Genomic DNA, 134,414 nt, shown 5'->3' with positions numbered 1-134,414 from the left:
GATCAATCAAACAAATCTATTTATTTATAAAGCCCTTTTTACATCAGCTGATATCTCAAAGTGCTGTACAGAAACCCAGCCTAAAACCCCAAACAGCAAGCAATGCAGGTGTAGAAGCACGGTGGCTAGGAAAAACTCCCTAGAAAGGCCAAAACCTAGGAAGAAACCTAGAGAGGAACCAGGCTATGTGTGGTGGCCAGTCCTCTTCTGGCTGTGCCGGGTGGAGATTATAACAGAACATGGTCAAGATGTTCAAATGTTCATAAATGACCAGCATGGTCGAATAATAATAAGGCAGAACAGTTGAAACTGGAGCAGCAGCATGACCAGGTGGACTGGGGACAGCAAGGAGTCATCAGACCAGGTAGTCCTGAGGCATGGTCCTAGGGCTCAGGTCCTCCGAGAGAAGAGAGAGTGAAAGAGAGAGAGAGAGAGAGAGAGAGAAAGAGAGAGAATTAGAGGGAGCATACTTAAATTCACACAGGACACTGAATGAGACAGGAGAAGTACTCCAGATATAACAGACTGACCCTAGCCCCCCAACACAATCTATTACAGCATAAATACTGGAGGCTGAGACATTGTTACACTGTGTAACCCTTCTTGCAATGCCTGATAGTCAAATAAATCAAATCAAATCAAATTTTATTTGTCACATACACATGGTTAGCAGATGTTAATGCGAGTGTAGCGAAATGCTTGTGCTTCTAGTTCCGACAATGCAGTAATAACAAGTAATCTAACTAACAATTCCAAAACTACTGTCTTGTACACAGTGTAAGGGGATAAAGAATATGTACATAAGGATATATGAATGAGTGATGGTACAGAGCAGCATAGGCAAGATACAGTAGATGGTATCGGGTACAGTATGTACAAATGAGATGAGTATGTAAACAAAGTGGCATAGTATAGTATAAAGTGGCTAGTGATACATGTATTACATAAGGATACCGTCGATGATATAGAGTACAGTATATACGTATGCGTATGAGATGAATAATGTAGGGTAAGTAACATTATATAAGGTAGCATTGTTTAAAGTGGCTAGTGATATATTTACATCAAATACCGACCCTTCCACCTCCCGAGGGAGTTTTTTGCTATTATCGTGACTATTGTATACATTCTACCACATTCTACCTAAATAACAAGCTAACTTAAATCCAAAAGGCTGCTTTTCCGGTTGCTGGCGATTTGAATTTCAAATCATTAAAACACGTAATGCACAACTTCCATCAACACGTCTTCAAAGCCACTAGGGGAGATAAAGTCCTAGACCACTGTTATTCTAACCTCAAGTAAGCAGACTAGGCCCTCCCTCATCAGGGCTATCACGCACAGGGCTACCACATACAGGGCTATCGTAGACAACCCTGAGGATACGGACATACAGGGCTATCGTAGACAGCCCTGAGGATACGGACATACAGGGCTATCGTAGACAGCCCTGAGGATACGGACATACGGGGCTATCATAGACAACCCTGAGGATACGGACATACAGGGCTATCGTAGACAACCCTGAGGATACGGACATACAGGGCTATCGTAGACAACCCTGAGGATACGGACATACAGGGCTATTATAGACAACCCTGAGGATACGGACATACAGGGCTATCGTAGACAACCCTGAGGATACGGACATACAGGGCTATCGTAGACAACCCTGAGGATACGGACATACAGGGCTATTATAGACAACCCTGAGGATACGGACATACAGGGCTATCATAGACAACCCTGAGGATACGGACATACAGGGCTATCGTAGACAGCCCTGAGGATACAGACATACAGGGCTATTATAGACAACCCTGAGGATACGGACATACAGGGCTATCGTAGACAGCCCTGAGGATACGGACATACAGGGCTATCGTAGACAACCCTGAGGATACAGACATACAGGGCTATTATAGACAACCCTGAGGATACGGACATACAGGGCTATCATAGACAACCCTGAGGATACGGACATACAGGGCTATTATAGACAACCCTGAGGATACGGACATACAGGGCTATTATAGACAACCCTGAGGATACGGACATACAGGGCTATCGTAGACAACCCTGAGGATACAGACATACAGGGCTATTATAGACAACCCTGAGGATACGGACATACAGGGCTATTATAGACAACCCTGAGGATACGGACATACAGGGCTATCGTAGACAACCCTGAGGATACGGACATACAGGGCTATCATAGACAACCCTGAGGATACGGACATACAGGGCTATCGTAGACAACCCTGAGGATACGGACATACAGGGCTATCGTAGACAACCCTGAGGATACGGACATACAGGGCTATCGTAGACAACCCTGAGGATACGGACATACAGGGCTATCGTAGACAACCCTGAGGATACGGACATACAGGGCTATTATAGACAACCCTGAGGATACGGACATACAGGGCTATCGTAGACAACCCTGAGGATACAGACATACAGGGCTATTATAGACAACCCTGAGGATACGGACATACAGGGCTATTATAGACAACCCTGAGGATGCGGACATACAGGGCTATCGTAGACAACCCTGAGGATACGGACATACAGGGCTATCGTAGACAACCTTGAGGATACGGACATACAGGGCTATCGTAGACAACCCTGAGGATACGGACATACAGGGCTATCATAGACAACCCTGAGGATACAGACATACAGGGCTATCGTAGACAACCCTGAGGATACGGATATACAGGGCTATCGTAGACAACCCTGAGGATACGGACATACAGGGCTATTATAGACAACCCTGAGGACGGGAACAAGTACAGGAAGTCCCGCTATGGCCTCAATGTGGTCTCAATTCATTATGTGATCGGAGGATGATTCCGCGGGCCGTATTGAATCAGATCGCATCAGGCCGCATACCGCCCCCAGGGCCAGCCTTTGCCTTGCCCTAGAGGGTTCCCTAACAACCATCTGAAATGCCTTAGAGGGTTCCCTAACAACCGTCTGACATGCCCTAGGGGGTTCCCTAACAACCGTCTGAAATGCCCTAGAGGGTTCCCTAACAACCGTCTGAAATGCCCTAGAGGGTCCCCTAACAACCGTCTGAAATGCCCTAGAGGGTTCCCTAACAACCGTCTGAAATGCCCTAGAGGGTCCCCTAACAACCGTCTGTAATGCCCTAGAGGGTTCCCTAACAACCGTCTGACATGCCCTAGGGGGTTCCCTAACAACCGTCTGAAATGCCCTAGAGGGTTCCCTAACAACCGTCTGAAATGCCCTGGAGGGTTCCCTAACATACCTCTTACAACCGTCTGAAATGCCCTAGAGGGTTCCCTAACAACCGTCTGAAATGGCCTGGAGGGTTCCTTAACAACCATCTGAAATGCCCTAGAGGGTTCCCTAACAACCGTCTGAAATGCCCTAGAGGGTTCCCTAACAACCGTCTGAAATGCCCTAGAGGATTCCATAACAACCGTCTGAAATGCCCTAGAGGGTTCCCTAACAACCATCTGTAATGCCCTAGAGGGTTCCCTAACAACCGTCTGAAATGCCCTAGAGGGTTCCCTAACAACCGTCTGTAATGCCCTAGAAGGTTCCCTAACAACCGTCTGTAATGCCCTAGAGGGTTCCCTAACAACCGTCTGTAATGCCCTAGAGGGTTCCCTAACAACCGTCTGAAATGCCCTAGAGGGTTCCCTAACAACCGTCTGTAATGCCCTAGAGGGTTCCCTAACAACCGTCTGAAATGCCCTAGAGGGTTCCCTAACAACCGTCTATAATGCCCTAGAGGGTTCCCTAACAACCGTCTGTAATGCCCTAGAGGGTTCCCTAACAACCGTCTGTAATGCCCTAGAGGGTTCCCTAACAACCGTCTGTAATGCCCTAGAGGGTTCCCTAACAACCGTCTGTAATGCCCTAGAGGCACCAATTCTTCACATTTTAAAGGCCATCGTAGATCATTCTACACACAAGCTGCAAAAAAAAGCTCAAAGCAGATCAACAGTGGAAATCAAAGGGCTCTCCATAGGAGGGCCAGCACACATTCTGATTCACAATGCTAAGTGTACCGAACCTGTCGCCCGTAAAGTTCAATGCACTAGGATGAACTGCACCCAATGGCTTCAATACAGTGGCAGCTGCATTCATTTAGATATCGCCATAATCAATAACCAGAAGGATGTTGGCTGAATGATTTGTTTCCTGCTATTTAAACAAAAGACAGAAGCTGTTCCTATTGAAGAAGCCTATTTAAATTCTTAATTTCTTCACTAATTAATCAACATCGACGATGCATTTTGAAAGATACAGCACCGTCAGAAAGTATTCACACCTCTTGACTCGTTCCACATTTTGTCCTGTTACAGCCTGAATTTAAAATGTATTACATTTGGATTTTGGTCTACACACCATAACGTCAAAGTGGAATTATGTTGTTCAATATTTTAAATATTTAAATTAATACAAAATGTAAAGTTGAAATGTCAATAGGTATTCACCCCTTTGTTATGACAAGCCTAAATAAGTTCAGGAGTAAAAATGTGCTTAACAAGTCACATAATAAGTTGCATGGACTCACTCTGTGTGCAATAATAGTGTTTAACGTGATTTTTGAATGACTACCTCATCTCTGTACCCCACACATACAACTAACTGTAAGGTTCCTGAGTCGAACAGTACATTTCAAACACAGAATCAACTGCAAAGACCAGGGAGGTTTTCTAATGCCTCACAAAGAGGAGCACCCGTTGATATTTTTTAAACCTTTATAAAACTAGGCAAGTCATTTAAGAACAAATTCTTATTTTACAATGAGGGCCTACACCAGCCAAACCCAGATGACGCTGGACCAATTGTGAGCCGTCCTATGGGACTCCCAATCACAGCCGGTTGTGATACAGCCTGGATAGATGGGTAAAAAAAAAAAAATCAGACATTGAATATCCCTTTGAGCATGGTGAAGTTATTAATTACACTTTGGATGGTGTATCAATACACCCAGTCATTACAAAGATACATGCGTCCTTCCTAACTCAGTTGCTGGAGAGGAAGGAAACTGTTCAGGGATTTCACCATGAGACCAATGGTGACTTTAAAACAGTTACAGAGTTTAATGGCTGTGATTGGAGAAAACTGAGGATGGATCAACAACATTGTAGTTACTCCACAATACTAATATATTTGACAGAGTGAAAAGAAGGACGCCTGTACAGAATAAAGCATTAAAGTAATGCTGCTAAAACTGTGCCAAAGCAATTAACTTTTTGTCCTGAAAACAAGGTGTTTGGTGCAAATCTAATACAACACATCACTGAGTACAACTCTCCATATGTTCAAGCATGGTGGTGGCTGTATCATGTTATGGGTATGCTTGTCATCATTAAGGACTGGGGAGTTTTTCAGGATCAAAAAGAAACAGAATGCTGATGAATATATGCAAAATCCTAGAGGAAAATCTGGTTCAGTCTGTTTTCCACCAGACACTGGGATATTAATTCACATTTCAGCAGGACAATAACCTAAAACACAAGGCCAAATCGACACTGGAGTTGTTTACCAAACAGACAGTGAGTGTTCCTGTGCGGCCGAGTTACAGTTTTGACTTAAACCTACTGAAAATAGTTGTCTAACATTGATTAACAACCATTTTGATAAAGCTTGAAGAATTTTGAAAAGAATAATGGTCAAATGTTGCACTATCTAGGGTGTAGAGACATACCCAGAAAGACAAATAGCTGTAATCGCTGACAAAAGTGCTTCTACAAATATTCACTCAGTATTATGTACATTCAATAGTATTTCATTATAAATACATTTACTAACATTTCTAAAAACATGTTTTCACTTTGTCGTTATTGTGTGAGGGTGAGATCAAAAAAAAAGTTTTAATACATTTTGTATTCAGGCTGTAACACAAAGAAATGGGGAATAAGTCAAGGGGTATGAATACTTTCTGAAGGCTCTGTAGCGTTTCGTCAATCCACATGCCCAGATATTTAGGCAGGATACTCAAGTGGGCGAGTCCAAGGGGACACGTGTCTTAGACTTTACTTCAGGAGTCTAAAATACTCCACATTATCCAGAGGAGAAGACGGTATGAGAATTTCTAATCAGGGTTTCATATGGTGCACACCAGCTTTTCCTATTGGCCAGCTCCTAGTGATGTAAAGTACTTAAGTAAAAATACTTGAAAGTACTTCTTAAGTAGTTTTTTATGGTATATGTACTTAACTATTTTTTAAACTTTTATTACTTCACTACATTACTATAGAAATAATGTACTTTTTACTCCATAAATTGTCCCTGACACAAAGGTATTTGTTACATTTTGAATGCTTAGCAGGACAGGAAAATGGTCAAATTATCAAGAGAACATCCCTGGTCATCCCTACTGGCTCTGATCTGGCGGACTCACGAAACATGCTTCATTTATAAATGATGTCCGAGTGTTGGAGCCCCTGGCTATCCTAAGTTTGTCTTACTCACTGCTCTAGCACACTCTGCTAACCCTGATGTCCTTGCCGTGTCTGAATCCTGGCTCAGGAAGGCCACCAAAAATTCGGAGATTTCCATACCCAACTATAACATCTTCCGTCAAGATAGAACTGCCAAAGGAGGAGGAGTTGCAGTCTACTGCAGAGAGAGCCTGCAAAGTAATGTCATACTTTCCAGGTCCATACCCAAACAGTTCGAACTACTAATTTTGAAAATTACTCTCTCCAGAAATAAGTCTCTCACTGTTGCCGCCTGCTACCGACCCCCCTCAGCTCCCAGCTGTGCCCTGGACACCATCTGTGAATTGATCGCCCCCCATCTAGCTTCAGAGTTTGTTCTGTTAGGTGACCTAAACTGGGATATGCTTAACACCCCGGCAGTCCTACAATCTAAGCTAGATGCCCTCAATCTCACTCAAATCATCAAGGAACCCACCAGGTACAACCCTAACTCTGTAAACAAGGGCACCCTCATTGACGTCATCCTGACCAACTGGCCCTCCAAATACACCTCCGCTGTCTTCAACCAGGATCTCAGCGATCACTGCCTCATTGCCTGTATCCGCTACGGAGCCGCAGTCAAACGACCACCCCTCATCACTGTCAAACGCTCCCTAAAACACTTCTGTGAGCAGGCCTTTCTAATCGACCTGGCCCGGGTATCCTGGAAGGACATTGACCTCATCCCGTCAGTTGAGGATGCCTGGTCTTTCTTTAAAAGTAACTTCCTCACCATTTTAGATAAGCATGCTCCGTTCAAAAAATGCAGAACTAAGAACAGATATAGCCCCTGGTTCACTCCAGACCTGACTGCCCTCGACCAGCACAAAAACATCCTGTGGCGGACTGCACTAACATCGAACAGTCCCCGCGATATGCAACTGTTCAGGGAAGTCAGGAACCAATACACACAGTCAGTCAGGAAAGCTAAAGCCAACTTCTTCAGGCAGAAGTTTGCATCCTGTAGCTCCAACTCCAAAAAGTTCTGGGACACTGTGAAGTCCATGGAGAACAAGAGCACCTCCTCCCAGCTGCCCACTGCACTGAGGCTAGGTAACACGGTCACCACCGATAAATCCATGATTATCGAAAACTTCAACAAGCATTTCTCAACGGCTGGCCATGCCTTCCGCCTGGCTACTCCAACCTCGTCCAACAGCTCCCCCCCCCCCCGCAGCTACTCGCCCAAGCCTCTCCAGGTTCTCCTTTACCCAAATCCAGATAGCAGATGTTCTGAAAGAGCTGCAAAACCTGGACCCGTACAAATCAGCTGGGCTTGACAATCTGGACCCTCTATTCCTGAAACTATCCGCCGCCATTGTCGCAACCCCTATTACCAGCCTGTTCAACCTCTCTTTCATATCGTCTGAGATCCCCAAGGATTGGAAAGCTGCCGCAGTCATCCCCCTCTTCAAAGGGGGCGACACCCTGGACCCAAACTGTTACAGACCAATATCCATCCTGCCCTGCCTATCTAAGGTCTTCGAAAGCCAAGTCAACAAACAGATCACTGACCATCTTGAATCCCACCGTACCTTCTCCGCTGTGCAATCTGGTTTCCGAGCTGGTCACGGGTGTACCTCAGCCACGCTCAAGGTACTAAACGATATCATAACCGCCATCGATAAAAGACAGTACTGTGCAGCCGTCTTCATAGACCTTGCCAAGGCTTTCGACTCTGTCAATCACCGTATTCTTATTGGCAGACTCAGTAGCCTCGGTTTTTCGGATGACTGCCTTGCCTGGTTCACCAATTACTTTGCAGACAGAGTTCAGTGTGTCAAATCGGAGGGCATGCTGTCCGGTCCTCTGGCAGTCTCTATGGGGGTGCCACAGGGTTCAATTCTCGGGCCGACTCTTTTCTCTGTATATATCAATGATGTTTCTCATGCTGCGGGCGATTCCCTGATCCACCTCTACGCAGACGACACCATTCTATATACTTCCGGCCCGTCCTTGGACACTGTGCTATCTAACCTCCAAACGAGCTTCAATGCCATACAGCACTCCTTCCGTGGCCTCCAACTGCTCTTAAACGCTAGTAAAACCAAATGCATGCTTTTCAACCGTTCGCTGCCTGCACCCGCACGCCTGACCAGCATCACCACCCTGGATGGTTCCGACCTTGAATATGTGGACATCTATAAGTACCTAGGTGTCTGGCTAGACTCTAAACTCTCCTTCCAGACCCATATCAAACATCTCCAATCGAAAATCAAATCAAGAGTCGGCTTTCTATTCCGCAACAAAGCCTCCTTCACTCACGCCGCCAAACTTACCCTAGTAAAACTGACTATCCTACCGATCCTCGACTTCGGCGATGTCATCTACAAAATTGCTTCCAACACTCTACTCAGCAAACTGGATGCAGTTTATCACAGTGCCATCCGTTTTGTCACTAAAGCACCTTATACCACCCACCACTGCGACTTGTATGCTCTAATCGGCTGGCCCTCGCTACATATTCGTCGCCAGACCCACTGGCTCCAGCTCATCTACAAGTCCATGCTAGGTAAAGCTCCGCCTTATCTCAATTCACTGGTTACGATGGCAACACCCATCCGTAGCACGCGCTCCAGCAGGTGTATCTCACTGATCATCCCTAAAGCCAACACCTCATTTGGCCGCCTTTCGTTCCAGTTCTCTGCTGCCTGTGATTGGAACGAATTGCAAAAATCACTGAAGTTGGAGACTTTTATCTCCCTCACCAACTTCAAACATCTGCTATCTGAGCAGCTAACCGATCGCTGCAGCTGTACATAGTCTATTGGTAAATAGCCCACCCATTTTCACCTACCTCATCCCCATACTGTTTTTATTTATTTATTTTTCTGCTCTTTTGCACACCAATATCTCTACCTTTACATAACCATCTGATCATTTATCACTCCAGTGTTAATCTGCATAATTGTAATTATTTGCCTACCTTCTCATGCCTTTTGCACACAATGTATATATAGACTCCCCTTTTTTCTACTGTGTTATTGACTTGTTAATTGTTTACTCCATGTGTAACTCTGTGTTGTCTGTTCAACACTGCTATGCCTTATCTTGGCCAGGTCGCAGTTGCAAATGAGAACTTGTTCTCAACTAGTCTACCTGGTTAAATAAAGGTGAAATAAAATAAATAAAAAAAAATAAATAAAAAAAATATTTAAAAAAAAAAATGTTTAAATGGGTCTGTCTTGCTTGCTTAATATAAAGATTTTGAATGATTTACACTTAAGTGTATTTAAAACCAAATACTTTTAGACTTTTACTCAAGTAGTATTTTACTGGGTGACTTTTACTTGAGTCATTTTCAATGAAGGCATCTTTACTTTTACTCAAGTACGACAATTGGATGCTTTTTCCACCACCGCCGGCTCCCATGGCTCATGTCATGGTGCAGTGATTTGTGGTGCTTTTAATAACCGTTTTGCTTCAGCTGGCCACCTGTTTGAAAGGATAGTCTCTGAAAATGCATCTCATTCCCACTAGAGGGAGTCCTGCACTCAGAACAGATTGTAGAACATGATGCACTAACAGACTAAACAGACTTTATTTGATGTCTATGATGTACTAAAGGCTTTGCTAAAGACTAATGTTAAAAACATCCTAAAGGTGCTGATTCACTTGACCCCCTTCTTACTGCAGCTCTCTGCCCTACTTACTGCAGCTCTCTGCCCCACTTATTGCAGCTCTCTGCCCTACTTACTGCAGCTCTCTGCCCTACTTATTGCAGCTCTCTGCCCCACTTACTGCAGCTCTCTGCCCTACTTACTGCAGCTCTCTGCCCCCTTATTGCAGCTCTCTGCCCTTCTTACTGCAGCTCTCTGCCCTACTTACTGCAGCTCTCTGCCCTACTTACTGCAGCTCTCTGCCCTACTTACTGCAGATCTCTGCCCTACTTACTGCAGATCTCTGCCCTACTTACTGCAGCTCTCTGCCCTACTTACTGCAGCTCTCTGCCCTACTTACTGCAGATCTCTGCCCTACTTACTGCAGCTCTCTGCCCTACTTACTGCAGCTCTCTGCCCTACTTACTGCAACTCTCTGCCCTACTTACTGCAGCTCTCTGCCCTACTTATTGCAGCTCTCTGCCCTACTTACTGCAGCTCTCTGCCCCACTTATTGCAGAACCACTGACCTACATTTTTAACTTGACAATTGTTTCTGGTTTCATCTGATCTGGAATGTCCTCCCTTTACATAAAGGGGGAGATCTTTCTAACTTAGATAACTACCGTCCAATCTCCAAATAATCTTGCCTATCCAGAGTTTAGAATACTTGGCCAACTGTCAGCTAATGCCCTGTTGACATCGTGGCGTATTTCATTACGCTATACATCATCTCCACAGGAGGCTGCTGAGGGGAGGACAGCTCATAATAATGTCCAGAAGGGAGCGAATGGAAACCATGTGTTTGATGTATTTGCTCCCATTCCACCCATTCCGCTCCAGCCATTACCACGGGCCTGTCCTCCCCAATTAAGGTGCCACCAACTTCCTGTGGTCTCGTTCCACTACTGGACAGACTCTCATCAGGGATTGCATTCATTTGGGGAGATTGCAAAATATGACCTTTTCATTCAAGACAGGAGGAACATATTGTTTCAGTTGATAATAAAACACATTTTGTTAAGTTACTTTTTCCTCAACTTGTTTCTATAAAACTTTCCAGCAAGTCAAGCTAGTTTACAGTGCTGCTAGCTAAAAGCTAGGCTATACTGTAGCTAGCAAACTCCACCTAGTAATTATAAAAATAAAAAACAAACGTCATTACCATCACAGACTTAAATGGGAGGCAACAGTCATAATATACTTGGCTTAACAGCCCATGTGTATTATTTAACATTACTATTAAAATAGTATTCACTTATAGGAATGGATCATTGTTTACAAGTTGCTAGTTATCCCATAAAGCCATCACCTAAAACCACATATTTTCATCTTCTTCTCTGGTTTGGTAACTTCCTGTTCTTCGACAAACTCTAGCTGGACTGAAGACGACGAAAAGTCTGTAAAATGTCAAAGTATACTGCGTCTGTCTCGCAACAGAGCCTTCAACCTCAAGCGGGCATTGTGTTTCCACTCCGTTGTGGACATCTGGCACAACGTAGCGGAGTGCTTATGGGTAATGTGAACAAGGTTCGCAACAAAGCCTCCTTCACTCATGCTGCCAAACATACCCCCGTAAAACTGACCATCCTACCGATCCTCGACTTCAGCGATGTCATTTACAAAATAGCCTCCAACACTCTACTCAACAAATTGGATGCAGTCTATCACAGTGCCATCTGTTTTGTCACCAAAGCCCCATATATCACCCACCACTGCGACCTGTATGCTCTCGCTGGCTGGCCCTCGCTTCATACTCGTCGCCAAACACACTGGCTACAGGTTATCTACAAGTCTCTGCTAGGTAAAGCCCCGCCTTATCTCAGCTCACTGGTCACCATAGCAGCACCCACCTGTAGCACGCGCTCCAGTAGTTATATTTCACTGGTCACCATAGCAGCACCCACCCGTAGCACGCGCTCCAGCAGGTAAATCTCACTGGTCATCCCCAAAGCCAATTCTTCCTTTGGCCAGCTTTCCTTTCGGTTCTCTGCAGCCCATGACTGGAACGAACTGCAAAAATCACTGAAACTGGAGATTCATAGGGTGAGAGGGAGGGGTAGGGTGAGAGGGAGGGGTAGGGTGAGAGGGGGGGGGTAGGGTGAGAGGGAGGGGTAGGGTGAGAGGGGGGGCAGGGTGAGAGGGAGGGGTAGGGTGAGAGGGAGATGCAGGGTGAGAGGGAGGGGTAGGGTTAGGGAGGGGTAGGGTGAGAGGGGGGGGGCAGGGTGAGAGGGAGGGGTAGGGTGAGAGGGAGATGCAGGGTGAGAGGGAGGGGTAGGGTGAGAGGGAGGGGCAGGGTGAGGGCAGGGTGAGAGGGAGGGGTAGGGTGAGAGGGAGATGCAGGGTGAGAGGGAGGGGTAGGGTGAGGGGCAGGGTGAGAGGGGGGGGGCAGGGTGAGAGGGAGGGGTAGGGTGAGAGGGAGATGCAGGGTGAGAGGGAGGGGTAGGGTGAGAGGGAGATGCAGGGTGAGAGGGAGGGGTAGGGTTAGGGTGAGAGGGAGGGGTAGGGTGAGAGGGAGGGGTAGGAGGAGAGGGAGATGCAGGGTGAGAGGGAGGGGTAGGGTTAGGGAGGGGTATGGTGAGAGGGAGATGCAGGGTGAGAGGGAGGGGTAGGGTTAGGGAGGGGAAGGGTGAGAGGGAGGGGCAGGGTGAGAGGGAGGGGTAGGGTTAGGGAGGGGCAGGGTGAGAGAGAGGGGTAGGGTTAGGGAGAGGTAGGGTGAGAGGGAGGGGTAGAGTTAGGGAGGGGCAGGGTGAGAGGGAGGGGAAGGGTGAGAGGGAGGGGTAGTGTGAGGGAGGGGAAGGGTGAGAGGGAGGGGCAGGGTGAGAGGGAGGGGTAGGGTTAGGGAGGGGTATGGTGAGAGGGAGATGCAGGGTGAGAGGGAGGGGTAGGGTTAGGGAGGGGAAGGGTGAGAGAGAGGGGTAGGGTTAGGGAGAGGTAGGGTGAGAGGGAGGGGTAGAGTTAGGGAGGGGCAGGGTGAGAGGGAGGGGAAGGGTGAGAGGGAGGGGAAGGGTGAGAGGGAGGGGTAGTGTGAGGGAGGGGAAGGGTGAGAGGGAGGGGTAGGGTTAGGGAGGGGCAGGGTGAGAGAGAGGGGTAGGGTTAGAGAGAGGTAGGGTGAGAGGGAGGGATGGAGGGAGGGGCAGGGTGAGAGGGGCCCTCCTTCCCCACTAACCAATAAAATGCTGTTTGTGTTCATGTGGAGAATTATTCTAGAAACTCTTGACAAGGTAGACAAACAAACACACAGTGTATGACAGTAGTATGAAATATGTTTAATATACTTCCCAAAGAATGAGCAAAAAACAGACATGAACAGTAGGGGGGGAAAAGTCACTTCACAATATATTGGAAATAAAAACAATGAATACAAAACAATTTGAGAGAGATAAAATGTTTCCCTATAAGGCAGTTTCCTAGTCACCCTGTGCAAAATGTTTCCCTATAAGGCAGTTTCCTAGTCACCCTGTGCAAAATGTTTCCCCCGTAGAATTAGAATGATTCTACTCTAATGATTCTAGTTCTATTGTTTGAGACGTAGAATCATCTCTGTCTGTCCAGTAACCTGAATATCACCCAGGAAATATATTCTACTATTCATATATACTGAACAAAAATATAAACGCAACATGTAAAGAGTTGGTCCCATGTTTCATGAGCTGAAAAAAAAGAAGATCCCAGAAATGTTCCATACGTACAAAAATATGATTTCTATCTAATTTTGAGCACATTGTGTTTTACATCCCTGTTAGTGAGCATTTCTCCTTGGCCAAGGACCACCCACGGCTGTGCCCCTACGCAGTCATGTGAAATCCATAGATTAAGCCCTAACGAAGTCATAGGACCAGTAACTCAGTAAAATGGTTGCGTTTATATTGTTGCTCAGTATTTATTCCACTCAGTTTATCCATATTGCAAGGTATCCCTTTTCACAATCCTGATTCGTTTTAATTTAATAAATGCCCCCACAAATCCTTATTTTACTTGCAATGCAATTTACATAAGAACATGTCATCAAAACACACAACATGATGTAGTTTAAAGCAACACAACGTCATATTATTACTACAACACAATGACTACCACACTGGAATTAAATGTTCCCAACACTGGAATAAAACACACAATAGTTACATTGACAAAGACAACTTACCTCAAAACAAAAGCTGTTCTGATGACATGTCACCTCCCACTGGGCAGACGGCCATTCAACATCTATTCCATGTTGGTTCAAAGTCATTTCATTGAAATGACGTGGAAACAACGCTGATTCAACCAGTGTATGCCCAGTGGGCTGTAATCAGCATAAATAGTGTGTCAATTAAGTTCAATAATGTATTGTTTTTGGACATTCACAACAGATGGTATAATAGTGTATTATAGGACTTTTCTCAAGAGGGGTATGTACGTATTCTGGACCCGAGTGTGTCAGTGTAGATATGTACTCAATCATTTCGGCACTGTTGAACTGAATCAACCAAATGAATCAGCCAACTGAATCCACATAATTGAATCAACCAACTGAATCCTGCCAACTGAAATCAGCCCACTGAATCAACTGCAGTATGACTGTGAGAAGGTGCTGATTGAGAGAGAGACAATGGACTGTGTTACTGTATAACCTCCCTCATGTTGACAGTAATGTTGTACACTGAATTGACCGATACTCTGCGACAGCAAAGCAACGTATTGATCTATAGTAGAAATGGGTCCTGATGGCTGCTGTTCAACCCAACTCCCCTACAGTACAGAACAGCTACTGGTCAGGTCCAGAAGGAAAGTCTCGATTCTTTCAGAGGAACTACTGCTAGTCCAGTTGGCTGTTTGTGAACACTACGGTGAGATGACTTTTCAGTCTAAAATGTTTGTTGTTCCAGTTGAGAGTTTTAAGATGCCTGAGTGAGTCCTGGAGAGGCCACAGAGTTAAACTATAATCCCTGAAGAGACAGGCTGGGTTCTGCAGTGGTTATTCACCCAGGGATAAGTGGGACTGGCTGGTCTCTACTACAGTAGGGTCCAGGTAACTCTGCCAACCGTAGTTCCTTAGTTGACCGTTGGTCTAGGCTGGTAAGAGTTGTCCTCAGAGATGTCCTGATCCTCGCTGCCCATCAGACCTGAGATGTAAGGCAGACCTGCAGAGAGACAGAGACACAGAGGGACATGTCAATCATAACAAATACCTTGATATTCAAGCGTTGACACCAGCCAGACACTCTCTTCAGTAGTCATTCAGTGAATCGGGAAGTTGGTTGAAAAGTGTCGTCTATTTTTTTTATTAGGATCAATCAATTAACTGTCCAACCAAACATCATTTACCATCAAATGAAAGGAAATGGATCAAGAACTGACAGCGCTGGACAGAAAATAACTTCTCATTCAGTATAGTGATAGACGTCAAAAATATCTTTCATTCAGTATAGTGATAGACGTCAAAAATATCTCTCATTCAGTATAGTGATAGACGTCAAAAATAACAACGATTTGGAAATGAATCTGGTCTCCATAATAATATTATTATAGTCACTCATTACAGTTCAATCTTATTATTATAGTCATTCATTACAGTTCAATCCTATTATTATTATAGTCATTCATTACAGTTCAATCTTATTATTATAGTCATTCATTACAGTTCAATCCTATTATTATAATTAGTCATTCATTACAGTTCAGTCCTATTATTATAATTAGTCATTCATTACAGTTCAATCCTATTATTATAATAGTCATTCATTACAGTTCAATCCTATTATAATAGTCATTCATTACAGTTCAATCTTATTATTATAGTCACTCATTACAGTTCAATCCTATTATTATAATAGTCATTCATTACAGTTCAATCTTATTATTATAGTCACTCATTACAGTTCAATCCTATTATTATTATAGTCACTCATTACAGTTCAATCCTATTATTATAATAGTCATTCATTACAGTTCAATCCTATTATTATTATAGTCACTCATTACAGTTCAATCCTATTATTATTATAGTCACTCATTACAGTTCAATCCTATTATTATAATAGTCATTCATTACAGTTCAATCCTATTATTATTATAGTCACTCATTACAGTTCAATCCTATTATTATAATAGTCATTCATTACAGTTCTGAGAACCTATATCATCCACCATTTGATGCTGAATGTAATTGTAAATTGCGAATTTTTAAAATCACTTTTATTTTAATATGATAAGGCCGACACCGGCCCCTCACCGCCAGACCTACCGGCCCCTCACCGCCAGACCTACCGGCCCCTCACCGCCAGACCTACCGGCCCCTCACCGCCAGACCTACCGGCCCCTCACCGCCAGACCTACCGGCCCCTCACCGCCAGACCTACCGGCCCCTCACCGCCAGACCTACCGGCCCCTCACCGCCAGACCTACCGGCCCCTCACCGCCAGACCTACCGGCCCCTAAGCCGCACCCTGTGTAGTAGTCAGGATTGTCTAAGTTGTTCTTGTCAGTGTGGAAGGGCAACCTTCCACCTCAGTCAGGGGCAACCTTCCACCTCAGTCAGGGGCAACCTTCCACCTCAGTCAGGGGCAACCTTCCACCTGAGGTAGGCCAAACTTCCACCTGAGGTAGGACAACCTTCCACCTGAGGTTGGTCAATCCATATTTGCCCTAAAAATTGTCAAAGACCCCAGCCATAGACTGTTCTCTCTACTACCGCATGGCAAGCGGTACTGAAGTACCAAGTCTAGGACAAAAAGGCTTCTCAACAGTTTTTACCCCCAATCCATAAGACTCCTGAACAGGTAACCTATGGTTACCCTGACTATTTGCATTGTGATCCCCCCCAACCCCTCTTGTTACGCTGCTGCTACTCTCTGTTTATCATATATGCATAGTCACTTTAACTATACATTCATGTACATACTACCTCAATTGTCCCGACTAACCAGTGCTCCCTCACATTGGCTAACCAGGCTATCTGCATTGTGTCCCACCACCCACCAACCCCTCTTTAATGCTACTGCTACTCTCTGTTCATCATATATGCACAGTCACTTTAACCATATCTACATGTACATACTACCTCAATCAGCCTGACTAACAGGTGTCTGTATATATCTACATATACATACTACCTCAATAAGCCTGACTAACAGGTATGGAGCCTTGCTACTCTTTTTTCAAATGTCTTTCTACTGTCGTTTTATTCCTTTACTTACCCCCCCCCCACACACACACACACACCTTTTTTTAGGCACCATTGGTTAGAGCCTGTAAGTCAGCATTTCACTGTAAGGTTGTACTGTTGTACTCGGTGCACGTGACAAATAAACTTTGATTTCATTTCAAATTTGATATTTACTTGATTTGATTTTGATTTGTTTAGTAAATGTTATAAGGCCCAGCACCAGCCCTAACCCCTGACACTAGCACAATCACCCTGCCCCGCTTCCTGAGTGTAGTTAGGGTTGTCTATGTTCTCCTTGTGTTGGTTCTTCTTGCCAGAGTCTGGAAGGAAAAACAGCACCACACCTGAAAGCATTAGGGTTGAAGCCAGGTTTAAAACACATCTACTGACATACTGGATGGACACCTTGAGAAGGGATTTCTTGAGTAAAATGTTTGAAAGCCCTCACCCTGGCCCCGCCCCACTGAAACCACCCAATCGTAGTTAGGATTGTCTATGTTCTTCACGTCGGTCTCTGAAAGAGGAAGCAAATCAGCACCACAGCACTTGTCTGTATTATTACATGAACATCCAAAAGGAAGACTAGCCCTTCGGTAGGCTAAAAAGAGATCCTGAAAAACAATAATATCAGAGTTTACTTTATAGTTCTAATGTAATGTGATGAAACTCACGGCGGACGATCCTGATAGGCCAGACAAGGATGGTACAGAGACTGAGAGCTGCTATGACGGCCACGCCCCCTGTTGCTATGACCATGACATAGTGGTAGTACCACACACACGCTGGACAGCAGACCTGAGAACTGATGGACAGACAGAGAGAGACAGAGAGACAGAGAGAGACAGAGAGACAGAGAGAGAGACAGACAGAGACAGAGAGAGAGAGAGAGAGAGAAACAGACAGAGAGAGAGAGAGAGAGAGAGAGAGAGAGAGAGAGAGACAGAGAGAGAGAGAGAGAGAGTTTACTACAGAAGAATTTCTATTGATAAACTTGGTACTTGGTGGATCAATATGTAGTCTAGGGTCTATTCACAACACAGGTGAATACATATGTAGTCTAGGGTCTTTTCACAACACAGGTGAATACATATGTAGTGTAGGTATAGGAGTGTATGAATGTCCTGAGTTATTGAGCTTATTTTGGCTGATTTCATAAGACATAATCATGTTAGTGGAGCAGCCCAGACTCCCAGGCTAGCAGTGAGTTAGTGGAGCTAACATGATGCAGTCCAGACTCCCAGTACAGGCTAGCAGTGAGTTAGTGGAGCTAACATGATGCAGCCCAGACTCCCAGGCTAGCAGTGAGTTAGTGGAGCTAACATGATGCAGTCCAGACTCCCAGGCTAGCAGTGAGTTAGTGGAGCTAACATGATGCAGCCCAGACTCCCAGGCTAGCAGTGAGTTAGTGGAGCTAACATGATGCAGCCCAGAATACCAGGCTAGCAGTGAGTTAGTGGAGCTAACCTGATGCAGCCCAGAATCCCAGGCTAGCAGTGAGTTAGTGGAGCTAACATGATGCAGCCCAGACTCCCAGGTTAGCAGTGAGTTAGTGGAGCTAACATGATGCAGCCCAGACTCTCAGTACAGGCTAGCAGTGAGTTAGTGGAGCTAACATGATGCAGCCCAGACTCCCAGGTTAGCAGTGAGTTAGTGGAGCTAACATGATGCAGCCCAGACTCTCAGTACAGGCTAGCAGTGAGTTAGTGGAGCTAACATGATGCAGTCCAGACTCCCAGGCTAGCAGTGAGTTAGTGGAGCTAACATGATGCAGCCCAGAATCCCAGGCTAGCAGTGAGTTAGTGGAGCTAACATAGATGCAGCCCAGACTCCCAGGCTAGCAGTGAGTTAGTGGAGCTAACATGATGCAGCCCAGACTCCCAGTACAGGCTAGCAGTGAGTTAGTGGAGCTAACATGATGCAGCCCAGACTCCCAGGCTAGCAGTGAGTTAGTGGAGCTAACATGATGCAGCCCAGAATCCCAGGCTAGCAGTGAGTTAGTGGAGCTAACATGATGCAGCCCAGACTCCCAGGCTAGCAGTGAGTTAGTGGAGCTAACATGATGCAGCCCAGAATCCCAGGCTAGCAGTGAGTTAGTGGAGCTAACATGATGCAGCCCAGACTCCCAGGCTAGCAGTGAGTTAGTGGAGCTAACATGATGCAGCCCAGAATCCCAGGCTAGCAGTGAGTTAGTGGAGCTAACATGATGCAGCCCAGACTCCCAGGCTAGCAGTGAGTTAGTGGAGCTAACATGATGCAGCCCAGACTCCCAGGCTAGCAGTGAGTTAGTGGAGCTAACATGATGCAGCCCAGACTCTCAGTACAGGCTAGCAGTGAGTTAGTGGAGCTAACATGATGCAGCCCAGACTCCCAGGCTAGCAGTGAGTTAGTGGAGCTAACATGATGCAGCCCAGACTCCCAGGCTAGCAGTGAGTTAGTGGAGCTAACATGATGCAGCCCAGAATCCCAGGCTAGCAGTGAGTTAGTGGAGCTAACATGATGCAGCCCAGACTCTCAGTACAGGCTAGCAGTGAGTTAGTGGAGCTAACATGATGCAGCCCAGACTCCCAGGCTAGCAGTGAGTTAGTGGAGCTAACATGATGCAGCCCAGACTCTCAGTACAGGCTAGCAGTGAGTTAGTGGCGCTAACATGATGCAGCCCAGACTCCCAGGTTAGCAGTGAGTTAGTGGAGCTAACATGATGCAGCCCAGACTCTCAGTACAGGCTAGCAGTGAGTTAGTGGAGCTAACATGATGCAGTCCAGACTCCCAGGCTAGCAGTGAGTTAGTGGAGCTAACATGATGCAGCCCAGAATCCCAGGCTAGCAGTGAGTTAGTGGAGCTAACATAGATGCAGCCCAGACTCCCAGGCTAGCAGTGAGTTAGTGGAGCTAACATGATGCAGCCCAGACTCCCAGTACAGGCTAGCAGTGAGTTAGTGGAGCTAACATGATGCAGCCCAGACTCCCAGGCTAGCAGTGAGTTAGTGGAGCTAACATGATGCAGCCCAGAATCCCAGGCTAGCAGTGAGTTAGTGGAGCTAACATGATGCAGCCCAGACTCCCAGGCTAGCAGTGAGTTAGTGGAGCTAACATGATGCAGTCCAGACTCCCAGGCTAGCAGTGAGTTAGTGGAGCTAACATGATGCAGTCCAGAATCCCAGGCTAGCAGTGAGTTAGTGGAGCTAACATGATGCAGTCCAGAATCCCAGGCTAGCAGTGAGTTAGTGGAACAGGCACGGTTCTCTATAATAAGGGGCTGGCTGTGCTGAAAGACACATTTGATTTGATCCGTGACACATTTGAAAGAAGTACTGAACTTAACACAAATTCGAGTACCAAAACCGTTTTTCATGTTGTAGTATTGAAAAAGTAGAGAATCGTGGGTATCGCACTAAGGCAGGCACACACACACACAGACACACACACTCACTGGCAGGGGTGTAGAGTCTGTATCATCATAACAGCTACTCCGTTGGCCACCTTGTCAGTGAAGCTCATCGCCCCATAAACAAACGCTCCACTTTGCTGTGAAATAGAGGGAAAGTTTCACAAACACGAAAACAAACTCCATCAGTCTCACACATTAACTCATCGGGCCCTAAGATTCTCCTGACCACAAACAAATACTATAACTAAGGGTCTAGGGTCTAGTTGAAGACTATAACTAAGGGTCTAGTTGAAGACTATAACTAAGGGTCTAGTTGAAGACTATAACTAAGGGTCTAGGGTCTAGTTGAAGACTATAACTAAGGTTCTAGTTGAAGACTATCACTAAGGGTCTAGGGTCTAGTTGAAGACTATAACTAAGGGTCTAGTTGAAGACTATAACTAAGGTTCTAGTTGAAGACTATCACTAAGGGTCTAGTTGAAGACTATAACTAAGGTTCTAGTTGAAGACTATCACTAAGGGTCTAGGGTCTAGTTGAAGACTATAACTAAGGGTCTAGTTGAAGACTATAACTAAGGGTCTAGTTGAAGACTATAACTAAGGTTCTAGTTGAAGACTATCACTAAGGGTCTAGTTGAAGACTATAACTAAGGGTCTAGTTGAAGACTATAACTAAGGTTCTAGTTGAAGACTATCACTAAGGGTCTAGTTGAAGACTATAACTAAGGGTCTAGGGTCTAGTTGAAGACTATAACTAAGGGTCTAGTTGAAGACTATCACTAAGGGTCTAGTTGAAGACTATAACTAAGGTTCTAGTTGAAGACTATCACTAAGGGTCTAGGGTCTAGTTGAAGACTATAACTAAGGGTCTAGTTGAAGACTATAACTAAGGGTCTAGTTGAAGACTATAACTAAGGGTCTAGTTGAAGACTATAACTAAGGGTCTAGTTGAAGACTATAACTAAGGGTCTAGGGTCTAGTTGAAGACTATAACTAAGGGTCTAGTTGAAGACTATAACTAAGGGTCTAGGGTCTAGTTGAAGACTATAACTAAGGGTCTAGTTGAAGACTATAACTAAGGGTCTAGTTGAAGACTATCACTAAGGGTCTAGGGTCTAGTTGAAGACTATAACTAAGGTTCTAGTTGAAGACTATCACTAAGGGTCTAGGGTCTAGTTGAAGACTATAACTAAGGTTCTAGTTGAAGACTATCACTAAGGGTCTAGTTGAAGACTATAACTAAGGGTCTAGGGTCTAGTTGAAGACTATAACTAAGGTTCTAGTTGAAGACTATCACTAAGGGTCTAGGGTCTAGTTGAAGACTATCACTAAGGGTCTAGGGTCTAGTTGAAGACTATAACTAAGGGTCTAGTTGAAGACTATAACTAAGGGTCTAGTTGAAGACTATAACTAAGGGTCTAGGGTCTAGTTGAAGACTATAACTAAGGGTCTAGTTGAAGACTATAACTAAGGGTCTAGTTGAAGACTATAACTAAGGGTCTAGGGTCTAGTTGAAGACTATAACTAAGGGTCTAGTTGAAGACTATAACTAAGGGTCTAGTTGAAGACTATAACTAAGGGTCTAGGGTCTAGTTGAAGACTATAACTAAGGGTCTAGTTGAAGACTATAACTAAGGGTCTAGGGTCTAGTTGAAGACTATAACTAAGGGTCTAGTTGAAGACTATAACTAAGGGTCTAGTTGAAGACTATCACTAAGGGTCTAGGGTCTAGTTGAAGACTATAACTAAGGGTCTAGTTGAAGACTATAACTAAGGGTCTAGTTGAAGACTATCACTAAGGGTCTAGGGTCTAGTTGAAGACTATAACTAAGGGTCTAGGGTCTAGTTGAAGACTATAACTAAGGGTCTAGTTGAAGACTATCACTAAGGGTCTAGTTGAAGACTATAACTAAGGGTCTAGTTGAAGACTATAACTAAGGGTCTAGTTGAAGACTATAACTAAGGGTCTAGTTGAAGACTATCACTAAGGGTCTAGTTGAAGACTATAACTAAGGGTCTAGTTGAAGACTATCACTAAGGGTCTAGTTGAAGACTATCACTAAGGGTCTAGGGTCTAGTTGAAGACGATCGCTAAGGGTCTAGTTGAAGACGATCGCTAAGGGTCTAGGGTCTAGTTGAAGACTATAACTAAGGGTCTAGTTGAAGACGATCGCTAAGGGTCTAGTTGAAGACCGTAACTAAGGGTCTAGTTGAAGACCGTAACTAAGGGCCTAGTTGAAGACCGTAACTAAGGGTCTAGTTGAAGACCGTAACTAAGGGTCTAGTTGAAGACCGTAACTAAGGGTCTAGTTGAAGACCGTAACTAAGGGTCTAGTTGAAGACCGTAACTAAGGGTCTAGTTGAAGACCGTAACTAAGGGTCTAGTTGAAGACTATAACTTTATTAACACCAACCGTCTGGTCCCCGATGAGGTCAGCGGTCATGGAGAGTGACATCACCAGGATGGTAGCTGACCCCACCCCTAGAAGGACGGACGCCCCGTAGATCCGGTCACCCATCTGGTCGTCTATCAACACCCAATAAGAGAAGGCCATGATCAGCAGCAGGCCCACAAAGTAGGTCATCTACCAATCAGAGACGAGCAAGACATGAATATTAGTTCAATAATGTAATGTCAGAGATGTACTGAAAACCAAATCCATAAAATCTACTGTGTTATGTGTATTACAGTTTGAGTTTGAGACAAACTACTGAACAGATCCGAAATAGACCAGACAGACACTCACACATTTGCCGATGAGTTTGCTGATAGGCTTCATGACGAAAGAGGAAGCGAAGCCACTGACGTACATCACCAGGGGAATAGTGGCAATGTATTTCTGGAACAGGGGACAGAAAGTCTAAGTAACACAGTTTCCTAACAGGTACAGCCAAGGTCCTGGTTCTACATCAATAACAGGTACAGGTATAGTTATAATTATAGGTACTGGTATAGTTATAATTATAGGTACAGGTATAGTTGTAATTATAGATACAGGTATAGTTGTAAATTATAGGTACAGGTATAGTTGTAAATTATAGGTACAGGTATAGTTGTAATTATAGGTACAGGTATAGTTGTAATTATAGGTACATGTATAGTTGTAATTATAATTATAGGTACAGGTATAGTTGTAATTATAATTATAGGTACAGGTATAGTTGTAATTATAATTATAGGTACAGGTATAGTTGTAATTATAATTATAGGTACAGGTATAGTTATAATTATAGGTATAGTTACAGGGATAGGTACAGGTATAATTACAGGTATAGTTACAGGTATAGTTACAGGGATAGGTACAGGTATAGGTGTAATTATAGGTATAGTTACAGGTATAGTTATAATTACAGGTATAGTTACAGGTATAGTTATAATTACAGGTATAGTTACAGGGAAAGGTACAGGTATAGTTACAGGTATAGTTGTAATTATAGGTATAGTTACAGGGAAAGGTACAGGTATAGGTACAGGTATAGTTGTAATTATAGGTATAGTTACAGGTATAGTTGTAATTACAGGTATAGTTACAGGGAAAGGTACAGGTATAGGTACAGGTATAGTTGGAATTATAGGTATAGTTACAGGTATAGTTATAATTACAGGTATAGTTACAGGTATAGGTATAGTTACAGGTATAGTTACAGGTATAGGTATAGTTACAGGTATAGTTACAGGTATAGTTATAATTATAGGTATAGTTACAGGTATAGTTATAATTACAGGTATAGTTACAGGTATAGTTACAGGTATAGGTATAGTTACAGGTATAGGTACAGGTATAGTTATAATTACAGGTATAGTTACAGGTATAGGTATAGTTACAGGTATAGTTATAATTACAGGTATAGTTACAGGTATAGTTACAGGTATAGGTATAGTTACAGGTATAGTTGTAATTATAGGTATAGTTACAGGTATAGTTACAGGTATAGTTGTAATTATAGGTATAGTTACAGGTATAGTTACAGGTATAGGTATAGTTACAGGTATAGTTGTAATTACAGGTATAGGTACAGGGATGCACAATATATCGGTTTACATATCGGAATCGGACGATATTAACTAAAAATGCCAACATCGGTAAGGCAAAGCTGACGTCCATACCTATATAAACGTAGGTATATGACGTAATGATGCCACGTAAAATGTTGTTCTATACGTGGAACACAGCGTTCCTAACCTCGCCCACAATGTCTGCTGTATGGATCGAGCAGTCAACAAGTCCAGCAGTCATTTCAAAGAGTAACAAAATTTCAGCGCTACAACTCAAATGCGAAATCCATTAAAGCCAAGATAATGGAGTTCATTCCCCCTTGACAATCAACCGTTCTCTGTCGTGGGTGATGTTGGCTTTCGCCAACTGGTCGAGCACCGGTACACACTACCAAGTGCGCAATTTTTCAGATGTTGCCCTACCGGAGTTACACAGTAATAGTGTCACTGCTATTAGCTTCACGACATACTATGGAACGCCGTTTGGGTCTTTGTGTCAAAAAATATACAGTAGCACTGTCAAAGCTGTACAAAAAAGTCTGCAAAACACCGGTCACGAACAATGTGTTTACAATACCGAGTTGGTAATAAAGCATAATTTGCTCGACCGCAACTTCTGGGTAGCTAGCTTTAGCTTGGTACTTAGCTAGCACCAATATAACCAGCCTGAAAACAATGACCAGTAGAACCTGCAGTCATTTTCATTATTCTCAGCAATGATTTAGGGATCCTTGTGAGTAAGTATTAGCTAGGTTGCCACTTGTTATTCGCCTATTGAAATTGAACTTCAGTTCATGAAAATAAATAGCTAGTCAGCAACTGTTGCCATGTTTCCCAAAACTAACGTTATAAGCAGCCAGCTAGCTTCATCTAGATAGTGAGGCTCAACCGGGTTATGTGTTGTGAAGCTAACCACAATAAGGATTAGGCACAAGTGGAATTTGCGGTTAGCCTTCAAAATAAAAGTATGGCATAATTCTACTATTTGCATTGATTTGTATTACTGTCCATGACATACTGCAAATTCAAGTATGTCATTGACAGTGATGCAAATGAATACAAATAGTAGAATTATGCCATACTTTTATTTTGAAGGCTAACCGCAAAGTCCACAATTGTGGCTAGCTTCACATAGATGGTCCGACCACCATTTATCAAATAGCAACTGTCTTATAAATTAGGGTTATTTTAGATGACACCTAGCTATATAGGTAGCTAGCTAGCTAGTTAACTATAGCTACTAAAACAGACACGTCAAATAGTGTTATTTGACGTACCTTTGACACGCAAAGACCCAAACGGCGTTCCATAGAAATCCTGGTTGAGAATGAAACGACTGAACAAATGAACAATGAAACAGCAAGTAAGTGAAATAAATAGGTTTAGATTATGTTTTACTGGTAATGGGGACATACGTAAATGGCAACAAAATAACTTTTTGGCCACTGTGTGGTGTGTGTGTAACCTTTATTTAACTAGGTAAGTCAGTTAAGAACAAATTCTTATTTTCAATGACGGCCTAGGAACAGTGGGTTAACTGCCTGTTCAGGGGCAGAACGACAGATTTGTACCTTGTCAGCTCGGGGATTTGAACTTGCAACCTTCCGGTTACTCGTCCAACGCTCTAACCACTAGGCTACCCTACCTATAAGTATAGTTATAATTATAGTTTTCGATATAGTAATAGGCAAAGCTATATGTATTGGTATAAATATTGGTATAGTTACTGGTATAGGTATAGTTAATTGTAGTTTTAGGTATCGGTATAATTATAGTTTTCGGGAGAGGTATAGGTTATATATATATATATATATTATAGGTATAATTATCGATATAGGTATAATTATCGATATAGGCATAGTTATCGGTATAGTTCTAATTATAGGTAAAGGTGTAATTATCGATATAGGTATAGTTAATTGTAGTTTTAGGTATCGGTATAATTCTAGTTTTTGGTACAGGTATAATTATTGGTATAGTTATAATTATAGTTATAGGTACAGGTATAATTATAGGTATAGTTATAATTATAGTTATAGATACAGGTATAATTACTGGTATAGTTATAATTATAGGTATAGTTACAGGTATAATTATAGGTATAGTTATAATTACAGGTATAAGTATAATTATCGATATAGGTATAGTTATAATTATAGGTATAGGTATAATTATCGATATAGTTATCATTATAGGTATAATTATCGATATAGGTATAAAATAACTATATAGGTATAGTTGTAATTATAGGTATAATTATCGATATAGTTATCGGTATAGGTGTAATTATCGATACAGGTATAGGTATAATTACAGGTATATCGAAAATTATCAATATAGAATGAGTTTGGATTTGTGAACTAAACGCGTGAATAAGGAGGTATTTGGTCATAAATTATGGACTTTATCAAATAAAACAAACATTTATTGTAGAACTGGGATTCCTGGGAGTGCATTCTGATGAAGATCATCAAAGGTTGGTGATGAATTTAATCGCTATTTCTGACATTTGTGAGGGCTTTCCTTGGCTGGAAAATGGCTTTATGGTTTTCTGTGACTAGGTGCTGACCTAACATAATCGTTTGGTGTGCTTTCTCCGTAAAGCCTATTTGAAATCGGACACTGTGGCTGGATTTACAAGCAGTGTATCTTTAAAATGGTGTAAAATACTTGTATGTTGGAGGAATTTTAATTATGGGGTTTCTGTTGTTTGAATTTGGAGCCCTGCAATTTCACTGGCTAATGTTGCGAGGTGGGACACTACCGTCCCACATATCCCAGAGAGGTTAAATGGAATGCAATCAGGTTTTAGGTCTGGCCACAGCACTGTTTCAGCAACATTGAAGGTTTTAAATGACATCCACTGTGCTCTTGATAAGAAGTTACATTGTGTGTCTGTTTTTATTGATTTGTCGAAGGCTTTTGACACCATGGACCATGCTGTGTTAGTGCAAAGGTTAAAATGTTGTGGAATTACTGGTCATGCTCTAGATTGGTTTATAAATTACCTATCACAATGTGTAATGGCAGATGGTTGTAAATCTGAGTCCATAAAGGTGTGCTCAGGTGTTCTGCAAGGTTCTATTGTTCATTTTGTATATCAACAACATTGGGGATCTTATTGAAACAGCGGATGTTCATTTTTATGCAGATGATACTGTTCTTTATTCAAGTGGTAGTAGTTTATCTTTGACTTTTGAAAAAACCAAAAGAGCATTTAATATCATACAACAGAATCTGTATGATTTAAAGCTGATTCTAAATTTGGGTAAAACAAAATGCATGGTATTTTCAAATGCCAGGCATGTTACAAATCATGTCATTGCTACATCGGCTGGACATACTATAGAGCAAGTTAAAGTGTACAAATATTTGGGTGTGTGGGTTGATGATATGCTGAGTTTCACTGTGCATGTAGAGAACTTGATAAGGAAGCTCAAGCTGAAAATAGGATTTTATTAACGGCATAAGGCTTGTTTTTCTTTTGAGGCCAGGAAGGAGCTGGTACGATGTACATTACTGTCGGTGTTAGATTGTAGTGATGTTATATATATATGCAGGCCTCAGCCACTACCCTGAGAGCACTTGATTCAGTGTATCATGCAGCCCTCAGGTTCATTACCAATCAGAAACGTCTAACACATCATTGTGATCTCTACAGCGATGTTGGCTGGTCGTCATTGACCTTGCGTAGGCTTAAACACTGGTATACACTGATTTATAAGGCCATATTGGGTAAAATGCCATTTTATCTCAAGTTCTTTTTTAGTCAGGTCAGTAAATAAATATCTATTACGGTCCCATTCTGATTTGCTTCTAACAGTACCAAAAATTAGGACAGGTCATGGTAGAAGGTTTTAGTTACTTAGCACCGTGGTCCTGGAATTCTCTCCTGAACATTTTAAAATGTGATGATCTAGTTTCGTTGGTGGAGTTTAAACACTTGATCGATGTATATATCATAGAAGAGTGTAATTGTGTTTAGGACAGCTGTTTCTAGTCAAGACTTTCGTGTTTTTAACTTAACATGTTTTTGTTGTACTGTATGTGTGTTTATAGTTTTGTTTAATGTTATGTTAGTGTATGTAAGTTGTTCTGTCTGAAACGTTGTTCCCCCTGCTGCTATTGGACCAGGTCTCTCTTGGAAAAGAGATGTTATCTCAATAAGAAAAAACTGTATAAATAAAGGTCAAATAAAATAATAGGTATCAGTATAGTTACAGGTATAGTTACAGGTATAGTTACAGGTATAGTTACAGGTATCGGTATAATTATAGTTATAGGTATAGTTACAGGTATCGGTATAATTAAAGTTATCGGTATAGTTACAGGTATAGTTACAGGTATCGGTATAATTATAGTTACAGGTATAGTTACAGGTATAGTTACAGGTATAGTTACAGGTATCGGTATAAGTATAGTTATAGGTATAATTCAAGTGATCGGTATAATTAAAGTTATCGGTATAGTTACAGGTATAGTTACAGGTATCGGTATAATTATAGTTATAGGTATAGTTACAGGTATAGTTACAGGTATCGGTATAATTATAGTTATAGGTATAGTTAGTTACAGGTATAGTTATAGGTATAGTTACAGGTATAGTTACAGGTATCGGTATAATTATAGTTATAGGTATAGTTACAGGTATAGTTACAGGTATAGTTACAGGTATCGGTATAATTATAGTTATAGGTATAGTTACAGGTATAGTTACAGGTATAGTTACAGGTATAGTTACAGGTATCGGTATAATTATAGTTATAGGTATAGTTACAGGTATAGTTACAGGTATCGGTATAATTATAGTTATAGGTATAGTTAGTTACAGGTGTAGTTATAGTTACAGGTATAGTTACAGGTATAGTTACAGGTATCGGTATAATTATAGTTATAGGTATAGTTAGTTACAGGTATAGTTATAGTTACAGGTATAGTTACAGGTATAGTTACAGGTATAGTTACAGGTATCGGTATAATTATAGTTATAGGTATAATTCAAGTGATCGGTATAATTAAAGTTATCGGTATAGTTACAGGTATAGTTACAGGTATAGTTACAGGTATCGGTATAATTATAGTTATAGGTATAGTTACAGGTATAGTTACAGGTATAGTTACAGGTATCGGTATAATTATAGTTATAGGTATAATTCAAGTGATCGGTATAATTAAAGTTATCGGTATAGTTACAGGTATAGTTGCAGGTATCGGTATAATTATAGTTACAGGTATAGTTACAGGTATAGTTACAGGTATCGGTATAAGTATAGTTATAGGTATAATTCAAGTGATCGGTATAATTAAAGTTATCGGTATAGTTACAGGTATAGTTACAGGTATAGTTACAGGTATCGGTATAATTATAGTTATAGGTATAGTTACAGGTATAGTTACAGGTATAGTTACAGGTATAATTATAGTTATAGGTATAGTTAGTTACAGGTATAGTTATAGGTATAGTTACAGGTATAGTTACAGGTATCGGTATAATTATAGTTATAGGTATAGTTACAGGTATAGTTACAGGTATAGTTACAGGTATAGTTACAGGTATCGGTATAATTATAGTTATAGGTATAGTTACAGGTATAGTTACAGGTATAGTTACAGGTATAGTTACAGGTATCGGTATAATTATAGTTATAGGTATAGTTACAGGTATAGTTACAGGTATCGGTATAATTATAGTTATAGGTATAGTTACAGGTATAGTTACAGGTATAGTTACAGGTATAGTTACAGGTATCGGTATAATTATAGTTATAGGTATAGTTACAGGTATAGTTACAGGTATCGGTATAATTATAGTTATAGGTATAGTTAGTTACAGGTGTAGTTATAGTTACAGGTATAGTTACAGGTATAGTTACAGGTATCGGTATAATTATAGTTATAGGTATAGTTAGTTACAGGTATAGTTATAGTTACAGGTATAGTTACAGGTATAGTTACAGGTATAGTTACAGGTATCGGTATAATTATAGTTATAGGTATAATTCAAGTGATCGGTATAATTAAAGTTATCGGTATAGTTATAGGTATCGTTATCGCTATAGTGGTGTTACCTTTGGCAACATGAGAGTGTTGGTAAGATACATGATGTTGTTACCTTTGGCAACATGAGAGTGTTGGTAAGATACATGATGTTGTTACCTTTGGCAACATGAGAGTGTTGGTAAGATACATGGAGATGTACGTCTGAGACACGTTCACTATCAGTCTGGTGGACATGTAGAGAAACGCTACCTGGACAGGACAGAAGGAAAATACAGGAACGATTAACATGGGCTAAAAACACCACTATTAACATGGGCTGAAAACAACACTATTAACATGGGTTGAAAACACCACTATTAACATGGGCTAAAAACACCACTATTAACATGGGTTGAAAACACCACTATTAACATGGGCTGAAAACACCACTATTAACATGGGTTGAAAACACCACTATTAACATGGGCTGAAAACACCACTATTAACATGGGTTGAAAACAGACAAAGCAGTGTTGTGTCTGCAAAATGTCAACAAAAATATATTCAGTTTATTTGTCATATGTATATACACAAAAAGCTTTAAGTAGAGCAATCCTACTGCCTGAGATTGAAACATACAACCCTGATTGGAAGTACACTGAGCATCGAATCCAGAACGGATGCTGAGTATCAGATCAAAATGCTGTTGAAATCCAACCAGCTGTTGAATCGGACTTAAAATCTCTCAGATCCAAAATGTCAGCCGAGTTTCAGTGTTACCTGGTAAAGGGCAGGCTGTTTCAGTGTTACCTGGTAAATGGCAGGAGTGTTTCAGTGTTACCTGGTAAATGGCAGGAGTGTTTCAGTGTTACCTGGTAAATGGCAGGCTGTTTCAGTGTTACCTGGTAAATGACAGGAGTGTTTCAGTGTTACCTGGTAAATGGCAGGAGTGTTTCAGTGTTACCTGGTAAATGGCAGGCTGTTTCAGTGTTACCTGGTAAATGTCAGCCGTGTTTCAGTGTTACCTGGTAAAGGGCAGGCTGTTTCAGTGTTACCTGGTAAATGGCAGGCTGTTTCAGTGTTACCTGGTAAATGGCAGGCGTGTTTCAGTGTTACCTGGTAAATGGCAGGCGTGTTTCAGTGTTACCTGGTAAAGGGCAGGCGTGTTTCAGTGTTACCTGGTAAAGGGCAGGCTGTTTCAGTGTTACCTGGTAAATGGCAGGCGTGTTTCAGTGTTACCTGGTAAAGGGCAGGCTGTTTCAGTGTTACATGGTAAAGGGAAGGCTGTTTCAGTGTTGCCTGGTAAAGGGCAGGCTGTTTCAGTGTTACCTGGTAAAGGGCAGGCTGTTTCAGTGTTACCTGGTAAAGGGGAGGCTGTTTCAGTGTTACCTGGTAAAGGGCAGGCTGTTTCAGTGTTACCTGGTAAAGGGCAGGCTGTTTCAGTGTTACCTGGTAAAGAGCAGGCTGTTTCAGTGTTACCTGGTAAAGGGCAGGCGTGTTTCAGTGTTACCTGGTAAATGGCAGGCGTGTTTCAGTGTTAACTGGTAAATGGCAGGAGTGTTTCAGTGTTACCTGGTAAATGACAGGTGGTTTCAGTGTTACCTGGTAAATGGCAGGTGGTTTCAGTGTTACCTGGTAAATGGCAGGAGTGTTTCAGTGTTACCTGGTAAATGGCAGGAGTGTTTCAGTGTTACCTGGTAAATGGCAGGAGTGTTTCAGTGTTACCTGGTAAATGGCAGGCGTGTTTCAGTGTTAACTGGTAAATGGCAGGAGTGTTTCAGTGTTACCTGGTAAATGACAGGTGGTTTCAGTGTTACCTGGTAAATGGCAGGTGGTTTCAGTGTTACCTGGTAAATGGCAGGAGTGTTTCAGTGTTACCTGGTAAATGGCAGGAGTGTTTCAGTGTTACCTGGTAAATGGCAGGAGTGTTTCAGTGTTACCTGGTAAATGGCAGGTGGTTTCAGTGTTACCTGGTAAATGGCAGGAGTGTTTCAGTGTTACCTGGTAAATGGCAGGAGTGTTTCAGTGTTACCTGGTAAATGGCAGGTGGTTTCAGTGTTACCTGGTAAATGGCAGGAGTGTTTCAGTGTTACCTGGTAAAGGGCAGGAGTGTTTCAGTGTTACCTGGTAAATGGCAGGTGGTTTCAGTGTTACCTGGTAAAGGGCAGGAGTGTTTCAGTGTTACCTGGTAAATGGCAGGTGGTTTCAGTGTTACCTGGTAAAGGGCAGGAGTGTTTCAGTGTTACCTGGTAAATGGCAGGTGGTTTCAGTGTTACCTGGTAAAGGGCAGGAGTGTTTCAGTGTTACCTGGTAAAGGGCAGGAGTGTTTCAGTATTACCTGGTAAAGGGCAGGTGGTTTCAGTGTTACCTGGTAAAAGGAAGGCTGTTTCAGCCAGCATTTCCACCTCAGCAGCGACTGGACGGGGGCGGCAGCCTGAGGGCGAGGGATAAGGGGCCGGCGCTCTCCTTTCTCTTCTCCTTCTTCATCATCCTCCTCTTCTCTCTTCTCTTCCCCTGCTCCCCCCTTCTCTTCTCGTGTGCCCAGGTGAAAGAGGACAGAGGAAAGAGCACCGATACCCAGCACGATGAGGCTCAGGTTCTGAAAGAAAAAATAAATAGAGAATGAAAAGTACAAATGGATAGACGTAAATATCTCCTCTTCATCTCCTCCCTGAAGTTGTCTACTATTGTTATACATTACTTCATTTATTTTTAATAACACTGTTCAAATGACATACTGAAGGTCTAGCATGAGCCTACAGTGCATTTCAACAAGCACTTCCTATTACAAACATGAGGAAGAAGATAACATCATCATCAAGATAATGAGTTGTGAATGGTTGTGGTTATACGCACATTCTTTAAAAAAAAGTTGAAGATAAAATTGTATCATGAATTTGCATTAACTATACAGGAAACAATAGACAATCTGAGGCCAACCCTGATCTACTCATCTATGAGGTAATGTATGGCTCTACCCACCCTGAATATAGGGATATCTATGAGGTAATGCATGGCTCTGTTCACCCTGAATATAGGGATATCTATGGGGTAATGCATGGCTCTGCTCACCCTGAATATAGGGATATCTATGGGGTAATGTATGGTTCTGAATATAGGGATATCTATGAGGTAATGCATGGCTCTGAATATAGGGATATCTGTGGGGTAATGTATGGCTCTGCTCACCCTGAATATATGGATATCTATGGGGTAATGCATGGCTCTGCTCACCCTGAATATATGGATATCTATGGGGTAATGCATGGCTCTACCCACCCTGAATATTGGGATATCTATGGGGTAATGCATGGCTCTGCTCACCCTGAATATAGGGATATCTATGGGGTAATGTATGGCTCTGCTCACCCTGAATATAGGGATATCTATGGGCCCCAGGGTCTCGGTGAGAGAGGGGTCCTCGTCTGATCCGGTCTGGAAGTGGAACAGCAGATAGGCCACAGCGTACACTGTTATATTGGCCATCACTGTAAACGCATACCTGGGAGGGCAGAACAAGAGAGAATATTTTGCCATTTTAAAAAGCTCATTTCCTGCAGTTCTACACATTTTGCCATGTCTTGTGTGTGTTCATGTGCTATTTGAAAAACTCAAACATTACAACAAAATCAACAGGTTAAAAAAGCCTCGAGGCTAGTTGATCTGGACATTTCTGACAAGTTATAAACTGCCACCGATGGATAGGGCTGCCGTGCTTCTAGCTCTTAGGAAACTTTGCAGTATTTCGGGTTTTTTTTAGGTGTTATTTCTTACATTATTAGCCCATGATTTTTTTTTGCGTTACAGCCGGGAAGAACTTCTGGATATCAGAGTGGCGGTAACTCTGGTGAGCTACGACCAAGAATACGACTTTCCCGAAACGGCTAAATGCCTTTTATCCTCGCTTCGAGGCAAGCAACACTGAAGCATGCATGAGAGCACCATTTAACATCGATGGGGCTGTATTGGAGCGGGTCGAGAGTTTGAAGTTCCTTGCTGTCCACATCAACAAACTATCATGGTCCAAACACACCAAGTAAGTCGTGATGAAGGAACACCTTTTCCCCCTCAGAAGACTGAAAAGATTTGTCATGGGACCCAAGATCCTCAATAAGTTATTACAGCTGCACCATCGAGAGCTTCCTGACCGGTTGCATCACTGCCTGGTACGGCAACTGCTCAGCAGCCGACCGTACGGCGCTACAGGGGGTTGTGCGTTGTTAGAGGTTCACCTAGGGGTCATGATAGGGGCTGGACCAAATGTTTGATGTATTAGAATAATTGATTATGCTTATGTTGTATTAATAGAAGGGGAAGGGTTATAAGACCTCTCCCACCTTACATGTATAGGGTCCTAGACTACAGAGTAACAATATATATATACAGTATGAGGTTTAATATTGTTCCACAGTACTTTTCTGGTCTTTCTGCCTCTTCTAAAAGCAACAGTCTGAGAAATGTGTGACTGTAGAGACAGAACTCAGTAAGAGATAAGGGACCAGTCAGACATCCCACTATAAATCACCTTGGACATTATTTACTGCTAAGTATTTAGATAAACACTAAAAACCTTGATTATATAGCTGTGTAGGCATGGTTTTAGTCTCATGAGTAGAAGGTAATGACGTAGGCAGTGACATCACTAAGGCTGGACTTCAGGTTTAATAAAAGCAACTTCTATTTTGCAGAACTTACTCGGAAACATGCGTGCTCTGTTCCTGATTGTCAATTTCTGTCTGCAATTGCATTAATAAAGGTTTTTGAATGATTTAATTAAAGATATTGTCATAATGCTAATTTCACCAATGATGATTGACAAGGAACAGGAAACAAACCCTAACAGTGTACAGCCCAGTACATCACTGGGGCTTCCTGCCATCCAGGACCTCTATACCAGAGGGTAGTGAGTACAGCCCAGTACATCACTGGGGCATCCTGCCATCCAGGACCTCTATACCAGGCGGTGTCAGAGGAAGTCCCTACAGAGGGTAGTGAGTACAGCCCAGTACATCACTGGGGCTTCCTGCCATCCAGGACCTCTATACCAGAGGGTAGTGCGTACAGCTCAGTACATCACTGGTGCTTCCTGCCATCCAGGACCTCTATACCAGAGGGTAGTGTGTACAGCCCAGTACATCACTGGGGCTTCCTGCCATTCAGAACCTCTATACCAGAGGGTAGTGTGTACAGCCCAGTACATCACTGGGGCTTCCTGCCATCCAGGACCTCTATACCAGAGGGTAGTGCGTACAGCCCAGTACATCACTGGGGCTTCCTGCCATCCAGGACCTCTATACCAGAGGGTAGTGCGTACAGCCCAGTACATCACTGGGGCTTCCTGCCATCCAGGACCTCTATACCAGAGGGTAGTGCGTACAGCCCAGTACATCACTGGGGCTTCCTGCCATCCAGGACCTCTATACCAGAGGGTAGTGTGTACAGCCCAGTACATCACTGGGGCTTCCTGCCATCCAGGACCTCTATACCAGAGGGTAGTGCGTACAGCCCAGTACATCACTGGGGCTTCCTGCCATCCAGGACATCTATACCAGAGGGTAGTGCGTACAGCCCAGTACATCACTGGGGCTTCCTGCCATCCAGGAACTCTATACCAGAGGGTAGTGCGTACAGCCCAGTACATCACTGAGGCCAAGCTTCCCGCCATCCAGGACCTCTATACTAGGTGGTGTCAGAGGAAGTCCCTACAGAGGGTAGTGTGTACAGCCCAGTACATCACTGGGGCTTCCTGCCATCCAGGACCTCTATACCAGGTGGTGTCAGAGGAAGTCCCTACAGAGGGTAGTGCGTACAGCCCAGTACATCACTGGGGCTTCCTGCCATCCAGGACCTCTATACCAGAGGGTAGTGCGTACAGCCCAGTACATCACTGGGGCTTCCTGCCATCCAGGACTTCTATACCAGAGGGTAGTGTGTACAGCCCAGTACATCACTGAGGCCAAGCTTCCTGCCATCAAGGACCTCTATACTAGGTGGTGTCAGAGGAAGTCCCTACAGAGGGTAGTGAGTACAGCCCAGTACATCACTGGGGCTTCCTGCCATCCAGGACCTCTATAACAGAGGGTAGTGCGTACAGCTCAGTACATCACTGGGGCTTCCTGCCATCCAGGACCTCTATACCAGAGGGTAGTGTGTACAGCCCAGTACATCACGGGGGCTTCCTGCCATCCAGGACCTCTATACCAGAGGGTAGTGCGTACAGCCCAGTACATCACTGGGGCTTCCTGCCATCCAGGACCTCTATACCAGAGGGTAGTGCGTACAGCCCAGTACATCACTGGGGCTTCCTGCCATCCAGGACCTCTATACCAGAGGGTAGTGCGTACAGCCCAGTACATCACTGGGGCTTCCTGCCATCCAGGACATCTATACCAGAGGGTAGTGCGTACAGCCCAGTACATCACTGGGGCTTCCTGCCATCCAGGACCTCTATACCAGAGGGTAGTGCGTACAGCCCAGTACATCACTGGGGCTTCCTGCCATCCAGGACCTCTATACCAGGCAGTGTCAGAGGAAGTCCCTACAGAGGGTAGTGCGTACAGCCCAGTACATCACTGAGGCCAAGCTTCCTGCCATCCAGGACCTCTATACCAGAGGGTAGTGCGTTCAGCCCAGTACATCACTGGGGCTTCCTGCCATCCAGGACCTCTATACCAGGCAGTGTCAGAGGAAGTCCCTACAGAGGGTAGTGCGTACAGCCCAGTACATCACTGGGGCTTCCTGCCATCCAGGACCTCTATTTATTTTATTTTTTATTTTTTTATTTTACCTTTATTTAACTAGGCAAGTCAGTTAAGAACAAATTCTTATTTTCAATGACGGCCTAGGAACAGTGGGTTAACTGCCTGTTCAGGGGCAGAACGACAGATTTGTACCTTGTCAGCTCGGGGGTTTGAACTTGCAACCTTCCGGTTACTAGACCAACGCTCTAACCACTAGGCTACCCTGCCGCCCCTATACCAGGCAGTGTCAGAGGAAGTCCCTACAGAGGGTAGTGCGTACAGCCCAGTACAGCCCAGTACATCACTGGGGCTTCCTGCCATCCAGGACTTCTATACCAGAGGGTAGTGTGTACAGCCCAGTACATCACTGAGGCCAAGCTTCCTGCCATCCAGGACCTCTATACCAGAGGGTAGTGCGTTCAGCCCAGTACATCACTGGGGCCAAGCTTCCTGCCATCCAGGACCTCTATACTAGGTGGTGTCAGAGGAAGTCCCTACAGAGGGTAGTGCGTACAACCCAGTACATCACTGGGGCCAAGCTTCCTGCCATCCAGGAACTCTATACTAGGTGGTGTCAGAGGAAGTCCCTACAGAGGGTAGTGCGTACAACCCAGTACATCACTGGGGCCAAGCTTCCTGCCATCCAGGAACTCTATACTAAATTGTCAATGACTCTAGTCACCCCAGTCATAGACTGTTCTCTCTGCTACCGCACGGCAAGCAATACCGGAGCACTAAGTCTAGGACCAAAAGGCTCCTTAACAGCTTCTACCCCCAAACCATAAGACTGAACAACTAATCAAATGGCCACACGGACTATTTACATTGACCCCCCTTGTTTTTACACTGCTGCTACTCGCTGTTTATTATCTATGCATAGTCGCTTTACCCCTACCTACATGTAGAAATTACCTTGACTAACCTGTACCCCCTGCACACTGACTCGGTACTGGTACCCCCTGTATATAGCCTCCACACTGACTCGGTACCGGTACCCCCTGTATATAGCCTCCACACTGACTCGGTACCGGTACCCCCTGTATATAACCTCCACACTGACTCGGTACCGGTACCCCCTGTATATAACCTCCACACTGACTCGGTACCGGTACCCCCTGTATATAACCTCCACACTGACTAGGTACCGCTAGTGCGGGGCTAGGGCGGGGCTAGGTCTGTGTGGAAAGCGGCACGGAGAGAGAGATGACTGAAGTAGCCAAGTAAACCTTAAAAATGTATGTTACACACAGCGTATCCCCTTTAACAAACCAAACATTATCAAAGCGAAAATAAAAACCCAAACCTGTCCATGCATTAATACCGGTATACCGTACAATATGGTATACCGCCCTAGCTCCGTCCTGGTTGTTATTTACCTGTAAGCAGTGAGCTCCATCCTGGTTGTTATTTACCTGTAAGCAGTGACCTCCATCCTGGTTGTTATTTACCTGTAAGCAGTGAGCTCCATCCTGGTTGTTATTAACCTGTAAGCAGTGAGCTCCATCCTGGTTGTTATTTACCTGTAAGCAGTGACCTCCATCCTGGTTGTTATTTACCTGTAAGCAGTGAGCTCCATCCTGGTTGTTATTTACCTGTAAGCAGTGAGCTCCATCCTGGTTGTTATTTACCTGTAAGCAGTGAGCTCCATCCTGGTTGTTATTTACCTGTAAGCAGTGAGCTCCACCTTGGCGTGTTCGCAGGACACCAGCTCAGGGATGAGTGACAGGTGTGAGATCTGCGTGGCAGCCCAGCCGAACTGGAAGATGATGATGAATGGGATGAAGTACGTCAGGCTGACCCACTGAGAGGTGTACTGGTCACACCCCAGACACTGATTAAAGATGAACGCAAAGGACATCAGCACACTGACCGTACCTGGAGAGGGGGAGGGGATGTTACTGTTGACATGTGTGTATCTCACTTCACTTTACCAACAGTAGCCTTGTCATTCATGCCAATAAAGCTTATCTTACTTAGAAACCGAATACAATAAATAAAGAGGGGAGCGAGGTTAGCTCTATGAAGACATAACACAGCCCACAGGAAGGGGAATGAGGTCACAGCCCAGACACAGGAAGGGGAATGAGGTCACAGCCCAGACACAGGAAGGGGAATGAGGTCACAGCCCAGACACAGGAAGGGGAATGAGGAAAAGGAAAGAACATGAATGAGATAAGCACACTGCTCATCCCTGGAGGGAGAGCGAAGGTGTTGTGCAAGCATTGATGTGGAGGCTTATATCCCAGCCCAGCACTGACACACGTGATTCAACTAATCTAGGGCTTGATGATGATTTGTTTTAGCAGCTGTGTTAGTGCTGGGCTAGAACAAAAGCCTGCATGCCCAGTGGGTCTCATGCAGGAGCAGGCCTGATCATCACAGCCCACTGATCCCAGGTAGGGTGACCTGTCTAGCTCTGAGCTTCTTCAACCACCTGATAGCACATAGCTGTCTGCTAACCTGATAGCACATAGCTGTCTGATAACCTGATAGCACATAGCTGTCTGATAACCTGATAGCACATAGCTGTCTGGTAACCTCATAGCTGTCTGGTAACCTCATAGCACATAGCTGTCTGGTAACCTGATAGCACATAGCTGTCTGGTAACCTGATAGCACATAGCTGTCTGCTAACCTGATAGCACATAGCTGTCTGCTAACCTGATAGCACATAGCTGTCTGCTAACCTGATAGCACATAGCTGTCTGGTAACCTGATAGCACATAGCTGTCTGGTAACCTGATAGCACATATCTGTCTGGTAACCTGATAGCACATATCTGTCTGGTAACCTGATAGCACATATCTGTCTGGTAACCTGATAGCACATAGCTGTCTGGTAACCTGATAGCACACAGCTGTCTGGTAACCTGATAGCACATAGCTGTCTGCTAACCTGATAGCACATAGCTGTCTGCTAACCTGATAGCACATAGCTGTCTGGTAACCTGATAGCACATATCTGTCTGGTAACCTGATAGCACATAGCTGTCTGGTAACCTGATAGCACATAGCTGTCTGGTAACCTGATAGCACATAGCTGTCTGGTAACCTGATAGCACATAGCTGTCTGCTAACCTGATAGCACATAGCTGTCTGCTAACCTGATAGCACATAGCTGTCTGCTAACCTGATAGCACATAGCTGTCTGCTAACCTGATAGCACATAGCTGTCTGCTAACCTGATAGCACATAGCTGTCTGGTAACCTCATAGCACATAGCTGTCTGGTAACCTGATAGCACATAGCTGTCTGGTAACCTGATAGCACATAGCTGTCTGGTAACCTGTTAGCACATAGCTGTCTGGTAACCTGATAGCACATAGCTGTCTGGTAACCTGATAGCACATAGCTGTCTGGTAACCTCATAGCACATAGCTGTCTGGTAACCTGATAGCACATAGCTGTCTGGTAACCTGATAGCACATAGCTGTCTGGTAACCTGATAGCACATTTATTGTGGGCCTAGAATGGTACGGAATACATACATTGGCAATTGTGAGATCCAAAAAGTACATAATTTGACTAATTCATAACTGTATCATAATTACAGTGTAGCAATCAACCAATGCACCTATATGAAACAGGTATTCACTCACCCACTAAATGCCATGTCTTCCTCTTGCCGTATGTCCCACACCCCGGCGTCCGGTCCGACTCGTAGCCGATAAGGGGTGTGCAGACCCCGTCCGCTATCTGCCCCACCAGCAGTAACACACCTGCATAGGTGTTCTGAAAGCCCAGCACGGAGTGGTAGTACACCAACAGGTAGGTGAACCACATAGACGCACACAGATCGTTCAGAAAGTGTCCCACAGCGTAACTCAGCCGCCGACAAAAAGGCAGAGACCTCTGTGTATAGTCTGACATGATTGTTTCGAGAATATTAGGTTATTTTCTGAAAAATATATCTATTCTAATTATAGTCAAATTGTTGTTGGAAGATATTTTGATTACCTAATATGTTCGCCTAAATACGATCAAATAGGTTATCTGAATACTCAACAAGCAAAAATAGAATTCCACATTGAAAACAAATATTAGGTCCTACTTGTGTGAGTACAGATCGTTATTCCCCAACATGTCCGTGTCCATCTGATCACACGGTGCCAGTTTCCTTACGATCAAGCTGACTGTTATAAAGAGAGAAAAAAAATCTAGATATATTCAGGCACCTAACAAAACACCTCAACCACTGTCCTTACCTCAGACAACCCCGTAACCAGATTACGGTTAACTTGTTAAAGTAAAGTAACGCCTCGCCACTTCCCCATTCATTACATATATCACCCGTTTCACAGACATATCTCGGTAGTCGATTTAGAGACAATACGGATTGAATTCCAACGATATTCGCCGGCTTGTTATTCTTTGGAGAAAACATACACTATGATTCTGTTTCATGACAACAAAAATGTCCGACAGCGTTCCGGTGAAATGAAGGGAAAGACTGGGGCCCCTTTCCCGTTCTGGACCAATAGGAACGCAGGTTTGCGCTCCTCACACGTGATGCTGACAGATGTTTTTCCGGAAGAGGGATGACTTCATTCCTGATACACAAGTTCATTTGCATCTGTAATACATTGTTTCTTCTCAATTTAAAAATCAGATAAAATACATTGTTCAAACTTTTCATTACATTCTTTTGTGATTGATTTAAGTTTAGAACTACACGTATAGGCTTTCTGTGCTAGATAATAGAAATACAAGTATCTGTCTAATTGGATACTGAAAGTGATTTCATCACTCAAGTCTAGACTCAGTCCAGTGAGCAACTATTTCCCACACAGGGTCAGAGTACATCACATGTTTTACTCTGAAGAGCTTTGTCAGCGTTCCTCGTGTTTTTAGTCTGAAATAAAGGTAATGATTATTTTGTCACAAGATGACTGTCCTGTATAACCTTGGCTTACCTACTCATCACTTTTATTAGGAGAATGTCAATATCGTAGGTCTGTGTGGGAAGCGACCATATGAAGTTGTTTTTACAATGCAAGTCTGCCTGTCTAGATAATACCAGAGATATGAACAGGTTTTGAGAATGCTTATACATTTTGAAAATTGACAAGTTTTGTATTTTGAAATGGGACATTTGTATTTTTCATTTAACCTTTACTTAACTAGGCAAGTCAGTTAAGAACAAATTCTTATTTACAATGACGGCCTACCCCGGGACAAACCTAGAAGACGCTGGGCCAATTGTGTGCCGCCCTATGTGACTCCCAATCACGGCCGGATGTGATGCGGCCTGGATTCGAACCAGGGACTGCAGTAACGCCTCTAGCACTGAGATGCAGTGTCTTCGACCACTGCACCACTCGGGAGTATTACTTTAATACCTCTACAGGATCAGTGTCCCTCCACCGGGACAGTTGAGCTCACGTGCACTAATGTGACTAGCGTGACAGTTGTAAGTAACAACAAACTTTACAGGACATAGACATGTCTAATATGGGCAGAAAGCTTACATTATTGTTAATCTAACTGCACTGTCCAATGTACAGTAGCTATTACAGTGAAATACCATGGTATTGTTTGAGGAGAGTCCACAACAACAAACCCTTTGTCACGGCAACTGGTTTGAATCATTCACCTCTGAAGGTAAATAATGTACTTACGTTCAGTAATCTGGCTCTGATTTGTCATCCTGAGGGTCCCAGAGATAAAATGTAGCATATTTTGTTTGATAAAATGTAGTAACTGGGTTCTCCAGTTTGAACCCCTGCTGTCTCTGGCTCCACACCCACCCCGCGCAGCCATCTAGATGTGGGAATGTTTGTGTGCACGCTAATGATCCATCATGTATGACATTCATGGTAGTGTGTAAATTTAAATGTATTTCCATAGCATTTTTGTATGTTCTCTATAGTTATGTACTTGAAAATGTATCAATTGACCAATTGGGCACATAATATTGTCCAGTATTGCTGAAACGGTGCACACACTGCTGCCATCTAGTGGCCAAAATATAAATTGCACCTAGACTGAAATAAGCATGATGGCCTTTCTCGTGCATTTCCAAGATGAGAAAAAAAGCATGTTTTTTGGTTTGTATTATCTTTTACCTGATCTATTGTGTTATATTCTCCTACATTAATTTAACATTTCTACAAAATTCAAAGTGTTTCCTTTCAAATGGTATCAAGAATATGCATATCCTTGCTTCAGGTCCTGAGCTACAGGCAGTTAGATTTGGGTATGTCATTTTAGGTGTCCAATCCTTTTAAACTGGCACAAACTAAAACTTGCAGGTAACTGATTTGAACAAGCAACATAAAACCCATAAACACATAGGTTTCTTTCCAAAATGGCACCATATTCCCTTTATAGTACACTACCTTTGACCAGGGACCATAGTACTCTGCTCAAAAGTAAATGATCCCGGAATTCCATGTTTTCTTTATTTCTCCAAAGTGCAATTTTAAAGAAGAAATTAAATATCTGTTTCTCTCAATCCATCCTCAGTACCTGAAACCAGCCACTGTCAGACACCACATCCATCCTCAGTACCTGAGACCAGCCACAGTCAGACACCACATCCATCCTCAGTACCTGAGACCAGCCACTGTCAGACACCACATCCATCCTCAGTACCTGAGACCAGCCACCACATCTGTCCTCAGTACCTGAGACCAGCCACAGTCAGACACCACATCCATCCTCAGTACCTGAGACCAGCCACTGTCAGACACCACATCCATCCTCAGTACCTGAGACCAGCCACAGTCAGACACCACATCCATCCTCAGTACCTGAGACCAGCCACTGTCAGACACCACATTCATCCTCAGTACCTGAGACCAGCCACTGTCAGACACCACATCCATCCTCAGTACCTGAGACCAGCCTCTGTCAGACACCACATCCATCCTCAGTACCTGAGACCAGCCACTGTCAAGACACCACATCCGTCCTCAGTATTTCTTTCCTGTCTGTATGACACACTGTGTTATTCTGGAGTTCCTGTCTGTATGACACACTGTTATTCTGGAGTTCCTGTCTGTATGACACACTGTTATTCTGGAGTTCCTGTCTGTATGACACTGTTATTCTGGAGTTCCTGTCTGTATGACACACTGTTATTCTGGAGTTCCTGTCTGTATGACACACTGTTATCCTGGAGTTCCTGTCTGTATGACACACTGTGTTATTCTGGAGTTCCTTCTAGGCTCTTAATGTTGATCCCACAAATAAAAATGACTTTGTAAATGGAGCACATTGTTGTGTTACAGTTTAGTCTGTCCTCCTCTGTCAATGTTCAGCACGTTAAAATGGAACACAGACAACAGTTTGATCTCTGTCCTTTTAATAGTCTCTTATTTATGATTTCTCAGGTCGTTCCTGGCTCTCTTCATTCATTTATCCATTCATCCACCCATCATGAGCTCATCTTCAGGCCTTGTCCATCCATCCATCCATCCATCCATCCATCCATCCATCCATCCATCCATCCATCCATCCATCCATCCTCATAGAAATATACACATTTATTCCTTACAATCTTCTTCTTCAGGTTTAGAATATAAAACGGGTCCAAGCACAGACAGTCATGGTTCTGTCCCATTGTGTCCTGTCCGTCTGTAGCGGCAAGTCATCAGTCTGTTGTAGTACTGCAGGAGGGTCGACAGGGGGCGCTCTAACTGAACACATACAGAGTGAGACAGACAGAGAGGAGGGTGTAGAGTACTGGGCTCAGCTCAGTTTCAGTACTGCTTCCTTCCCTCTGTCAGTCTGTCAGTGTGGTTTCCAACAACTCCTCCTCCTCCTCTTCTTCACTAGTGTCTCTGAAGGCCTTTCCTCTTCTTCACTGGAGGCCTTTCCTCTTCTTCACTGGAGGCCTTTCCTCTTCTTCACTAGTGTCTCTGAAGGCCTTTCCTCTTCTTCACTAGTGTCTCTGGAGGCCTTTCCTCTTCTTCACTGAAGGCCTTTCCTCTTCTTCACTGGAGGCCTTTCCTCTTCTTCACTAGTGTCTCTGGAGGCCTTTCCTCTTCTTCACTAGTGTCTCTGAAGGCCTTTCCTCTTCTTCACTAGTGTCTCTGAAGGCCTTTCCTCTTCTTCACTAGTGTCTCTGAAGGCCTTTCCTCTTCTTCACTGGAGGCCTTTCCTCTTCTTCACTGGAGGCCTTTCCTCTTCTTCACTGGAGGCCTTTCCTCTTCTTCACTGGAGGCCTTTCCTCTTCTTCACTAGTGTCTCTGGAGGCCTTTCCTCTTCTTCACTAGTGTCTCTGAAGGCCTTTCCTCTTCTTCACTAGTGTCTCTGAAGGCCTTTCCTCTTCTTCACTAGTGTCTCTGAAGGCCTTTCCTCTTCTTCACTAGTGTCTCTGAAGGCCTTTCCTCTTCTTCACTAGTGTCTCTGAAGGCCTTTCCTCTTCTTCACTAGTGTCTCTGAAGGCCTTTCCTCTTCTTCACTGGAGGCCTTTCCTCTTCTTCACTCGAGGCCTTTCCTCTTCTTCACTGGAGGCCTTTCCTCTTCTTCACTAGTGTCTCTGGAGGCCTTTCCTCTTCTTCACTAGTGTCTCTGAAGGCCTTTCCTCTTCTTCACTAGTGTCTCTGAAGGCCTTTCCTCTTCTTCACTAGTGTCTCTGAAGGCCTTTCCTCTTCTTCACTAGTGTCTCTGAAGGCCTTTCCTCTTCTTCACTAGTGTCTCTGAAGGCCTTTCCTCTTCTTCACTAGTGTCTCTGAAGGCCTTTCCTCCTCTTCACTAGTGTCTCTGAAGGCCTTTCCTCTTCTTCACTAGTGTCTCTGAAGGCCTTTCCTCCTCTTCACTAGTGTCTCTGAAGGCCTTTCCTCTTCTTCACTAGTGTCTCTGAAGGCCTTTCCTCCTCTTCACTAGTGTCTCTGAAGGCCTTTCCTCCTCCTCCTCGTAAAGAAACAGCAGCACCTGAAACAGAACAAATGAACAACAATAGGATGAGATTATAACATTGAAAAAACTAAATACAAAGACCCACCCCCAATTCTAAATCGACCCCTCACCCCTAGTGCCCTGTCTGAGAGGACATGCTATACTAGGAGTAAGCAAGGGTAGGAGGGCAGGGGGAGGAGGGTAGAGAGAAGGGGGAAGGGGGGGTAGAGAGAAGGGAGGAGGTAGAGGGCAGGGGGAAGGGGTAGAGGGAAGGGAGGAGGTAGAGGGCAGGGAGGAGGTAGAGGGCAGGGGGAAGGGGGGGGGGGTAGAGGGAAGGAGGGTAGAGAGAAGGGAGGAGGTAGAGGGCAGGGGGAAGGGGGGGAGGTAGAGGGCAAGGGGAAGGGGGGGGTAGAGGGAAGAGGGAAGGGGGGGGTAGAGTGAAGGGGTAGAGAGAAAGGGGCATCCATCTCACTTGGTGTCGTCGGCCACCTCCACCTCGGCCGGGGCAGTGATGGGTGCATTGGAGTGGCCCGCCGTCGGATCGTCTGTATTCAGCTCCCCATTGGTTGAACTCAACACCTGAAGGGGAGCATCATGGGAGTATCATAGACCACCAGATAATGGCGGCTTACTATGGTCCAAAATATCTAAGGTCACTTATAATGAGACTTCTGAATGTTGTAGATATAAATGTAATGAATAGAGCCGACACGATTCCCTATTCTACATGATAGAAATGTAATGAATAGAGCCGACACGATTCCCTATTCTACATGATAGAAATGTAATGAATAGAGCCGACACGATTCCCTATTCTACATGATAGAAATGTAATGAATAGAGCCGACACGATTCCCTATTCTACATGATAGAAATGTAATGAATAGAGCCGACACGATTCCCTATTCTACATGATAGAAATGTAATGAATAGAGCAGACACGATTCCCTATTCTACATGATAGAAATGTAATGAATAGAGCCGACACGATTCCCTATTCTACATGATAGAAATGTAATGAATAGAGCCGACACGATTCCCTATTCTACATGATAGAAATGTAATGAATAGAGCCGACACGATTCCCTATTCTACATGATAGAAATGTAATGAATAGAGCCGACACGATTCCCTATTCTACATGATAGAAATGTAATGAATAGAGCCGACACGATTCCCTATTCTACATGATAGAAATGTAATGAATAGAGCCGACACGATTCCCTATTCTACATGATAGAAATGTAATGAATAGAGCCGACACGATTCCCTATTCTACATGATAGAAATGTAATGAATAGAGCCGACACGATTCCCTATTCTACATGATAGAAATGTAATGAATAGAGCCGACACGATTCCCTATTCTACATGATAGAAATGTAATGAATAGAGCCGACACGATTCCCTATTCTACATGATAGAAATGTAATGAATAGAGCCGACATGATTCCCTATTCTACATGACAGAAATGTAATGAATAGAGCCGACATGATTCCCTATTCTACATGATAGAAATGTAATGAATAGAGCCGACATGATTCCCTATTCTACATGATAGAAATGTAATGAATAGAGCAGACACGATTCCCTATTCTACATGATAGAAATGTAATGAATAGAGCCGAGATGATTCCCTATTCTACATGATAGAAATGTAATGAATAGAGCCGACACGATTCCCTATTCTACATGATAGAAATGTAATGAATAGAGCCGACACGATTCCCTATTCTACATGATAGAAATGTAATGAATAGAGCAGACACGATTCCCTATTCTACATGATAGAAATGTAATGAATAGAGCCGAGATGATTCCCTATTCTACATGATAGAAATGTAATGAATAGAGCCGAGATGATTCCCTATTCTACATGATAGAAATGTAATGAATAGAGCCGACACGATTCCCTATTCTACATGATAGAAATGTAATGAATAGAGCCGACACGATTCCCTATTCTACATGATAGAAATGTAATGAATAGAGCCGACACGATTCCCTATTCTACATGATAGAAATGTAATGAATAGAGCCGACATGATTCCCTATTCTACATGACAGAAATGTAATGAATAGAGCCGACATGATTCCCTATTCTACATGATAGAAATGTAATGAATAGAGCCGACACGATTCCCTATTCTACATGATAGAAATGTAATGAATAGAGCCGACACGATTCCCTATTCTACATGATAGAAATGTAATGAATAGAGCAGACACGATTCCCTATTCTACATGATAGAAATGTAATGAATAGAGCCGAGATGATTCCCTATTCTACATGATAGAAATGTAATGAATAGAGCCGAGATGATTCCCTATTCTACATGATAGAAATGTAATGAATAGAGCCGAGATGATTCCCTATTCTACATGATAGAAATGTAATGAATAGAGCCGACACGATTCCCTATTCTACATGATAGAAATGTAATGAATAGAGCCGAGATGATTCCCTATTCTACATGATAGAAATGTAATGAATAGAGCCGACACGATTCCCTATTCTACATGATAGAAATGTAATGAATAGAGCCGAGATGATTCCCTATTCTACATGATAGAAATGTAATGAATAGAGCCGACACGATTCCCTATTCTACATGATAGAAATGTAATGAATAGAGCCGACATGATTCCCTATTCTACATGATAGAAATGTAATGAATAGAGCCGAGATGATTCCCTATTCTACATGATAGAAATGTAATGAATAGAGCCGAGATGATTCCCTATTCTACATGATAGAAATGTAATGAATAGAGCCGACACGATTCCCTATTCTACATGATAGAAATGTAATGAATAGAGCCGAGATGATTCCCTATTCTACATGATAGAAATGTAATGAATAGAGCAGACATGATTCCCTATTCTACATGACAGACATGTAATGAATAGAGCCGACACGATTCCCTATTCTACATGATAGAAATGTAATGAATAGAGCCGACATGATTCCCTATTCTACATGATAGAAATGTAATGAATAGAGCCGACACGATTCCCTATTCTACATGATAGAAATGTAATGAATAGAGCCGACACGATTCCCTATTCTACATGATAGAAATGTAATGAATAGAGCCGACACGATTCCCTATTCTACATGATAGAAATGTAATGAATAGAGCAGACACGATTCCCTATTCTACATGATAGAAATGTAATGAATAGAGCCGACATGATTCCCTATTCTACATGATAGAAATGTAATGAATAGAGCCGACATGATTCCCTATTCTACATGATAGAAATGTAATGAATAGAGCCGACACGATTCCCTATTCTACATGATAGAAATGTAATGAATAGAGCAGACATGATTCCCTATTCTACATGATAGAAATGTAATGAATAGAGCCGACACGATTCCCTATTCTACATGATAGAAATGTAATGAATAGAGCCGACACGATTCCCTATTCTACATGACAGAAATGTAATGAATAGAGCCGACATGATTCCCTATTCTACATGATAGAAATGTAATGAATAGAGCCGACATGATTCCCTATTCTACATGATAGAAATGTAATGAATAGAGCAGACACGATTCCCTATTCTACATGATAGAAATGTAATGAATAGAGCCGAGATGATTCCCTATTCTACATGATAGAAATGTAATGAATAGAGCCGACACGATTCCCTATTCTACATGATAGAAATGTAATGAATAGAGCCGACACGATTCCCTATTCTACATGATAGAAATGTAATGAATAGAGCAGACACGATTCCCTATTCTACATGATAGAAATGTAATGAATAGAGCCGAGATGATTCCCTATTCTACATGATAGAAATGTAATGAATAGAGCCGAGATGATTCCCTATTCTACATGATAGAAATGTAATGAATAGAGCCGACACGATTCCCTATTCTACATGATAGAAATGTAATGAATAGAGCCGACACGATTCCCTATTCTACATGATAGAAATGTAATGAATAGAGCCGACACGATTCCCTATTCTACATGATAGAAATGTAATGAATAGAGCCGACATGATTCCCTATTCTACATGACAGAAATGTAATGAATAGAGCCGACATGATTCCCTATTCTACATGATAGAAATGTAATGAATAGAGCCGACACGATTCCCTATTCTACATGATAGAAATGTAATGAATAGAGCAGACACGATTCCCTATTCTACATGATAGAAATGTAATGAATAGAGCCGACACGATTCCCTATTCTACATGATAGAAATGTAATGAATAGAGCAGACACGATTCCCTATTCTACATGATAGAAATGTAATGAATAGAGCCGAGATGATTCCCTATTCTACATGATAGAAATGTAATGAATAGAGCCGAGATGATTCCCTATTCTACATGATAGAAATGTAATGAATAGAGCCGAGATGATTCCCTATTCTACATGATAGAAATGTAATGAATAGAGCCGACACGATTCCCTATTCTACATGATAGAAATGTAATGAATAGAGCCGAGATGATTCCCTATTCTACATGATAGAAATGTAATGAATAGAGCCGACACGATTCCCTATTCTACATGATAGAAATGTAATGAATAGAGCCGAGATGATTCCCTATTCTACATGATAGAAATGTAATGAATAGAGCCGACACGATTCCCTATTCTACATGATAGAAATGTAATGAATAGAGCCGACATGATTCCCTATTCTACATGATAGAAATGTAATGAATAGAGCCGACATGATTCCCTATTCTACATGATAGAAATGTAATGAATAGAGCCGAGATGATTCCCTATTCTACATGATAGAAATGTAATGAATAGAGCCGACACGATTCCCTATTCTACATGATAGAAATGTAATGAATAGAGCCGACATGATTCCCTATTCTACATGATAGAAATGTAATGAATAGAGCAGACATGATTCCCTATTCTACATGACAGACATGTAATGAATAGAGCCGACACGATTCCCTATTCTACATGATAGAAATGTAATGAATAGAGCCGACATGATTCCCTATTCTACATGATAGAAATGTAATGAATAGAGCCGACACGATTCCCTATTCTACATGATAGAAATGTAATGAATAGAGCCGACACGATTCCCTATTCTACATGATAGAAATGTAATGAATAGAGCAGACATGATTCCCTATTCTACATGATAGAAATGTAATGAATAGAGCCGACACGATTCCCTATTCTACATGATAGAAATGTAATGAATAGAGCCGACACGATTCCCTATTCTACATGATAGAAATGTAATGAATAGAGCAGACATGATTCCCTATTCTACATGATAGAAATGTAATGAATAGAGCCGACACGATTCCCTATTCTACATGACAGAAATGTAATGAATAGAGCCGACATGATTCCCTATTCTACATGATAGAAATGTAATGAATAGAGCAGACATGATTCCCTATTCTACATGATAGAAATGTAATGAATAGAGCCGACACGATTCCCTATTCTACATGATAGAAATGTAATGAATAGAGCCGACACGATTCCCTATTCTACATGATAGAAATGTAATGAATAGAGCCGACACGATTCCCTATTCTACATGATAGAAATGTAATGAATAGAGCCGACACGATTCCCTATTCTACATGATAGAAATGTAATGAATAGAGCCGACACGATTCCCTATTCTACATGATAGAAATGTAATGAATAGAGCCGACACGATTCCCTATTCTACATGACAGAAATGTAATGAATAGAGCCGACACGATTCCCTATTCTACATGATAGAAATGTAATGAATAGAGCCGACACGATTCCCTATTCTACATGATAGAAATGTAATGAATAGAGCCGACACGATTCCCTATTCTACATGATAGAAATGTAATGAATAGAGCAGACATGATTCCCTATTCTACATGATAGAAATGTAATGAATAGAGCCGACACGATTCCCTATTCTACATGATAGAAATGTAATGAATAGAGCAGACACGATTCCCTATTCTACATGATAGAAATGTAATGAATAGAGCAGACACGATTCCCTATTCTACATGATAGAAATGTAATGAATAGAGCCGACACGATTCCCTATTCTACATGATAGAAATGTAATGAATAGAGCCGACATGATTCCCTATTCTACATGATAGAAATGTAATGAATAGAGCCGACACGATTCCCTATTCTACATGATAGAAATGTAATGAATAGAGCCGACATGATTCCCTATTCTACATGATAGAAATGTAATGAATAGAGCCGACACGATTCCCTATTCTACATGATAGAAATGTAATGAATAGAGCCGACATGATTCCCTATTCTACATGATAGAAATGTAATGAATAGAGCCGACACGATTCCCTATTCTACATGATAGAAATGTAATGAATAGAGCAGACACGATTCCCTATTCTACATGATAGAAATGTAATGAATAGAGCAGACATGATTCCCTATTCTACATGATAGAAATGTAATGAATAGAGCCGACACGATTCCCTATTCTACATGATAGAAATGTAATGAATAGAGCCGACACGATTCCCTATTCTACATGATAGAAATGTAATGAATAGAGCCGACACGATTCCCTATTCTACATGATAGAAATGTAATGAATAGAGCAGACATGATTCCCTATTCTACATGATAGAAATGTAATGAATAGAGCCGACACGATTCCCTATTCTACATGATAGAAATGTAATGAATAGAGCCGACACGATTCCCTATTCTACATGATAGAAATGTAATGAATAGAGCCGACACGATTCCCTATTCTACATGATAGAAATGTAATGAATAGAGCAGACATGATTCCCTATTCTACATGATAGAAATGTAATGAATAGAGCCGACACGATTCCCTATTCTACATGATAGAAATGTAATGAATAGAGCCGACACGATTCCCTATTCTACATGATAGAAATGTAATGAATAGAGCCGACACGATTCCCTATTCTACATGATAGAAATGTAATGAATAGAGCCGACATGATTCCCTATTCTACATGATAGAAATGTAATGAATAGAGCCGACACGATTCCCTATTCTACATGACAGAAATGTAATGAATAGAGCCGACACGATTCCCTATTCTACATGATAGAAATGTAATGAATAGAGCAGACACGATTCCCTATTCTACATGATAGAAATGTAATGAATAGAGCCGACACGATTCCCTATTCTACATGATAGAAATGTAATGAATAGAGCCGACATGATTCCCTATTCTACATGATAGAAATGTAATGAATAGAGCAGACATGATTCCCTATTCTACATGATAGAAATGTAATGAATAGAGCAGACACGATTCCCTATTCTACATGATAGAAATGTAATGAATAGAGCAGACATGATTCCCTATTCTACATGATAGAAATGTAATGAATAGAGCCGACATGATTCCCTATTCTACATGATAGAAATGTAATGAATAGAGCAGACATGATTCCCTATTCTACATGATAGAAATGTAATGAATAGAGCAGACACGATTCCCTATTCTACATGATAGAAATGTAATGAATAGAGCAGACACGATTCCCTATTCTACATGATAGAAATGTAATGAATAGAGCAGACATGATTCCCTATTCTACATGATAGAAATGTAATGAATAGAGCAGACATGATTCCCTATTCTACATGATAGAAATGTAATGAATAGAGCCGAGATGATTCCCTATTCTACATGATAGAAATGTAATGAATAGAGCCGACACGATTCCCTATTCTACATCATATCTTCTACTCAATACATTCAGAAGGCTCACAAGCTCGGTCATAATCATTTGTAATGTTGCCTAATGTTATGAGATGAAAACTGGTTTCCTCAAGATGGTTGTGTGATTCCAGAAACATTAGAAGTTTCCACTGTCCTGTTATAGAAATGATGTGATCAGACTGCATGTTCAGCTGGCTACTTGATCCCTCTTACAGTGACTTAATGCTCCAGCCAACAATGGCCCCTTCTGAGATGGTCCCATATGCCCTATATAGCAAACTACTGTTGACCAGGGCCCATGTGGCTCTGGTCAAAAGTAGTGCACTACACATAGGGCATTTGGGATGCAAACAAATTACACTGAACACTACCCACACTAGATGGTATTACATTGATTAATTAAATCCATCTATATAAGACTTGCGACCAACCACAAGGTGACCTCAGTTCGAGGGAATGATGAAACATTCTAATAGCACAAGTTTTCCTTTAGTCACTGTCTCTCCCACAGTTAGTCCCTCGCCCCAGTAGCATTATTAGTCCCTCGACCCCGGTAGGATACAGTTAGTCCCTCGCCCCAGTAGCATTATTAGTCCCTCGCCCCCGGTAGGATACAGTTAGTCCCTCGGCCCCAGTAGCATTATTAGTCCCTCGCCCCAGTAGCATTATTAGTCCCTTGACCCCGGTAGGATACAGTTAGTCCCTCGCCCCAGTAGCATTATTAGTCCCTCGACCCCGTAGGATACAGTTAGTCCCTCGACCCCGGTAGGATACAGTTAGTCCCTCGCCCCAGTAGCATTATTAGTCCCTCGCCCCAGTAGGATACAGTTAGTCCCTCGCCCCCGTAGGATACAGTTAGTCCCTCGCCCCCGTAGGATACAGTTAGTCCCTCGCCCCAGTAGCATTATTAGTCCCTCGACCCCGGTAGGATACAGTTAGTCCCTCGACCCCGGTAGGATACAGTTAGTCCCTCGACCCCGGTAGGATACAGTTAGTCCCTCGACCCCGGTAGGATACAGTTAGTCCCTCGCCCCAGTAGCATTATTAGTCCCTCGACCCCATAGGATACAGTTAGTCCCTCGCCCCAGTAGGATACAGTTAGTCCCTCGACCCCGGTAGGATACAGTTAGTCCCTCGACCCCGGTAGGATACAGTTAGTCCCTCGACCCCGGTAGGATACAGTTAGTCCCTCGACCCCGGTAGGATACAGTTAGTCCCTCGCCCCAGTAGCATTATTAGTCCCTCGACCCCGTAGGATACAGTTAGTCCCTCGACCCCAGTAGCATTATTAGTCCCTCGCCCCAGTAGCATTATTAGTCCCTCGACCCCGTAGGATACAGTTAGTCCCTCGCCCCAGTAGGATACAGTCAGTTCCTCGACCCCGTAGGATACAGTTAGTCCCTCGACCCCGTAGGATACAGTTAGTCCCTCGCCCCCGGTAGGATACAGTTAGTCCCTCGACCCCGGTAGGATACAGTTGGTCAGTCCCTCGACCCCGGTAGGATACAGTTGGTCAGTCCCTCGACCCCGGTAGGATACAGTTGGTCAGTCCCTCGACCCCGGTAGGATACAGTTGGTCAGTCCCTCGACCCCGGTAGGATACAGTTGGTCAGTCCCTCGACCCCGGTAGGATACAGTTGGTCAGTCCCTCGACCCCGGTAGGATACAGTTAGTCAGTCCCTCGACCCCGGTAGGATACAGTTAGTCAGTCCCTCGACCCCGGTAGGATACAGTTAGTCAGTCCCTCGACCCCGGTAGGATACAGTTAGTCAGTCCCTCGACCCCGGTAGGATACAGTTAGTCAGTCCCTCGACCCCGGTAGGATAGAGTTAGTCAGTCCCTCGACCCCGGTAGGATAGAGTTAGTTAGTCCCTCGGCCCCGGTAGGATACAGTTAGTCCCTCGACCCCGGTAGGATATAAGCCTAGTATGAAGTGTGCACAATGTGAGGGGAAAAGTGGGTAAGGAGAATGAGTTGGAGAAAGAAAAACGTGAGCAGAGACTAGTGCTGCAGAAAGAGAGCTAGGAGAGGAAAAACAAGGAGAAAGAGAAAGAAAGCAAGAGACAAGAGGCAGAGTGTTGAACATTGCGGGGCGACGCCCACAGCCCAGTACCTGGACAGAGCCCCCCAGCCTATCAGCTGTTAGATGGGACCCCAGCAGCTCCCTATTGGTCACTGGAGTGGGCTGGGAATCACTTCCTTTGGGTTCTGGCGACTGGCATGACAGCAAAGGAGGAAGTAGAGGGAGGAGATGGTGAGGGAGGAAGTAGAGGGAGGAGATGGTGAGGGAGGAAGTAGAGGGAGGAGATGGTGAGGGAGGAAGTAGAGGGAGAGGGAGAAAGTAGAGGGAAGAGATGGTGAGGGAGAAAGTAGAGGGAGGAGATGGTGTAGGAGGAGATGGTGAGGGAGGAAGTAGAGGGAAGAGATGGTGAGGGAGAAAGTAGAGGGAGGAGATGGTGAAGGAAGAGATGGTGAGGGAGAAAGTAGAGGGAGGAGATGGTGAGGGAGGAGATGGTGAGGGAGGAGATGGTGAGGGAAGAGGGTGAGGGAGGAGATGGTGAGGGAAGAGGGTGAGGGAGGAGATGGTGAGGGAAGAGGTAGAGGGAGAAGATGGTGAGGGAGGAGATGGTGAGGGAGGAAGTAGAGGGAGGAGATGGTGAGGGAGGAAGTAGAGGGAGAGGGAGAAAGTAGAGGGAGGAGATGGTGTAGGAGGAGATGGTGAGGGAGGAAGTAGAGGGAAGAGATGGTGAGGGAGAAAGTAGAGGGAGGAGATGGTGAAGGAGGAGATGGTGAGGGAGAAAGTAGAGGGAGGAGATGGTGAGGGAGGAGATGGTGAGGGAGGAGATGGTGAGGGAGGAGATGGTGAGGGAGGAGATGGTGAGGGAGGAGGTAGAGGGAGAAGATGGTGAGGGAGGAGATGGTGAGGGAGGAAGTAGAGGGAGGAGATGGTGAGGGAGGAAGTAGAGGGAGGAGATGGTGAAGGAGGAGATGGTGAGGGAGGAAGTAGAGGGAGGAGATGGTGAAGGAGGAAGTAGAGGGAGGAGATGGTGAGGGAGGAAGTAGAGGGAGGAGATGGTGAAGGAGGAGATGGTGAGGGAGGAAGTAGAGGGAGGAGATGGTGAGGGAGGAAGTAGAGGGAGGAGATGGTGAAGGAGGAGATGGTGAGGGAGAAAGTAGAGGGAGGAGATGGTGAAGGAGGAGATGGTGAAGGAGGAGGAAGTAGAGGGAGGAAGTAGAGGGAGGAGATGGTGAAGGAGGAGATGGTGAGGGAGAAAGTAGAGGGAGGAGATGGTGAAGGAGGAGATGGTGAAGGAGGAGATGGTGAAGGAGGAGATGGTGAAGGAGGAGGAAGTAGAGGGAGGAAGTAGAGGGAGGAGATGGTGAAGATGGTGAGGGAGGAAGTAGAGGGAGGAGATGGTGGAGGAGGAGATGGTGAAGGAGGAGATGGTGAGGGAGGAAGTAGAGGGAGGAGATGGTGGAGGAGGAGATGGTGAGGGAGGAAGTAGAGGGAGGAGATGGTGAGGGAGGAGATGGTGAGGGAGGAGATGGTGAGGGAGGAAGTAGAGGGAGGAGATGGTGGAGGAGGAGATGGTGAGGGAGGAAGTAGAGGGAGGAGATGGTGAGGGAGGAAGTAGAGGGAGGAGATGGTGAGTGAGGAAGTAGAGGGAGGAAGTAGAGGGAGGAAGTAGAGGGAGGAGATGGTGAGGGAGGAAGTAGAGGGAGGAGATGGTGAGGGAGGAAGTAGAGGGAGGAAGTAGAGGGAGGAAGTAGAGGGAGGAGATGGTGAGGGAGGAAGTAGAGGGAGGAAGTAGAGGGAGGAAGTAGAGGGAGGAGATGGTGAGGGAGGAGGTAGAGGGAGGAGATGGTAAGGGAGGAAGTAGAGGGAGGAAGTAGAGGGAGGAGATGGTAAAGGAGGAGATGGTGAGGGAGGAAGTAGAGGGAGGAGTTGGTAAAGGAGGAGATGGTAAAGGAGGAGATGGTGGAGGAGGAAAGAAACAGAAAAACAGCGTTTAAAGACGGCTCTCTCCCGGTCAGCAGTTAGGCAGCTACTTAGACACTGCTCTACCGGAGGACAGACAGACCTGAGGGGCAGTGCGGTGACGGGGGAAGAAAAGAGTGCACGTGAGGAGGAGTGCATGACAGAAGACTACTCGTGTGACATGAAGAAACACAAGCGGCTGTAGAAGCCACTGGTGTGAGCTGAGACTGAACAAGCTGCTGCTATGAGACTGGCTTCGGTTGGTGGGTCTGGTGCTGCTGTTATGAGACTGGCTTCGGTTGGTGGGTCTGGTGGCATTGTCAGTGGCAATCTGTGGTTTGATGAGTAAGGCCAGTTATACAGTTAGTTTAGCCTAGATACCAGTCTGTTTCTAGTTTCTTTAATAGAGCCTGGATACCAGTCTGTTTCTAGTTTCTTTAATAGAGCCTGGATACCTGTCTGTTTTTGCTCTCTTGCCAACTCCTTATAGAACTGTTGTGACAAACTGTTTGGCTTGACAATCAGAGTAGGAGTAGGCAAAAGCACCAAAAGATCTGGGACCAGGCTACAGATCTGGGACCAGGCTACGGATCTGGGACCAGGCTACGGATCTGGGACCAGGCTACGGATCTGGGACCAGGCTACGGATCTGGGACCAGGCTACAGATCTGGGACCAGGCTACAGATCTGGGACCAGGCTACGGATCTGGGACCAGGCTACGGATCTGGGACCAGGCTACGGATCTGGGACCAGGCTACAGATCTGGGACCAGGCTACAGATCTGGGACCAGGCTACGGATCTGGGACCAGGCTACAGATCTGGGACCAGGCTACAGATCTGGGACCAGGCTACAGATCTGGGACCAGGCTACGGATCTGGGACCAGGCTACGGATCTGGGACCAGGCTACGGATCTGGGACCAGGCTACGGATCTGGGACCAGGCTACGGATCTGGGACCAGGCTACGGATCTGGGACCAGGCTACGGATCTGGGACCAGGCTACAGATCTGGGACCAGGCTACGGATCTGGGACCAGGCTACGGATCTGGGACCAGGCTACAGATCTGGGACCAGGCTACAGATCTGGGACCAGGCTACAGATCTGGGACCAGGCTACAGATCTGGGACCAGGCTACAGATCTGGGACCAGGCTACAGATCTGGGACCAGGCTACAGATCTGGGACCAGGCTACAGATCTGGGACCAGGCTACAGATCTGGGACCAGGCTACAGATCTGGGACCAGGCTACAGATCTGGGACTAGGCTACAGATCTGGGACCAGGCTACAGATCTGGGACCAGGCTACAGATCTGGGACCAGGCTACAGATCTGGGACCAGGCTACAGATCTGGGACCAGGCTACAGATCTGGGACCAGGCTACAGATCTGGGACCAGGCTACAGATCTGGGACCAGGCTACAGATCTGGGACCAGGCTACAGATCTGGGACCAGGCTACAGATCTGGGACCAGGCTACAGATCTGGGACCAGGCTACAGTTAGTTAGTAAGAAGCTGCCAATTTGGAACATTGTAAATTGAAAATTCTGCTAATGCTGAATGACATTTGTGAAATGTGTGTGTTCAGTGTATGTTTGTGTGTGTGTTCAGTGTATGTTTGTGTGTGTGTTCAGTGTATGTGTGTGTGTGTTCAGTGTGTGTCCTACCTGGTTTTTGGTCTGCTGCGCTGCCTTGTCTCTGCTGCTGGACTGTAGGAGGGGCTCACTGGGGACTGGACCAATAGGAGTGGGCTGAGGACAGAGGTTAAAGGTCATCATTAACTAAAAGGCTGAGGAGGAGTCACAGGTTAAAAGTGAACAGAACATGTTATTTTTCTGAAAGCCATGTCCTACATCAAACTGTTCATCAGAGCCATATCCTACATCAAGCTGTTCACCAGAGCCATGTCCTACATCAAGCTGTTCACCAGAGCCATGTCCTACATCAAGCTGTTCATCAGAGCCATGTCCTACATCAAGCTGTTCATCAGAGCCATGTCCTACATCAAGCTGTTCATCAGAGCCATATCCTACATCAAGCTGTTCATCAGAGCCATGTCCTACATCAAGCTGTTCATCAGAGCCATGTCCTACATCAAGCTGTTCATCAGAGCCATGTCCTACATCAAGCTGTTCATCAGAGCCATGTCCTACATCAAGCTGTTCATCAGAGCCATATCCTACATCAAGCTGTTCATCAGAGCCATATCCTACATCAAGCTGTTCATCAGAGCCATGTCCTACATCAAACTGTTCATTAGAGCCATGTCCTACATCAAGCTGTTCATCAGAGCCATGTCCTACATCAAGCTGTTCATCAGAGCCATGTCCTACATCAAGCTGTTCATCAGAGCCATGTCCTACATCAAGCTGTTCATCAGAGCCATGTCCTACATCAAGCTGTTCATCAGAGCCATGTCCTACATCAAGCTGTTCATCAGAGCCATGTCCTACATCAAGCTGTTCATCAGAGCCATGTCCTACATCAAGCTGTTCATCACAGCTATATCCTACATCAAGCTGTTCATCAGAGCAATGTCCAAAATGGAACCCTGTAATTTCCTACACATAGTGCACTACTATTGGCTAAAGTTACAAATAGAACTCACTCAAACATTAACATCAAATCTATGACATAGGGGTAATACTACAGTAATACTGAGGGGCTAGGGTTAGAACTGAGGGGCTAGGGTTAGAACTGAGGGGCTAGGGTTAGGACTGAGGGGCTAGGGTTAGGACTGGGGGTAATACTACAGTAATACTGAGGGGCTAGGGATAGAACTGAGGGGTAATACTACAGTAATACTGAGGGGCTAGGGTTAGGACTGAGGGGTAATACTACAGTAATACTGAGGGGCTAGGATTAGAACTGAGGGGTAATACTACAGTAATACTGAGGGGCTAGGGTTAGGACTGAGGGGTAATACTACAGTAATACTGAGGGGCTAGGATTAGAACTGAGGGGTAATACTACAGTAATACTGAGGGGCTAGGGTTAGGACTGAGGGGTAATACTACAGTAATACTGAGGGGCTAGGATTAGGACTGAGGGGTAATACTACAGTAATAATGAGGGGCTAGGATTAGAACTGAGGGGCTAGGGTTAGGACTGAGGGGCTAGGGGTAGGACTGAGGGGCTAGGGGTAGGACTGAGGGGCTAGGGTTAGAACTGAGGGGCTAGGGTTAGAACTGAGGGGCTAGGGTTAGAACTGAGGGGCTAGGGTTAGAACTGAGGGGCTAGGGTTAGAACTGAGGGGCTAGGGTTAGAACTGAGGGGCTAGGGTTAGAACTGAGGGGCTAGGGTTAGGACTGAGGGGTTAGGGTTAGAACTGAGGGGCTATGGTTAGAACTGAGGGGCTAGGGTTAGAACTGAGGGGTAATACTACAGTAATACTGAGGGGCTAGGGTTAGAACTGAGGGGCTAGGGTTAGAACTGAGTGGCTAGGGTTAGAACTGAGGGGTTAGGGTTAGAACTGAGGGGCTAGGGTTAGAACTGAGGGGTAATACTAGGGTTAGAACTGAGGGGCTAGGGTTAGGACTGAGGGGCTAGGGTTAGAACTGAGGGGTTAGGGTTAGAACTGAGGGGCTAGGGTTAGAACTGAGGGGCTAGGGTTAGGACTGAGGGGCTAGGGTTAGGACTGAGGGGCTAGGGTTAGGACTGAGGGGCTAGGGTTAGGACTGAGGGGCTAGGGTTAGGACTGAGGGGTAATACTACAGTAATACTGAGGGGCTAGGGTTAGGACTGAGGGGCTAGGGTTAGGACTGAGGGGCTAGGGTTAGGACTGAGGGGTAATACTAGGGTTAGGACTGAGAGGTAATACTAGGGTTAGGACTGAGAGGTAATACTAGGGTTAGGACTGAGGGGTAATACTAGGGTTAGGACTGAGGGGTAATACTAGGGTTAGGACTGAGGGGTAATACTAGGGTTAGGACTGAGGGGTAATACTAGGGTTAGGACTGAGAGGTAATACTAGGGTTAGGACTGAGGGGTAATACTAGGGTTAGGACTGAGGGGTAATACTAGGGTTAGGACTGAGGGGTAATACTAGGGTTAGGACTGAGGGGTAATACTAGGGTTAGAACTGAGGGGTAATACTAGGGTTAGGACTGAGGGGTAATACTAGGGTTAGGACTGAGGGGTAATACTAGGGTTAGGACTGAGGGGTAATACTAGGGTTAGGACTGAGGGGTAATACTAGGGTTAGGACTGAGGGGTAATACTAGGGTTAGGACTGAGGGGTAATACTAGGGTTAGGACTGAGGGGTAATACTAGGGTTAGGACTGAGGGGTAATACTAGGGTTAGGACTGAGGGGTAATACTAGGGTTAGGACTGGGGTAATACTAGGGTTAGGACTGAGGGGTAATACTAGGGTTAGGACTGAGGGGTAATACTAGGGTTAGGACTGAGGGGTAATACTAGGGTTAGAACTGAGGGGTAATACTAGGGTTAGGACTGAGGGGTAATACTAGGGTTAGGACTGAGGGGTAATACTAGGGTTAGGACTGAGGGGTAATACTAGGGTTAGGACTGAGGGGTAATACTAGGGTTAGGACTGAGGGGTAATACTAGGGTTAGGACTGAGGGGTAATACTAGGGTTAGGACTGAGGGGTAATACTAGGGTTAGGACTGAGGGGTAATACTAGGGTTAGGACTGAGGGGTAATACTAGGGTTAGGACTGAGGGGTAATACTAGGGTTAGGACTGAGGGGTAATACTAGGGTTAGGACTGAGGGGTAATACTAGGGTTAGGACTGAGGGGTAATACTAGGGTTAGGACTGAGGGGTAATACTAGGGTTAGGACTGAGGGGTAATACTAGGGTTAGGACTGGGGTAATACTAGGGTTAGGACTGAGGGGTAATACTAGGGTTAGAACTGAGGGGTAATACTAGGGTTAGGACTGAGGGGTAATACTAGGGTTAGAACTGAGGGGTAATACTAGGGTTAGGACTGAGGGGTAATACTAGGGTTAGGACTGAGGGGTAATACTAGGGTTAGGACTGAGGGGTAATACTAGGGTTAGGACTGAGGGGTAATACTAGGGTTAGGACTGAGGGGTAATACTAGGGTTAGGACTGAGGGGTAATACTAGGGTTAGGACTGAGGGGTAATACTAGGGTTAGGACTGAGGGGTAATACTAGGGTTAGGACTGAGGGGTAATACTAGGGTTAGGACTGAGGGGTAATACTAGGGTTAGGACTGAGGGGTAATACTAGGGTTAGAACTGAGGGGTAATACTAGGGTTAGGACTGAGGGGTAATACTAGGGTTAGGACTGAGGGGTAATACTAGGGTTAGGACTGAGGGGTAATACTAGGGTTAGGACTGAGGGGTAATACTAGGGTTAGGACTGAGAGGTTATACTAGGGTTAGGACTGAGGGGTAATACTAGGGTTAGGACTGAGGGGTAATACTAGGGTTAGAACTGAGGGGTAATACTAGGGTTAGAACTGAGGGGTAATACTAGGGTTAGCACTGAGGGGTAATACTAGGGTTAGCACTGAGGGGTAATACTAGGGTTAGGACTGAGGGGTTATACTAGGGTTAGGACTGAGGGGTAATACTAGGGTTAGGACTGAGGGGTAATACTAGGGTTAGGACTGAGGGGTAATACTAGGGTTAGGACTGAGGGGTAATACTAGGGTTAGGACTGAGGGGTAATACTAGGGTTAGGACTGAGGGGTAATACTAGGGTTAGAACTGAGGGGTAATACTAGGGTTAGAACTGAGGGGTAATACTAGGGTTAGGACTGAGGGGTAATACTAGGGTTAGGACTGAGGGGTAATACTAGGGTTAGAACTGAGGGGTAATACTAGGGTTAGGACTGAGGGGTAATACTAGGGTTAGGACTGAGGGGTAATACTAGGGTTAGGACTGAGGGGTAATACTAGGGTTAGGACTGAGGGGTAATACTAGGGTTAGGACTGAGAGGTTATACTAGGGTTAGGACTGAGGGGTAATACTAGGGTTAGGACTGAGGGGTAATACTAGGGTTAGAACTGAGGGGTAATACTAGGGTTAGAACTGAGGGGTAATACTAGGGTTAGGACTGAGGGGTAATACTAGGGTTAGGACTGAGGGGTAATACTAGGGTTAGGACTGAGGGGTAATACTAGGGTTAGAACTGAGGGGTAATACTAGGGTTAGGACTGAGGTGTAATACTAGGGTTAGGACTGAGGGGTAATACTAGGGTTAGGACTGAGGGGTAATACTAGGGTTAGAACTGAGGGGTAATACTAGGGTTAGAACTGAGGGGTAATACTAGGGTTAGGACTGAGGGGTAATACTAGGGTTAGGACTGAGGGGTAATACTAGGGTTAGGACTGAGGGGTAATACTAGGGTTAGGACTGAGGGGTAATACTAGGGTTAGGACTGAGGGGTAATACTAGGGTTAGGACTGAGGGGTAATACTAGGGTTAGGACTGAGGGGTAATACTAGGGTTAGGACTGAGGGGTAATACTAGGGTTAGGACTGAGGGGTAATACTAGGGTTAGGACTGAGGGGTAATACTAGGGTTAGGACTGAGGGGTAATACTAGGGTTAGGACTGAGAGGTTATACTAGGGTTAGAACTGAGGGCTAATACTAGGGTTAGGACTGAGAGGTAATACTAGGGTTAGAACTGAGGGGTAATACTAGGGTTAGAACTGAGGGGTAATACTAGGGTTAGGACTGAGGGGTAATACTAGGGTTAGGACTGAGAGGTAATACTAGGGTTAGAACTGAGGGGTAATACTAGGGTTAGGACTGAGGGGTAATACTAGGGTTAGGACTGAGGGGTAATACTAGGGTTAGGACTGAGGGGTAATACTAGGGTTAGGACTGAGGGGTAATACTAGGGTTAGGACTGAGGGGTAATACTAGGGTTAGGACTGAGGGGTAATACTAGGGTTAGGACTGAGGGGTAATACTAGGGTTAGGACTGAGGGGTAATACTAGGGTTAGGACTGAGGGGTAATACTAGGGTTAGAACTGAGGGGTAATACTAGGGTTAGGACTGAGGGGTAATACTAGGGTTAGGACTGAGGGGTAATACTAGGGTTAGGACTGAGGGGTAATACTAGGGTTAGGACTGAGGGGTAATACTAGGGTTAGGACTGAGGGGTAATACTAGGGTTAGGACTGAGGGGTAATACTAGGGTTAGGACTGAGGGGTAATACTAGGGTTAGGACTGAGGGGTAATACTAGGGTTAGGACTGAGGGGTAATACTAGGGTTAGGACTGAGGGGTAATACTAGGGTTAGGACTGAGGGGTAATACTAGGGTTAGGACTGAGGGGTAATACTAGGGTTAGGACTGAGGGGTAATACTAGGGTTAGGACTGAGGGGTAATACTAGGGTTAGGACTGAGAGGTAATACTAGGGTTAGGACTGAGGGGTAATACTAGGGTTAGGACTGAGGGGTAATACTAGGGTTAGGACTGAGGGGTAATACTAGGGTTAGGACTGAGGGGTAATACTAGGGTTAGGACTGAGGGGTAATACTAGGGTTAGGACTGAGGGGTAATACTAGGGTTAGGACTGAGGGGTAATACTAGGGTTAGGACTGAGGGGTAATACTAGGGTTAGGACTGAGGGGTAATACTAGGGTTAGGACTGAGGGGTAACACTAGGGTTAGGACTGAGGGGTAATACTAGGGTTAGGACTGAGGGGTAACACTAGGGTTAGGACTGAGGGGTAATACTAGGGTTAGGACTGAGGGGTAATACTAGGGTTAGGACTGAGGGGCTAGGGTTAGGACTGAGGGGTAATACTAGGGTTAGGACTGAGGGGTAATACTAGGGTTAGGACTGAGGGGCTAGGGTTAGGACTGAGGGGTAATACTAGGGTTAGGACTGAGGGGCTAGGGTTAGGACTGAGGGGTAATACTAGGGACTGACCAGTGGCTTGGGGTAATACTAGGGTTAGAACTGAGGGGTTATACTAGGGACTGACCAGTGGCTTGGGGTAATACTAGGGTTAGGACTGAGGGGTAATACTAGGGTTAGGACTGAGGGGTCATACTAGGGTTAGGACTGAGGGGTAATACTAGGGTTAGGACTGAGGGGTAATACTAGGGTTAGGACTGAGGGGTAATACTAGGGTTAGAACTGAGGGGTAATACTAGGGTTAGGACTGAGGGGTAATACTAGGGTTAGGACTGAGAGGTAATACTAGGGTTAGGACTGAGGGGTAATACTAGGGTTAGAACTGAGGGGTAATACTAGGGTTAGGACTGAGGGGTAATACTAGGGTTAGGACTGAGGGGTAATACTAGGGTTAGGACTGAGGGGTAATACTAGGGACTGACCAGTGGCTTGCCGACCCAGTCGTACTCATAATCAAAGACGTAGCCGTTGCTATCGAAGAGGTCGGTGAAGAGTTTCCGTAAGTAGTCGTAGTCCGGCTTCTCAAAGAAATCCAGGCGCCGCACATAACGCAGGTAGGTGGCCATCTCTTCTACGGGGAGACACACACGTTACATTCAGGTAGGATCACACCTGTTCTATTCATTCAGACAGGAAAGAAAACACCTAGTTGTCATGGTGATGAAAGGCCTTCTGGTTCAGGTTAGTCTGTAGAGGTAGTGTTCACTCATTCCAAATCATTTCCACATGTTGGGAGCAGGTAAAAAAAAAGGAAGGCTGACCTCCTGGGCTTCTCACGCACGACATCGTCTAGGGTTTATAGAGAATAGTGCAACAAACAAACAAACCTCCAGTCAGCGGTAGTCTTGTGGGCGAAAACAGCTTCGTTGACGAGAGGTTTGAAGGAGAATGGCGCATGCTAACAGGCTGGCCACAAACAGGAGAATAACGGCGCAGTACAACAGTGGTGTGCAGAACAGCTTCTCCAACAGAACTCTCTGATCCTTGTCATTGATATGATAAGACAGCAGACGACCACACCGGGTTCCACTCCTATCAAAACAAGAAGACTCGGCTCCAGTGGGCACGCCATCACCAACCCTGGACAATTCAGGAGTGGAAAAACATGGCCTGAGCTAACGAATCCTGGTTCCTGTTGGGTCATGCTAATGGCAGAGTCAGGATTTGGCATCAGGAGGATGACTCCATGTCCCCGTTCTGCCTGATGTCAACGGTACAGGCTGGTGGTGTAACGGTGTGGGGAATGTTTTCCTGGCACACGTTAGGTCCCTTGATACCAACTGAGCAACGTCTAGAGGCAAAGGGGGTTCCGATCCCGTACTAGATGGGTGTACCTAATAATACTGTTCAGTAACTGTTGTATTTCAGGACGACAGATACACAGACCTGGGAAGCTCTCACATAGCACCTCGATGGGCGTGGCTCTCTTGGTGTCACCTATCTTCTGATAGCGCTCCTTCAGAGTGTCTGCCTGGGGGGGCGGGGAGAGAGGGAGAGAGAGAGAGAGAGACACACAGAGAGAGAGAGAGAGAGAGAGAGAGACAGAGAGACACACACAGAGAGAGAGACACACAGAGAGAGAGACACACAGAGAGAGAGAGAGAGACAGAAAGACACACAGAGAGAGAGAGAGACTTCATTGCCTGTCGGGGATTTTTTATTCTGGAATGAAATACCAGAAGTGTTAAAGGGTAAACGGACCAATCAGGGAACTGTGATGGCTAACTTTGATATAGGTTTCACACAACAGACAACTTTCTCTCTGAACAATGTCATGTGAAGTACGACGGTCAGCGTGTTCAGTTAGTGATGTGCATAGAGACATGTGACTGACGGCTGTGTGTCTGTCTGAACTGATAAGACAGCAAGGACAGACTAGCTGGACCTTTAATCAACAGTAACTAGCTGGACCTTTAATCAACAGTAACTAGCTGGACCTTTAATCAACAGTAACTAGCTGGACCTTTAATCAACAGTAACTAGCTGGACCTTTAATCAACAGTAACTAGCTGGACCTTTAATCAACAGTAACTAGCTGGACCTTTAATCAACAGTAACTAGCTGGACCTTTAAATCAACAGTAACTAGCTGGACCTTTAATCAACAGTAACTAGCTGGACCTTTAATCAACAGTAACTAGCTGGACCTTTAATCAACAGTAACTAGCTGGACCTTTAAATCAACAGTAACTAGCTGGACCTTTAATCAACAGTAACTAGCTGGACCTTTAATCAACAGTAACTAGCTGGACCTTTAAATCAACAGTAACTAGCTGGACCTTTAATCAACAGTAACTAGCTGGACCTTTAAATCAACAGTAACTAGGTGGACCTTTAAATCAACAGTAACTAGCTGGACCTTTAAATCAACAGTAACTAGCTGGACCTTTAAATCAACAGTAACTAGCTGGACCTTTAAATCAACAGTAACTAGCTGGACCTTTAAATCAACAGTAACTAGGTGGACCGTTGATCAACTGAACAACAGTAACTAGCTGGACCTTTGATCAACTGAACAACAGTAACTAGCTGGACCTTTAATCAACAGTAACTAGCTGGACCTTTAAATCAACAGTAACTAGCTGGACCTTTAAATCAACAGTAACTAGCTGGACCTTTAAATCAACAGTAACTAGCTGGACCTTTAAATCAACAGTAACTAGGTGGACCTTTAATCAACTGAACAACAGTAACTAGCTGGACCGTTGATCAACTGAACAACAGTAACTAGCTGGACCTTTGATCAACTGAACAACAGTAACTAGCTGGACCTTTAATCAACTGAACAACAGTAACTAGCTGGGCCTTTGATCAACTGAACAACAGTAACTAGCTGGACCGTTGATCAACTGAACAACAGTAACTAGCTGGACCTTTGATCAACTGAACAACAGTAACTAGCTGGACCTTTAATCAACAGTAACTAGCTGGACCTTTAAATCAACAGTAACTAGCTGGACCTTTAAATCAACAGTAACTAGCTGGACCTTTAAATCAACAGTAACTAGCTGGACCTTTAATCAACAGTAACTAGCTGGACCTTTAATCAACAATAACTAGCTGGACCTTTAATCAACTGAACAACAGTAACTAGCTGGACCTTTAATCAACAATAACTAGCTGGACCTTTAATCAACTGAACAACAGTAACTAGCTGGACCTTTAATCAACAGTAACTAGCTGGACCTTTAAATCAACAGTAACTAGCTGGACCTTTAAATCAACAGTAACTAGCTGGACCTTTAAATCAACAGTAACTAGCTGGACCTTTAATCAACAGTAACTAGCTGGACCTTTAATCAACAGTAACTAGCTGGACCTTTAATCAACAGTAACTAGTTGGACCTTTAAATCAACAGTAACTAGGTGGACCTTTAATCAACAGTAACTAGCTGGACCTTTAATCAACAGTAACTAGCTGGACCTTTAAATCAACAGTAACTAGCTGGACCTTTAATCAACAGTAACTAGCTGGACCTTTAAATCAACAGTAACTAGCTGGACCTTTAATCAACTAATAACATATGGGAATTGTTTAGTGTAGTGTGTGTGACATTACATTGGTTCCTAACCTTAAGGTGTGTTTGTTCCTACCTTCAGGCCTTGCCAGGGCAGACTGCCTCGCAGGAAGTACATGAACATGTGACCTAGAGCTTCCAGGTCATCTCTCCTGCTTTGTTCTGCAGAGATACAGGAAACAAAGCATAGTTTCAGAGACACACACATCTTCACACACACACAGGTCATCTCTCCTGCTTTGTTCTGCAGAGACAGGAAACAAAACACAGTTTCAGAGACACACACACAAGCCCATTTCAAACACAGGGACAAATGAATTCTAACTAAGAGAAAATCACAGAATTGTTTTATTTTTCTATATATTTCACCTTTATTTAACCAGGTAGGCCAGTTGAGAACAAGTTCTCATTTACAACTGCGACCTGGCCAAGATAAAGCAAAGCAGTTCGACACAACAACAGAGTTACACATGGAATAAACAAAACCTACAGTCAACAACACAATAGAAGAAAAAGAAAGTCTATTTACAGTGTGTGCAAAAGGCATGAGGTGGTAAGGCAATAGGCCATAGTAGCGAAGTAATTACAATTTAGCATATTAACAATGGAGTGATAAATGAGCAGATGATGATGTGCAAGTAGAGATACTGGTGTGCAAAAGAGCAGAAAAGTAAATAAAAACAATATGGGGATGAGGTAGGTAAGATTAGATGGACTATGTACAGCTGCAGCGATCGGTTAGCTGCTCTGATAGCGGATGCTGATCAATCCTAACTGTTGAAGCAGATGGACTAGTCCAGAAAACAGCTCCAGAATTTTTTTTTTTTTTGTAGTGAAATATATTTGAGGAAGAAGATAAGTGTTTCCAATGACATCGTCTACCAATCAGAAGGCAATGCCTCCTCATAATTGGTTAAAAAAATCACATGATGCACACTAATGATGTCATCGGAAACACTCCTCTTCCTCCATCTTTGTCATGTGTCTTTTTGGGTCTTTCTGGTCAACTATATTTTATCAATGGGATCACCTGGATCATACAGAATACAGCAAATCAGGCTACGTACCTTTGCCCAGGTGAGTATTGATGCTCATGTAGGGTGTGGTGCCCGTCAGGCTGTTTACCTTTGCCCAGGTGAGTATTGATGCTCATGTAACGTGCGGTGCCCGTCAGGCTGTTTACCTTTGCCCAGGTGAGTATTGATGCTCATGTAGGGTGTGGTGCCCGTCAGGCTGTTTACCTTCGCCCAGGTGAGTATTGATGCTCATGTAGGGTGGTGCCCGTCAGGCTGTTTACCTTTGCCCAGGTGAGTGTTGATGCTCATGTAACGTGCGGTGCCCGTCAGGCTGTTTACCTTCGCCCAGGTGAGTATTGATGCTCATGTAACGTGCGGTGCCCGTCAGGCTGTTTACCTTCGCCCAGGTGAGTATTGATGCTCATGTAGGGTGGTGCCCGTCAGGCTGTTTACCTTTGCCCAGGTGAGTGTTGATGCTCATGTAACGTGCGGTGCCCGTCAGACTGTTTACCTCTGCCCAGGTGAGTATTGATGCTCATGTAACGTGCGGTGCCCGTCAGGCTGTTTACCTTCGCCCAGGTGAGTATTGATGCTCATGTAGGGTGGTGCCCGTCAGGCTGTTTACCTTTGCCCAGGTGAGTGTTGATGCTCATGTAACGTGCGGTGCCCGTCAGACTGTTTACCTCTGCCCAGGTGAGTATTGATGCTCATGTAGGGTGTGGTGCCTGTCAGGCTGTTTACCTCTGCCCAGGTGAGTATTGATGCTCATGTAGGGTGTGGTGCCCGTCAGGCTGTTTACCTTTGCCCAGGTGAGTATTGATGCTCATGTAACGTGCGGTGCCCGTCAGGCTCTTGTGCTCCCTGTAAGGGATGTGTTTCTTGGTCTCAGGGTCGATGTACTCTTTGGCCAGGCCGAAGTCTATGATGTGGATTGTGTGCTGCCGCTTGCTGCCGGGCCGGCCAACCAGGAAGTTCTCTGGCTTCACGTCCCGGTAGATCAGACTCCTGGTGTGGACAAACTCCATCCGCGTGATCTGGGAGAGGGGGGAGAGAAAGAGGTCCTCTTTGCAACATGAAATCATTATCAGTTAGCATGTGGAACATTCAGGGCCTAAACTCATCAACCTTTGGACTGACGAGTTTGGCTCAGGAGTTCAACAAACATCTGAAAGACATTGACATCATCATTCTGCAGGAGACATGGTGTAAGGCTGATATTGTCACTCACTGTCCCACAGTACAGACATCAATCTATCAGTACAAAAGATAAACTATATATTCAGGAAAACGGCAAAAGAAGCACAACTGAAATTGATTAAACATTTTTTTTTTTTAAAGACCACAAATGACAACTGGTTTGATGCAGATTGTAAAATGATAAGGAATAAACTTAGAACACTATCCAACCAAAAGCACAGAGACCCAAATAATGGTGAATTACGCCTTCATTACTGTGAGACTTTAACACTCTAGAAACGTAACACTCAGAACCAAAAAAAGCACATTACAACAGCAAGCAGCTGACACTAATTGAGGAATCCATAAACACAAACAACGCTCAACAACACCGTTCAAATTGACACAAACGCAGAACAACGCCAAACTCATGAGAAGTTGAATGGATTAGATAAAGCTATAAAGGACAATCAAAATCCACTGGACTCCCCAATTACTGACCAGGAGCTCTATAAGAAACTAAACTATTACTGACCAGGAGCTCTATAAGAAACTAAACAATTACTGACCAGGAGCTCTATAAGAAACTAAACAATTACTGACCAGGAGCTCTATAAGAAACTAAACTATTACTGACCAGGAGCTCTATAAGAAACTAAACTATTACTGACCAGGAGCTCTATAAGAAACTAAACTATTACTGACCAGGAGCTCTATAAGAAACTAAACTATTACTGACCAGGAGCTCTATAAGAAACTAAACTATTACTGACCAGGAGCTCTATAAGAAACTAAACTATTACTGACCAGGAGCTCTATAAGAAACTAAACTATTACTGACCAGGAGCTCTATAAGAAACTAAACTATTACTGACCAGGAGCTCTATAAGAAACTAAACTATTACTGACCAGGAACTCTATAAGACACTAAACTATTACTGACCAGGAGCTCTATAAGACACTAAACTATTACTGACCAGGAGCTCTATAAGAAACTAAACTATTACTGACCAGGAGCTCTATAAGAAACTAAACTATTACTGACCAGGAGCTCTATAAGAAACTAAACTATTACTGACCAGGAGCTCTATAAGAAACTAAACTATTACTGACCAGGAGCTCTATAAGAAACTAAACTATTACTGACCAGGAGCTCTATAAGAAACTTCATGCCCTCAAATTTAAAAAGCATGTGGACCTGATGGCCTCCTAAATGAGATGCTCGAACTCACTAGTGCAACATTTCAATTGGCTATAATTAAAACTGTTAAGTTTGATCCTGAGTGTAGGTCATTTCCCTGACTTCTGGAATCAAGGACTCATAACCCCAATATTTAAGAACAGAGACAAACTTGACCCTAACAATTACAGAGGCATTTGTGTGAACAGTAACCTGGGGAAGGTTTTCTGTAGTATTATAAATGTAAGAGTTCTAAACTTCCTTAATAAGCACAATGTCTTGAGTAAAAGCCAAATTGGATTTATACCAAAACGTTGCACAATATTTACACCCTACACACTCTTATAGATAAACATGTCCACCAAAATATACGCTTGCTTTATCGATTTCCAAAACGCATTTGATTCTATTTAGCAGACAGGACTGTTCTATAAAGATATTGAAAGTGGTGTACGGGGTAAAACATATGACATAATTAAATCAATGTATACTGGCAATACGTGCAGCATTAAAATTGGCAAGAAAATAACAGATTTCTTTTTACCAGGGTCAGGGCCTTCGCCAGGGTTGCAATCTGAGCCCTGCACTCTTCAATATTTACATCAACGAATTGGCCACTATTCTAGAAAAATGCTCATCCCCTGGTGTTAGTCTCCACAATTCAGAGGTTAAATGCCTGCTCTTCGCAGATGACCTATGCCTACTGTCGCCCACAGCACACGGACTACAGCAGAGCCTGGTCCTGCTAGAGCAGTACTGCCAGACCTGGGCCCTGGCAGTAAAACCCCAAAAAGACTCAAATAATTATTTTCCAGAGAAGATCCAGATCTCAAGGAATTAGACCAAAGTTCTCAATTGGTACAAAATATATAGAGTACTGCACACACTACAATTACTGAGGTTTAAAAATAAGCTCAACTGGACACCTTAATGAGGCAGTGAATGAACTGAGGGAGAAAGCACACAGGGCATTCTACACCATTAAAAAACTAATTCAAAATTGAAATACCTATTCAAATTTGGCTATATCTAATTGAATGTGTCATTGAACCAATTGCACTTAATTTCAGCGAGGTGTGGGGTCCACTTGCAAAACAAGATTTCACCAAATGGGACAAACACCCCATTGAAACCCTGCATGCAGAGTTCTGTAAGATTCTCCTACATGTCCAGAGGAAAACTACAAACAATGCATGCAGGGCAGAATTAGGCCAATATCCACTAATAATAAAAACTTAAAAAAGAGCAAATAAGTTTTGGAAACATCTAAAATACAGCGACCCCCTCTCATATCATTACCAAGCCCTGCAATGCACAAGAGCTGAGCAAAGAAAAGAGTCTCCTCATCCAGCTGGTCCTGGGGCTGAGTTCACTAACCTGTTCTACTAACACACTGAAGCCTCAGTCCCCTCATCCAGCTGGTCCTGGGGCTGAGTTCACAAACCTGTTCTACTAACACACTGAAGCCTCAGTCCCCTCATCCAGCTGGTCCTGGGGCTGAGTTCACAAACCTGTTCTACTAACACACTGAAGCCTCAGTCCCCTCATCCAGCTGGTCCTGGGGCTGAGTTCACAAACCTGTTCTACTAACACACTGAAGCCTCAGTCCCCTCATCCAGCTGGTCCTGGGGCTGAGTTCACAAACCTGTTCTACTAACACACTGAAGCCTCAGTCCCCTCATCCAGCTGGTCCTGGGGCTGAGTTCACAAACCTGTTCTACTAACACACTGAAGCCTCAGTCCCCTCATCCAGCTGGTCCTGGGGCTGAGTTCACAAACCTGTTCTACTAACACACTGAAGCCTCAGTCCCCTCATCCAGCTGGTCCGGGGGCTGAGTTCACAAACCTGTTCTACTAACACACTGAAGCCTCAGTCCCCTCATCCAGCTGGTCCTGGGGCTGAGTTCACAAACCTGTTCTACTAAAACACTGAAGCCTCAGTCCCCTCATCCAGCTGGTCCTGAGTTCACAAACTTGTTCTACTAACACACTGAAGCCTCAGTCCCCTCATCCAGCTAGTCCTGAGTTCACAAACCTGTTCTACTAACACACTGAAGCCTCAGTCCCCTCATCCAGCTGGTCCTGAGTTCACAAACCTGTTCTACTAACACACTGAAGCCTCAGTCCCCTCATCCAGCTGGTCCTGAGTTCACTAACCTGTTCTACTAAAACACTGAAGCCTCAGTCCCCTCATTCAGCTGGTCCTGGGGCTGAGTTCACAAACCTGTTCTACTAACACACTGAAGCCTCAGTCCCCTCATCTAGCTGGTCCTGAGTTCACTTACCTGTTCTACTTACACACTGAAGCCTCAGTCCCCTCATCCAGCTGGTCCGGGGGCTGAATTCACAAACCTGTTCTACTAACACACTGAAGCCTCAGTCCCCTCATCCAGCTGGTCCTGAGTTCACTAACCTGTTCTACTAAAACACTGAAGCCTCAGTCCCCTCATCCAGCTGGTCCTGGGGCTGAGTTCACTAACCTGTTCTACTAACACACTGAAGCCTCAGGATCAGAACATCCAATCAATCAGAATAAACCAAATTACAAAACAGTCAAAACTAAACTACATTGCTCATTGGGAAAATGCAGTGCTATCTGGCCCTAAATCGACAGTACACCGTGGCAAACTATTTGACCATGGTTACTGATCAAAACCTTAGAACAACCTTGACAAAGTACAGGCTCAGTGAGCACAGCCTTGCCATTGAGAAGGGTAGACACAGGAAAACCTGGCTCCCTGTAGAGGAAAGGCTTTGTAACCACTGCACCACAGCAGAACCTGAGACAGAGCTGCATTTCCTGACAAAATGTAAAAAATATAAAACAATTAGAGTGAGAGAGATAATGAAAGACACCGATTCAGAGAGAGAACGAGAGACACCGATTCAGAGAGAGAACGAGAGACACCGATTCAGAGAGAGAGAGAGAGAGAGACATTGGGTGGAGTTGTTTCCCCTCCGCAAAGCCACTGCATCAGCCATTGCTCTAATTCTGAGAAGGGAGGTCTTTACCAGATTCGGAATTCCCGAACAAATCCTCTCTGACCGAGGTCCGCAGTTCATATCAGGAATATACAAAGAGCTCTGTACCTACTGTGGTGTAATTGCCAAGTTGACCACAGCCTACCATCCTCAGACCAACCTGACCGAGAGGGTAAACCGAACCCTGAAGGGGATGATTGCTTCATTCGTGGGGGATCAGCACACAAGGTGGGATCAGCATCTTCCTGAATTTCGCTTTGCACTGAACTCTGCCGTGCAGGAGACCTCTGGGGTCACTCCCGCCGAACTCCACCTGGGAAGACCACTAAAAGGTCCGATGGACAGGGTCTTGCAAAGTTCGAATGTTTCACCTGACTGCCCAGCGTTTGATGCCGTACAACACCACCACACCTTGCTAGCCAGAGTGGAGGCCAGCAAAATCAAAGTCAAACAACGACAGCTGAGAAACTATGACAAGCATAGACGAGAAGCGTGTTTCCCACCCAAGTCTCGTGTCTGGCTACGTTCACATCATCTGTCAAAGATGTCTAAGAAGTTCACTGCCAAGCTTGCTTTGAGATGGAAAGGTCCATGCCGCGTAGTGCAGCAGTTGGGACCAGTGAACTACTTGGTCTGTTTGGAGGACACTGGGGAAGATGTCAGGACGGTGCATGTTGATGAGGTGGGGTGTACTAATGAGGTGGGGTGTACTAATGAGGTGGGGTGTACTATTGAGGTGGGGTGTACTAATGAGGTGGGGTGTACTATTGAGGTGGGGTGTACTAATGAGGTGAGGTGTACTAATGAGGTGAGGTGTACTAATGAGGTGGGGTGTACTATTGAGGTGGGGTGTACTATTGAGGTGGGGTGTACTATTGAGGTGGGGTGTACTAATGAGGTGGGGTGTACTAATGAGGTGCGGTGTACTAATGACGTGGCCCAGAAGATTGTGGACATTTTCAAGGCCTTGTGTTAAGGCACATACTCTTTGTGTCTATGAACACCCCCCACATTCCCTTTGTGTCTATGAACACCCCCCACATTCTCTTTGTGTCTATGAACACCCCCCACATTCCCTTTGTGTCTATGAACACCCCCCACATTCCCTTTGTGTCTATGAACACCCCCCACATTCCCTTTGTGTCTATGAACACCCCCCACATTCCCTTTGTGTCTATGAACACCCCCCACATTCCCTTTGTGTCTATGAACACCCCCCACATTCCCTTTGTGTCTATGAACACCCCCCACATTCCCTTTGTGTCTATGAACACCCCCCACATTCCCTTTGTGTCTATGAACACCCCCCACATTCCCTTTGTGTCTATGAACACCCCCCACATTCCCTTTGTGTCTATGAACACCCCCCACATTCCCTTTGTGTCTATGAACACCTCCCACATTCACTTTGTGTCTATGAACACCTCCCACATTCCCTTTGTGTCTATGAACACCTCCCACATTCCCTTTGTGTCTATGAACACCCCCCACATTCCCTTTGTGTCTATGAACACCCCCCACATTCCCTTTGTGTCTATGAACACCCCCCACATTCCCTTTGTGTCTATGAACACCCCCCACATTCACTTTGTGTCTATGAACACCTCCCACATTCCCTTTGTGTCTATGAACACCTCCCACATTCCCTTTGTGTCTATGAACACCCCCCACATTCCCTTTGTGTCTATGAACACCTCCCACATTCCCTTTGTGTCTATGAACACCCCCCACATTCCCTTTGTGTCTATGAACACCCCCCACATTCCCTTTGTGTCTATGAACACCCCCCACATTCCCTTTGTGTCTATGAACACCCCCCACATTCCCTTTGTGTCTATGAACACCCCCCACATTCCCTTTGTGTCTATGAACACCCCCCACATTCACTTTGTGTCTATGAACACCCCCCACATTCCCTTTGTGTCTATGAACACCTCCCACATTCCCTTTGTGTCTATGAACACCCCCCACATTCCCTTTGTGTCTATGAACACCCCCCACATTCCCTTTGTGTCTATGAACACCCCCCACATTCCCTTTGTGTCTATGAACACCCCCCACATTCCCTTTGTGTCTATGAACACCTCCCACATTCCCTTTGTGTCTATGAACACCCCCCACATTCCCTTTGTGTCTATGAACACCCCCCACATTCCCTTTGTGTCTATGAACACCTCCCACATTCCCTTTGTGTCTATGAACACCCCCCACATTCCCTTTGTGTCTATGAACACCCCCCACATTCATACCCTCTGCACTCCTCCACTGGAAGATAGAGATTATTGCAAATCTTCTGTTGATGACTGGGTTCTTTCTTGTATGAAGTTGCTGTTCAATTGCTCTGACATTATTATTATTATTGTATGAGGTATTCTGGGTGGGGTTACCCCTGTGCTGATGAGGTATTCTGGTTGTGGTTACCCCTGTGCTGATGAGGTATTCTGGGTGGGGTTACCCCTGTGCTGATGAGGTATTCTGGGTGGGGTTACCCCTGTGCTGATGAGGTATTCTGGGTGGGGTTACCCCTGTGCTGATGAGGTATTCTGGGTGGGGTTACCCCTGTGCTGATGAGGTATTCTGGGTGGGGTTACCCCTGTGCTGTGATGTGGGTTTTATAGGGTGTGTATTCTCTTTTCTCTACACTGGCTATCTTGGAAACAGGCTAAACTCTAGGCAGTCTCTTCTGCTGATGTGTGTGGGTCTGGTAGTGGTACTCTCTCTATTCTACCCTTCTCCTTTCGGCATGGTTAATACCTGCCTGGCGCCCGAACACAATCTTTTATCTTTACCCCTCTCTAATAAATAAAGCTACAAAGTGAAATAAAGAGTGTGTATTTGTACCAGCTGAATAGCGATCATGAGGACGGTCTTGAGGGAGAAGGTTCTGTCACACAAATCAAACAGGTCTTCCAGACTGGGTCCCAGCAGCTCCAGAACCATGGCATTATACTTCCCACAGGGCCCGAAGTAGAATACCTGGGGGACGCCCTCTGCAGAGACAAAGTGAATGGTTTCACAAACACACTGAAGATGCAAGAAAAACATAACAGTGTGTGATTATAATAAGACATTGTTAAAAAAAAAAACTACAAAAAACAGTAAAACAAAGCTTCAATTGCAACTTAGAATCAAGTGAGTGCTGGTCTCATTTCATTAGGTCAATAGACTGCTATTGGTCTTTAAAGACAACACCAGCCCTCTTGGTGCCAACGGGGCTATACATTTGGGTGAGCCCCCCCCCCCCCCCTCTTGCCTGAGTAGCCTCGTGTCTGAGGATCACCACTTTATTTTAAGAACGTGAAATGTCAGAATAACAGTAGAGAGAATGACTTATTTCAGCTTTCATCACATTCCCAGTGGGTCAGAAGTTTACATACACTCAATTAGTATTTGGTAGCATTGACTTTAAACTGTTTAACTTGGGTCAAAGGTTTCGGGTAGCATTCCACAATAAGTTGGGTGAATTTTGGCCCATTCCTCCTGACAGAGCTGGTGTAACTGAGTCAGGTTTGTAGGCCTCCATGCTCGCACACACTTTTTCTATAGGATTGAGGTCAGGGCTTTGTGATGGCCACTCCAATACCTTGACTTTGTTGTCCTTAAGCCATTTTGCCACAACTTTGGAAGTATGCTTGGGATCATTGTCCATTTAGAAGACCCATTTGGGACCAAGCTTTAACTTCCTGACTGATGTCTTGAGATGTTGCTTCAATATATACACAATTTTCTTCCCTCATGATGCCATCTATTTTGTGAAGTGCACCAGTCCCTCCTGCAGCAAAGCACCCCCACAACATGATGCTGCCATCTCCGTGCTTCACGGTGGGGATGGTGTTCTTCGGCTTACAAGCCTCCCCCTTTTTCCTCCAAACATAACAATGGTCATTATGGTCAAACAGTTATATTTTTGTTTCATCAGACCAGAGGACATTTCTCCAAAAAGTACGATCTTTGTCCCCAGTGCACTTGCAAACCGTAGTCTGGCTTTTTTATGGCGGTTTTCGAGAAGTGGCTTCTTCCTTGCTGAGCGGCCTTTCAGGTTATGTCGACATAGGACTCGTTTTACTGTGGATATACAGTGGGGCAAAAAAGTATTTAGTCAGCCACCAATTGTGCAAGTTCTCCCACTTAAAAAGTTGAGAGAGGCCTGTAATTTTCATCATAGGTACACTTCAACTATGACAGACAAAATGAGAAGAAAAAAATCCAGAAAATCATATTGTAGGATTTTTAATGAATTTATTTGCAAATTAAAAAATAAGTATTTGGTCGTTTGTATTTGGTCATTTGCAAACAAGCAAGATTTCTGGCTCTCACAGACCTGTAACTTCTTCTTTAAGAGGCTCCTCTGTCCTCCACTTGTTACCTGTATGAATGGCACCTGTTTGAACTTGTTATCAGTATAAAAGACTCCTGTCCACAACAGTCACACTCCAAACTCCACTATGGCCAAGACCAAAGAGCTGTCAAAGGACACCAGAAACAAAATTGTAGACCTACACCAGGCTGGGAAGACTGAATCTGCAATAGGTAAGCAGCTTGGTTTGAAGAAATCAACTGTGGGAGCAATTATTAGGAAATGGAAGATTTACAAGACCACTGATAATCTCCCTCGATCTGGGGCTCCACGCAAGATCTCACCCCGTGGGGTCAAAATGATCACAAGAACGGTGAGCAAAAATCTCAGAACCACACGGAGGGACCTAGTGAATGACCTGCAGAGAGCTGGGACCAAAGTAACAAAGCCTACCATCAGTAACACACTACGCCGCCAGGGACTCAAATCCTGCAGTGCAAGACGTGTCCCCCTGCTTAAGCCAGTACCTGTTCAGGCCCGTCTGAAGTTTGCTAGAGAGCATTTGGATGATCCAGAAGAAGATTGGGAGAATGTCATATGCTCAGATGAAACCAAAATATATATTTTTGGTTAAAACTAAACTCGTCGTGTTTGGAGGACAAAGAATGTTGAGTTGCATCAAAAGAACACCATACCTACTGTGAAGCATGGGGGTGGAAACATCAGGCTTTGGGGCTGTTTTTCTGCAAAGGGACCAGGACGACTGATCCGTGTAAAGGAAAGAATGAATGGGGCCATGTATCGTGAGATTTTGTGTGAAATCCTCCTTCCATCAGCAAGGGCATTGAAGATGAAACGTGGCTGGGTCTTTCAGCATGACAATGATCCCAAACACACCGCCCAGGCAACGAAGGAGTGGCTTCGTAAGAAGCATTTCAAGGTCCTGGAGTGGCCTAGCCAGTCTCCAGATCTCAACCCCATAGAAAATCTTTAGAGGGAGTTGAAAGTCCGTGTTGCCCAGCAACAGCCACAAAACATCACTGCTCTAGAGGAGATCTGCATGGAGGAATGGGCCAAAATACCAGCAACAGTGTGTGAAAACCTTGTGAAGACTTACAGAAAACGTTTGACCTCTGTCATTGCCAACAAAGGGTATATAACAAAGTATTGAGATAAGTATTTGGTCAATAACAAAAGTTTATTTTCCGCCATAATTTGCAAATAAATTAATAAAAAAATCCTACAATGTGATTTTCTGGATTTTTTTTCTTGTTTTGTCTGTCATAGTTGAAGTGTACCTATGATGAAAATTACAGGCCTCTCTCATCTTTTTAAGTGGGAGAACTTGCACAATTGGTGGCTGACTAAATACTTTTTTGCCCCACTGTAGATACTTTTGTACCTGTTTCCTCCAGTATCTTCACAGGGTCCTTTGCTGTTGTTCTGGGATTGACTTGCTCTTCTCGTACCAAAGTACGTTCATCTCTAGGAGACAGAACGTGTCTCCTACCTGAGCGGTTTGATGGCTGCGTGGTCCCATGGTGTTTATACTTGTGTACTATTGTTAGTACAGATGAACGTGGTACCTTCAGGCGTTTGGAAATTGCTCCCAAGCATGAACCAGACTTGTGGAGGTCTACATTTTTTTTCTGAAGTCTTGGCTGATTTCTTTTGATTTTCTCCTGTTGTCAAGCAAAGAGGCACTGAGTTTGAAGGTAGGCCTTGAAATACAGCCACAGGTATGTAAAGTCAGCATTTCATGGTAAGGTCTACTACACCTGTTGTATTCAGCATTTCACGGTAAGGTCTACTGACAAATAACATTTGATTTGATTTGAATCCACCAATGTAATGGAAGTATAATATCAGAAAAACTGTTATAGTGGAGAGCACTTGGTGACTGGTGACTAGCTCAGCCTGTTATAGTGGAGAGCACCTGGTGACTGGTGACTAGCTCAGCCTGTTATAGTGGAGAGAACCTTGTGACTAGCTCAGCCTGTTATAGTGGAGAGCACCTGGTGTCTGGTGACTAGCTCAGCCTGTTATAGTGGAGAGCACCTGGTGACTGGTGACTAGCTCAGCCTGTTATAGTGGAGAGCACCTGGTGACTGGCTCAACCTGTTATAGTGGAGAGCACCTGGTGACTGGTGAATAGCTCAGCCTGTTATAGTGGAGAGCACCTGGTGACTGTACCTCAGCCTGTTATAGTGGAGAGCACCTGGTGACTGTACCTCAGCCTGCTATAGTGGAGAGCACCTAGTGACTGTACCTCAGCCTGTTATAGTGGAGAGCACCTGGTGACTGGTGACTAGCTCAGCCTGCTATAGTGGAGAGCACCTGGTGACTAGCTCAGCCTGCTATAGTGGAGAGCACCTGGTGACTAGCTCAGCCTGTTATAGTGGAGAGCACCTGGTGACTGGTGACTAGCTCAGCCTGCTATAGTGGAGAGCACCTGGTGACTGGTGACTAGCTCAGCCTTTTATAGTGGAGAGCACCTGGTGACTGGTGACTAGCTTAGCCTGTTATAGTGGAGAGCACCTGGTGACTAGCTCAGCCTGTTATAGTGGAGAGCACCTGGTGACTGGCTCAGCCTGTTATAGTGGAGAGCACATGGTGACTGGTGACTAGCTCAGCCTGTTATAGTGGAGAGCACCTGGTGACTGGTGACTAGCTCAGCCTGTTATAGTGGAGAGCACCTGGTGACTAGCTCAGCCTGTTATAGTGGAGAGCACCTGGTGTCTGGTGACTAGCTCAGCCTTTTATAGTGGAGAGCACCTGGTGACTGGTGACTAGCTTAGCCTGTTATAGTGGAGAGCACCTGGTGACTAGCTCAGCCTGTTATAGTGGAGAGCACCTGGTGACTGGTGACTAGCTCAGCCTTTTATAGTGGAGAGCACCTGGTGACTGGTGACTAGCTTAGCCTGTTATAGTGGAGAGCACCTGGTGACTAGCTCAGCCTGTTATAGTGGAGAGCACCTGGTGACTGGCTCAGCCTGTTATAGTGGAGAGCACATGGTGACTGGTGACTAGCTCAGCCTGTTATAGTGGAGAGCACCTGGTGACTGGTGACTAGCTCAGCCTGTTATAGTGGAGAGCACCTGGTGACTAGCTCAGCCTGTTATAGTGGAGAGCACCTGGTGTCTGGTGACTAGCTCAGCCTGTTATAGTGGAGAGCACCTGGTGACTAGCTCAGCCTGCTATAGTGGAGAGCACCTGGTGACTAGCTCAGCCTGTTATAGTGGAGAGCACCTGGTGACTGGTGACTAGCTCAGCCTGTTATAGTGGAGAGCACCTGGTGACTAGCTCAGCCTGTTATAGTGGAGAGCACCTGGTGACTGGCTCAGCCTGTTATAGTGGAGAGCACATGGTGACTGGTGACTAGCTCAGCCTGTTATAGTGGAGAGCACCTGGTGACTGATGACTAGCTCAGCCTGTTATAGTGGAGAGCACCTGGTGACTGATGACTAGCTCAGCCTGTTAAGTGGAGAGCACCTGGTGACTGATGACTAGCTCAGCCTGTTATAGTGGAGAGCACCTGGTGACTATCTCAGCCTGTTATAGTGGAGAGCACCTGGTGACTGGTGACTAGCTCAGCCTGTTATAGTGGAGAGCACCTGGTGACTGGTGACTGGCTCAGCCTGGTATAGGGGAGAGCACCTGGTGACTGTACCTCAGCCTGTTATAGGGGAGAGCACCTGGTGACTAGCTCAGCCTGTTATAGTGGAGAGCACCTGGTGACTGGTGACTAGCTCAGCCTGTTATAGTGGAGAGCACCTGGTGACTAGCTCAGCCTGTTATAGTGGAGAGAACTTGGTGATTAGCTCAGCCTGTTATAGTGGAGAGCACCTGGTGACTAGCTCAGCCTGTTATGGTGGAGAGCACCTGGTGACTAGCTCAGCCTGTTATTGTGGAGAGCACCTGGTGACTGGTGACTAGCTCAGCCTGTTATAGTGGAGAGCACCTGGTGACTGGTGACTAGCTCAGCCTGTTATAGTGGAGAGCACCTGGTGACTAGCTCAGCCTGTTATAGTGGAGAGCACCTGGTGACTAGCTCAGCCTGTTATAGTGGAGAGCACCTGGTGACTGGTGACTAGCTCAGCCTGTTATAGTGGAGAGCACTTGGTGACTTGCTCAGCCTGTTATAGTGGAGAGCACCTGGTGACTGGTGACTAGCTCAGCCTGTTATAGTGGAGAGCACTTGGTGACTGGCTCAACCTGTTATAGTGGAGAGCACCTGGTGACTGTACCTCAGCCTGTTTGTTATAGTGGAGAGCACCTGGTGACTGTACCTCAGCCTGTTATAGTGGAGAGCACCTGGTGACTGATGACTAGCTCAGCCTGTTATAGTGGAGAGCACCTGGTGACTGATGACTAGCTCAGCCTGTTATAGTGGAGAGCACCTGGTGACTATCTCAGCCTGTTATAGTGGAGAGCACCTGGTGACTGGTGACTAGCTCAGCCTGTTATAGTGGAGAGCACCTGGTGACTAGCTCAGCCTGTTATAGTGGAGAGAACTTGGTGATTAGCTCAGCCTGTTATAGTGGAGAGCACCTGGTGACTAGCTCAGCCTGTTATGGTGGAGAGCACCTGGTGACTAGCTCAGCCTGTTATTGTGGAGAGCACCTGGTGACTGGTGACTAGCTCAGCCTGTTATAGTGGAGAGCACCTGGTGACTGGTGACTAGCTTAGCCTTTTATAGTGGAGAGCACCTGGTGACTGGTGACTAGCTTAGCCTGTTATAGTGGAGAGCACCTGGTGACTAGCTCAGCCTGTTATAGTGGAGAGCACCTGGTGACTGGTGACTAGCTCAGCCTTTTATAGTGGAGAGCACCTGGTGACTGGTGACTAGCTTAGCCTGTTATAGTGGAGAGCACCTGGTGACTAGCTCAGCCTGTTATAGTGGAGAGCACCTGGTGACTGGCTCAGCCTGTTATAGTGGAGAGCACATGGTGACTGGTGACTAGCTCAGCCTGTTATAGTGGAGAGCACCTGGTGACTGGTGACTAGCTCAGCCTGTTATAGTGGAGAGCACCTGGTGACTAGCTCAGCCTGTTATAGTGGAGAGCACCTGGTGTCTGGTGACTAGCTCAGCCTGTTATAGTGGAGAGCACCTGGTGACTAGCTCAGCCTGCTATAGTGGAGAGCACCTGGTGACTAGCTCAGCCTGTTATAGTGGAGAGCACCTGGTGACTGGTGACTAGCTCAGCCTGTTATAGTGGAGAGCACCTGGTGACTAGCTCAGCCTGTTATAGTGGAGAGCACCTGGTGACTGGCTCAGCCTGTTATAGTGGAGAGCACATGGTGACTGGTGACTAGCTCAGCCTGTTATAGTGGAGAGCACCTGGTGACTGATGACTAGCTCAGCCTGTTATAGTGGAGAGCACCTGGTGACTGATGACTAGCTCAGCCTGTTAAGTGGAGAGCACCTGGTGACTGATGACTAGCTCAGCCTGTTATAGTGGAGAGCACCTGGTGACTATCTCAGCCTGTTATAGTGGAGAGCACCTGGTGACTGGTGACTAGCTCAGCCTGTTATAGTGGAGAGCACCTGGTGACTGGTGACTGGCTCAGCCTGGTATAGGGGAGAGCACCTGGTGACTGTACCTCAGCCTGTTATAGGGGAGAGCACCTGGTGACTAGCTCAGCCTGTTATAGTGGAGAGCACCTGGTGACTGGTGACTAGCTCAGCCTGTTATAGTGGAGAGCACCTGGTGACTAGCTCAGCCTGTTATAGTGGAGAGAACTTGGTGATTAGCTCAGCCTGTTATAGTGGAGAGCACCTGGTGACTAGCTCAGCCTGTTATGGTGGAGAGCACCTGGTGACTAGCTCAGCCTGTTATTGTGGAGAGCACCTGGTGACTGGTGACTAGCTCAGCCTGTTATAGTGGAGAGCACCTGGTGACTGGTGACTAGCTCAGCCTGTTATAGTGGAGAGCACCTGGTGACTAGCTCAGCCTGTTATAGTGGAGAGCACCTGGTGACTAGCTCAGCCTGTTATAGTGGAGAGCACCTGGTGACTGGTGACTAGCTCAGCCTGTTATAGTGGAGAGCACTTGGTGACTTGCTCAGCCTGTTATAGTGGAGAGCACCTGGTGACTGGTGACTAGCTCAGCCTGTTATAGTGGAGAGCACTTGGTGACTGGCTCAACCTGTTATAGTGGAGAGCACCTGGTGACTGTACCTCAGCCTGTTTGTTATAGTGGAGAGCACCTGGTGACTGTACCTCAGCCTGTTATAGTGGAGAGCACCTGGTGACTGATGACTAGCTCAGCCTGTTATAGTGGAGAGCACCTGGTGACTGATGACTAGCTCAGCCTGTTATAGTGGAGAGCACCTGGTGACTATCTCAGCCTGTTATAGTGGAGAGCACCTGGTGACTGGTGACTAGCTCAGCCTGTTATAGTGGAGAGCACCTGGTGACTAGCTCAGCCTGTTATAGTGGAGAGAACTTGGTGATTAGCTCAGCCTGTTATAGTGGAGAGCACCTGGTGACTAGCTCAGCCTGTTATGGTGGAGAGCACCTGGTGACTAGCTCAGCCTGTTATTGTGGAGAGCACCTGGTGACTGGTGACTAGCTCAGCCTGTTATAGTGGAGAGCACCTGGTGACTAGCTCAGCCTGTTATAGTGGAGAGCACCTGGTGACTAGCTCAGCCTGTTATAGTGGAGAGCACCTGGTGACTGGTGACTAGCTCAGCCTGTTATAGTGGAGAGCACTTGGTGACTTGCTCAGCCTGTTATAGTGGAGAGCACCTGGTGACTGGTGACTAGCTCAGCCTGTTATAGTGGAGAGCACTTGGTGACTGGCTCAACCTGTTATAGTGGAGAGCACCTGGTGACTGTACCTCAGCCTGTTTGTTATAGTGGAGAGCACCTGGTGACTGTACCTCAGCCTGTTATAGTGGAGAGCACCTGGTGACTGATGACTAGCTCAGCCTGTTATAGTGGAGAGCACCTGGTGACTGATGACTAGCTCAGCCTGTTATAGTGGAGAGCACCTGGTGACTGATGACTAGCTCAGCCTGTTATAGTGGAGAGCACCTGGTGACTGGTGACTAGCTCAGCCTGTTATAGTGGAGAGCACCTGGTGACTGGTGACTGGCTCAGCCTGGTATAGGGGAGAGCACCTGGTGACTGGTGACTGGCTCAGCCTGTTATAGGGGAGAGCACCTGGTGACTAGCTCAGCCTGTTATAGTGGAGAGCACCTGGTGACTGGTGACTAGCTCAGCCTGTTATAATGGAGAGCACCTGGTGACTAGCTCAGCCTGTTATAGTGGAGAGCACCTGGTGACTGGTGACTAGCTCAGCCTGTTATAGTGGAGAGCACCTGGTGACTAGCTCAGCCTGTTATAGTGGAGAGAACTTGGTGATTAGCTCAGCCTGTTATAGTGGAGAGCACCTGGTGACTAGCTCAGCCTGTTATGGTGGAGAGCACCTGGTGACTAGCTCAGCCTGTTATTGTGGAGAGCACCTGGTGACTGGTGACTAGCTCAGCCTGTTATAGTGGAGAGCACCTGGTGACTAGCTCAGCCTGTTATAGTGGAGAGCACCTGGTGACTAGCTCAGCCTGTTATAGTGGAGAGCACCTGGTGACTGGTGACTAGCTCAGCCTGTTATAGTGGAGAGCACTTGGTGACTTGCTCAGCCTGTTATAGTGGAGAGCACCTGGTGACTGGTGACTAGCTCAGCCTGTTATAGTGGAGAGCACTTGGTGACTGGCTCAACCTGTTATAGTGGAGAGCACCTGGTGACTGTACCTCAGCCTGTTTGTTATAGTGGAGAGCACCTGGTGACTGTACCTCAGCCTGTTATATCAATATCAAATTTAAATCAAATCAAATGTTATTTACAAGCCCTTAATCAACAATGTAGTTTTAAGAAAAACAATAAAAAATAATATTGAAATATAACAAGTAATTAAAGAGCAGCAGTAAAATAACAATAGCGACACTATAAACAAGGGGGCACCGGTACAGAGTCAATGTGCTGGGGCACCGGTTAGTGGAGGTAGTTGAGGTAATATGTACATGTAGGTAGAGGTTAAGTGACTGGATGCATGTATGGAAAATAAACGGAGTAGCAGCAGCGTCAAAATGGAGGATATGGTGGGTACAATGCAAATAGTCCAGGTAGCCATTTGATTAAGTGTTCAAGAGTCTCATGGCTTGGGGATAGAAGCTGTTAAGAAGCCTTTTGGTCCTAGATCAGTGGTTCCCAGACTGGTTATAGTACCCCTTCAAACATTCAACCTCCAGCTGTACCCCCTCTAGCACCAGGGTCAGCTGTACCCCCTCTAGCACCAGGGTCAGCACACTCTCAAATGTTGTTTTTTGACATCACTGTAAGCCTGCCACACACACACTCTCAATGTGGAGACATTATACAGGGGATACCGGGACCGAGTCAATGTGCGGGGGGTACAGGTTAGTTGAAGATATATTTAATTATTTCCCTGATAATAAACATCCATTATATTGGTGGATTCAATACTACATTTAACAGTTTTCCTGATAATAAACTTCCATTACATTGGTGTTCATGACCACAGAGAATCAATATAATTCTGTGATGTTTCTCACCTGAACTCCCCAGCTGTTTATAGAACCTGTACTCCAGGTGGAGCTGTGGGGCCCGGGACTTGATGGCCTCCTGGAAATGAGATAAACACCATGAGGGTTAGAGGTCAAACACCATGAGGACGGTTAGAGGTCAAACATGATGAGGGTTAGAGGTCAAACATGATGACGGTTCGAGGTCAAACATGATGACGGTTCGAGGTCAAACATGATGACGGTTCGAGGTCAAACAATGGGGATAGCTCATAACCTCATCACAGGAAAAAGACTGTGTGAATCAATCAATCCCAATAACTCAGTTGGTGGGTGAACGTGTGTCCCCGACTAAGCACGGGTGGTGGGGTTCAGGACCACAGGGGGTTGAGTCATTCATGACACTCAGTGCGCAAGCAAACCACAGACGAGAGGGCTTTCTGAGCAAGTGTGTGTAAAACCAAACCAACAAGCCAAACAGAAACATATTGCATTTAAACCCACAGGATGTTCTGAACAGCTAGCCCAGAATGGACACGGAGGCTTACAACAGCTTTAGGACTACATACATGCTGCAGGATTACAACAGCTTTAGGACTACATACATGCTGCAGGATTACAACAGCTTTAGGACTACATACATGCTGCAGGATTACAACAGCTTTAGATCTACATACATGCTGCAGGATTACAACAGCTTTAGGACTACATACATGCTGCAGGACGACAACAGCTTTAGGACTACATACATGCTGCAGGATTACAACAGCTTTAGATCTACATACATGCTGCAGGATTACAACAGCTTTAGATCTACATACATGCTGCAGGATTACAACAGCTTTAGGACTACATACATGCTGCAGGATTACAACAGCTTTAGATCTACATACATCTTTAGATCTACATACATGCTGCAGGATTACAACAGCTTTAGGACTACATACATGCTGCAGGATTACAACAGCTTTAGATCTACATACATGCTGCAGGATTACAACAGCTTTAGGACTACATACATGCTGCAGGATTACAACAGCTTTAGGACTACATACATGCTGCAGGATTACAACAGCTTTAGATCTACATACATGCTGCAGGATTACAACAGCTTTAGGACTACATACATGCTGCAGGACGACAACAGCTTTAGGACTACATACATGCTGCAGGACTACAACAGCTTTAGATCTACATACATGCTGCAGGACTACAACAGCTTTAGATCTACATACATGCTGCAGGATTACAACAGCTTTATATCTACATACATGCTGCAGGACTACAACAGCTTTAGATCTACATACATGCTGCAGGATTACAACAGCTTTAGATCTACATACATGCTGCAGGATTACAACAGCTTTAGATCTACATACATGCTGCAGGATTACAACAGCTTTAGATCTACATACATGCTGCAGGATTACAACAGCTTTAGATCTACATACATGCTGCAGGACTACATACATGCTGCAGGATTACAACAGCTTTAGATCTACATACATGCTGCAGGATTACAACAGCTTTAGATCTACATACATGCTGCAGGATTACAACAGCTTTAGATCTACATACATGCTGCAGGACTACAACAGCTTTAGGACTACATACATGCTGCAGGATTACAACAGCTTTAGGACTACATACATGCTGCAGGACTACATACATGCTGCAGGACTACAACAGCTTTAGGACTACATACATGCTGCAGGATTACAACAGCTTTAGATCTACATACATGCTGCAGGACTACAACAGCTTTAGATCTACATACATGCTGCAGGATTACAACAGCTTTAGATCTACATACATGCTGCAGGACTACAACAGCTTTAGGACTACATACATGCTGCAGGATTACAACAGCTTTAGGACTACATACATGCTGCAGGACTACAACAGCTTTAGGCCGTATACTGCAGGACTACAACAGCTTTAGATCTACATACATGCTACAGGATTACAACAGCTTTAGATCTACATACATGCTGCAGGATTACAACAGCTTTAGATCTACATACATGCTGCAGGACTACAACAGCTTTAGGCCGTATACTGCAGGACTACAACAGCTTTAGATCTACATACATGCTACAGGATTACAACAGCTTTAGGACTACATACATGCTGCAGGACTACATACATGCTGCAGGATTACAACAGCTTTAGATCTACATACATGCTGCAGGATTACAACAGCTTTAGATCTACATACATGCTGCAGGACTACAACAGCTTTAGGACTACATACATGCTGCAGGATTACAACAGCTTTAGATCTACATACATGCTGCAGGATTACAACAGCTTTAGATCTACATACATGCTGCAGGATTACAACAGCTTTAGATCTACATACATGCTGCAGGATTACAACAGCTTTAGGACTACATACATGCTGCAGGACTACAACAGCTTTAGATCTACATACATGCTGCAGGATTACAACAGCTTTAGATCTACATACATGCTGCAGGACTACAACAGCTTTAGGACTACATACATGCTGCAGGATTACAACAGCTTTAGATCTACATACATGCTGCAGGATTACAACAGCTTTAGATCTACATACATGCTGCAGGATTACAACAGCTTTAGATCTACATACATGCTGCAGGATTACAACAGCTTTAGATCTACATACATGCTGCAGGATTACAACAGCTTTAGGACTACATACATGCTGCAGGACTACAACAGCTTTAGATCTACATACATGCTGCAGGACTACAACAGCTTTAGATCTACATACATGCTGCAGGATTACAACAGCTTTAGATCTACATACATGCTGCAGGACTACAACAGCTTTAGATCTACATACATGCTGCAGGACTACAACAGCTTTAGATCTACATACATGCTGCAGGACTACAACAGCTTTAGATCTACATACATGCTGCAGGACTACAACAGCTTTAGATCTACATACATGCTGCAGGACTACAACAGCTTTAGGACTACATACATGCTGCAGGACTACAACAGCTTTAGGACTACATACATGCTGCAGGATTACAACAGCTTTAGATCTACATACATGCTGCAGGACTACAACAGCTTTAGATCTACATACATGCTGCAGGACTACAACAGCTTTAGATCTACATACATGCTGCAGGATTACAACAGCTTTAGATCTACATACATGCTGCAGGATTACAACAGCTTTAGATCTACATACATGCTGCAGGATTACAACAGCTTTAGATCTACATACATGCTGCAGGATTACAACAGCTTTAGATCTACATACATGCTGCAGGACTACAACAGCTTTAGGACTACATACATGCTGCAGGATTACAACAGCTTTAGATCTACATACATGCTGCAGGACTACAACAGCTTTAGGCCGTATACTGCAGGACTACAACAGCTTTAGATCTACATACATGCTACAGGATTACAACAGCTTTAGATCTACATACATGCTGCAGGATTACAACAGCTTTAGATCTACATACATGCTGCAGGACTACAACAGCTTTAGGCCGTATACTGCAGGACTACAACAGCTTTAGATCTACATACATGCTACAGGATTACAACAGCTTTAGGACTACATACATGCTGCAGGACTACATACATGCTGCAGGATTACAACAGCTTTAGATCTACATACATGCTGCAGGATTACAACAGCTTTAGATCTACATACATGCTGCAGGACTACAACAGCTTTAGGACTACATACATGCTGCAGGATTACAACAGCTTTAGATCTACATACATGCTGCAGGATTACAACAGCTTTAGATCTACATACATGCTGCAGGATTACAACAGCTTTAGATCTACATACATGCTGCAGGATTACAACAGCTTTAGATCTACATACATGCTGCAGGATTACAACAGCTTTAGGACTACATACATGCTGCAGGACTACAACAGCTTTAGATCTACATACATGCTGCAGGACTACAACAGCTTTAGATCTACATACATGCTGCAGGATTACAACAGCTTTAGATCTACATACATGCTGCAGGACTACAACAGCTTTAGATCTACATACATGCTGCAGGACTACAACAGCTTTAGATCTACATACATGCTGCAGGACTACAACAGCTTTAGATCTACATACATGCTGCAGGACTACAACAGCTTTAGATCTACATACATGCTGCAGGACTACAACAGCTTTAGGACTACATACATGCTGCAGGACTACAACAGCTTTAGGACTACATACATGCTGCAGGATTACAACAGCTTTAGATCTACATACATGCTGCAGGACTACAACAGCTTTAGATCTACATACATGCTGCAGGACTACAACAGCTTTAGATCTACATACATGCTGCAGGATTACAACAGCTTTAGATCTACATACATGCTGCAGGATTACAACAGCTTTAGATCTACATACATGCTGCAGGATTACAACAGCTTTAGATCTACATACATGCTGCAGGATTACAACAGCTTTAGATCTACATACATGCTGCAGGACTACAACAGCTTTAGGACTACATACATGCTGCAGGATTACAACAGCTTTAGATCTACATACATGCTGCAGGATTACAACAGCTTTAGGACTACATACATGCTGCAGGACTACAACAGCTTTAGATCTACATACATGCTGCAGGATTACAACAGCTTTAGATCTACATACATGCTGCAGGACTACAACAGCTTTAGGACTACATACATGCTGCAGGACTACAACAGCTTTAGATCTACATACATGCTGCAGGACTACAACAGCTTTAGGACTACATACATGCTGCAGGATTACAACAGCTTTAGGACTACATACATGCTGCAGGACTACAACAGCTTTAGGACTACAACAGCTTTAGGACTACATACATGCTGCAGGACTACAACAGCTTTAGAACTACAACAGCTTTAGGACTACATACATGCTGCAGGACTATTACAGCTTTATCTAACATGAATCATAACCAGTAGTATGCACCAGGAATAAGGATTCATAACCAGTAGTATCTACTAGAGGTCGACCGATTAATCGGAATGGCCGATAAATTAGGGCCGGTTTCAAGTTTTCATAACAATTGGGAATCTGTATTTTTGGACACCGATGTTTTTTTTTTTTTACACCTTTATTTAACCTTTATTTAACTAGGCAAGTCAGTTAAGAACACATTCTTATTTTCAATGAACAGTGGGTTAACTGCCTTGTTCAGGGGCAGAACGACAGATTTTTACCTTGACAGCTCGATGACTAGTTTTTGCAACCTTCTGGTTACCTGTCCAACGCTCTAACCACCTGCCTTACATTGCACTCCACGAGGAGCCTGCGTGGCAGGCTGACTACCTGTTACGCGAGGGCAGCAAGAAGCCAAGGTAAGTTGCTAGCTAGCATTAAACTTATAAAAAACAATACATCTTAACATAATCACTAGTTAACTACACATGGTTGATGATATTACTAGTTTATCTATAGCGTGTCCTGCGTTGCATATAATCGATGCGGTGCCTGTTAATTTTTCATTGAATCACAGCCTACCAAACGGGTGATGATTTAGCACTGTCGTTGCACCAAACCATAAACATCAATGCCTTTCTTAAAATATTGCCTGCTAACAAGAATTTATTTTAACTAGGGAAATTGTGTCACTTCTCTTGCGTTCTGTGCAAGCAGTCAGGGTATATGCAGCAGTTTGGGCCGCCTGGCTCGTTGCGAATTGTGTGAAGACCATTTCTTCCAAACAAAGACAGTAATTAATTTGCCAGAATTGTACATAATTATGACATAAAATTGAAGGTTGTACAATGTAACAGCAATATTTAGACTTATGGATGCCACCCGTTAGATACAATACGGAACGGTTCTGTATTTCACTGAAAGAATAAACATTTTGTTTTCGAATGTTATAATTAAGTCTATGATTTGATAGAGCAGTCGGACTGAGCGGTGGTAGGCAGCAGCAGGCTCATAAGCATTCATTCAAACAGCACTTTCATGTGTTTGACAGCAGCTCTTCGCTGTGCTTCAAGCATTGAGCTGTTTATGACTTAAAGCCTATCAACTCCCGAGATTAGTCTGGTGTAACCGATGTGAAATGGCTAGCTAGTTAGCGAGGTGCACGCTAATAGCGTATCAATCGGTGACGTCACTTGCTCTGAGACTTGGAGTAGTTGTTCCCCTTGCTCTGCAAGGGCCTAGGCTTTTGTGGAGCAATGGGTAACGGTGCTTCGAGGGTGGCTGTTGTCGATGTGTTCCTGGTTCGAGCCCAGGTAGGGGCGAGGAGAGGGACGGAAGCTATACTGTTACACTGGCCATACTAAAGTGCCTATAAGAACATCCAATAGTCAAAGATATATGAAATACAAATGGTATAGAGAGAAATAGTCCTATAATTCCTATAATAACTACAACATAAAACTTCTTACCTGGGAATATTGAAGACTCATGTTAAAAGGAACCACCAGCTTTCATATGTTCTCATGTTCTGAGCAAGGAACTGAAACGTTAGCTTTTTTACATGGCACATATTGCACATATTACTTTCTTCTCCAACACTTTGTTTTTCCATTATTTAAACCAAATTGAACATGTTTCATTATTTATTTGAGGCTAAATTGATATTATTGATGTATAATATTAAGGTAAAATAAATGTGTTCATTCAGTATTGTTGTAATTACCATTATTACAAATAAAAAATAAAAAACATCGGTTTTGGCCAATAATCGGTACCGGCGTTGAAAAATCATAATCAGTCGCCCTCTAATATTTACCAGGAACATTGAATCATAACCAGTAAAAGTGCAAATCAATCCCAGAACAACAGAAAAGGACCTTGTGAAGATGCTGGAGGAAACAGGTACGAAAGTATCTATATCCACAGTAAAACGAGTCCTATATCAACATAACCTGAAAGGTCACTCAGCAAGGTAGAAGCCACTGCTCCAAAACCGCCATAAAAAAGCCAGACTACGGTTTGCAACTGCACATGGGGACAAAGATCGTACTTTTTGGAGAAATGTCCTCTGGTCTGATGAAACAAAAATATAACTGTTTGGCCATAATGACCATCCTTATGTTTGGATGAAGGGGGATGCTTACAAGCCAAAGAACACCATCCCAACCGTGAAGCACGGGGGTGGTAGCATCATGTTGTGGGGGTGCTTTGCTGCAGGAGGGACTGGTGCATTTCACAAAATAGATGGCATCATGAGGGAAGAAAATTATGTGGATATATTGAAGCAACATCTCAAGACATCAGTCAGGAAGTTAAAGCTTGGTCGCAAAAGGGTCTTCCAAATGTACAATGACCCCAAGCATACTTCCAAAGTTGTGGCAAAATGGCTTAAGGACAACAAAGTCAAGGTATTGGAGTGGCCACCACAAAGCCCTGACCTCAATCCCATAGAAAATGTGTGGAAAGAACTGAAAAAGCATGTGCGAGCAAGAAAGCCTACAAACCTGACTCAGTTACACCAGCTCTGTCAGGAGGAATGGGCCAAAATTCACCTAACTTATTGTGGGAAGCTTGTGGAAGGCTACCCGAAACATTTGACCCAAGTTAAACAATTTAAAGGCAAAACTTCTGACCCACTGGGAATGTGATGAAAGAAATAAAAGCTGAAATAAATCATTATCTCTACTATTATTCTGGCATTTCACATCTTAAAATAAAGTGGTGATCCTAACTGACCTGAGACAGGGAATTATTACTAGGACTAAATGTCAGGAATTGTGAAAAACTGAGTTTAAATGTATTTGGCTAAGGTGTAAGGTGTGTGACGGGGGTTGAGCAACGAAAATGGCTACAACAAGCCTACACACAAAGAGTAGAAGTCACAAATACACCAGTCATAATGACTAATATAAGGCCTACAGTCCGTGCTCCCAAATACTGGAAAAGGTGTGATTCATTTGATGACATGATCACCACATTAGCCCCACGCGGCTATAAAAATAAACGATGCAATTAAATGACACACAACAGGATGGCATATTTAGATACTAGAATAGGCCTAGCTTAAATCATATTTACTTCTATTTTGCAGCTCAGGCGGTTATTCTTGACAAGGCTCTTCTGGGTCTTTATCATTCTCACATGAGTCATTAGCTGAAGGCCCAAGCCTTTACTGCGCCATCTAGTGGAAATAACGTCGTTATTGAATGCAGCTCTAAAACAAGCTCTCGACTTCTTTTTTTGAAAAAGAAACCAGAACCTGCCTAGCAACTCCGTCGTCTGGGCTGGAGTTACTTAATTGACTAGCTAATTTCAACGAGCTACGTTCGGTTTATGTCCTTTGCAGATGCCACATTGCTGATAAAAGTTTGTACGCATAAAAAAGATCTGGAACCGAGTAAAGGGAGACGCAAAGTAAGAATTGAAAGTGTAAATGTTCATTCATAGTCGTAACATAGAGTTTGTACGTTTAAAGATCTATTTGAACATTTACGTTTCATGTTTCATGCATAGCTTTTCTTACGATCCTAACGATACATACGTTCAACCTTTTGGCAGCTATCTCCACTTGACAGGCACACTGACTCTACACTCATCTGGATAGCATATCCCTTAGGTCCACGTACAAAGATCTAGCCTCCTCGTAGCCTGCCGGCCCATAATTGTCAGCACGCGGTCCTGTGTGATGACAGAGTCAGTAGTCAGAATGGATCACTATTTAATTAAAGGGTGCGATCGTAAATTCACTCTGGCCATCTACTCCGATTTCAGAGCACTCTCGTCTGAAAGCGCAGAATAAATAATTTTTTACTGCATTGTTGGTTAAGGAATTGTAAGTAAGCATTTCACAGTGAGGTCTACACGGTACTGACTGGAGGATGGTACTGACTAGAGGATGGTACTCTAGTGGTACTAACTAGAGGATGGTACTCTACTGGTACTGACCAGAGGATGGTACTCTACTGGTACTGACCAGAGGATGGTACTGACTAGAGGATGGTACTCTACTGGTACTAACTAGAACTAGTATTGACTAGAGGGTGGTACTGACTAGAGGATGGTACTGACTAGAGGATGGTACTCTACTGGTACTGACTAGAGGATGGTACTGACTAGAGGATGGTACTCTACTGGTACTGACTAGAGGATGGTACTGACTAGAGGATGGTACTCTACTGGTACTAACTAGAGGATGGTACTCTACTGGTACTGACTAGAGGATGGTACTGACTAGAGGATGGTACTCTACTGGTACTGACTAGAGGATGGTACTGACTAGAGGATGGTACTGACTAGAGGATGGTACTGACTAGAGGATGGTACTCTACTGGTACTGACTAGAGGATGGTACTGACTAGAGGATGGTACTCTACTGGTACTGACTAGAGGATGGTACTCTACTGGTACTGACTAGAGGATGGTACTCTACTGGTACTGACTAGAGGATGGTACTGACTAGAGGATGGTACTCTACTGGTACTGACTAGAGGATGGTACTGACTAGAGGATGGTACTCTACTGGTACTGACTAGAGGATGGTACTGACTAGAGGATGGTACTGACTAGAGGATGGTACTCTACTGGTACTGACTAGAGGATGGTACTGGCTAGAGGATGGTACTCTACTTCCACCACTCTGTAGGCTACTGACCAACTCAAAGCTCCCCTTACTGATATTACCATTCTATTCAATAATAACCAAAGACCATATTAAGTAATAGACGTATCATTTTAATGCTGAGAACAAGGTTCCTCCCAAATCAGACATCAGGATCAACCTGCCTTTAATGCTGAGAAACAAGGTCTCTCCCAAATCAGACATCAGGATCAACCTGCCTTTTAGTCAGATTACTCATTTCAGAAGCCTCTCTTCTGCCCGTCTGTAGAAAAATTAGAGTGGAGTGACACGTATTGAAAGGTGATATTACTAAACACTTGTGATGTTCTGTCTTGTTAGTAATCAGCTTTTGTCCCTTCTGAGGTGTGGGGCCAGTAGATCAGCTCCGGGCCCCTCTCGACACAGACACTGGTCATGATGGAGCCCGACTTCAGCTCCTATATCTGACCCAGCTCCTATCACACGGGGAGAAAGACTGTCACCATACAGTCATGGAAGTCAACAGTAAATAGACAGTTGAACATAGCCAAATCACCAGTTCCTGATTCACAGCTAATTCACAAGGGACAAGTGCCAGCATGGCACTGACTGGTTGGCATTCACTCAGGGCCCAGGAGTAGTCCATTGACACAGTGGAAGGCGGGCACCTCCCTACAAGACACACATACAGACACAGCACTGATTACGTTATCAATGGTGATTAGGTGAATTCCAGGACAGATAGTATTTTGACCATTGACCAAATCAAATGATCAACCTGATTCAAGGGTCCTCCCTTACTCTGAAGCAGGACTGATGTGTACTGATGTCTACTGGGGGGGGGGGGGGGTTTCCCACCACGCCACTGAACAACAAATCCACTAGCCTGTGAATTAAAGAAATATAAAATCACTCAAACATATAGAGAGAAAAGTAACTCTAGTAATTATTTATATGATACTAGAGGAGCTACAGAATAGATTCAGGTCGCGGACGCCGTTACTAAGCAACCAGCTGTGGACGTTGCTGAATGCCTGCGGATACATTTTTCTACTTGCTCTGGGTAGACAAGTAACATCCTTCAATTACCTTTGCCCTAGGAAATACACAACAAACTTGTATGAGAACAGGCATCGACGAAGCCCCTGAATGCAAGCTACCTAACTTAAAAATCCGGGTTAGTTATATCTTTGTCGGAGTTTCAATGAGTTGGCTAGCTAGCTAACATTAGCTAGCCAGTTCGAGTTAGCTAGCTAACTAGCCAACTCAAGTTGAAACATAATTGAAAGCAAGCTGGTTACATCCTATGATTAGCTAGCAAGTTAGTATCTAAGCACTTGCCCTGTATTGACCCTAAATGCCAACAGGCTACAGTTAGCAAGGTAGCTAGCAAACTTGGGCTTTGCACATCTTCCTCTGACATGCTACATCACGTTAGCTTAATGTATTTAGCTAACTACAATATCATTCCCTTTTCATCTCTGGTATCATAGCTAGCCTGGCTAGCTAGCATAATCAAATAATGTTGTATAACCAAAAGTAGCTACGAGCTCTCTACTTAGCTAACATACTCACCAACACCAGTGGTTTGATAGTTGACAGCCAGTAGAAGTGACCGTGTCGGGTGTAATCCATTCCTGGCCATCTGGCCATATTGTTGAAATGCATTGGAAGTTTGCACCCACTTTATGGAAGCCCATTTTCACTTCTATTTCCAGAGCGAAACTTGCGTGCGTTGTTCCCATATGCAGACTTGACTACAAATGTCCACACTGGTGAAAAATTCTACTGATTGGACATGAATTGTAAAGGCACACACCTGTCTATATAACGTCCCACAGTTAACAGCGCATCTGAGCAAAAACCAAGCCATTAGGTTGAAGGAATTGTTCGTAAAGCTCCTAGAGAGGATTGTGTTGAGGCACAGATCTGGGGAAGGGTACCAAAAAATGTCTGCAACATTGAAGGTCCCCAAGAACACAGTGGCCTCCATCATTCTTAAATGGAAAAACCACCAAAACTCTCCCTAGAGCTGGCCGCTTGGCCAAACTGAGCAATCGGGGGAGAAGGCTTGGTCAGGGAGGTGACCAAGAACCCGATGATGACTCTGACAGAGCTCCAGAGTTCCTCTGTGGAGATGGGACAACCTTCCAGAAGGACAACCATCACTGCAGCACTCCACCAATCAGGCCTTTATGGTAGAGTAGCCAGACGGAAGCCAGTAAAAGGCACATGACAACCCACTTGGAGTTTGCCAAAAGGCACCTAAAGGACTCTCAGACCATGAGGAACAAGATTCTCTGGTCTGATGAAACCAAGATTGAACTCTTTGACCTGGAGGAAACCTGGCGCCATCCCTACGCATGGTAGTGGCAGCGTCATGCTGTGGGGATGTTTTTCAGTGGCAGGGAGACTAGTCAGGATAGTGGCAAGCTTGTAGCGTCATATCCAAGAAGACTTGAGGCTGTAATCGCTGTCAAAGGTGCTTCAACAAAGTACTGAGTAAAAGGTCTGAATACTTATGTAAATGTGATATTTCCTTTAAAAACTTTTCATTTCTAAAAACCTGTTTTTGCTTTGTCATTATGGGGTATTGTGAGTACAGTGCCTTGCAAAAGTATTCATCCCCCTTGGCGTTTTTCCTACTTTGTTGCATTACAACCTTGGAATTTGGATTTCATGCAATGGACATACACAAAACAGTGAAAGTGAAATGAAAAAAATAACTTTTTATTTATTTTTTTAAAACAGAAAAGTGGTGTGTACATAATTAGTTAAATAAAGTCCACCTGTGTGTAATCTAAGTGTCACATGATCTCAGTATATATACACCTGTTCTGAAAGGCCCCAGAGTCTGCAACACCACTAAGCAAGAGGCACCACCAAGCAAGAAGCGCCATGAAGACCAAGGAGCTCTCCAAACAGGTCAGGGACAAAGTTGTGGAGAAGTCCAGATCAGGGTCGGATTATAAAAAAATAACTGAAACTTTGAACATCCCACAGAGCACCATTAAATATATTATTAAAAAATGGAAAGAATATGGCACCACAACAAACCTGCCAAGAGAAGGCCACCCACCAAAACTGATCAGGCAAGGAGGGCATTAATCAGAGAGGCAACAAAGAGACCAAAGATAACCCTGAAGGAGCTGCAAAGCTCCACAGTGGAGATTGGAGTATCTGTCCACAGGACCCCTTTAAGCCGTACACTCCACAGAGCTGGGCTTTATGGAAGAGTGGACAGAAATAAATAAGCACGTGAGAGACTCCCCAAACATGGAAGGTACTCTGGTCAGATGAGACTAAAATTGAGCTTTTTGCCATCAAGGGAAACGCTACGTCTGTCACAAACCGAACACCTCTCATCACCCCGAGAACACCATCAACACCATCATGCTGTGGGGATGTTTTTCATCGGCAGGGACTGGGAAACTGGTCAGAATTGAAGGAATGATGGATGGTGCTAAATACAGGGAAATTATTGAGGGAAACCTGTTTCAGCGATTTGAGACTGGGACGGAGGTTCACCTTCCAGCAGGACAATGACCCTAAGCATACTGCTAAAGCAACACTCAAGTGGTTTAAGGGGAAACATTTAAATGTCTTGGAAAGGCATAATCAAAGCCCAGACCTCAATCCAATTGAGAATCTGTGGTATGACTTAAAGATTGCTGTACACCAGCAGAACCCATCCAACTTGAAGGAGCTGGAGCAGTTTTGCCTTCAAGAATGGGCAAAAATCCCAATGGCTAGATGTGCCAAGCTTATAGAGACATACCCCAAGAGACTTACAGCTGTAATTGCTGCAAAAGGTGGCTCTACAAAGTATTGACTTTGGGGGGGTGAATGTTATACACACTCAAGTTTTCCATTTTTTTGTTTTATTTCTTGTTTGTTTCCTAATAAAACTTCAAAGTGGTGGGTATATTGTGTGAATCAAATGATACAACCCCCCCCCCCCCAAAAAAAATCAAATTTAATTCCAGGTTGTAAGGCAACAAAATAGGAAAAATGCCAAGGGGGTGAATACTTTCACAACCCACTGTAGATTGAGGCGAAAAAAACAATTTAATTCAATTTTGAATAAGCCTGTAACATAACAAAATGTTTTAAAAAGTCACGGGTCGGAATACTTTCCAAATGCACTGTATGGTTCAACCTCATGTTTATATAATATAACTAAGGTATAGTCTAAATCCAAATCGTTTCCCTCTCAGAGTTCAGAGCGCACACTGGACTCTGGCCGAGGAGTAGGGTTGATCCGAGCATTCTGACCTCACAATTATCTCTTACTAAAAAAGTAAGAGATAAGAATAACAAATAATTAAAGAGCAGCAGTAAATAACAATAGCGGGGCTATATACAGTCAATGTGTCAATGTGCGGGGGGTACCGGTGTCGAGGTAATTATGTACATGTAGGTAGAGTTATTAAAGTGGCTATGCATAGATAATAAAAGAGTAGCTGGGCATAAAAATAGTGCAATGCAAATAGTCTGGGTAGCCATTTGTTTATATGTTTAGGAGTCTTATGGCTTGGTCCTAGACTTGGCGCTCCGGGACCACTTGCCGTGCGGTAGCAGAGAGAACAGTCTCAAGGTTCAACCTCATGTTCATATAATATGTTACAGCATTAGGTCCACTCACCAGTTTGATAGCCACATATTCATTAGTGTACAGGTTCTTCCCCAGGCGTAGCTCTCCAAAGTTCCCACAACCAATCTTCTTCCCGACCCGAAAGTTAGGGCCCACCATGAGCACCCCGGAGTTGCTCCCCGAGCTGCGACTGCCGTGCCCCGACCGGCTCCCTCCCGTCTTTGACATCCTCTTCCCTTCCTCTGCCTCCCCCTTTCCTCCTCCTCCTCCTCTCTTGTCAAAGTCCATAAGTTTGTGGTACCCTGGCCTCTCCACGATTACGCCACTGCCATGCAGTCCTCAGAGCTGCCAAAACATCCACCAGACCGGCAGGGGGGCGTGGAGGGGAATGGAGAGGTGGAGGGAGCCAAGTCACCACACAGTGTAGGGCTAGTACTGAATGTGTGAGTGTGAATATACTCTGTATGAGGCCTACGGCTGATAACTACTAATCAAGTTAGCAACAGTAAGGGTAGAGATCAGGTGAACTGATGAGCCATCCTCTTCTGTGGGTCTCTCTCTCTCTCTCTAAATCACCACCAGCATCAAAGCTGCATCTAAACCTAGGACTGGACTCACACTAGCTAACTAAGAAAGGCTATCCAAGCTAAAGGAAGAGAGGCTATCCTAGCTAAAGGAAGGAAGGTGCTCCTAGCTAAAGGAAGGAAGGTGCTCCTAGCTAAAGGAAGGAAGGTGCTCCTAGCTCCTGGCTGTGTGATTGATGTGGGCGTCGTCCTCCAGGGCCCACTCCTGGTGAGGTTGTGAAGGTGCAGTCATTCCCAGCGGTCTGATACACCTGGTGGAGCGGTTGGTTGGACAGACGGGCTAACACAACAGCTCTACACCTGGGGAAGAGACAGAACGTCAACTGTTATAATCAGGGAATACTCCATTAATCTACAACATAGCAATTCAAATGGATCTCATATGCACACAAACAGCTAGGTAGCCATAGCATGCTGTAATGGAACAATGTGTTTACATCAAATCGGTGAGGATGCCAGCTTTCCACTGTTTTCTCATCGAACCACCTTTCTCCATTTCCACAAGCGCCAAGTACAGACATTTCCATTTCTCCAAACTCTGTTTCTAGAGCGTGGTGTCTGGCCCACCGTGTTTCTAGGGCGACAAAGTGTTTCAAAAGCGGCACCCTGTTTCTAGAGCGTGGTGTCTGGCCCACCGTGTTTCTAGAGCGTGGTGTCTGGCCCACCCTGTTTCTAGAGCGTGGTGTCTGGCGCACCGTGTTTCTAGGGCATGGTATCGGGCACACAATGCTTAGAGGCCGCACAGTGTTCCTAGAGGGTGCGCACCTCCCACCTACCTCTATATCGCGCAAGTTGATTACTTATTCAGTCACTATAGCAGCTATAGGCCTGTATGTCACTATAGGCCTGTATGTGCACTGTCGGTAAAATGTTTTAGAACACCTACTCATTCAAGGGTTTTTCATTATTTTTACTATTTTCTACATTGTAGAATAATAGTGAAGGCATCTAAACTATGTAATAACACATATGGAATCATGTAGTAACCAAAAAAAAGGTAAAACAAAATAGATTTTATATTTAAGGTTCTTCCAATAGCCACCCTTTGCCTTGAAGACAGCTTGGCACACTATTGGCACTCTCAACCAGCTTCATCTGGAATGCTTTTTCAACAGTCTTGAAGGAGTTCCCACATATGCTGAGCACTTGTTGGCTGCTTTTACTTCACTCAATAAAGTGGTCCGGTTTCTCCTAATTGAATGTGCCGGTTGCTGTGAGTATATATACCCGTTCTTTGTCAATCGAGAGGACTGTTGTGAAGGTAACTTGTTACTTAGGTCTACAACTAATTCTCAGTGGTGAGAGTATGAACGGCCTGGTATAGGCTTACAGGCGCTTTGCCTTTTGTAGCCGTTTGATGGCTTCTTTACTACCGTTTATTGTTTTGACGTTTTGTCCATTTGTGTCAATTAAATACCAGAACATTATTGTCCATGTGTCGACTAAATACCTAAACGTTGTTAATTTGTGTCGACAAAAATACCAGAAGGTTATCATCCCTTTGTGATAATACCAGAAGGTTATCGTCCCTTTGTGTCAATACCAGAAGGTTATTTTCCCTTTGTGTCAAATATCAGAAGGTTATTTTGTGTCAATTACCAGAAGGTTATTTTCCCTTTGTGTCAATACCAGAAGGTTATCGTCACTATGTGTTAATACTAGAAGGTTATCGTCCCTTTGTGTTAATACCAGAAGGTTATCGTCCCTTTGTGTCAATACCAGAAGATTATCGTCCCTTTGTGTCAATACCAGAAGGTTATTTTCCCTTTGTGTCAATACCAGAAGATTATGGTCCCTTTGTGTCAATACCAGAAGGTTATTTTCCCTTTGTGTCAATACCAGAAGGTTATTTTTGATTCATCTGGTACCATCTCTTCACCTGCTCTCCGTTTAGTTTTCCAGGTTCCGTTTTTTCCCCAGTTTTCGGTCTCAAAAATCACACTTCTTATAGAAAAACAACAAAATTCGGAATCGGCGGATATTTGCTAAAAACGGCAACATCGGCCCGATGTCTAGGTTAGGTGCAAAACCAATGTCAAAGCTGCCGTGCATACCTACATAACGTAGGAAGATGATGACGCCATGAAAAGTACAGCGCTACACGTGCAACACAGCATTCCTAACCTGGCCCACAATGTCTGCTGTGTGGATCTATTTTAACGTTTCAAAGGAAGGTAAAGGACATATGCAACATTTGTGCTGCTACTATTTCCCGAGGAGGGGAGAAAGTGAAATCTTTCAATTCCACAAACCTAACTACTCATTAGAAAGTGCATCACCCCCAGACGTTCAGCAACTACTTAGAACAAAAGAAAAAAAACTAAGCGCACACTTACAACAACGAAACAAGATCAAGTCGAGCAGTCATTTGAAACTCAAAAGGCAAAATCCATTAATGCAAAGACAATGGAATTCATTGCCCTTGACAACCAACCGTTCTCTGTCGTGGATGATGTTGGCTTTCGCCAACTGGTCGAGCACTTCGAGCTCCGGTACACACTACCAAGTATGCACTATTTTTCCAGATGTTGCCCCACCGGAGTTACACAGTATTGCTGAAATGCACATCCATGAGCTACTTGCTATGGGTGTCACTGTTATTAGCTTCAATAGCACCATGAGCATGCTGAGTCTGACAGTACAGTGGGTCGATGAAGATTTCGTACTGAAGAAAGCCGTATTGCTTAAGGATGGGCTGGTTCTCATACCGCTGCTGCCATTTCAACGGCATTTGAGAACATGTTTGAAACTTGAAACATGAACACACTCCTAACGCCATTCAAACAACTGACTCGAGAAATAAGACCATGAACCGCATCTGCAGCAGACTGCAGTGATATCCTATGTTTCACCGAGTCGTGGTTGAACGACGACACGGACAATATAGAGCTGGAGGGATTTTCAATGCACCGGCAGAACAGAGATGCTACGTCTAGTAAGACGAGGGGTGGGGGGGTGTGTCTTTTTGTCAATAACAGCTGGTGTGCGATGTCTAATATTAAAGAAGTCTCAAGGTATTGCTCGCCTGAGGTAGAGTACCTTATGATAAGCTGTAGACCACACTATCTACCAAGGCAGTTCTCACCTACATTATTTGTAGCCGTCTACACAGACCGACGTTGGCACTAAGAGCGCACTCAACCAACTCTATAAGGCCATAAGCAAACAAGAAAATGCTCACCCAGAAGCGGTGCCCCTAGTGGCCGGGGACTTTAAGCAGGAAGTACCAGTGACTCGCTCAATACAGAAGTGGTCAGATGGCGCGGATGCTATGCTACAGGACTGTTTTGCTAGCACAGACTGGAATATGTTCCGGGATTCACCCAATGGCAATGAGATGTATACCACCTCGGTCATTGGCTTCATCAATAAGTGCATCGACGACATCGTCCCCTCAGTGACTGTACGTACATTTCCCAACCAGAATAGCCATGCTGATCCTCAACACTGGGGCCCCTTAGGGGTGTGTACTTAGTCCCCTCCTGTACTCCCTGTTCACCCACGACTGCTTGGCCAAACAACTCCAACCCCATCATTAAGTTTTCTGACGACACAACAGTGGTAGGCCTGATCACCGACAACAATGAGACAGCCTATAGGGAGGAGGTCAGAGACCTGGCAGTGTGGTGCCAGGACAACAACCTCTCCCTCAATGTGAGCAAGACAAAGGAGCTGATCGTGGACTACAGAAAAAGGTGGGCAGAACAGGCTCCCATTAAAATCAACGGGGCTGTAGTGGACCGGGTCGAGAGTTTCAAGTTCCTTGGTGTCCACATCAACAATCTATCATGGTCCAAACACACCAAGACAGTCGTTTAGAGGGGACGACAAAACCTTTCCCCCCCAAGGAAGCTAAAAAGCTTTGGCATGGTTCCCCAGATCCTCAAAAAGTTTGACAGCTGCACCATCGAGAGCATCCTGACCGGTTGCAACACCGCCTGGTATGGGAACTGTTCGGCATCTGACTGCAAGGCGCTACAGAGGGTAGTGCGTACGGCCCAGTACTTCACTGGGGCCAAGCTTCCTGCAATTGCCTACATCCCAAACTGACCCCTGTTGCCTAAGGGTGAAATGGCCCCTCTGAATAACAGGCCGTGGTTTTGTCTGAACTGTGTTGTGAAAAAAAACCGCCACCTAGATAGCACAGCAGGACATATCTGGAAACCAATCATAATAACTTGTAATAACAAAATTAGACCATCATTTTAGTGTTAACCATTTTAATTAGATACGGTCAAGGACATGACAAACTAAAACAAAGTATTAGAATGTGCAGAATTGTCTCTGACATTAGTCAGCTACTATGTGTTACAATATACAGCTGTATGTGCATTTAGAAATGTTGCATAGTGCTCTGGGCGGTATCTTTGTAGGTAGACATCCATTTTTCCTCTGATCGTCACCAACCACAGCCTCATTACAGGCACATAAAAAAGGTGGCGGGGGAGAGGGGAATTATCCAGGACAGAAAGTAGAATGGAAGTCGTGTTGAAAGCTGTATGTCATTTACAGCAGCTGCCTGCTCAGCGTCTGACTGACGGAGTTAGAAACCAGAGCCCCTCTCATCCTACAGTACAGCTACTGGTCAGGTCCAGAAACCAGAGCCCACCTCATCCCACAGTACAGCTACTGGTCAGGTCCAGAAACCAGAGCCCCTCTCATCCTACAGTACAGCTACTGGTCAGGTTCAGAAACCAGAGCCCCTCTCATCCTACAGTACAGCTACTGGTCAGGTTCAGAAACCAGAGCCCCTCTCATCCTACAGTACAGCTACTGGTCAGGTCCAGAAACCAGAGCCCACGTCATCCCACAGTACAGCTATTGGTCAGGTCCAGAAACCAAAGCTTGTTTCATCCTACAACTACAGGCAGGAAGTGTTATCTAGTGTTTGAGTACCAGCTCTAAAAATACACCCCCCCCCCCTCTCTCTCTCTTTCTTTCCCCAGCCAAGCTCTCTCTCTAGTGCTCGTTGCCGCTCTGTCCTATCACCCCCCTCTCTCGCACTCTCTCTTTTCCCGGCCAAGCTCTCTCTCTAGCGCTCTCTGCCTCTGTCTGTCCTATCACCCCTTGCTCTCTCCAGCCCAGCTCTCTGCCTCGCCCTCTCCAGCCCAGCTCTCTATCAAGGACACTTGTCTTACTGGGGGAATAAAGACATCAAGGACACTTGTGTTTCCGGCGGGAATAAAAGACATCAAGGACACTTGTGTTACTGGGGAATGAAGACATCAAGGACACTTGTGTTACTGGGGGAATGAAGACATCAAGGACACTTGTGTTACTGGGGGAATAAAAGACATCAGGGACGTTTTACTAGATATTATGAGGCATGTTTAACCTTGCTTCAAAGTAGCCTAGGCAAAAATCTGACCATATCAGTGGAAGCAATTATTTAATAAATAGACTTCCATATATAAAGATCATCAAGGACATGAACAAAGCTGGGACCGAGAGACTGAAAAACAGCTTCCATCTCAAGGCCATCAGACTGTTAAAGTAACCACCTGATTACTCAACCCTGCCCTATATCCATAGACATGGAATCACTCACCTGGTTACTCAACCCTGCTGCCCCATTGCCATAGACATGGAATCACTCACCTGGTTACTCAACCCTGCTGCCCCATATCCATAGACATGGAATCCCTCACCTGGTTACTCAACCCTGCTGCCCCATATCAATAGACATGGAATCACTCACCTGGTTACTCAACCCTGCACCTTAGAGGCTGCTGCCCCATATACATAGAATCACTCACCTGGTTACTCAACCCTGCACCTTAGAGGCTGCTGCCCCATTTACATAGACATGGAATCACTCAACCCTGCTGCCCCATATCCATAGACATGGAATCCCTCACCTGGTTACTCAACCCTGCTGCCCCATATACATAGACATGGAATCCCTCACCTGGTTACTCAACCCTGCTGCCCCATATACATAGACATGGAATCCCTCACCTGGTTACTCAACCCTGCTGCCCCATATACATAGACATGGAATCACTCACCTGGTTACTCAACCCTGCTGCCCCATATACATAGACATGGAATCCCTCACCTGGTTACTCAACCCTGCTGCCCCATATCCATAGACATGGAATCACTCACCTGGTTACTCAACCCTGCACCTTAGAGGCTGCTGCCCCATATACATAGACATGGAATCACTCACCTGGTTACTCAACCCTGCACCTTAAAGGCTGCTGCCCCATATCCATAGACATGGAATCACTCAGCTGGTTACTCAACCCTGCTGCCCCATATCCATAGACATGGAATCACTCACCTGGTTACTCAACCCTGCTGCCCCATATCCATAGACATGGAATCACTCACCTGGTTACTCAACCCTGCTGCCCCATATACATAGACATGGAATCCCTCACCTGGTTACTCAACCCTGCTGCCCCATATCCATAGACATGGAATCACTCACCTGGTTACTCAACCCTGCTGCCCCATATCCATAGACATGGAATCACTCACCTGGTTACTCAACCCTGCTGCCCCATATCCATAGACATGGAATCACTAATGTTTACATACTATTTTACTCATCTCATATGTCTATACTGTATACAACTGTAGTCAATGCTACCCCGACATTGCACGTCCTAATATTCATAAATGTATTTTATTTTATTCTTTTAATTTGAGATGTGTGTATTGTTATTTATTTATTCAACCTTTATTTAACTAGGAAAGTCAGTTAAGAACAAATTCGTATTTACAATGACGGCCTACCCCGGCCAAACCCTAACGACGCTGGACCAATTGCGCGCCGCTCTATGGGACTCCCAATCACAGCCGGTTGAGATACAGCCTGGAATCGAACCAGGGTCTGTAGTGACGCCTCTAGCACCGAGATGCAGTGCCTGAGACCGCTGCGCCACTCAGGAGCCCCTTGTGTATTGTTAGATATTACTGCACTGTTGGAGATAGGGAAATGCTTGTGTTCCTACACCCACAATAACATATGTTTAGTATGTTTAGGTGACCAATATATTGTGATTTACCATTTGAAACCAGTAGCCTATGTTCCATTGGTTTTCAAATCAAATCAAACTTTGTCACAGTGGCTTATTTCTGCATGTTATTGATATCATGTGGTGTTTTGAGGCATTTTGATTTCATGTCAATGCAAATAAAGCTACAATTGGCCAGCTAGCTAACCACCAACTGTAACGATGCACAGCAGGACATATCTGGAAACCACCAACTGTAACGATGTATTTGGCACAACAAGTGGTCAATATTAAGAAGTGTTAATTATTAGGCGTCAGGAGAGCACAGCGCATGGAACAAAGCAGTGAGACATGAACATCACCTTGTGTTTTTGCAAAATGTTCACTGCTAACATGCGAGGCCAAGAGTGCGGGGCCACGCAGGGATCAAATCCCACCCCTCCGGAGTCTTCAGGGCTGAGACCCGGATGTTCTGAATGTCTAGTGATGTCCCTGGTTAGGGGATAAAGAACATTATTATGTAACTTACAGTAGTTCCCAGTCACGCGGTGTTTGTTTATAAAACACACAACGACCAGAGACCGGAGCCGTGCGATTCACTCAGTTGTTCAACACGCGCCAGGTGACCCAGTTACAGTATGGAATTCACAACTAAATATTTTCCTGCTAGATATCTTATAACTATTAAGTTAACTGTCTAAAATATGCTAAATGCTCTGCAGTTGTGCTTTTGGTTTGCTAATTTATTAGCTGGTTAGCTATCTAATTATGTGGTTAGGGTCTACCAAAATCAAGCTTTCGCTTGGTAACAGCAGAGAAATCCCCTCCTGGCTGAGATTTGTTTTGTGCTGTGTAGCCTTTTTTGAGTTACTTGTATAGTTTAGGTCAGAAACTGTACAAAATGTTCACAGTGAACTTGTTAGCATTTAGTAAGCATATTCTACTGGATTTTACATGTACTTGTTAGCATTGCTAACCTTCGGATTATAGAGTATCAGTGAGGTTTGAAAACAGCGCCCCTTGTGTTCAGTGCCGGTATTACCGAATATCCGGGTATGGCACAAGGTCAGTATGAGGGTATGACAATCTTAATACCGCCCAAGCCCACTTATAAGACACTACTTGATGTAGCGAAATAAAATAATCAGGCTATGGAACCCTGAGCTGTTCACTGGACGTGCTACCTGTCCCAGACCTGCTGTTTTCAACTCTCCAGAGACAGCAGGAGAGGTAAAGAGACTCGCAATGATCGGCTATGAAAAGCCAACTGACATTTACTACTGAGGTGCTGACGTGTTGCACCCTCGACAACCACTGTGATTAATATTATTTGACCCTGCTGGTCATCTATGAACATTTGAACATTTTGGCCATGTTCTGTTATAATCTCCACCCGGCACAGCCAGAAGAGGACAAAGCCACACCTCATAGCCTGGTTCCTCTCTAGGTTTCTTCCTACGTTCTGGCCTTTCTAGGGAATTTTTCCTAGCTACCATGCTTCTACACCTGCATTGCTTGCTGTTTGGGGATTCAGGCTGGGTTTTTGTACAGCACTTTGTGACATCAGCTGATGTAAGAAGATCGTTATGAATCAATTTGATTTATATACGAACACAGAGCTGACCCCATTTACTTGACTAGTCAATTGTTTGGTCGTATACAGCACAAAATTGAGCTCAGGTGCATCCCATTTCCATTGATCATCCCTGAGATGTTTCTACAACTTGATTGGAGTCCACCTGTGGTAAATTCAATGGATTGGACATGATTTGGAAAGGCACACAACTGTCTATATACGGTCCCACAGTTGACAGTGCATGTCAGAGCAAAAACCTGACAGAGATTGAGAGGATCTGCAGAGAAGAATGGGAGATACTCCCCAAATACAGGTGTGTCAAGATTGTAGAGTCATACCCAAGAAGACTTGAGGCTGTAATCGCTGCCAAAGGTGCTTCAACAAAGTACTGAGTAAAGGGTCAGAATACTTCAGACCCTTTTCAGTTTCGTATTTTTTATAAACGTACCAACATTTCTAAAAACCTGTTTTTGCTTTGTCACTATCGGGTATTGTATGTAGATTGATGAGTCAAAAAATATATATTTTTTAACTGGGCTGTCCACTGCTCAGAGAGTTGATGTTTACCTGGGCTTGTTGCAGATAGAAGTGCAGCCTAATGAATGGAGCTGACACACTTCACGTTGGTCCTGGTCAAAAGTAGTGCACTACAGGAAATAGGTTGCCAGTTGGGACACAGTATGGACAGAATGGGCTGTAATAGATACTAGGTTGCCAGTTGGGACACAGTATGGACAGAATGGCTGTAATAGATACTAGTTTGCCAGTTGGGACACAGTATGGACAGAATGGCTGTAATAGATACTAGGTTGCCAGTTGGGACACAGTGTGGACAGAATGGCTGTAATAGATACTAGGTTGCCAGTTGGGACACAGTGTGGACAGAATGGCTGTAATAGATACTAGGTTGCCAGTTGGGACACAGTGTGGACAGAATGGCTGTAATAGATACTAGGTTGCCAGTTGGGACACAATGTGGACAGAATGGCTGTAATAGATACTAGTTTGCAAGTTGGGACACAGTGTGGACAGAATGGCTGTAATAGATACTAGGTTGCCAGTTGGGACACAGTGTGGACAGAATGGCTGTAATAGATACTAGGTTGCCAGTTGGGACACAGTGTGGACAGAATGGCTGTAATAGATACTAGGTTGCCAGTTGGGACACAGTGTGGACAGAATGGCTGTAATAGATACTAGGTTGCCAGTTGGGACACAGTGTGGACAGAATGGCTGTAATAGATACTAGGTTGCCAGTTGGGACACAGTGTGGACAGAATGGCTGTAATAGAAACTAGTTTGCCAGTTGGGACACAGTGTGGACAGAATGGCTGTAATAGATACTAGGTTGCCAGTTGGGACACAGTGTGGACAGAATGGCTGTAATAGATACTAGGTTGCCAGTTGGGACACAGTGTGGACAGAATGGCTGTAATAGATACTAGGTTGCCAGTTGGGACACAGTGTGGACAGAATGGCTGTAATAGATACTAGGTTGCCAGTTGGGACACAGTGTGGACAGAATGGCTATAATAGATACTAGGTTGCCAGTTGGGACACAGTGTGGACAGAATGGCTGTAATAGATACTAGTTTGCCAGTTGGGACACAGTGTGGACAGAATGGCTGTAATAGATACTAGGTTGCCAGTTGGGACACAGTGTGGACAGAATGGCTGTAATAGATACTAGGTTGCCAGTTGGGACACAGTGTGGACAGAATGGCTGTAATAGATACTAGGTTGCCAGTTGGGACACAGTGTGGACAGAATGGCTATAATAGAAACTAGGTTGCCAGTTGGGACACAGTGTGGACAGAATGGCTGTAATAGATACTAGTTTGCCAGTTGGGACACAGTGTGGACAGAATGGCTGTAATAGATACTAGGTTGCCAGTTGGGACACAGTGTGGACAGAATGGCTGTAATAGATACTAGGTTGCCAGTTGGGACACAGTGTGGACAGAATGGCTGTAATAGATACTAGGTTGCCAGTTGGGACACAGTGTGGACAGAATGGCTGTAATAGATACTAGTTTGCCAGTTGGGACACAGTGTGGACAGCATGGCTGTAATAGATACTAGGTTGCCAGTTGGGACACAGTGTGGACAGAATGGCTGTAATAGATACTACGTTGCCAGTTGGGACACAGTGTTGACAGAATGGCTGTAATAGATACTAGTTTGCCAGTTGGGACACAGTGTTGACAGAATGGCTGTAATAGATACTAGTTTGCCAGTTGGGACACAGTGTGGACAGAATGGCTGTAATAGATACTACGTTGCCAGTTGGGACACAGTGTTGACAGAATGGCTGTAATAGATACTAGTTTGCCAGTTGGGACACAGTGTTGACAGAATGGCTGTAATAGATACTAGTTTGCCAGTTGGGACACAGTGTTGACAGAATGGCTGTAATAGATACTACGTTGCCAGTTGGGACACAGTGTGGACAGAATGGCTGTAATAGATACTAGGTTGCCAGTTGGGACACAGTGTTGACAGAATGGCTGTAATAGATACTAGTTTGCCAGTTGGGACACAGTGTTGACAGAATGGCTGTAATAGATACTAGTTTGCCAGTTGGGACACAGTGTGGACAGAATGGCTGTAATAGATACTACGTTGCCAGTTGGGACACAGTGTGGACAGAATGGCTGTAATAGATACTACGTTGCCAGTTGGGACACAGTGTGGACAGAATGGCTGTAATCGATACTAGTTTGCCAGTTGGGACACAGTGTGGACAGAATGGCTGTAATAGATACTAGGTTGCCAGTTGGGACACAGTGTTGACAGAATGGCTGTAATAGATACTAGTTTGCCAGTTGGGACACAGTGTGGACAGAATGGCTGTAATAGATACTACGTTGCCAGTTGGGACACAGTGTGGACAGAATGGCTGTAATAGATACTAGTTTGCCAGTTGGGACACAGTGTTGACAGAATGGCTGTAATAGATACTAGTTTGCCAGTTGGGACACAGTGTTGACAGAATGGCTGTAATAGATACTACGTTGCCAGTTGGGACACAGTGTGGACAGAATGGCTGTAATAGATACTAGGTTGCCAGTTGGGACACAGTGTTGACAGAATGGCTGTAATAGATACTAGTTTGCCAGTTGGGACACAGTGTTGACAGAATGGCTGTAATAGATACTAGTTTGCCAGTTGGGACACAGTGTGGACAGAATGGCTGTAATAGATACTACGTTGTCAGTTGGGACACAGTGTTGACAGAATGGCTGTAATAGATACTAGTTTGCCAGTTGGGACACAGTGTTGACAGAATGGCTGTAATAGATACTAGTTTGCCAGTTGGGACACAGTGTTGACAGAATGACTGTAATAGATACTACGTTGCCAGTTGGGACACAGTGTGGACAGAATGGCTGTAATAGATACTAGGTTGCCAGTTGGGACACAGTGTTGACAGAATGGCTGTAATAGATACTAGTTTGCCAGTTGGGACACAGTGTTGACAGAATGGCTGTAATAGATACTAGTTTGCCAGTTGGGACACAGTGTGGACAGAATGGCTGTAATAGATACTAGTTTGCCAGTTGGGACACAGTGTGGACAGAATGGCTGTAATAGATACTAGGTTGCCAGTTGGGACACAGTGTTGACAGAATGGCTGTAATAGATACTAGTTTGCCAGTTGGGACACAGTGTGGACAGAATGGCTGTAATAGATACTACGTTGCCAGTTGGGACACAGTGTTGACAGAATGGCTGTAATAGATACTAGTTTGCCAGTTGGGACACAGTGTTGACAGAATGGCTGTAATAGATACTAGTTTGCCAGTTGGGACACAGTGTTGACAGAATGGCTGTAATAGATACTACGTTGCCAGTTGGGACACAGTGTGGACAGAATGGCTGTAATAGATACTAGGTTGCCAGTTGGGACACAGTGTTGACAGAATGGCTGTAATAGATACTACGTTGCCAGTTGGGACACAGTGTGGACAGAATGGCTGTAATAGATACTACGTTGCCAGTTGGGACACAGTGTGGACAGAATGGCTGTAATAGATACTACGTTGCCAGTTGGGACACAGTGTTGACAGAATGGCTGTAATAGATACTAGTTTGCCAGTTGGGACACAGTGTGGACAGAATGGCTGTAATAGATACTAGTTTGCCAGTTGGGACAGTGTTGACAGAATGGCTGTAATAGATACTAGTTTGCCAGTTGGGACACAGTGTGGACACAACATGATTTAGGCTGTCTTTACACTGACAAAATAAAGTAAGATATGCCAAAGAGAAAGTGGTTTCAAACTATATGATACATGGTAACCTACCATGGTAATATGGCCCAAGGATGACTTGCAGTGCGTGTACAAACACACAGTAGAGATATTTGGGTTGAACACGCAGCAGACAGGAGTATGCTGATCTCAACAGGCCTGGTATTATTAGACATCTATGCAGGTCAGCAATCTAGAGGGGTTTTGTCTCTGGTTGAAGTGTCACAGACATTTCATCTAAGATTAGACTCCATCTCTCCGTCTTATAAAGAGCCTTTTGGTAGGCAATAGGTTCATTTGGTCCAGATAGTCCCACACAAATCTTACAGATTAACAGATCTTTAAGATGCCTGGAAAAGTGGTATACCATTTTTTTAAATCCCATCAACAACATGCTATAGCTAGACCTAGCAGGAATCCATCAACAACATGCTATAGCTAGACCTAGCAGGAATCCATCAACAACATGCTATAGCTAGACCTAGCAGGAATCCATCAACAACATGCTATAGCTAGACCTAGCAGGAATCCATCAACAACATGCTATAGCTAGACCTAGCAGGAATCCATCAACAACATGCTATAGCTAGACCTAGCAGGAATCCATCAACAACATGCTATAGCTAGACCTAGCAGGAATCCATCAACAACATGCTATAGCTAGACCTAGCAGGAATCCATCAACAACATGCTATAGCTAGACCTAGCAGGAATCCATCAACAACATGCTATAGCTAGACCTAGCAGGAATCCATCAACAACATGCTATAGCTAGACCTAGCAGGAATCCATCAACAACATGCTATAGCTAGACCTAGCAGGAATCCATCAACAACATGCTATAGCTAGACCTAGTAGGAATCCATCAACAACATGCTATAGCTAGACCTAGTAGGAATTCATCAACAACATGCTATAGCTAGACCTAGTAGGAATCCATCAACAACATGCTATAGCTAGACCTAGTAGGAATCCATCAACAACATGCTATAGCTAGACCTAGTAGGAATCCATCAACATCATGCTATAGCTAGACCTAGCAGGAATCCATCAACAACATGCTATAGCTAGACCTAGCAGGAATCCATCAACATCATGCTATAGCTAGACCTAGTAGGAATCCATCAACATCATGCTATAGCTAGACCTAGTAGGAATCCATCAACATCATGCTATAGCTAGACCTGGCAGTAATCCATCAACATCATGCTATAGCTAGACCTAGCAGGAATCCATCAACAACATGCTATAGCTAGACCTAGTAGGAATCCATCAACATCATGCTATAGCTAGACCTAGCAGGAATCCATCAACAACATGCTATAGCTAGACCTAGCAGGAATCCATCAACAACATGCTATAGCTAGACCTAGTAGGAATCCATCAACATCATGCTATAGCTAGACCTGGCAGTAATCTTAAACTAGAAAGAAAATGTGTAGGCTATGTGGAACATCCCCCTACTGTATTTTACTGTGTGGGTTGTAGTGTCAAAACATTAGGAACACCTGCTCTTTCCATGACAGACGAACCAGGCAAATTATATTTAGTTATTTTTCCCCAAACTTTATTTAACTAGGTAGGCCAGTTGAGAACAAGTTCTCATTTACAACTGCGACCTGGCCAAGATAAAGCAGCGCAACCCAAAGATCCAGCCAACTTGACACAACTGTGGGAAGCATTGAAGTCAACATGGGCCAGCATCCCTGTGGACACCTTGCAGAGTCCATGCACAGATTAATTGAGGCTGTTCTGAGGGCAAAAGGGGGTGCAACCAGCCTTTTCCTCTCTGGCTTCAGGTGGGGTCAAGTTACACAGAGACCAGCCTATACCTCTCCGGCTTCCATTGGGGGTCAGGTTAGAGAGGCTAGTCTGTCTTGATAACTAGCACAGCAGAGAGACTGTCAGTCATGAACAGGAACTGCCATGTTTTTATGGGATTATCTGTTATTCTCAACAAACCAGTTTCACAGAGACAGGCGGAACAACAAGGTCTCTATCCATTGAAAGGTCCCAAATGGCTCCCTTTTCCCTATATAGTGCCCTTGGGCTGTGGTCAAAATGGTGCCATTTGGGAGGAATACCACGTAACCTCTTGCTCCTGACATATGCATCTGATCAGTTATGACTGAGACTATCATCACAACACCACACAATATGACCTTAAATTCAGACCCTCCTACATGTGCAGCTGATTTTTGTGGTGTGCAGCAAAGCCACAAATATCGACATCCACATCCAGCCGGGTAGGCCTTACTCTGTGGTTACTTAATCTCTAGCTTTTACAGTTTCGCTGCTGTGCTGATGACACATTTCAAAGACTGTTTAGTGGATCTTGTGTTGTGATGAATTTCTACAATTGACACAGTTGTCTCACTTCATAATAAACAAGAGGATATGTTTGTAAACACAGCCAGGGGAATCCATTGTCTCATTCAAAATGTGATGGCTGGGTGGTTTTAGGAATAAGATTCCTTAGTAATTCATCTTAAGTGATACTGCCAGTTGGATAACAGCAAAAAAAACTAACAAAAAAGGCTTTGGTTTTGGGTTTATTTTGTTTATGGAGTGGCAAGGGGCAAAGATCCTGGGAGAACATCAGTACGTACCTAGCAATAATATACTCTAAACCCAGACAGCAACTAAACAAGTACCTAGCAAGAATATACTCCAAACACAGACAGCTAAACAAGTACCTAGCAATAATATACTCCAAACACAGACAGCAACTAACCAAGTACCTAGCAATAATATACTCCAAACACAGACAGCAACTAACCAAGTACCTAGCAAGAATATACTCCAAACACAGACAGCAACTAACCAAGTACCTAGCAAGAATATACTCCAAACACAGACAGCAACTAACCAAGTACCTAGCAATAATATACTCCAAACACAGACAACAACTAACCAAGTACCTAGCAAGAATATACTCCAAACACAGACAACAACTAACCAAGTACCTAGCAATAATATACTCCAAACACAGACAGCAACTAACCAAGTACCTAGCAAGAATATACTCCAAACACAGACAGCAACTAACCAAGTACCTAGCAATAATATACTCCAAACACAGACAACAACTAACCAAGTACCTAGCAAGAATATACTCCAAACACAGACAACAACTAACCAAGTACCTAGCAAGAATATACTCCAAACAGACAGCAACTAACCAAGTACCTAGCAAGAATATACTCCAAACACAGACAACTAAACAAGTACCTAGCAATAATATACTCCAAACACAGACAACAACTAAACAAGTACCTAGCAATAATATACTCCAAACACAGACAGCAACTAACCAAGTACCTAGCAAGAATATACTCCAAACACAGACAACTAAACAAGTACCTAGCAATAATATACTCCAAACACAGACAACAACTAACCAAGTACCTAGCAATAATATACTCCAAACACAGACAACAACTAACCAAGTACCTAGCAATAATATACTCCAAACACAGACAACAACTAACCAAGTACCTAGCAATAATATACTCCAAACACAGACAGCAACTAACCAAGTACCTAGCAAGAATATACTCCAAACACAGACAACTAAACAAGTACCTAGCAATAATATACTCCAAACACAGACAGCAACTAACCAAGTACCTAGCAATAATATACTCCAAACACAGACAGCAACTAACCAAGTACCTAGCAAGAATATACTCCAAACACAGACAACAACTAAACAAGTACCTAGCAATAATATACTCCAAACACAGACAACAACTAACCAAGTACCTAGCAATAATATACTCCAAACACAGACAACAACTAACCAAGTACCTAGCAATAATATACTCCAAACACAGACAGCAACTAACCAAGTACCTAGCAAGAATATACTCCAAACACAGACAACTAAACAAGTACCTAGCAATAATATACTCCAAACACAGACAGCAACTAACCAAGTACCTAGCAATAATATACTCCAAACACAGACAGCAACTAACCAAGTACCTAGCAAGAATATACTCCAAACACAGACAACAACTAAACAAGTACCTAGCAATAATATACTCCAAACACAGACAACAACTAACCAAGTACCTAGCAATAATATACTCCAAACACAGACAACAACTAACCAAGTACCTAGCAATAATATACTCCAAACACAGACAACAACTAACCAAGTACCTAGCAATAATATACTCCAAACACAGACAGCAACTAACCAAGTACCTAGCAAGAATATACTCCAAACACAGACAGCAACTAACCAAGTACCTAGCAATAATATACTCCAAACACAGACAGCAACTAACCAAGTACCTAGCAAGAATATACTCCAAACACAGACAACAACTAACCAAGTACCTAGCAAGAATATACTCCAAACACAGACAGCAACTAACCAAGTACCTAGCAATAATATACTCCAAACACAGACAGCAACTAACCAAGTATCTAGTCATGTAAAGTCAACGTACTACTACTACTAGATCGTTAAGTTAGTCATATGGCAAAGTTATGCTTGCAATACAGCCATGGACAAGATCAATGCAAAGATAGATAGGTTGGCTTGATTTTCAGTAGAGTCGATCTAGCCAGGTATCTGGAAAACTTACGCCGGACCTACTGTAAAAGTATTTGGTTAGCTAATCGAGTTAGGCCCAAGCTCGCTAACTAGTTATAGGCTGCCAAGATAGGTAGCTGACTCTTAGCCTAGTTAGTGTGAACAGGGTTTTGTGCGATGTGTGTATCTGTTTAGGTTGGTCGACGAACCAAACTAGTTGACGTTATTCATTTTTTACATTGTACGTGACGTTGATGTTTTTACACAGCTTGAACACATTAATCACGGGGGATTAGTTAGCTAGGCCTGAAACATTTACCTGTTGTCCTAGCTTGCAACACATCGATATGCTAGCTAACATTAGCTAGTTGTCTTTCTGGCGTTGTCGTCGTAGTTGACAATCGATTAGGAAAATATAACATTTGCATTATAAAGCGAACACAAGTTAGCGAGGCGCCTAACTAACATATTTAGTTGCGGTTTTGGATAGCACGCTAGCTAGTCGCCTAGCTAACGTTAGCTAGAGCAGGCAGATTCACCGGCGTCGGCTAGCTGTAGGCTTTTACCTCAACCAATTACCTAACGTGGTTAATGCCAGATGATATCTGGTGAGTTAGATAAGCAATCAAAATGCAACTATTGTAATATGTACATTTAGCTAGCTTTGCTAACCAGCTAATTTGCCTAACTACCTACGGTATCACAGGAAGTTACTGTACCTAGCTAGCTTTGCTAACCGTTAGCTCGTTGCTAACTGGCAGTTGATTTGTTGCTATGGCCTAGCGATGGAACTTCACTACGATATAATGTCGTTGGTTTAGAAAAACATTAAGTTGTAAATACAGAAGTAGAGTTGATAACGTTATAGCTATACGTTTACAAATGAACAAAAAGCAATCAGTTTGTTGACATTTCCCGAATAATAAATATAATACGACAACAAAAAAACAGGGCAACTCCTTAATCCGTAACTGTTACTGTCGAGATTGATGCACATTTCTTTCAATTCGTTTTTCACTAAACTATTGGTCAAAAACAAACAAACAATGAACGAAGGGAGGGAAAGCGTGTACCTTCTCCGGTTGGTTTAAGACACGGTAATTCCAACCTCATTGTGTTTTTTGTTTAATGTAATTTTCTTCATTCCATGTTCCTCCTCCTCCCCTCTCTCTCTCTCTCTCCAGTGGATGTTGTCTGTCAGCTCAACCTCGCCAGTCAGGTAACGAACGAGCGTAACATTTTTTTTTTTGCCGCTGCGCTATTCCCTGCTACAGATAAATTGTTAAACTAGCGTAACTTGGTTTGGAGAATAGCTAGTCACAGGCCGTGTTCGAGAGCATCAAAACGGCTGACTGATCTTCAAATTAGATTTGTCTGATACGCCGAATACAACAGGTGTAGGTAGATGCAGACTTACAAATCCTTAATCAAAAATGCCGTTTTAAGAAAAACATGCGTTAAGTAAAAAATATTATAAGTAAAAAACAAATCCTTAAAGAGGTGCAGTAAAATAACAGGGGGGGGCTGGAGTTATTGACAATTTTTAGGGCCTTCCTCTGACACTTCCTGGTATAGAGGTCCTGGATGGCAGGAAGCTTGGCCTCAGTGATGTACTGGGCTGTACGCACTACCCTCTGTAGTGCCTTGCGGTCGGAGACCGAGCACTTGCCATACCAGGCAGTGATGCAACCAGTCAGATCAGACACTCTCGATGGTGCAGCTGTAGAACCTTTTGAGGATGAGGACCCAGGTCCAATCTTTTCAGTCTCCTGAATAGGCTTCGTCGTGCCCTCTTCACGACTGTCTTGGTGTATTTGGACCATGATCGTTTGTTTTTTTATTTAATTTTTTTATTTCACCTTTATTTAACCAAGTAGGCTAGTTGAGAACAAGTTCTCATTTGCAACTGCGACCTGGCCAAGATAAGGCATAGCAGTGTGAACAGACAACACAGAGTTACACATGGAGTAAACAATTAACAAGTCAATAACACAGTAGAAAAAGGGGAGTCTATATACATTGTGTGCAAAAGGCATGAGAAGGTAGGCGAATAATTACAATTATGCAGATTAACACTGGAGTGATAAATGATCAGATGGTTATGTACAGGTAGATAGATATATTGGTGTGCAAAAGAGCAGAAAAATAAATAAACAAAAACAGTATGGGGATGAGGCAGGTGAAAATGGGTGGGCTATTTACCAATAGACTATGTACAGCTGCAGCGATCGGTTAGCTGCTCAGATAGATGATGGTGATGTGGATACTGTTGTGACTTTACTTTCATTAATCTGATGGCTGTTATTTATTTAATCCACTAACTAGATTTAATTGTTACCAGATTAAATTAATCGTGTAGGATTTAACTCATTAGGATTTGGGGTACCACAGAAGAAGTTGTTAACAAGTTACTATCTCCAGAATTAAACGCTATAAGGTCTATATCTACTTAATCGATAAACAGTCATCTTATTAATCATTCCCTCTTATCATATCGTCATTCTGACCAGTCATAACCTTCTTGGATCTGAAAAAACCCCAGCCTTGCTCATTATTCAGTACTACACAAATTGGTTTAATCATTTATCTACTAGCTAACTAAATAATAATACCGAATATTCACACACTTACATGAGACAAAAGTCCCTAGTGGACTGACAAGATATGACAGCATGTAACAAAATAGATGGAGGGGGGTGAGAAAAAGGGACACATTATGCACATTATATAACTATTCTCCTATAAACCATATACGTATATGGGAGTCCTCTCCATATAAGTATATGGTTTATGGGAGAATAGTTATATAATGTGCCCCTTTTATCCCCTTCCCGTCTTCTACTGTTGTTCACTCTGGAAGATAACCAACCATGCGGACAATTCCCATTGATGAGTATAGTAGGATTGTCTCACTTAGATTAGCTTTTCTCGATATCTGACATAAGACAGCTAATCAGCTGTACCAGTGATTGACTGAGAGGGGGAGTTTATCGCATCTTCCTCCTCGTGTTAGTATTCAGGATTCGGACCACGATGGACATGAGCTGCAGCTCTTCGTCTCTCTGGTCTAAAGGAAGGTGAGTTCATTTCTTCATCTCGTGTTGAGGTTCAAAGTTTCAACCATTTCCAACAGGAAGCTACCGCTCCATGCTTTTCTGGTCTCAAGTTAATTTCGTTACCAAGGCTTTTTATGCACTCTGTCCGTCTGACACGCTCTTCTGACTTCACTCAGGGAGTGGCTACTTAATGTGCAAAGGATAGGAGGAGATGATTGTGGACTAAGGGCGCTGTACTGCAGCGCCAGCTGTGCCATCAGAGTCCCTGGGTTCGCGCCCAGGCTCTGTCGTAACCGGCCGCGACCGGGAGGTCCGTGGGGCGACGCACAATTGGCCTAGCGTCGTCCGGGTTAGGGAGGGATTGGTCGGTAGGGATCTCCTTGTCTCATCGCGCACCAGCGACTCCTGTGGCGGGCCGGGCGCAGTGCGCGCTAGCCAAGGTTGCCAGGTGCACGGTGTAGCCTCCGACACATTGGTGCGGCTGGCTTCCGGGTTGGATGTGCGCTGTGTTAAGAAGCAGTACGGCTAGTTGGGTTGTATATCGGAGGACGCATGACATTCAACCTTCGTCTCTCCCGAGCCCGTACGGGAGTTGTAGCAATGAGACAAGATAGTAGCTACTACAACAATTGGATACCACGAAATTGGGGAGAAAAAGGGGTAAAATTTGAAATAAATAAATTTAAAAATTTTAAAAATACGACCGGGCATGGCGGTGTCAAAACCCCCACAGTCCCCCCCCCCTTTTTCGGGGGGGAGAGGGTCTGGTTATTGTCATCCATTGCCAAGCTGATCTGACCCATTGTGATCCTCACAGGACAGTCATGACAAATCCAAGGAACTTGAAGCTCTCAACCTGCTACACTACAGCACCGTCGATGAGAATGGGGGCGTGCTCGGTCCTCCTTTTCCTGTAGTCCACAATCATCTCCTTTGTCTTCATCACGATGAGGGCGAGGTTGTTATCCTGGCAGTGACCTCCTCCCTACAGGCTGTCTCATCTTTGTCGGTGATCAGGCCTCCCACTGTTGAGTCGTCGGCAAACTTAATGATGGTGTTGGAGTTGTGCCTGGCCATACAGTCATGGGTGAACAGGGAGTACAGGAGGGGACTGAGCTGAGGGGCCCCGTGTTGAGGATCAGCACAGCAGATGTGTTGTTACCTACCCTTACCACCTGGGGACGGCCAGTCAGGAAGTCTAGGATCCAGTTGCAGAGGGAGGTGTTCAGTCCCAGGGTTCTTAGCTTAGTGATGAGCTTTGAGGGCACTATTGTGTTGAGCTGTAGTCAATTAATAGCATTCTCACGTAGGTGTTCCAGTGGTGCCAGGAAAATAACCTCTCCCTCAACGTCAACAAAACGAAGGAGCTGGTCGTGGACTACAGGAGGCAGCAGTGAGAGTACGCCCACATCAACATCGATAGGGCCGCAGTGGAAGGTCAAAAGCTTCAAGTTCCTCGGGGTGCACATCATTGACAACCTGAAATGGTCCATTCACACAGACAGCAAGGTGAAGAAGACCTTTACAGCCTACACAATATACCCCATCTGTAAACTCTCCTTCCAGACTCACATCAAACATCTCCAATCCAAAGTTAAATCTAGAATTGGCTTCCTATTTCGCAACAAAGCATCCTTCACTCATGCTGCCAAACATACCCTTGTAAAACTGACCATCCTACTGATCCTCTGACTCCTGCTCTGGGTGATCCTCCTACATCTTCAGCTCTGACTCCTGCTCTGGGTGGTTCTCCTCCAGCTTCAGCTCTGACTCCTGCTCTGGGTGGTCCTCCTCCAGCTTCAGCTCTGACTCCTGCTCTAGGTGGTCCTCCTCCAGCTTCAGCTCTGACTCCTGCTCTGGGTGGTCCTCCTCCAGCTTCAGCTCTGACTCCTGCTCTGGGTGGTCCTCCTCCAGTTTCAGCTCTGACTCCTGCTCTGGGTGGTCCTCCTACAGCTTCAGCTCTGACTCCTGCTCTGGGTGGTTCTCCTCCAGCTTCAGCTCTGACTCCTGCTCTGGGTGGTCCTCCTCCAGCTTCAGCTCTGACTCCTGCTCTGGGTGGTCCTCCTCCAGCTTCAGCTCTGACTCCTGCTCTGGGTGGTCCTCCTCCAGCTTCAGCTCTGACTCCTGCTCTGGGTGGTCCTCCTCCAGCTTCAGCTCTGACTCCTGCTCTGGGTGGTCCTCCTCCAGCTTCAACTCTGACTCCTGCTCTGGGTGGTCCTCCTCCAGCTTCAGCTCTGACTCCTGCTCTGGGTGGTCCTCCTCCAGGTTCAGCTTTGACTCCTGCTCTGGGTGGTCCTCTTCCAGCTTCACCTCTGACTCCTGCTCTGGGTGGTCCTCCTTCAGCTTCACCTCTGACTCCTGCTCTGGGTGGTCCTCCTCCAGCTTCAGCTTTGACTGCTCCAGAACATCTTATAGAACCAAATCACATTCTAGAACACATTCTAACAAACGGCAGAGAGAGCAGACAGGTTTAAGTTCCTGGGCGGTAGTCTGGATCGTCCTACCCATATAAGTTGCTTTTTTTATAGGTAGGCCTAAAGGTTTTTAGGCTAAATAACCATATCAAAATGGAAAGCTCCTTGAAAGAGGTCATATGCCAGCAGGCCTATTGGGCCAAAATCAACAATAGTCAGTGATCAGATCAGTGATTCCCAACCAGGGTCCTGGGGGTACTTGAGAAGACTCATGAGACCATAGGCCTACTGGTAAAATGCACGAGGGGGTACTCCGGGCAGAGCCAAATTCAGTTGGTGGTATAGTAACCAAAAAAGATTGTGAACCACTGGGATAGAAACCATATATCCTGAGGCTGCATTTATTGTAGCTGGGGATTTTAACAAAGCAAATTTGAGAACAAGGCTACCTAAATTCTATCAGCATATTGATTGCAGAGCTCGCATGGGCATTACACTAGACCACTCACTGCTACTCTAACTTCTGTGATGCATACAAGGCCCTCCCCCACCCTCCCTTCGGCAAATCTGACCACGACTCCATTTTGCTCCTACCGTCCTATAGGCAGAAACTCAAACAGGATGTACCCGTTACCAAAACCATTCAAAGCTGGTCTGACAAATCGGAATCCACACTTCAAGATTTTTTTCATCATGCGGACTGGGAAATGTTTCCGGGCAGCCTCAGAGAATAATATCTACATATACACTGATTCAGTGAGTGAGTTTATAAGGAAGTGCATTTTAGATGTTGTACCCACTGTGACTATTAAAATCTACCCTAACCAGAAACTGTGGATGGATTGCGGCATTCGCGCAAAACTGAAAGCGTGAACCACCACATTTAACCATGGAAAGATGACTGGGAATATGGCAGAATAAAAACAGTGTAGTTATTCCCTCCGCAAGGCAATCAAACAAGCTAAATGTCGGTACAGGGACAAAATGAAGTCGCAATTTAATGGCACAGACACGAGACCTATGTGGCAGGGTCTACAGGAAACCACAGACTTCAAAAAGAAAACCAGCCACGTCGCGGTCACCGACGTCACGCTTTCAGACAAGCTAAACACCTTCTTTGCCTGCTTTGAGGATAACACAGTACCACTGACACGGCCCGCTACCAAGGATTCTCCTTCTCCGTGGCCGACGTGAGTAAGACATTTTAACATGTTAACCCTCGCAAGGTTGCTGGTCCAGACGGCATCCCTAGCCGTGTCCTCAAAGCAAGCGCAGACCAGCTGGCTGGTGTGCTACACATATTAAATCTCTCCCTATCCCAGTCTGCTGTGCCCACATGCTTCAAGATGGCCACCATTGTTCCTGCATCCAATAAGGCAAAGGTAACTGAACTAAATGACTACCGCCCCGTCGCACTCACTTCAGTCATCATGAAGTGCTTTGAGAGAATAGTAAAGGATCATATCACCTCCACCCTACCAGCCACCCTAGACCCACTTCAGTTTGCATACCGCCCCAACAGGTCCACAGACGATGCAATCGCCATCACACTGCACACTGCCCTATCCCATCTGGACAACAGGAATACCTATGTAAGAATGCTGTTCATTTACTACAGCTCAGCATTGAACACCATAGTACCCTCCAAGCTCATCATTAAGCTCGAGGCCCTGGGTCTCAACCCTACCATGTGCAATTGGGTCATAGACTTCCTGACGGGCCGCCCCCAGGTGGTGAAGGTAGGAAACAACATCTCCACTTCGCTGACCCTCAACACTGGGGCCCCACAAGAGTGTGTGCTCAGCCCCCTCCTGTACTCCCTGTTCACCCATGACTGCGTGGCCAAGCACGCCTCCAATTCAATCATCAAGTTTGCAGATGACACAACAGTTGTGGGCTTGATTACCAACAACAATGAGACAACCTACAAAACAACATCAACAAAACAAAGGAGATGATCGTAGATTTCAGGAAACAGCAGAGGGAGCACACCCCTATCCACATCGAAGGGACAGTAGTGGAGAAGGTGGAAAGTTTTAAATTCCTCGATGTACACATCACAGACAAAATGAAATGGTCCATCCACACAGACAGTGTGGTGAAGAAGATGCAACAGTACCTCTTCAACCTCAGCAGGATGAAGAAATTTGTCTTGTCACCTAAAACCCTGACAAAGTTTTACAGATGCACAATTGAGAGCATCCTGTCGTGCTGTATCACCGCCTGCTATGGCAACTGCACCATCCTCAACCGCAAGGCTCTCCATAGGGTGGTGCTGCACAAACTTTAGATCACCAGTTACATTGTGTGCTAAATGTGAAATGTTTTTTGCAATGGGAAGTAATAGTTGTAAATTCAGATTGGGAAATGGTTAATGCTTTGTTTTTGTATTCTTGTGATTGGGACCTACTGGCTTATTATGTCTGAGTTTATGGACTGCTTATCCTTTAACGTCATGCTGTGTGTGACTGCTGTCTCTCCATCAGCCCTATGCAGCGGTGTAGTGGTGCCTAGAGAAGTGCCAAACGGTTCCCAAACAGTCCGCCCAGCGAAGGAAAAGTACCGCCCAGCGAAGGAAAGGCACCGCCCAGCGAAGGAAAGGCACCGCCCAGCGAAGGAAAGACACCGCCCAGCGAAGAAAAGACAACGCCTTAGCGAAGGAAAGACACCGCCCAGCGAAGGAAAGGCACCGCCCAGCGAAGGAAAGGCACCGCCCAGCGAAGGAAAGACACCGCCCATTGAAGGAAAGACACCGCCCAGCAAAGGAAAAGCACCGCCCAGTGAAGGAAAAGCACCGCCCAGCGAAGAAAAGGCACCGCCCAGCGAAGGAAAAGCACCGCCCAGCGAAGGAAAGGCACCGCACAGCGAAGGAAAAGCACCGCCCAGTGAAGGAAAAGCACCGCCCAGTGAAGGAAAGGCAACCTGTGTGAAAAATAAATCTTATAGATTTTTCTGATTTTCACTCTCAAAATCACACTTTTTTAAATAGGAAAATAAACACAATTTGATGGTCTAAGTCCACATCAATGCTTAAACCACATACATCTGATTGGGTGGACCTGTCAGGGTCTGGCATCTCATTGGGTGGGCCTGTCAGGGTCTGGCATCCCATTGGGTGGGCCTGTCAGGGTCTGGCTTCCCAGCGGGTGGGCCTGTCAGGGTCTAGCATCCCAGTGGGTGGACCTGTCAGGGTCTGGCATCCCAGTGGGTGGACCTGCCATACCAGAACCAGTAGAGAGCTGCTCCATGCCAGAACCAGTAGAGAGCTGCTCCATACCAGAACCAGTAGAGCTGCTCCATACCAGAACCAGTAGAGAGCTGCTCCATGCCAGAACCAGTAGAGAATTGCTCCATTCCAGAACCAGTAAAGAGCTGCTCCATACCAGAACTAGTAGAGCTGCTCCATACCAGAACCAGTAGAGAGCTGCTCCATACCAGAACCAGTAGAGAATTGCTCCATTCCAGAACCAGTAGAGAGCTGCTCCATACCAGAACCAGTAGAGAGCTGCTCCATACCAGAACCAGTAGAGAATTGCTCCATACCAGAACCAGTAGAGAGCTGCTCCATACCAGAACCAGTAGAGAATTGCTCCATTCCAGAACCAGTAAAGAGCTGCTCCATACCAGAACCAGTAGAGAGCTGCTCCATTCCAGAACCAGTAGAGAGCTGCTCCATACCAGAACCAGTAGAGAGCTGCTCCATGCCAGAACCAGTAGAGAGCTGCTCCATTCCAGAACCAGTAGAGAGCTGAACACTCCTGCTGCCTGCAGATGATATTTCACTGAAACTAGGCTGTGTGTCTAGCGCTCAACGTGCAAGGTCTGACCACCCGTCCCAAAGGGTTCTGGTTAAACGTAATGCTCTGTCTATGGCAGGGTTCTGGTTAAATGTACTGCTCTGTATATGGCAGGGTTCTGGTTAAATGTAGTGCTCTGTATATGGCAGGTTTCTGTATATGGCAGGGTTCTGGTTAAATGTAGTGCTCTGTATATGGCAGGGTTCTGTATATGGCAGGGTTCTGGTTAAATGTACTGCTTTGTATATGGCAGGGTTCTGGAAATGGCAGGGTTCTGTATATGGCAGGGTTCTGGTTAAATGTACTGCTCTGTATTTGGCAGGGTTCTGTGTATGGCAGGGTTCTGGATATGGCAGGGTTATGGTTAAGTGTACTGCTCTGTATATGGCAGGGTTCTGGTTAAATGTACTGCTCTGTATATGGCAGGGTTCTGTTTATGGCAGGGTTCTGGATAAATGTACTGCTCTTTATATGGCAGGGTTCTGGTTAAATGCAGTGCTCTGTATATGGCAGGGTTCTGTATATGGCAGTGTTCTGGGTATGGCAGGGTTCTGGGTATGGCAGGGTTCTGGTTAAATGTACTGCTCTGTATATGGCAGGGTTCTGGTTAAATGTAGTGCTCTGTATATGGCAGGGTTCTGTATATGGCAGGGTTCTGTTAATGGCAGGGTTCTGGGTATGGCAGGGTTCTGGTTAAATGTACTGTTCTGTATATGGCAGGGTTCTGTATATGGCAGGGTTCTGGTTAAATGTACTGCTCTGTATATGTCAGGGTTCTGGTTAAATGTACTGTTCTGTATATGGCAGGGTTCTGTATATGGCAGGGTTCTGAATATGTCAGGGTTCTGGTTAAATGTACTGCTCTGTATATGTCAGGGTTCTGGTTAAATGTACTGTTCTGTATATGGCAGGGTTCTGGTTAAATGTACTGCTCTGTATATGGCAGGGTTCTGGTTCTGGTACCTCAGCTGGTGGCCTGCTGGTGCTTTTACAGTCTTTAACCCTTCCTCAGTCTCCATCATCCTTCCTCTCCCTCAGTCTCCATCATCCTTCCTCTCCCTCAGTCTCCATCATCCTTCCTCTCCCTGTCTCCATCATCCTTCCTCTCCCTGTCTCCATCATCCTTCCTCTCCCTCAGTCTCCATCATCCTTCCTCTCCCTGTCTCCATCATCCTTCCTCTCCCAGTCTCCATCATCCTTCCTCTCCCTGTCTCCATCATCCTTCCTCTCCCTCAGTCGCCATCATCCTTCCTCTCCCTCAGTCGCCATCATCCTTCCTCTCCCTCAGTCTCCATCATCCTTCCTCTCCCTCAGTCTCCATCATCCTTCCTCTCCCTGTCTCCATCATCCTTCCTCTCCCTGTCTCCATCATCCTTCCTCTCCCTGTCTCCATCATCCTTCCTCTCCCTCAGTTGCCATCATCCTTCCTCTCCCTGTCTCCATCATCCTTCCTCTCCCTCAGTCGCCATCATCCTTCCTCTCACTCGGTCTCCATCATCCTTCCTCTCCCTGTCTCCATCATCCTTCCTCTCCCTGTCTCCATCATCCTTCCTCTCCCTGTCTCCATCATCCTTCCTCTCCCTCAGTCGCCATCATCCTTCCTCTCACTCGGTCTCCATCATCCTTCCTCTCCCTGTCTCCATCATACTTCCTCTCCCTGTCTCCATCATCCTTCCTCTCCCTCAGTCGCCATCATCCTTCCTCTCCCTCGGTCTCCATCATCCTTCCTCTCCCTGTCTCCATCATCCTTCCTCTCCCTCTGTGTCCCTTTCCCTGACTATCTGTAAATTATGTCTGAGTGTTGGAGTGTTCCCCTGTCTATCTGTAATGATGTCTGAGTGTTGGAGTGTTCCCCTGTCTCTCTGTAATGATGTCTGAATGTTGGCGTGTTCCCCTGGCTATCTGTAAATGATGTCTGAGTGTTGGAGTGTGCCCCTGGCTATCTGTAAATTATGTCTGAGTGTTCCCCTGGCTATCTGTAAATTATGTCTGAGTGTTGGAGTGTTCCCCTGGCTATCTGTAAATTATGTCTGAGTGTTGGAGTGTGCCCCTGGCTATCTGTAAATCATGTCTGAGTGTTCCCCTGGCTATCTGTAAATGATGTCTGAGTGTTGGAGTGTTCCCCTGGCTATATGTAAATGATGTCTGAGTGTTGGAGTGTTCCCCTGGCTATCTGTAAATGATGTCTGAGTGTTGGAGTGTTCCCCTGGCTATCTGTAAATGATGTCTGAGTGTTGGAGTGTTCCCCTGGCTATCTGTAAATGATGTCTGAGTGTTGGAGTGTGCCCCTGGCTATCTGTAATGATGTCTGAGTGTTCCCCTGGCTATCTGTAAATGATGTCTGAGTGTTGGAGTGTGCCCCTGACTATCTGTAATGATGTCTGAGTGTTGGAGTGTGCCCCTGACTATCTGTAATGATGTCTGAGTGTTCCCCTGACTATCTGTAATGATGTCTGAGTGTTGGAGTGTGCCCCTGACTATCTGTAATGATGTCTGAGTGTTGGTGTGTGCCCCTGACTATCTGTAATGATGATTGAGTGTTAGAGTGTGCCCCTGACAATCTGTAACGATGTCTGAGTGTTGGTGTGCCCCTGACTATCTGTAATGATGTCTGAGTGTTGGAGTGTGTCCCTGACTATCTGTAATGATGTCTGAGTGTTGGAGTGTGCCCCTGACTATCTGTAATGATCTCTGAGTGTTCCCCTGACTATCTGTAATGATGATTGAGTGTTAGAGTGTGCCCCTGACTATCTGTAACAATGTCTGAGTGTTGATGTGTGCCCCTGACTATCTGTAATCATGTCTGAGTGTTGGAGTGTGCCCCTGACTATCTGTAATGATGTCTGAGTGTTCCCCTGGCTATCTGTAAATGATGTCTGAGTGTTGGAGTGTGCCCCTGACTATCTGTAATGATGTCTGAGTGTTGGAGTGTGCCCCTGACTATCTGTAATGATGTCTGAGTGTTCCCCTGACTATCTGTAATGATGTCTGAGTGTTGGAGTGTGCCCCTGACTATCTGTAATGATGTCTGAGTGTTGGTGTGCCCCTGACTATCTGTAATGATGTCTGAGTGTTGGAGTGTGCCCCTGACTATCTGTAATGATGTCTGAGTGTTGGTGTGTGCCCCTGACTATCTGTAATGATTTCTGAGTGTTGGAGTGTGCCCCTGACTATCTGTAATGATGTCTGAGTGTTGGTGTGCCCCTGACTATCTGTAATGATGTCTGAGTGTTGGAGTGTGCCCCTGACTATCTGTAATGATGTCTGAGTGTTGGTGTGTGCCCCTGACTATCTGCAATGATGTCTGAGTGTTGGAGTGTGCCCCTGACTATCTGTAATGATGTCTGAGTGTTGGAGTGTGCCCCTGACTATCTGTAATGTTGTCTGAGTGTTGGAGTGTGCCCCTGACTATCTGTAATGATATCTGAGTGTTGGTGTGCCCCTGACTATCTGTAATGTTGTCTGAGTGTTGGAGTGTGCCCCTGACTATCTGTAATCATGTCTGAGTGTTGATGTGTGCCCCTGACTATCTGTAAATGATGTCTGAGTGTTGGAGTGTGCCCCTGACTATCTGTAATGATGTCTGAGTGTTGGAGTGTGCCCCTGACTATCTGTAATGATGTCTGAGTGTTCCCCTGACTATCTGTAATGATGTCTGAGTGTTGGAGTGTGCCCCTGACTATCTGTAATGATGTCTGAGTGTTGGTGTGCCCCTGACTATCTGTAATGATGTCTGAGTGTTGGAGTGTGCCCCTGACTATCTGTAATGATGTCTGAGTGTTGGTGTGTGCCCCTGACTATCTGTAATGATTTCTGAGTGTTGGAGTGTGCCCCTGACTATCTGTAATGATGTCTGAGTGTTGGTGTGCCCCTGACTATCTGTAATGATGTCTGAGTGTTGGAGTGTGCCCCTGACTATCTGTAATGATGTCTGAGTGTTGGTGTGTGCCCCTGACTATCTGCAATGATGTCTGAGTGTTGGAGTGTGCCCCTGACTATCTGTAATGATGTCTGAGTGTTGGAGTGTGCCCCTGACTATCTGTAATGTTGTCTGAGTGTTGGAGTGTGCCCCTGACTATCTGTAATGATATCTGAGTGTTGGTGTGCCCCTGACTATCTGTAATGTTGTCTGAGTGTTGGAGTGTGCCCCTGACTATCTGTAATCATGTCTGAGTGTTGATGTGTGCCCCTGACTATCTGTAATGATGTCTGAGTGTTGGTGTGCCCCTGACTATCTGTAATGATGTCTGAGTGTTGGTGTGCCCCTGGCTATCTGTAATGATGTCTGAGTGTTCCCCTGACTATCTGTAAATGATGTCTGAGTGTTGGTGTGCCCCTGATTATCTGTAATGATGTCTGAGTGTTGGAGTGTGCCCCTGACTATCTGTAATGATGTCTGAGTGTGCCCCTGACTATCTGTAATGATGTCTGAGTGTGCCCCTGGCTATCTGTAATGATGTCTGAGTGTTGGAGTGTGTCCCTGACTATCTGTAATGATGTCTGAGTGTTGGTGTGCCCCTGACTATCTGTAATGATGTCTGAGTGTGTCCCTGACTATCTGTAATGATGTCTGAGTGTGTCCCTGACTATCTGTAATGATGTCTGAGTGTTGGTGTGTGCCCCTGACTATCTGTAATGATGTCTGAGTGTTGGTGTGCCCCTGACTATCTG

General features: G+C 44.6%; 2 protein-coding genes across 10 annotated transcripts; both read right to left on the bottom strand.

The window, feature by feature from the left end:
• Positions 1–13,320: 13,320 nt before the first annotated feature.
• Positions 13,321–41,787, bottom strand: LOC139387595 (major facilitator superfamily domain-containing protein 12-like). Of its 3 annotated transcripts, XM_071133957.1 has the most exons (12): positions 40,924–41,751; positions 38,990–39,200; positions 33,955–34,087; positions 32,954–33,184; positions 30,763–30,855; positions 23,357–23,449; positions 23,024–23,194; positions 20,652–20,746; positions 17,894–18,024; positions 17,671–17,736; positions 17,474–17,542; positions 13,323–15,198 (listed from the first exon to the last, which is right to left on the bottom strand). In XM_071133957.1, the coding sequence occupies exons 1-12, from the start codon at positions 41,192–41,194 to the stop codon at positions 15,110–15,112; spliced, it is 1,653 nt and encodes a 550-aa protein (XP_070990058.1). In that variant the 5' UTR covers positions 41,195–41,751; the 3' UTR covers positions 13,323–15,109. The 3 variants fall into 3 exon arrangements, with proteins under 3 accessions (XP_070990057.1, XP_070990058.1, XP_070990056.1); XM_071133956.1 differs by lacking the exons at positions 17,474–17,542; positions 17,671–17,736 and having other exon boundaries at positions 13,321–15,198; positions 40,924–41,787; XM_071133955.1 differs by lacking the exons at positions 13,323–15,198; positions 17,671–17,736 and having other exon boundaries at positions 17,356–17,542.
• A 2,826-nt stretch (positions 41,788–44,613) lies between these two features.
• LOC139387597 (casein kinase I-like) lies at positions 44,614–121,752 on the bottom strand. 7 transcript variants are annotated; one of them, XR_011629194.1, is made up of 12 exons: positions 121,550–121,693; positions 102,604–103,436; positions 88,477–88,546; positions 78,443–78,591; positions 71,063–71,297; positions 69,324–69,409; positions 67,117–67,201; positions 66,153–66,301; positions 59,523–59,606; positions 46,641–46,747; positions 45,486–46,204; positions 44,614–45,254 (listed from the first exon to the last, which is right to left on the bottom strand). XR_011629194.1 is itself a non-coding variant. In XM_071133960.1 (12 exons), the coding sequence occupies exons 2-12, from the start codon at positions 102,838–102,840 to the stop codon at positions 46,153–46,155; spliced, it is 1,353 nt and encodes a 450-aa protein (XP_070990061.1). In that variant the 5' UTR covers positions 102,841–103,436; positions 121,550–121,752; the 3' UTR covers positions 44,614–46,152. The 7 variants fall into 7 exon arrangements, 6 of the variants coding, with proteins under 6 accessions (XP_070990061.1, XP_070990060.1, XP_070990062.1 ...); XM_071133960.1 differs by adding an exon at positions 55,988–56,089 and having other exon boundaries at positions 44,614–46,204; positions 66,153–66,298; positions 121,550–121,752; XM_071133959.1 differs by adding an exon at positions 55,988–56,089 and having other exon boundaries at positions 44,614–46,204.
• Between the last annotated feature and the right edge of the window lie 12,662 nt (positions 121,753–134,414).

The sequence above is a fragment of the Oncorhynchus clarkii genome, chromosome 28 (genome assembly GCF_045791955.1).
Source record: "Oncorhynchus clarkii lewisi isolate Uvic-CL-2024 chromosome 28, UVic_Ocla_1.0, whole genome shotgun sequence".
Taxonomy (NCBI): domain Eukaryota; kingdom Metazoa; phylum Chordata; class Actinopteri; order Salmoniformes; family Salmonidae; genus Oncorhynchus; species Oncorhynchus clarkii.
Note: the sequence above shows the minus strand (reverse complement) of the source record. Positions and strands in the feature narration are given on the sequence as shown.

What these genes read in the sequence shown, in the direction of transcription:
- LOC139387595 (XM_071133957.1), bottom strand. Translation starts at nt 41,194, where the DNA reads ATGTCAGACTATACACAGAGGTCTCTGCCTTTTTGTCGGCGGCTGAGT. An exon ending in AACAGCCTTCCTTTTACCAG is followed by an intron (nt 30,856 to 32,953) that starts GTAACACTGAAA and finishes TGTCCTGTCCAG; the next exon opens with GTAGCGTTTCTCTACATGTC. An exon ending in TTCAGTGGGGCGGGGCCAGG is followed by an intron (nt 17,543 to 17,670) that starts GTGAGGGCTTTC and finishes TTTTCCTTCCAG; the next exon opens with ACTCTGGCAAGAAGAACCAA.
- LOC139387597 (XM_071133958.1), bottom strand. Translation starts at nt 102,840, where the DNA reads ATGGACTTTGACAAGAGAGGAGGAGGAGGAGGAAAGGGGGAGGCAGAG. An exon ending in GCTATGTGAGAGCTTCCCAG is followed by an intron (nt 66,302 to 67,116) that starts GTCTGTGTATCT and finishes GTCTCCCCGTAG; the next exon opens with AAGAGATGGCCACCTACCTG. An exon ending in CGCAGCAGACCAAAAACCAG is followed by an intron (nt 58,185 to 59,522) that starts GTAGGACACACA and finishes ATCAAACCACAG; the next exon opens with ATTGCCACTGACAATGCCAC.